The following is a 119,405-nucleotide window of genomic DNA, read 5'->3' as shown; positions in this document are numbered from 1 at the left end:
CAAAGAAATATTTACGCATTACCATAGCGACCAGAGAGCATTAAGGGACAGAGAGGAGGACGTTACTCTCAATGTTGTTGGCGCTGCTAATAAAGTTACAAAATTACACAGTGAATTTGTGTTTATTATCATATTTACAAAATACCACAGTTTTTTTTCTTGGTCGTATCATTTTATTTTGTTGTATTTATCCGCGACACCTTAAAGGCCGGTCCGTGAAAATATTGTCTGACATTAAACCGGTCCGTGGCACAAAAAAGGTTGGGGACCACTGCTTTAATGAATGCAACAAAGAGCCTGCAGGCCCTGCTAGCAGCTCTGTGAGGCTGTACCACTGCGAATCACATTGAGTGAAATACGAATGCTCAGGTCACAATGCTGGTTTTTAACAAGTATAACGTTTAATAAGTTTCCCATCTCATTTTAGATGGGGACCAGTGCAGTTAAAGCTTTAAAGATGATCCATATCAGCAATACCAATATTCTTTCTTTGCACATTTTGCAAGTTTCAAGAAATCAGCTTGATGGTGTTTTAAGAGAAAGGAACAGCGCTGACAACATACTAGAAACTGGAGATAAAAATGACATAAATAAATTTCTAACTTTGTTATAAAGTATTTAGTTTGCAATTATTTTGACCAACTAATTTCATAACACGACATGAAAAGTGATTAAATAACCAAATTCAGCAGTTTGCCCTCTGGGCACTACTGACATTCCACATTTGAATCTGGAACAAAGTGGTGGGGCATGTAGCCTGAATGTTTTCAAATTCCAAACACCCTACAAAGAGACAAGTTATTTTTTAATGTATGCAAGTCCAGTTTAGAAACACTAAGGACTGAAGTATATTAACAGCTGTTCCTGAGGCATTTCTTTTATGCATTATCCTACATACTGAAAGAATGACATGGCACAGCAAGATGGTACAGTCAAGAACATCCTTTTTATTCAATCAGGTGCTGCTCTTCTCAAACTGTGTTTTTCTTCTTATGGAAAAGAAACTGTAATTAACACATGCATTTCACCTAGAGCTCTGGGGGTGTTCTCACAAAGAAGTGGTGCTGCACTGAGGGCATAGACAGAGGCATAGAAGACTTGGGAGTGAGGGGGCCTAGGGTGCTGCCTAATTCACCATTAAACCATACACACTTAAGAAGAAAAAGAACTAAAATAAACAACAGAACAAAAACACGGATTAATCCTGCATGAGGTGGTCGGAGGAGAAAAATGGAGGGACTCCCTGGATCCTCAAAAATCTGAGAGATCAGGTTCATGCTGGCCTTTTTCTATCTGGTTGATGTGTGGTGAATGGCTAATACTGCTGAGGGTTTCCATGTGTGAAACCCACTGTAAAAATAGCAATAAAGAAAAAAAAAAAGAGATTCACTTATAAGATTGGTTAAAATGGATGTGGGATTTATGCTGGTAAAGCATCGCCCCTCTTTCAGCCTCATGCACGACAAGTCCGGTTATAAGGTGCTTGTAGCTTTCATTTTACAGTCCAAGGCATACTCAAAGAGAGCCTAAACGACAGCATACCCTGATAGCAAATATGAAAAGAACTCCAAATTAAAAAAGGAAACAAAAAAGAGGGAATAAAACAAAGCCAAAAAATAAATACCTTAAACAAAAAGAGCAAACTCTTATCCTAGCCCATGCAGCCCCTTTCCAACTTCCCAAAGCAGTTCATCTATCAACCCCATTAATCTTCCCCTTAAACCTCTTGAACCCAAACCCCTGAACCACTGTCGTCCCTTCCTCACCCACCCAAGGACACCCCCAAAAGCCCGTCAGCGTAATTTGTTCACTTACATTAGCTGCTGAATGGAGAAGCTGAAGAAGATGGGTATGGTAATACAATGTGAAGCATACAGACAAGAATAACATGTGAGCTAACTGCATTCTGCTCAGACAAAAGTTTTTCGGCAATATTTTTTTTTCATCCTCCCAACAGCCGAGAGGGCAGGAGAGAGAGAGAGAGAGAGAGAGAGAGACGAGAGTGACAGACACACAGTTACAGACTACTCCAGTGTCTAAGAGAAAACAGACAGTGGAGACAGAGGGGAAGAAAAAAGCAAGAGCTGAACGAGAACAAGTTTTTTTGCCTTTTCAATTTTTTTTCTCATTTATCAATAAAAAGTAAAGAACTAATTCACACCAGTTTCCTTTTGTACTATATATATGTATATATATATATATATAGCTTTGAAAAGGAAGAGAGGATAGAAGGGAAGGAACAATGGAGGGAATTCATTTTCGAAAGAGGAAAGAGGTGCCCCTGATCGCTGAATGGGTGATGACCTTTTGCCTCCTTACAGCACTCAGGGGCAACCTGCTACCTCAAGCTGTTTCAAGGAAAAAAACAAATGAAAAGAAAAAAAGGGCCATCTTGATTACAAAATGGAGTCTGTGAACAAAAGGCACTTTCAAGGGACAACCTTTAACTGCTGGGAAACTATACACTACAGCACAAGCACTATAAGAGTCATTTACAGAGGAGGGGGTGGAACAGGGGAGAGGCTCACCTTGCTGCCTGTTTCACAAATGGCTCAGACCTCATATGTATGCCAGATTAAAAGCTTCTGTTACCCCTTTTCTGCTAACTGTACAGAAGGTCTCGGTCCACTTCAACATCAGGTGTCTCAACACAGCCTGCTGAGCTCCATCCAACTCCAGATTTAGAAACATACTCGGATGATAATGGGAAAAAACTGATTTTGGGATGTGAAGTATCTCCTGCAGTACTGGGAGAGACTTGTCATGTGTCAATGCCAATGTATGTGATAAAATGAATTAACTGGGAGGGTTTTTTGTTTGTTTTGTTTTTTGCTGGTGAGTTTCAGGCAGTGCGCGGGTAGGTTATTTAAAGAGTTTCTTGGGCTCGACAGTATAGGTTTGCTTTATTTCTTCTAAGGGTTGAACCAAAATGCCTTTTGTGTCACAACCTTAAGGAATAGGAACCTCTCCCCCCACTTAATACAAATAGAAGAATACAAATAGAGAGAGGAATAATGCAGTTTCCTAAATGGTCTGTTATTTTTGTTCACTCATTTATAATAGTTCTGAATGTACTTTATAGTGTTAAAGCACCAGTTTTTCATCTGATGATAGAGATTTTTTTTTTCTGAAGTTGTGTACATTTTTTTTTCCTTCAGCCCTCCCACATTTTTATAAACAAATGATTACACATATAACATTAAAAAAGAGACAAAGGAAATAAAAACAAATACCCCCAACTTACAAAGACTAGGATTTCTTGTGGCCCTCTAGTTTAGAGTCCCGGAGCATATGGACTTGAAACAAATACATTTTTTTTTCTCTTTTCTCTTAGCTTTCTTAAAAATCTCTAACAGACAAACACAATGATCTACCCAATGCATTGCACGTGGCTCAATCGACACATATTTTTCAATAATAATACTTTCCATCAAAAAACAAACACTTTTTTTTTCTTCAAACCTACTGTCGATTTTTGACATGTTCATCTAGGTATTATAATGCTGCGCAGCAGATGGCAATGGCGTGTGTCGTTTAATTCGTATTGGTAACAATATGGTGATGTTACTGAAACAGGTTGTGGGGCGGGGTGGGGGAGGGGGGTAGTGAGGGGGGGGTGAGTGTTCAGAAAATAACTAGACTGCCAACAAGCTCGTAGTAAAAGTTACAAAGGAGCATATATCATAAATATATATGTATAAGATCTCTCTCTCTGTTTTTACAAAAAAAAAAGAAAAAAAAGAGTTTGCAGTCCTCTATAAAGATCTGTCCTAGGCCAATGGTTTCCACATGCACCAACGCTACCATGCCCATGTAGCTTTAGCTTATATGTGGGAAGAGAACCTGAAGTCAAGTTTATTACTAATTGCATGAAGGGAATACAGAGGCACTTCCATATATTGTTATAGTCTCGATATATGGTTTTAGTACATAGAGCTAATGTTACTAGAGAGGCTGAGAACGAGCCCTCAGCCCTGTTTACTATCCCTGCAAAAACAGAACCAACAGCTAGGCAGTCCAGTTATTTTGTGAGGTCGGCTTTTGTTGGATTGTGTCATGACAAAAAATAATACCAACAGCGATTTCAGTGTGAACATTTACATAGAAAAATATGTCAAATTAAAAATACAAATTTTAAAATGAATGAAAAACCATTAAAAGGCAGTTTGGAGAACCAGTATAAAGGCTTCGCTTTATAAATTTAAACCAGGTTGTTGGTGGTGTTATTTTATATGTGCATCTGTGTGTGTGTAATCCTCTGGGTTTTCTTGTGAATAGACTACGGGACACGGGGTGAAGCAATGCCAGGGTTGCGTGTGATGAGCTGTCGTTACTGTGCTGTCCATACATGAGAAATTTGAGAAACTGCTGTTTCCATTTTGCTGAAATTCGAGCGTGATACTATGTGTTACTGCAAACTAAAGAAAAATGTTATGACATGCAAGAGAAGGTTAAAACAATCCAGCTGAGACAAAACCAAAACCAAATCTGGAAAAAGAAAAAAAATCGCAAGTAAACAACTACAAACAAAATTAAAGCAAATAATATGAAGCCGATGCTGTGTGCGCCTTATTGTAAAATCAATATCTATGGATTAAAACAAGATGATTTTGTGAGTGGTTTTGTGACCGACTTTACTGGAAAGGTTGGTCTGCATGTGCTGCCTGCAAGCTTGCATGTGTGTGTGCATGTGAGTGCTGTATCTTTCAGGGCCTAGACTCTGATGCTAGCACAGCCCCCATACCTGCAGCCTCGGTTCACTTCTCTAATCGCTCATCTGACCATCAGTGTGCAATACTGTTCATCCCTTAAAAAAAATTAATAGTGCATAGGTAAGGGGACGAGAGAGCACGTGTAGAGTTAGTGTTATGACTATCTGTGTGTTCACCTTCTTGCCTTCGTGCCTCATGGCCGTCGTTTCTCCCAATGCAGGACACCCTGGTACATTGACAGGTAAACAAAGACCAGCCACTTAGTGCATATGTGTCACACCATTGGACTGGATGGTGTCAGCATGATTGGCCAATCCGAAGTGAAAGAGGCTCAGGGCTGAGCAGATGAAACAGTGGGGTGAGGGGACACTCAACTACGAGGCTGCAGTTACGGCTTTGCCCCTGACAAGCACCGAGCTCCAGGTGGGACAGGCTGTGTGGGGTGGTGGGTGTCAGGTGGGACCATGTACCTGGAGGAGAGATACGCAGATATGGAGGCGTGCTATTTGGGTGGCAATCTTTACAACTTGCACATCTGACTTCACCATTTACCACTACTTGTTCTTTTTTTGGATCTCCCAGCCAATGCATGGAGTTTCATTGTGGAGACAACAAAATGGAAAAAAATCATTAAAAAAAAAAGAAAAGAAAAAGAAACAACAAATGTATAATTGGTCATTTGTCAGTTTGCCATATTGTGTTTCCTTTCTGACAATTCACGGTGTGTGAGACAGTTTCTCATCTTCTTCTTCCTCCTCCTTGCATTCTGAGTCTGTCCACTCAATCTTGTTGAAGACTCCTGCGCAAAAGGGGACGAATGTTCCTGTTCAAATCGTGTTGAATTGGGAGTCCTCTTGGGGCAGCGTGGGGTTTTTCGGGGTTCTGTAGTAGTACTTTGAATAGTGTTGGCGAGAGAGAAAGACCTTTTAGTGTCAGCAGTTTGTTCTTTTTCAGCGGCGATGTGTTTGTTTTGTCAAATTTCCAATTTTCATGACACAATTTTAGCTGTTGATTCAGAGAGGCCTTGTCAGAGGAACCAGGACTGTAAAGATAAAAAAAGAACATAAATGTGTTTAGTTTTTCAACTCCCATCACCACAATTACATTTTGATTAAGCCACATTTAAAATTCTTTTTTTGTGTGTGTGCAGTGTGCAGTGAGGAACACAGAAGAATACCTACCAAGCACATGCACAGAGACATGAAAGAGCATAGAGCATTATGGACTATGATGACAGAACAGCATTCTACACACAAGTTTTAATCCTTGTATCAATCAACAGTTTATGTTGAGGACATGTGCAACAAAACCTCAGTGCTACTGGTGCCAGTTATTATTATATCATTGATTCCCAACCTTGTGTTCAGGACTCCAACAACATATCACAAAATCAAACTGACAGGAAAAAATATATAACAAAACGTATTTGTGAAACATCAAATTCTGAAACTTTTTTTAGTTGTCTTTTCTTAACAATAATTTTTCTAAACTATTTATAATTTCTCCTCTTTTATCATTTTCAAATAATTAAATTCTCTCTGACTGAACAGTTTACAACCAGGAGGTATAAAAAGATACTGATTTGGTTTGAAGGCCTGATGCTGAACGGGAACACCAGGTATTTATCCACTAGGGGGCCACCTATTACCCCTTTTCTCCTTCACTTACAGTACTTAACTGAACTCAGTAACATACGGTGTCACAAAAGTTACTACCTTACCACTTGCTGCTTTTAAGAGGGCTGACTCAAGCTTTTTTACTCATTAAAAACAGTTGTGTTATTACAGAGTTACAAGTTCAACTAGGGCAGCATCTTTTGTGTCAGTCCTAAAGACTTTTCAGTAAGCAAACACGGGACTATTGCTGTTCTGTCATGGGCAACCAGTTTACATGTAAGGTGATCGTCCTGATATGCCTCTGCTCTGTGGGCCAGAGTCGGCTCAGGCTACACTGTAAAACTACGGAGGGCAGCTACTCTGGGGATCCAGTTTCTGAGTTTGATAAGACGGCAGAGCGAAGGCTTTGGCACAGACCGAGCTGTTCTGGCTGCCTCTGACATTCCACAGGCCTCGGCCCGGTGAGAGCAGAGACTCACGGCACCTTCGACAGCAAACTCTGTCCCCCCCACCCCACAAAAAAAAATCAGAAAACCCAGAGAAAGTTTCAAAACCCTTAAACCTCCATCTATTCTCCACCACTCTACCTTACTTTGGTGTTTGAAGATAATTCCTCCTCCTGGCTCCAACTTCCTCTAACCCCCTTCTTTTCCCCCCTCTCTCACTTACTCTGGCTCTCTCAGTGTAATCCTTGGCAGTGGAAAGTGACCCCCCACTCCCACCCTCACGCCCCCCTCTTCAAGTCCAAGTTCAACTGCCTATGACATCATGTCTCGTTGCTGCGGGCAACCAGACAGCCAGGACGTGACTGTGGAGTGCAGCGAGCTTCAACTAACCCCCTCTCTCTTTTTTCCCTCCCATTCTCTCAGTCCCTCTTACTTTTCCATGCTTGCCGCCCCCCCACCACCCAACTCTCTCTTCCTCCTGCATAGCTAAGGTTTCACCACCAGAGAGCTCCTCAGACCAGCTTTTCTCTACTTATTGCTCTGACGGCAGTGGGAAGACACTCTCTCCTTCTGTCTTGGCTAGTTGGCTAGCAGGCACCAAGGCGGGCTGGCAGGACTATCATCTGAACCTCGCCATATGCCAGAGAACAGCAGGATAGGCAGAGACCTCTGTTACTCACTCTGGCTGACACTGTTGCTGACCTACTAGGCTCAGTAACTGGGAGCATTTGCCCAGGTTCTCGCTGTGCTTGCTGTAAACCCGGCAGAAATGTTCAAAGTGGACATTTTTCAATAATGTTTGATAAGCAATTGCTGGAGATAATAAGCATTTTGAACAGATGTAAGCTGTTGTAAAAGCCCTGTTGTTTTTTAGGAGGGAAAATGAGGGGCAAGAGATTTGGCACAGAGTTGAAGTGTATGTGCATATGCGCTAACACACATTTGGATGGTGTTTGAATCTCCCCTCGGTGCCAGAGCTACATCTGTAGGAGAGTGGTGCAGGTGGGGAGCTTGAAACTAGTAAAGGGAGCAGCAGGAGGAGCGAGAGGGAGAGAAAGAGAGAGAGGGTGGGCTGCTGATGCACAGGGGAGTGAAGGAGGGGGTTAAGCAGAGCTGTGCCGAGGAGGAATGCAGATTGTTTCCATGTGTGGGGAGGACAGGACAGCCGAGTTGGCTGCAGGCAGGTGCGGTTAGCCCCTAATGAGAAAAGTTGTGTTGGTGATGGAGTAGGCCCAAGACACTACAGCCCAGTGGCAGAGCACAGCCAAAGCTAAAAAACCACAATGTAGTGCACTACTGGCCTCACACGCTGCACTAATGCACACTGTGGGGCCTTGCAGAGATAAATCAACACTGCTGGAGCTGAAACTAACTGGCACTGCTTACAGTCACTGTGGGGAAACTACTGTGGTATCAGCACTGTAAACCAATACTGAAACTAAAGGCCTTGATACATGGGCAACACTTTATTAAAATGTAGCTGAGCAAATGCGCAAACAGTTGATGGACAATATCTGTTAAACGTTGAAAGCTTATAAAAAGCTTATAAACTAAGCTTGAATCCATGTCCGTGACAGCTGAACAACCCGATAAAAACGGTACGATACTCACGCTAAACTACTGACCCTGAGTGGAGACGGTGTGAGGAAAAAGTTGTGATTGGCTTTCCACAATATTTATATCATTTATGCTGCTGGGGTCGTGTGCTGAATAACTGATCGTAGCACGTTTTCGGTGCACAGCCATTGTCTGAGTATTGCCTCTGTATCACGGCCTTCACCCTGAATGTCATGCTTGTCCATTTAAACCATGGAAAGTTGTATGTGTGCACAGGACTGTGCAGCGTTAGGCTTGCAGCGGGTGGTGAGGGAAAAGGAAGAAAAAGACATAAAACAGAGGGGGGAGGAGGAGGGAGAGGTGGATATGTGGATGTTAATTAAATGAGGGAGGTTGGCGGGGTACCTGGGTCTGCTGGGGGATATTCAGAAAGTTGTCCCGTGTTCCGATGCCGACAAACCGGTTGGGAGCTGTGGAGCCTGGCGTGGAGTATGCTATAAACAGAGAGATACAAGTGTGTACATGCTTTTACACACACACATACACACTCAAATTTCTATATATTTAATCTACACTACTATAAACCTACTTAGGCTCTTGCAGTATATCTGTCAAATAAACTGGTGGGAAAGGGTCAGGGATACTGATTCTGTATTAGTCACATGGGTGATTTGTTCATGCTGTGGACAGGTTCACTGTTATTCAACCTAACCATTTAATCTGTGGTTAAGAAGGGGGCATAATGTAATGATTAGTGCTAACATGGAGAAGCCTTCTGTTAGCCACAGACGCTCCTCAGCAGCCCCTGGCCTCAATAACAAGCCACAGTGATCACAGAGAACCACCAGTGATTCACTGTAGACTTGATAAAAAGTTGGTCTATGGAGGAACTGTACTCATCATCACTGCTCCTTTTGCATTTAACAGGTTCACAGGAGCATCTTGCCTACACAGTGACACCACTAAAGAATGCCACAGGATCAAATTTAGGGCAGTTGTGCTCACTGGACTCCAACATGAAGGCTGAGTAAAATCTTTACTGTGCATGGCTTGAGTGAGTTGAGGGGATGGGAATGTGTAGGGGTGACAGCGACAGGGCTGGAAACTGATGCATGACTGAGGGTGAGAGTGTACCGTGTGTGTGTGTGTGTGTGTGTGTGTGTGTGTTTCATGGCTGTAATTAAGATATCTTGAGAATTAAAGACAAAATTAGAGGGGAAAGAAAAAAAATACACCGATAACAGTCACTGGGATGAGAAAAGAGACGGAAAGTACGATATTTATTTATATAGATTTTCATATAAATAAATAAGAGTGACATGTTAATCTGTGAGAGCTGGAAGGAGGGAGGGGAGAAAGACTTGATAGGACAGGAAGAGGAGAAAAAGTTCAAACAAAAAGAGGAGAAGGTGCCCCCGTTGCTCCGTCCAGTGCCCCCTCTTGGTGTGCCTCTCCCATGGCCCGACTCTCGTACTGCACCTGTCTGGGTGGAACCAACCAAAGCCTCACCACTCTCTGCTGACACTCCTTTCTCCCACTCCCCCGGTATAGCACTAATTAGATAAGTTTGATTAGATTTCATCATTCATGTTTAGAGAGATGGGTTGTTGTTCTTGTTATACTGTGATTTTCATGTTTTTTGTTGTTCTCAATTTTTAATTGTTGTGAGATTTGTGTGAAGGTGGCAAGGGGATTGGGTGGGTAAAGTGGGGCATGATGTTTTTTGGAGTCCACGCCAACTGCCCTAATTTTGTTCCCTTAAAAAGAAAAAAAGAAAGGAAAAAGAAACAAAGAAAGGAGGGTGTGATATCAAATAAAGTAGAAAGCAAAAACGAAATGAGAGAAGGGGGTAGATTGTATTGCTGCTGTCACAGACAGACATGCAAAGTCTGCATTGATCAAAGGCTTGCAGCTACAGAGGCAACGTGCACAGGGCCCTGCTCTGCTCTGCTCTTCCAAACTACAAAACACATGAAAAAGAAGTGAGAGAAACTACACTGCCTCTTGTGGTGCTAGCAGGAAACCCAACACCAGAGAAAGAAAAATAGAGAAAAAAGACTTCAGGATAGGGAAAAGTAGGAGGTTAAGGTGGTTTGCAAAGACATGAAGAGAGAAAAGGAGACTGAATTTCAGAAGAAGACAGAGAAAGCGATACAAAGGAACCTGACAAGGGATCTCTGGTTTGGCAAAGGCGTGGCTTCTGCCTTCTCAAAATCGGTTCTTGCTGGTTCTGTACAGCAGAGTATATTGGCAGTCGATAAGATGATAGGAGAAACAGGACTGAAGCTCTCGGGGCTGCTGAGTGTTTGAGTAGATTCCATCTTACTGGTTAACTTGAGTGGAAACTATACCAGTAGCCATTGTAGGAGCCCCAAACCTGTGCATTTCCAGGAGTTACACCAGAAGCTTGCACTGCACATAAATACTGGGACTTCTATGATGGCTACGTCTTTTCTAGCCTAAAAAACTTCATCTGGTATTGGGATACATAAAATTTGCTGCCAGGTAGGGGCTAACAAACCTATGAGGGCCTAAAATTGGTTCGGACTGGTTTCTAAAAAAAAGTCTGTGGGGAATATGGGATATTAATAGTGGTCTGTGGGGAGGAGTGGGAGTGGGGAGTGACTTACACGGAGATGCGGGTGAGCTGAGTCCGCCGTCAGTCGGCGTGCTGATGGTTTTAGAGTCGGGCATGGGGAGGGGCACAGGGCGAGCCACTGGGGGTGGCGGGGGCAGCAGGAAGGAGCCCGGCATTTTGCTCTGGCCACCTCCATTAGGCTGCAGATGGACCATACAGACAGGGTGAGCAGGACACACCCCGAGAATATACAGTATATAGGAAGCCAGACACACATGTACAACACAAAGTCACACAGACAGAGCCCCATTTAAATACTGGAGACTCATATACAGACAAAACCATACAGAATCCAAACTGACAGACTAAAACACACCCATACTTGCACACAGGGTTGAGGGAGACTCACACAGCTTTAAGACAAAACAAAAAAATATTGCAGTCTGGTCAAAAGTAGTGAAAAAAATAAGATGTGGAAAAGTGATGAACATCGTCACACACAGGGGGAGAAGAAAAACTGAGTTTTCCATGAGGGGCAGTGAGGGATTGTTAAGGGAAGTCGTTGCGGCGCAATGTAAGAATTTTAAAAAGAAGGAGAAAATCAGCAATGTGTACAAGATGTCTTGGTGCTTGCGTGCCTGTCCATCATGTAGTGCAGATGCAATAAAAAAATATGTTACTGTTTCTTTAGAGTGTGAAGTAACGTGAACAAAGGATAATAGGTCATGAAAAAGGGCTTGAGGAAGTTAATATAAAAAGCCAAGTTTGCAGTAGAGGTTTACAGTAGTACCTTATTTAATGTGTGTCAGAATAGTTCAGAAATACCTCTGAAAGACCAGCTGTATGCTCTGTTTCGCTGATTGTATCTGTAGCTTTCAGCACAGTGAGTATGGGATTGTTATTGGGGAGCTCATCTGGGTATCACCCTTTACTAAAGTTTCACCTAATTAGACCCACGGCACTTTAAAAAGGCTCAGCTGTGTCCCAAAAATCCCCCCTTCAGCTTCTGCAATGAGTTTCTTCTCCATCTACAGCTGCACACTAGCTCCCACAGCTTGGTGTGTTTCAGTAATCATCTTTTAAATCCTTCTGCAGTGTGACTTTTTTTTTTTTTTTAGCATTTTACTCTCATATACATAAATGTTAAATAGATAACTATTGCTGGTTATTCGATTATCTATTATGATCTATTATACTATTATCTATTAACTATCTGCCGCAACATTAAAACCACGGGCCTAGTACCGTCTACGTTCCACTCGTGCCAGCAAAATAGCAAATCCAGATCTAGACCTCAGAAACTGTTCTGTGTAATGAGGGAGCTGAAAGCTGTAAGTCCTGTAAGTTAAAAAGTGGAGCCTCCATGGATCAAACTAGTTTTTTACATCCCACGTAGACTGAATTGAGATCTGAGGAGTTTGGAGGTGAAGTCAGCACACTGAACTCTTTGTCATATTTGTCAAACCATTTCTGAACAATATTCATAGATGTCATCCACACGATCCAAGATGTCCCAGCAGACCGCCACACTGCCTCGAACAGCTTGCCTTATTCCTGTTGTGCATTGTCAAGAGACTGACACACATCTGGCCACCTTCTTCCATGGTCTAGCTCTGAAGCTCACATATATCCCAACATTTATATACCAGGTCCATTGTAATCCAACAATAAATAATATTCAGTTCACCTTTCACCAGTTTACATATTGTGGCTCGTTGGTGTATATTACTTGGTCTCAACGGCACACATTATGCCAAGAAAATTATCATGGCATACTGCGAAGGGGCATGTACCTCTAGAGAGAGTTTTGGAGAGTAAAGGAATGTCACAAAGGATGACAGTCAATAAATCACTACTGGAGCACAGATGTAGTCTTTAAATATCTACTTCTGGTTTCTTCCAAGGATACTCTCCAAACAAAATTAATCTTGATCTGTCTACAAATCTGGTCTCGCCAAAGCTTTCAGCCTTGCTTCTCTAAAGTAAACGTTTAACCCAGTGCATACCTACAATATGGCCGGCCACGCTACAAAGGCTTCTGTTCCTGACAGATCCCTCCCCATCTGAACATTTCAGACGGGCATAATCTTCCAATTCTGGGAGAAGGCATGGCATTATATTATATTGAGCCTGTGATGAAAATGTGCTCTGGCGTCTTCCCCCATAATTTCCTCCAGCTGAGTTTTTTCTGATTAAGCACATCTGGCCCCCTCCTCCTGTTGATTTGCGACCATCCCTGGTGGAGCCGTTTCACTTCATAAAGATTGGTCTGTATGCAGGTTTTGGCTTACTGCACCTTCTGTGTATTTACTTGTTTGCACTACATCCTCTTCAGTAACTTCCATTAATAAATACACCAGTTTTAATAATATTTCATAGTAGTTTGTTTTCCAAACTAATGTAGCACACCATCCTTCAGGCACTGCTCCTCCTTTTGCAGGATCCATAGAAAACTTACCTGTGCGCTGGGCTGGCCCGTGCCGTCGGTGCAGACAAACTGCACAAACTCCTTAAGCGGGTCCTGGTGGTGATGGTAGCGTATGGTGGGGTGGGTGAAGTACGGGCTGGACTGCTGGATGATAGAGGAGGAAGGGAAGTGCAGGGCTGAGGCTGAGGCACGGGGACTCCCTGAGAAGAAAAGGAGATAGGAGAGAGGAAAGGAAAGGAAAGGGGAGGAGGAAGAGAAACATAAAAAGAAGAGAGACCGAAAGTGGAAAACAAATGCAGTGAGCTTAAGGTCATTCTGTTGTATTTCTACACATATACAGCACACTATGATAGAGAGTACATGAACATGCACACCTACGACACCTACGCTAACATGAACATGCATATATTTTAACTAAGCGCTAAGACAGCTGGCATCAATGTCCAAGTTGTCGTTTAGGCCCCATTATTGTCCTAACGCAGAAAATAGCTGTGACACTCTTGTGGTTGACTGACTGAAGCTGTTTCTGCTTACAAATGACTGGCATTATCCCTGGCTATGGAGCAACATCTGGTCCCATTCATTTTATAAATCAGCCCACTAGATTTCTCTGTACCTCTGGTAAGCCTGGCATCACAACACATGCACACACACAGTTTCACAGCCACATAAATGCTAGTGTGTTACAGTATTTTCTGCCTTCTGCTCCCTCTTCATTTCTCTCTCTCACCCACACACACACACACAAACTGCTCGGGTATGACAGAGTCACACTCACACACGGACACACACATTGGGTTTTTCCACTTTTGTTTTATTGCTTGTCAGTGATGTGTAATCAATCAGCAGCGTATCCTTGCTGTGCGGTTCTGCCCAGTAGTTTGAAGCTTGAGAGAGAATCTCCCCTCTGCTCCCAACCGACCACAAAACACCTCCCAGAGACATTAGTCAGCCAGCCAGCCAACCACACACACACACACATTCACAATCTAGGCTCCACTGTCTGTCCTGTCTGCTGTGATTCTATGGCTTTGGCAATTTGGCACACCAAACTAAAGAGGCAAGCTGCTAGGTGAGGGGAGTCTGGCGTACAAGCATCTGTGATTATGTCTGTCACCTACTATCTCTTGTGGATACTGTACTCACAAAGTGAAGTTCAAAGTTTCCATGTTTGGTGAAACTGATGTTCAAGCCTTTTTGTGTCAGCACCGTGCCTGTGCGTTCTCTTTTTTGTGTGTGTGTTTCCATGTCAGTATGTGTAGTTTTGTAGTGTATGCGTATGAATGGGTTGCCGTGTCTGGCGCAGCTTGCGTGTGTCTTTTTACATACAGTATATTGTTGTGTGTCTGTGTGTAATCGCTGCCACAATGGCCGACACTCCAGACTAATATAATCAGGCAACAGTTAATCTGGCAGCTCTCCATGTGAGTCTGGAGCCAAAAACAGGACGTAAACCATCTCGCTCGTACCCCTGAGCAGCCACACTCGCTAGACCTATACACCAAGAGTTAACAGCTTCAACCCATCCAAGGCAAACCATGGTTGATAACTGCTTTCCCCCCCTATTCCTTTCTAGCCCCATCTCTCTTTTCATCCCCCTCTCCTTCCCTCCCTCCCGACATCCTCCAGTCTCTTTATAGAACCAAGGCCTCCGAGGGACATTCCATTTGGATGGCAGCCATTTTAGCACAGAGAGTCCTCCACAAGAGTGTAAATTTACACACACACACGCTTGTGTGCATCAGTGTGTACGTGCACAAACGCACCACGACACAATCTCTCTACGCCGCCTCATTACAGCCTCTCTATTACATGAAAACCTTTCGCCAACTGTCTAACACACAAACACACACAGACATACATACACGCAGTTTGGAGAGTGCATGAAGTTAGTTGAGAAACAAAGAAAGCTGAGCTAGTCCCTGACACCTCGTGCGCAAAACAGGAGGAAATTTTAGAAATCAATTCAAAATTCAATCTGGTGTTTTGGATTCTTTAGATGCTATGAGACTGCTCTGAGCAGATAAACAACTTGGCTTAATGCTGCCAGATCCAGTCAGGACTATATTATCTAAATATACTTTGGGGAGCTCCGCAAGTAAAATTCAATACGTTTCAACACGGAGGGCAATGAGTCCAAATGACCTTTACATGGCAGGTCTGGTTTGGCAGCGGACCAATCCATCCCTTTGAGAGACAAATGGAATGAGAGGGAGCGACAGGGAGAGGAGGACATATTTATTCTTTTGAAAAGTGAGACCAGTCTACGGGGACTTGTTGGCAAACTTGAGATCCTGGAGACTTCGGGAATTCTCTGACTCGAGATGAACAAACCATGTCGGTTACCCTATAGGACTGAAAAGCTCTTACGAGGACAACTTCCCCTTAGCGCCTTTATTAAAACAAGACCTTGGAAACACTGGAGGTTACTTTGAGAATTTTACCCGCTACACTGTACACCTGTGCAACTACATGGGTTCAAACACTTTATCAGCTCCCTTGATGGCTTCTAAGTTGTTATGAATCTCTTTAATCTGCATTTGCACCTGAGAACTAACAAACATATCTTTTAAAGAACAAAAATACAACCTCAGTGTAAGTCAGTGTAAAAAGAAGGAAAACCAAACAAAGAAGCACTGGCTGGCTCTAATGTGCACTATAGCAAAGGCAGCGTCACTACAGATACTGGTTCTTTGCTGTCTTTGGATTTTTTAATAAATTCAAAAATATATATTTTCACTTTCACTGACGCAGTATTTGATTGCTCCATATGGTGGTAAGTTTACATATCCAGTCAAGGTCATTATTTCAGAGTGAACAGCTTTGTCAGTTTAAATGCAAGGCTTCTACAATCGTTACAACAAAATGCATGAAGCAGTAAGATGAGAGGCAAATCAGTCACAAATGCATGGATGCAGCACTGGTACCATGCGATGGTAATATTATAAACACAGGCACAAAGATGGTGGTAAAAATGGATGGATGGAGAGAGGCTGAAAGAGAGAGAGAGGAATTTATGCCAAGCCGTGATGATAGCAGTAACACTGAACAGGTGAAACTCTGCAGGCATATTGCTTCTCAGCAGTTGCAACTGTAAGACTGGAAAGTTTTGTTTGCTTTCTCAGCAAGTACGTTTTGGATTTTTATTTTCAGGCACATGATAGCTGAATTTATTTTGTCTCCGGACGAGTTTGGGGGGAGTAAATACTGCAATCTAGGATTTGACACTCCCTTTCCTTCTCTCTCTTTTTCAGATTTAAAGGGGGAGGGGAAAGGTTGAGTTGTTGGGGTCATGGCAGGGCTCTCACCTGGTCTCACTCCTGCCAGCACAGGCAGCGGGTGGTGTGTGAACGCCATGCGGGGAGACCTCGTCTGGGAAGTCAGGGCGTTGAAATCAAACTTCCCCGGCTTCTTAAGTGAACCAGGCGAGGACAGTCCTGGCGAAAAAAAATGGGATCAACAAAAAAAAAAAAAAAAAAAAAAAAAAAAAGTGGGGGTAAGAGGGAGGAAAAGAGAGAGGTTGTTTTAATCAACAAAATGTTGCTTATTTGACTGGCTACACTAAAAAAAAATCAGTTTGATTCCTATTGAAGGGGACTTGAACAGTGACGACTTTCTTATTAGATTGTTTAATTTTCTCATTGGTTGATGGCAGTGCATTGTCGTCCCCCTGTCCTTTCTGGCTGTAGGCCATTGACTCGCTTGAATGAGTCTGTCAGAGGACTGCAACCACAAAACATAAAGATGCTCAAAAGACCAGAAGATTTTTCCCTTTTTTTCCTAATCCTATTCTGTAATTATTAATTCAGAGACACACTTCAGGATTCCCAACTACCAGCTTTGGCCTGAGTAATATTTCATAACCTAAGTGCGTGTCTTCAAAGGAAAAAGGGAGAAAAATACCTAAACCCAAACTGAATCTGGGCTTTTTGTTTTAGTGCCAAAAAACATCTGTAGCTATAATAATCTCTTCTGTGCCACTGTATGTTTTTTCTGTCTCATCTCTTTCTGTTTCTCTCTCTCTTTCAGGTGCCAACTGTAGCGTTTTTGTGTACGAGCACGGCCACCATACAGCCAGAGTCAGCTAGCTGTGGTCTGGCTTCAGCAAAGCTCACAGGCTGGCTGCACGAGAAGACAGCTTCATTCAGAAATAGCACACACTGTACAGTATGGACACGGCAGCTGCTGAGTGCGAAAGACAAGCAGACGGACAGAGAGAGGAGACAGAGGGAGAGGAGAGGGAGAACGAGAGAGGCGAGAAGAACGTGGGAGACATGAAAATATGTGAGGGAGCAAGGGAGCAAGAGAGCAAAGCGGAACCTGTGAAAAATGCAGCAGCGTCTTTTTCTTTATTGCATTGCTCTGACAACACGTATGAAATTGGAATGTCATAAGATGTTTAGTATGGTTATTATCTCTCGCGAGCACACACTCACACCCGTCTCAACACACTTGAAAGGCCGCCTTATTTAACTGCTGAAACAATAGACTAATTTCTTCTTCTCTAAGTTTTCTTCTAATCTTCCTAACAAGTGAGTGGTGCGACACTGTTCTCTTTTTAAACTTTTTTAGACTGTTGTTTTGTAGTCTATTTCTGTGGCCCCTCTGCATCAAACAAGGCATTAAATATGATTCCTCCTCAGTTCTCCAGCTGGAGACGTGTGAAAGTCTATGGGAGTGTGGGGGCGTGCAAAACCTTCCCTCCCTGTGTGAAAGAGTTAAGTCTCAAGCAGGTGGGAGTGAATATGTGTGAACCATTTATGTCTTTAGCAGACATATAACCCCCCCACCCAAATGTAGCGGGAGTCTGGGGGCGTATTGTACTGTCAGACAGATTCCAAGCATGAAAACAACCCCGATCCCACTTCTGACACCAGCAGTTAGCAGTGATTGCTATGACACTGTCACACTGGTGGGAGAAAGGTGGAAATAAGAGCAGACTGCTGAGACTGAAAGACAGAAAGGCACCGGAGGGGAAAGCTAGGAAAAGCCGAGATTTAGAGGAAAGTGTAAAAACCAGAACCATGTGGATTATACAATTATATTTTCAGAGAAGCAATCTTGTAGGTTTTCATTTAAGAAGTAAAAAAATGAATCCAAATTATAGAAATGAAAGCCAGGATCCACAGAGAGGATCAGATGAAGACTGACATCTGTATATATAGGAAGTTATAGCAGTGTCGTAAACAGCAAGGGACTGGAAAGACAATATTTTATGACTTCAGAGGCTATGCAATGGTCTGATCTGGCACGTGTGCATGTGTGCGTGTGTGTGTGTGTGTGTGCCACAACTGCACTGTTTCCTCTTCTGGCAAGCCTTAGTATTTCACTGGCAACCAATCAAGCGTTCCCATGATGACCCTTCTGTCTCTTTGCACTAACAGGCCTGCCACCAGATGCGCCTCTGAAGAACACACAGACGCAAACACACACATATTCATGCACTCACACACAGTTGGAAAAGACAGGAGATAGTGGTTTAAAGAAGTAAAGGAAAGTTGGGGAATTCTCCTCTCTCCAGTGATTTAAGACACATATGTCCAAAACCGTAAGTCCAGCCGTATCCCTCCAAGGGCTTGTAACACTTAACTCAAAGAACCAAGCAAAGCTCCCACCACCACAAGTCTCTGGTGTCTTAGGAAAAATTTGCGATCATTTGGAACTAATATGAAATCGTGGTTGTTTCGATCGCTTCCACTAACCTCCCCCAACCCTCTATGCCCCTGTGGAGCAGATGTCTCCAGCATCCTCATGGATCCCAAGGCTACACATACATTGAAACACCATCTGGGACCACGCTTCAGCTGTGCAAGTGTGTGTGCGTGCGCATGTGTGTCTAACTGATATCTGTATGTAGCTGTGTTTGTGTGATCTATTTGAATCTGTCTTCATACATCTCTGGGTGCCTTTGGTTGTGTGGGCTCTGTTGGTTATAGTGGAAGTCAAGAAGAGTAAATGGTGCTATGGACAGGCTGTGAGGTGCACCTGTGGGGTTCCTTTGTTTGTTTGTGTGTGTGTGTGTCCCTGCTTGTTTGTATTCCCCCACCTGAACAGGAAATCCCAAATGAGCTTTGCCTGTGGCAGGTGGAATATTTTATTAAATAGACACAGACTACCAAATATCACACATTCTCCCCTTCGTGCTTCTTAGGCACTTGTGCTAGCCACAATTTAAAATGATTACCAAATCCACAAAAAAAAGCCCGTCAATTACAAAAGCTTTTGGCTTTTCAATTTTTCGCCTGGATTTTGTAAATTAATTGGGCAAACGGTCCAGATTTGCATGCAATTCTACACACTTATTTGCCAAACTCATTAGGAAGTGTACAAGGCTGTTTGCTGCACTGGATAGTAAGGGTGTCGATATACACACACACACACACACACACACACACACACACACACAGAGGAAGTGAGAGCAAGTGAGAGAGGAAAAAGCTGGGAGGTAAGGCTCTGGTGCGCTAAGGCGTGCAGGAACCTTTGCTGTGGCTCTGATGAGCAGCCTCTTAATTACATTTACAGCTAAGTAGAGCAGGAGCAGGAGAGCAGACGCTGAGGCTCGAGTGAGAGTAGTCTGGGGCAAAACCTAACCAAGGCTCTTGGCTTCTCTAGTTCACACCGTGATAACCCCTGTCTCTCATTAGCTCTCACCATTTGAGTACCAAAGTCATCTTCTCTCCTCTCTTCTGTTTTGCACCACCCACTTTTCCTTTTACACTTGCCTAATTTCTGGTTCTCTTGCCGCCTTTTCTCCTCTGATATGTTTTCCCTCCCCAGGGCTATTCCTGCTGTACACATTTTCAATTAGACAGAAGGGACGCAGGGAAGAAGGGCTGAAGGGAGAACTAGGGAGCAAGAGGAAGGGTTTTACACCTCTGATCCACAGAAGAGTCCTAATGAGGGATTTGAGGCAAGGGAGGGATGGAGCAACAGAGAGATGGAGGCAAGGCAGACACCTGAACACCTGCAGGGGTGGGGAGTATGATAAGCGCGTGTATTTAAATGTGTGAACGTCTGCATGTGAGGGGGGTTGTAAGTGTGCGAGTCCCAGTATGGGGTGGTCGTCTATGTACATTGCGCTTGTGTGTGGGTGTTTATGCATATGAGTGAGTCACTGTGCGAGTGTGTGAGTGCCAGAGTGGGTGCAGCCACTGAATATGCCTGCTGGTGTTGTCAGTGTAAGTCTGGTGAAATCTGGTGAAATCAGTTAGTTAAAGGGAAGCTATTGTGCACATTTCCAGCTCCATGTGTATTATCCTGGACTCTACTAGGGTGGCTTTGCATGATTTACAGTTCAAAATAATGCTTTTTTATCTTATACTCACCCTCATTTCATCCACTGACTAAAATAAAGCAATTTAGCTCCCTACCACCTCCAATTAAGCCAAACGTCTTCCAACTGGCTTTGTCAGTTTAAATATGCTCAAAGCTGAGCATATTAGGGATATCTACTCTCACAAAAAAATGAGCTAAGGGGAAGAAAAAAATAGTCTAAAACAGAACAGTTGGCTCTTTTGGCTCACACGGATTATTTGCACACAGACTGATCAAATTATATGGAACTTTTCCCATGTTTATTATGACCCTCCACCACAGTAACACTATATAAATATGACAGAAAACTGGATATTCCCTTACAGTCCTGGCACTTTACACCACAAAAAATGAAACTTTCATCAGCATCATTGACATCAGTTAGTAAACAGCTAAACACAAATGAAAGTTTTACACATATGCCACTTTTAGCACGCTATAGTTGTCCTCCCCACATTTATGCAACACACAAACACACATAATGTGTGTATATCTATATAGATATCTATCTATCTATATATATTTTATACACACACACACACACACACACACACACACACACACACACACACACACACACACTTATACATACACACAGAGGAATGACTGAGCTACATAAAAGCTGATAAATAGTAAATAAATATGAGTGTAATCAATGTTGTTCTAACCATGGTAAGGAAACTGCACGCCATCGTTTTCATGTTTTATCTTCCTCTCCTGCACACTCGCCAAATGGTGCTGCACTGAAAGTGAAGAAGGGTATTGTTAACAATGAGATAGGGGAAGAATAAGAGAAAAAGAGGAGAAGATAGATAGACAGGAGAGAGAGAGAGAGTTAAGTGTGAGCATTTGTGTATGATGGAGGTTGTGAATCACTGATAATTGACAACACATCAGGTAAACTGTATGCATGATAGTGGCGTTAAGGTGAGGGTGAGAACATAAGAATGCTTGAAGCAAAGTGACCAAGAAAGGGGTTCAGGTATTGAGGAGGTAGAATAAAGAGCATAATGTCCGGAGCTAAATGACACAAGTATTACTACCAAAACAATGGAGACACTAAACTAAAATATTTGGTGCATTTATCAGCATCCTTGATCATGTATCATTGTCATTTTTATTATACATCTCTCTTTTATTTAGGCATGTATTTGCATTTCTGTCATATGCGAGACACGTGACTTTAAACATTTTCTGTTTCAAGGTTACATATTTTATATTCACGTGTTTGAGTATATGGTTTGACACCAAACTTTTAAATACAAACAGATCCTAGTCAAACACAGCCATTGTTTTCAATAATATATTAACTAAGCATGAGCAAATTAACTACTGTGTGTATCTGTAAGTAGAGTGATCAGACTGTGCCACAGAGCCTTAAGAAAGGTGAGTGGAGGTTTATGAGTGGTCTCCAGGGCTGAGCACATCACCACAGTGACAGCAATAGATTGCGGTAGGGAGAAGTGACAAAGTCAGATGGAGGAATCAGTTTGGACTTGGGGGTGGAAATCAGGCAGAAAGTGCAAAAGCTTCATGATGCTTCAAGGGATAGGTTTGGGGTGGGGTAGGAGGGTACCTGATTCCATGTCATTGGGCCACGCACTGGACTGGGAGGAGCTGGCAGCAGGCGAACGCCCAGGGTAGAAAACATCATCCGTGGGGCTCTCCAGCTCGCTATCATCTAAGGACTTCCGCTTAGTGGAGCTGCAGACACGAGAGGATATTTGGTGGTTGGAGTAAAAGTGGAAGGGATAAATGGAGAGAGTGAGAGCAGGTAGGATTTTTTTTAATAAAAATATATGATGGTAAGGACAACACCTAGCAGAAGTAAGAACTTTTCATATGAAGACTTTTTTTTTGCATTTTAGGGGAAACAAAATCACAAAGTCTTGGAGCAGACAAAGCACAATGAATGTCAAAACTGTGAATGGAAAAGGAAGAAAGAGAAGGCAAAGTCAGAAAGTAGAGGCAGTCACACACGACTTTCTGAAAGTGTTTGTGCGTGCTTTCCTGTGCATGTGTCTCGCTAAGTTGTATCTTTTATATTTTTTAGATGAAGCTCAGGTTTATAACTACCTCCTTGGAAGGTTTGCGTACAACTCCACCTCAGACCTAAAGTGACAGCAGATGACAGAGGTAAGAAGATAGAAAGAAAAGGTTAAGAAAAACCCAGAGAGTAAAAAGCAGAAAGAGACATCACACATTCATAAAGACAAGAGCAGCTAGCTGAGAGACATACACATATATAAAGAGAATCCAAGACTGGGACTGGACTTGTAGTGCATAGCTGCACACCACTCATAACAAGAAACTTCAATGAGATGGTGTACTGTAGCCATCTTTGTGATAACAAGCAATATACGGTTGGTAAATATTACAGTACTGTGATTTCACACTTCCCTCAAGTTTGCCCTTGGCATCACTAACCAAGGCAGAACTGCTAAAGCCACATGGTGGTTTCACCCACTAGACGGTCTACTTATGGTAGACAGCCGTACCTCTGCATGATGTTTCCTGTGCAACGTATACTGTACGTCTGCACAACCTTCACTACTCATGTCTGTGGGGAGTATTTACCTGGTAGAAGGAGGGGAGGTGAGAGAGCGCCGCCCCAGAGCCACCTGGTTAATGTTGTAGTAACTGGGGCTGCTGTCCAGGTCAGCCAGTGAGAAGTTAGGACCCGACGCTGTGGCTACAGGAGCTGACAAGGAGACAAATATAAAGGGAGTGTGGGGAGAAAAGAAAAGGGAAGCGAGAAATATGCCAGTATGAAATAAGAGGATATGCTCAAAATGCTATGCTGCATTGTTGCAGTAGATTTTTTTTTTCAATGAGGAAACAAATGCATTGTATTGTAATTACTCATGTGCAGGCATTTTGTCTGTGTCGTGATCTAGTTTTTCTACTTACTCTGAGACACTCTGACCAGCTCTGCCACATTCCACACTCCTGAGGTGACAAAACAGTCCTGGAAACTCAGGTGGCCTGTACAGACGAGGAAATAATCAAGCTTTTACAAATACACGCAAAAGCTTTGGGAAAACCCACCTCCCCACACAAAAACACAAAAAATGTTAAACTGAAACTCAGGAGACTCCATCTCTAACTCTGTTTGCTGAGCAACATCTATGGGAATACGCAATTGAAATACACTGTATGGACTAAAGTATGGGCCCACACCATCGGTGAAAACACCCAAATTCATAGATTAAAGTGTGTAATTTATGAATTCGGGTGTTTTCATTCCCAGCGTCTCAGATGTTTAAAATAAAGCACATAGAAATAAAGAATAAAGCAATAAAGCACAAAGAACAGGTCATCCTTAGGAGCTCACTGAATATAATCCTGGTACTGTAATAGGAAGCTGCCGTTGCAACAGGTCAGTTTGTAAAACGTCCCTCCTGTTAAGTCTGCAATTTCATGTTTATACCTAACATTCAAACTATTCTGCTGCATTAGGACCCTGAAAACGCTGCTGAGCCAGGTAAAAGTTTGAAAACTGTGTTTTTTAGTTTGGAAATTGATTTTGGGAACCTGTGATGTTCAATACACCTGTTCGATGCCTGATTAGCCTGATGATTTTTCATGTTACAGCCACATGACCAGTTTCTGCAAATCATCCTTGAGTACCAATGGCGAATTCATCTAAAATCATTCAGCAGCTGTTAGCAGCTTTTGTGCAGTTGAATTCTGCCTTTTATCGTGCTACTCATCGTCAGTGTATGTGAACAGTCATGTCTTATGCATTTTCAGGTGTTCGGTTTTAAAGCAAAACTAATTAGTGCGGATGAAGCTTGATGAGCTCGGTGAAATTAATTTAACGCTAGTTTAAGAGGGTTTGAACATAGGCACGTGCTTGTGCATTTACCCACCATTGGGTGGTGGCTTGATGTCTGTGTCCCCTTGTTGGCTGGAGCTGTCTGATTGTCCAGATTCTGCAAAAAGGATAGAGACAGACTAATGGTTATTATCTGATTTGCATGCTTAAGAAACTAATAAAAACATACTGGTACGCGTGCAACATCTCAATGAATCATAGCTGTGTGTTCATGTTGCCAAGAATGTGATATTTCAGGTGTGAGAGGGAATAAGAGGGACTTACAGTATGTGCTGCGGTATGGTATACATCTTGCGAATGTATGTGCGTGTGAATTCGCACATTTTTGTGTGACAGTGTTGTATCTAAGACTGTTCTCTCCTGTTTCCCTCTGTCCCTCCAGACTTAAGGTGCGATGATTTACACTGTGCTGCTATGCCATTTAGTATCTAACCACGCAATCATATCCCTCTCCCTAATCCTATTTAATACTTTCTTGCTGGTAGGGATTTAGTCTGCGTAAACAGAACACCTTACACACATAACCACACATAACACTCGCTCTCAATCTGTTTCTTCCTGTAATTTTTGCTTCATACTTTAATACATGTTGTAATCCTTACAAGAACAAAAACATAAATACACACATGCAGATTGAGAGATAACATTGACCAGGCCAGCCTGCTCGTCCAGAGGGAAATTGATGCAGAGTATGAAATTGTATAAAATTGAGGCAACGCTCGTCCCTTTGAAATAAAATAATAACAAAGAAAACACAAGCGCATAAAACGCAAACCTAACAGGTGTGCAGCTGTGCACACCTGTTATGACTGGTCTACTGAGGCTTCATTCACATGATAGTTGGAGTAAAAGTGCAAGTCACAAAGAAAAACACATGGGTGTATTTTGAGTGAATGAGACGGTGGCTGAGACCAAGTTCACTTCCTGGACTGGTGTGGTGTGGGATACTCATGCCATTGGCCGTCCATTCAGGCCTAGCTAGGCTTTTGCTAGCTAGTAAGCTAGCTAAAGGAGGTGTTTATCTGCAGGCTGTAGGTGATAACAGAGCACACAGACTCCTGCCAGCAGCACTTGCCTTGCAGCCACACTAAGCCACAGATTACTGAGCAGAAACAATAACAGACCTGTCTCGCTGCCTACGAAGCAGTGCTTATCCACCGAGAGAGGGGCGAGACAGACAAGAGCGAGAATGAAAGAAAGAAAGAAAGAGCACAGAAATGAAAGAGAGCTTCTTTTTCCCCTCTCTTTTCATGCAGAATGTCTCGCTCTTCTGTGTCTCTCACTGGCTGGGTGTAATCCTGGCAGCCATCTTAGAGCTTGGCAGCCATCTTAGCATTGGCGGTAGTGCCACATTCCAGCTAACTGACGGCACTCACTCCAAACATACGAGGCTGCGCCCCCGCCACGCATGCACACAGACACATTCAGACACACACACACACGTACACACACACGCACAAACACTGAGGTACACACGCAGAGTAAACATATATGGTGGCCAATGAAAGCTGTGGAGAAAACAGCCTCACTTCAATGGACTTTTTAACCGTCGTGTAGTATTTCACCGGAGGGCTCTACATTAATGTAAACACTATTTCTCACACTATGCATACGGCGCTTAGATGCAATGGACCGTTACTGTATGAACAATACGCTTTACAGATATCTCACAATCTAATACAGAAAGCATGGCTGCCTCCACATAGCTGCACAAATTCACGTGTGAGGCATGAATTTTGAAAAACTGCAAAATGTCCGAAGCCTCTTTCCTACACCAACATTTCCTTTGGTGGATTTGCTTCAAGAAATCATATTGGCGCATACAACTTATTATCATGTTTTGTGTGATTATGCATGTCTACTGACACGGGAGTTCTGTGTTTATATTTGCTTCCACAGTTGATTATTTACAGTAACAAGTGTGGCACCTGATGCTCAGTTCTGTTTGTTCAGGATATTAAGAAAGTTACTAATTGAAGGATTATTCTGTAGCCAGTCTGCTCCTGCTACCTGACAGATGTTACAAATAATTGCTGCATAAATGGCAGAAATCAGAATCGGTGGGTTTTTTTAAACAAATATAACAAGTTCAGCCCGTCCTGCAATACCGCAGTGACAGCAGGAAGCTCTTATCACCTGAATTTGGCTTTACTTAACAACGATAATACCATCTTCTGGTTTAGAATTATATTCTGCAAATCTTATTGGGTAATGGAGAACAACTGATTTTCAGTATGGACATATCACATTCTGGAAAGATCCTGCACTTGGAAACTCTGCCCTTCTGTCTTAAATTGCCTATTGTTGGCTGTCATGACCTGAACATGTTCTGCTCTTGTTTAGGTGTGAAAGCCAAGGCTCATGGTATAGATAAGAGCTGACAGGCACATATGAGTAGCAGCAGGAAAACTGATAGCTGTTCTCAACATCACCCTGAGGTTTTGACTGCCCAAACCACACCAACTCTCACGGTATATGAGACCGATTGATACAGAGACTCCTATTATCGCTCTGATTTTTCATCTTATTTATGTATTCTTTTTTATTCTAAGCAAAGAACTTTTGATAATACTATTTTCCCACCTACAGAGTTTATTCAGCTCTTGAAAATCTTTTTCTGCAAACTGCACAATATGATAACCTACATAGATACTGAAGCTATCAACAGCTGTGGCTCTATTGCTTTGAGCTCAGGCTCTTTAGCCTACTAAGACTGTGCTTACAACACATCGCAACATCATTCACTGGAAATAGGTGCCACTGTTGAGTTCAACAGTGCATCATAAAGCTGTAGAGACGAGTGAGGAGGACAGGGCGAGAGGGAGGTAAGACAGAGGTCTGGTGGCTGGTTATCACTGCTGTGCATGCTGCAGCCTATGACAGCAGCCACAACCCCCCACTCCACACTCAACACCCTCCATCCAGCCCCTTATCTTCTCACCGCAGCCCCCTAAAGCCCTCCCTTCAGCAACCCCAATCGGAGTCCTGCAGCCACTCCCTCCCTCAGATGCCCCTCTGCGTCCTCCGCCAGCAACCCATCTCTGACTTCAAACCTTTCAGCCTACTCTGCAGCCGCTTGAACCCAGTGAATTAAAAAGACGACATACAAAGAAAAACAGTGTATGCATTGTGCCCTGATGGTGCACATGAGAAGCCCACGCAAACTCTACTCTGATAACAGTGTATGAATACCTTGGCAATTAGAGTGGAATGACTATACAAACATATACAGTTATTCATGACGGACTTTATTTGATTCAGCCCATCTATCAATGTTGATGTAACCATTTAGGTAAATGAGTACCACAGTGATTAACTAAAACTTAGCTAAACATTGGCTTTGCACTAAATTTTCCCCCTGGATTTCACTTTTATAAATAGCACGCAACATCCTGGAAGTAAAGAGTAAATTGGGATGTCGTAAGTAAGTCCCTAAAAATGAGAGCTGGTTATCAACAAACTTGACTTTGCACAACTAAATGCTGGTGTACGCTCAAAGTAAATGAGTGCTAATTATATGTAAATGTTTGGATTTTTAATCATTAGTTTATGATCATTTTAAATAATAATTTTTAAATTTTAAATAAATAAATAGTGTAGTGAGTTTTAGTTGAGCATCTGCTTTCTCTCTGTGCTGGTTCTTTATACTGTCACTGATTGCAGACTTTTCTCTCTTACAACCCCGCTACAATCCACACAACCCAACTCATCATGGCTTTGACATACAGCACCATGCATCTGACTGTGGCTGTGCTCTCTAGCTTGCAATCCTTCTTACCATCTCTCTGACACCCAGCACTAATTCCTGTGGCTTTCCTCCTAAATTTCATGAGGTCAAGTGGAGGATTCGCCTTCTCCTCATTTTTTAAAAAAACATATGATATCCTCATTAGTTATAATAATTCCTAAGCTATTAAATTTTCTTCACTAATCACTCTTTCCCCAATATTACCTCCTGCGCTGTTAATCTCCAAGGTCACAAATGGATCTATTAAAGAATCCTCCCCAACAAACAACTAATCAATCCAACATCTGTTCCACAGATGTGGATAAAGGTTTTAGCTCAGTGGCTTTTTCAACTGTTTTGGTCATCGGAAGAAGCTAAAGCTGTGTGTACTCAAGTGAGGACTAACTCCGTTACAAATTTCATCACCTGAAAGAACTCTGGGTCAGTAACAAACTGAAAGTGCTCAAATTGTACGTTTACAGGTGTAAAAACTGAGGCACCAATGATTTTAAAAGCAATTAAACCAAAGAGAAAAAGGCTTAATCTGTTACAATTTATTGTCTATAAAATGAACCATGTTACCTTGACCTCAAGCAAATATTGGGTGACGTTTATTAAGCGAGCACTGTGTGTACACTTGATTAAATTCTGACCAACACTGTGGATTGTGGCCAGATGCCTTGGTACGGCATAAGCTCATCAGTCCTTTGGACGGATAAACTAACTAGACCTCTCTGATTTGAGGAAAATCTGAAACGTGTCAGGACATTGCTCAAGATGATTATTTTGCTTGGAACATTTAAATCAATACTCACTAATCCACATTACAATTCCTATATTTTTCTTTTTAATTGATATACTCTTGACATAGACATAAAACAGTGAGAGACCGCGAATCTTCATATTGTCTCCTGACAATGAAAATACGTCTTGCTGGTCATCGCTGATCAAAAATGAAAGAAGTAACAAGTGGGCTCTGCAGTGGCACGTTGCTGTTTGACAGATTCATAAACACTGCTTGTCATTTGTGAGTATGTGCGGTACAACCACACACACTGCCAACATCAACATGAAAACCAACAAGTGAGCTAATGTACTCTGTAGCCACATCAAACCAGCATGTGTCCATATGTGTGAGCATGCATGTGTGTAACTACCAGTATGTGTTGAGATTCCCCTCCTTGTTGGAACAAATGTCAACTCCACCACTCCCCCTCCGTCTCCTCCTCCCCCTCAGCTCTCCTCTCCTCTCCTCCCCAAAACACAGGATAACGCGGTACAGCCTCCCAATTGGGTTTCGCTTAAGAGGTTTATCGGTATGTTGCTAAACATTCTGACCTTTTTTTAATCCTTAATGCGCTTAAAATGTTCCAAACCCTCCTAATCCCCCCGGCTATCCCACACAGATGTTCACTCAGCTCTTTTATTGGATGTTATTTTATTATTTTTTTTACCCTTTTTATTTTAATATATATATTTCTGTTTCATTTTTTAATTATTTAAGTCTGTGTCATACGAGGGAACATTTCTGTTTCTGTGTTAATAAGTCTTCATCACTTCTGCTATTTAGTGTATACATCTCTGTATGTGAGCAAAAACGCTTTTGTCCTAAAAGTCTTAACCAGATCCCCATGTGCTGAAACCAAAGTGTGAATGTGACCTTTACAAATCTTTACTCTTAGAGGAAAATCTTATAAGTTGCTTAGAAGTCAAACTTTGAATCAATAAGAGTCATAAGAGAACGAAAATGTCAGCGGAAACTGACAAATCTATGGTGTAATTTGCTGCTATATATGCTCACTGTTCGTCTGGCATATACAAAATGTATTACAAATCTGCACACGCACAACTGTTTATGTGAATGCACAAATAAATGTATGTATCTATATATGTATACATGTGTGTCTGTGTGTATTTGTGTTTGTGTCCCTGTATCACCGTGCCACTGTGCCAGGCAGGCTGTGAGGCGGGTTGGGAGAGTAGGGCTCTGTGTGTGCGTGTGTGTGTGTATGTGTGCGCGTGTGTGTGTGGAGCAGGTGTGCCTGGCCGCCCTGCGCAGCTTGCTGCCCATCTGTGCTCCCGTCTGTGTGCCGCCTGCGCCCACGCTCTGCCAGCAGCACCGCACCATGGCAAGAAGACCCAGGAGAGAGAGATGCTGAGAGACGAAGGGAAGGATTGAAAAAAAGAGAGAAGGAGCGAGCGGGGAGGAGGAGGGAAGAGGAGTGAGGGGGAAGAGCAGTGGGAGGAGCAGAGAGGAGGGATTACAAGGCTTGGGGGTATGGAGGATGGGAAGAGAAGCGAAAGAAAAGTGGGAGAGGGAAAGGGAGCGGGTTATGGGTCTAGAGAGGATGCACGAAGTCGCAGGCAACGAGTGGAGAGGGTGATAGTCAAAGTGGAGGTTTGGAGGGTATTTGGCTGGCTGGATGCCCACACATACCCCACTCCTTATTTATTCTCCTCTGTCCCTCATTCCCCCACTTATCCTTGTTCTCATCCTACCATCACCTTTTCTCTCCACCAGTGCAATTTCTTGTATACTGCAATGTTTCTCCATCACTGGGTTTCCAGAGACATGTTTTTTCCAAAAACGTTGACTTTATAAACTTGCCAGATTATTCCCAGGCTGCCAAAATATATGTTATGCTAATCCTTAGGTTTTAGGCCTATAACTTACTTAGGAAATTCTGAACTTACTTAGGAAATTCTGAACTTACTTAGGAAATTCTGACTGTAAGAGAAAAAGCCAACACAAACTACAGTAATGTGTGCTGTTAAATAGGAAATATAAGTAGTTAAAATCTTTATTTATAGGTTTAAACATGAATAATTAGTTTCCTGTAAATGTGTAAAGTCATTCACTTGTGGCATTAAAGTAAGTCACAGTGCTTGATCAAAGTTTTAAGACTTTTATCCCATATTGCCCCGCTCTACAAGTTTACAGTATTGAGCTGAAAATGAGTCACAGACTTAGCATCTACACACACGTCGTGGCATGCTTCCTTAAATCAGAGCCTGTGAAACAATGCATTCTGCTAATCTTGCCAGTATGGGAAGCGTGTCAGATTACTCTAAGTCACTGATTCCCCCCCGAAAAAATAAAATAAAGAAGAAGAATGCCGATTGAGTGAAAAATAACAAAACACAGGGGATTTTTTCCCCCACAGAGGTCTTTATAATACTGTATTTACTATGCAGATGTGAGAATATTTTTGCCACAGTCTGGTGTTTATTTTAACACACAAACATTAACCTTTTTTTTTTATTACTGCCCCGTCTGAATTTATGTAAATGTTTACGGAGCGCTCAGTGGTGAAACCATTTATATCTTTGTATTTGTACTATTCACAAGTGTGGTTTTCCTTGTTTAATGCTAAAGAAACAGAAGTGTATCCAAAGGCAGACAGCAAAATACAACCTCAACTTGGAAAGAGCAACAGTATGGAAAATGTAAATAAATACAGCAGGAGTTTCTAAATTTACTTTGACTTGTACAGTATGTCATTCCAAACAGTTTGAAGACAAGATATATAATGTTTGTCAGGACACCTTTAGTTTATTTGTAAGGACAAATTAATGCCTGCTTTTCAGGCCTCAAATGCATTCCAAAAAATATATGCATGGTGGAAAGTTATGAGCCAGGGGTAAAAAGCCATGAGGTAAAAAATAAATAAGTGATGATGTGATGGAGCTAATATCAGCTGGCGGGTGGAATCATGATTTGGGATGAAGGTCAGTGTAAAAGAGAACCACTGACAATTTTAACAACGATGTTGCTCAAAGAAAAATGGTTAAGGATCTGGAGATGTGACCCTCTAAGGTGCATAACAATTAAAAAATTGAAGGAAAATTTAGAGATGTCTGTGTGTAGAAGGCAAGAGCACAAATCTATGCTGAATACTACTGATATTCATAGCATCAAGAATGCCATTTATATAAGTGATAAACCATTTGGGCTCCAGTCACATTAGATGAAGACTGAGTCTAAGCTCTTTACTGCATGAAACAACATTAACAACCTCAGTTTCAACAAAAAGTTAAAGAAAAATTCAACAAGGTTTCTCAGAGACATATTTTGCAGTGGCACTGCTGGGAATTGTTGTTTATTAAAAGATAAAACTAAGAAAGTTTATTTTTCTCTATGATCAGGAGGGCTTCTAGCTGCTTTTCTGGTACTGTGGAGATTGGTTTGGTCATGAGAGACTACACTTAATCATTTTGTATCTTCAGCCCCTAAAAGCCTGTACTATGGAAAGGAATTGCAAAGTTACAAAGTGTTTGAAGGATTTCAGTTAAAGTATGTCCCCATTTTTAAACTTAGCACAGTTCTTGTGATGAAACAGGTAACGTGCTGTTACACTATCGGCAGTACAACACAGGTCAATGATAATTTACAAAACAGTGCAATATGCTTTGATTTTATCACACCAAGTTTTTGTACTTTGGAGTTGTGAGATCAAATCTGAATCCTTTATGAACTCTCTGCAAGACACAACAAAAGCTCTCAGCACATTCTACATGTTTATAGTTTCATTTAGTAATTGAGGCAATAAAAGGTTTTGTGAGGCAGGAATGCTTCTAAGTATCCCATTTGGTTACAGTGATCATTGCTATGCAATGCGGTCACAGAAGCCTCCGACAGCACTCTGATTCATAATTAATATGGACAGTCGAGTGTAAATGAGATTCTGTGCTTTGGAGTCATGCTGACGAGACTTGCCTTTGGACAGACACAAGTCCTGAAGGAGCGCTAGGGCTCAAGGAGCAAGAATCCTACTTAAGCTGACACAAGAAGGCACAGAGCCCAACACACATACACAAGCGAGCACACACTTGTACAAACGTACTCTGTGAATGTATTAAAAATAATGTGGAAAAAGTGTATCGACACTGAATTAATGTGTTCAGCTTGCGTGTATCTACGCGTGAAGTTGTGTTATCTTTATATCGGCATGAAGACCTTGCATTATGTACATTTAAGCTGCTTCATTAACAGCAGCTCAAGAGAAATGCATGTGTGAGTGTATCTGTGGCTGAGGCTGGGGGCCCCCAGCACGGTTCACGACCTAGCCTAACAGAGTGTGAACGTCCCCCTGCCGAGCTGATACTGATATAACTGTCCTGTAAGTGGTGTTGACACCAGCATTATTACCCTGTCAACCTTCATCTCTACTCAGCTTAAAGGAGTCAACCGGGCGGGGGCCCAAATGTGTTAAGAACTTGTGTCTCTGCAATGCCCTGGTCCAGCCCAAATAAATACAGCTGCACAAAGGCCGGAAAGGGAAAAAGAAGGGGAACATGTGGGAGGGAGAAGGAGGGAGGAAGAGGCGGTACACTTATTCTCACTATTCTCACTACCTACGTGGCTTTCACAAGACACAAACATCTAAATCACACACACACACACACACACACACACACACACTGAATAAATGGCTGCAGTGGTTTGCTATCGCCACCAGGTGGCATTTTCCTGGCACACGTAAACCATGGTGAAATGCAAATAAAGCAACAAGGCCTTGGGCCAGGCGTCTCAGTTAGCTCAGACTTCACTCTCTAGACTGCAGAGAAGCAGGCCAGGAATGGAGAAAATGGAGACAAAGAGATGAAAAGGGAGAGAGAGAGATGTGATGTGAATAAAATCAAAGAGAAATATGGAGCCGTGAATATTATTGAGATGTGAGTAGGAGCTTATCCCTTCTGCATTTTGCCCTTAGATAGCAAGACCCTTACATAGCATGCGTACTATCATGTTCAAAGAAAGTGTTTCAAATCAAAATGCCTTACACTCTGCAACATCAGGAGCTGAGCACTGCTCAACAAAGAGACAGAGACAGACAGAGACAGAGAGAGGGGAAATACAGAGACACAGATATGTGAGCCAAGGGAATATAGATTTGCAGGGGAAAGAACATGATTTGAAAATGGAAAGAAGAATAACTAAATGAAACTGTGGCAGAATGCATGTTTGCAGCTGAAGAAACCAACACAAGAATCATAAAACTTTGCAAAACAAAATCAGGAAGAAATTAAAAGGCAGTTTAGAAAAGGAAGTATGAGATATGAGAAGCATCTCACAGTTTTCAGCTTTGTAAAAGGAAAGCTGGAAATGTTGCAGAGAAAGTACAGTACTAAGCTGAGTATGGAACTGAAGAGCAAGGGAAGGCCATGTGTTGAGACTTGGATTTCTCCTCCCCCGGTCCCTTTTCCTGCTGCCCTAGATACACACTGTGGGTCTTTGTGCTGAGGGTGTTACACACACTTCCTGTCTGGCCAGCAGAGGGGTGCTTTAAGGTAAGTCTCTCCCCCATGTAGCACTGGCTGTCCTTCCATTTATTCCTTTCTCTTTCTATATTAGACTAATGTTAGTCTAATATAGTCAATATATCTTTAAACGTATTCACCTACCTGGTTCCAATGCATCAGTTAAACACTGTTAAACAACACAGACCACTCGCTTTCTGCCCACACATCCTTACCTGTTTACCAGCACATGTCTTAAGTATTATTGTTTTTGTTCTTTCTCTCACTTTTATGCCTGAAACTCTTTCCAGTTCGTTACAAGATACATAAAAGAAGGTGATTTACACTGATAGAACGTTGGTGCACTTGCGCAGCCAAGGACACTTCGATAAGAGTGAGAAAACATCCTCAACACACACACACACACACACACACATGCACACAAATCCACAAAGTGATACTGAGCAAGGTTGCCAACTCCTCCAAAAGCACCACTGAGATAACAGTGATAACAAACATTCTTCCAGCAGCCAAGTCTTTTTCTCTCGGGGAACACTTCAATGAAAATTCAGAGCAAATGTGCCACTTTATGAACATAACAATACGTCAATAAGTCTGCTGGGTGAATACGCTGCACTGGAAAGCAAGAGACCCAATTACAGAGAAACTCTTAAGTTGTTTGCTCCTGAGAAATGGAATGATGAAAGAAAAGACAGAATACATCCATTTGAATGCATCTGAAAATTATTATTGTTCTTTTGGGGATACATAAAACTCATAATCAAAATAATTTTCTACTGAAAAAAAAAGTTCTCTCTATAATAACATCTAAGTGATCTAAGTCATATATCTGGAAAAAAAATCCAAGTGTATAATTTCAATAAATATAAACACATAAAAATAACATTAACTTTTGCATGAAGTAAATATTGGACACTGCCCCCTGCTTGGTTGCATTCATACAGTGCACCATTCAGTGGGCTCCGTTCTGCCACAATATGAGTCTCAATGGGAAGTATGAACAATCAAAGAGACTGTCCTGTCAATCTGTGCCAAGAGGACAGAGGGAGGGTGAGATTCAGAAACTAAGAACGCTGTGGGAGGTAGTTGGGGGGAATCAAAAGAAAAAAGGAGTAGAGATGCTAGCAGGAGAGGAGGAAAGGAGCTGTTGGCAAACACAGGAGGAGAGCAAAAACAGGGCTTCATGTAAAGGCTGTGTATATTATACTGTATATACATGGAGGAAAACTCCGGGAGAGCAAACTTGATCAAAGAGGTCATGCTGTCACGTTGACAACACACAGACACACTCAGAAAAGAGCGGAAGGACATGGAGCTTGCTCTGCCAAGCAGTGGTCACCTCTGACCCTTTGGCTCTGCAGTTGGAGATGATGCCAGCCAGACAGCTCAACGTAGGGCAAGCAAAGCAAACAGTGTGTTTGAACGCGTTTATAAGTGTGAGTGTGTGTTTGTGTGTACACAGGGGTGTGGACCCGCAGTGACCAATCACAGCCGTGTCAAAATGTATGCGCCAATGATAGCAAAGTTTCACAAGGTTGGCAAGGGGTTGATGTTCGCTCATTTTGCGCCATGTCAATGTTCATTTTCTGTGTATCACCGTGTTGCTGATGTGTCGCCGTGTGTTTGACTGTTGCTATGCAGACTGAGGATTACAGAGGAGGAAGAGAGGAGTTTGCACGGACATGGCAAAGCTGACAGACTATGAACTTGTGCCATCGCGCGCCAGGTATCAGGAACTAAACTGCCATCTTATCAAGTCTGGTTCACGGTGCATGCACTTTTACCACACAAAGAGACAAGAGCGTGCTCAAAAAGAAACAGCGTGGCACTTGGTAACGTTCACACATTTTTATATAAGCACACACACACATACACAAACTCTTGAGGCACTCTTTGTCCATTGTGCAGCCCGGTCAGGGCAGATGATGAGAGGGATGAGGGGTAAAGGGTGAGGTCATGTGAGGGAGCTGGAGCCAGGCGCAACAGACAGGCTGAAGTCGACCCAGCAGTCACTATCACCAGCAGGCATTTTGTGAGTTTATCTTTGGGTGTAATCTTTGATGGAGCGCCATGAGCAAAGATAAAAATTTGATGCTATGTATTTAGCTGCACAAGAAATAAAAAAAACTCCTCCTTAGTGCATGAGGTCAAATATACAATAATAAGCATTATAAAACTACAAAATATATATTTTAAAAAATCTCACCACACCAATTTGTGGACCCTAATTAATTTATTTCTAGTAACAAAACATCCGTAATTCAGGAAAGAATGGTTTCCCCCAAAATTTTAAAAATCAACATGACAGACAGAATTTTTTTTAAAAAAGGAACAATGATGCCAAGATAATCCAACAAATGGCAATTGTGGTAACCCTCACAGCAAGTGCAGCTCCGAACAGCTTGGAGTTCAAACAAACAAGAGAAGGAACCAACACAGACAAGCAGATAAACCAATCAGGATGCAATTGTACAGTAAAGCAGACCACCATCTGTTTGGCAGTATAGACACTCAATGGGGAGCTGCATCACTGCCACATGGGGTCAATATACGCGTGTGTGAGGGTGAAAGAGTTAGCGCGAGTTATTTGATTAAGTGACACAGATAAAAACAGAGATTGTTACTGGATAAAGTATACATGCACACATTTTCTCTCTATCACCTCTTGCCATGTTTAGTCTCTTTCTCCAGAAAAGAGCACTCAGTTCAGGCAGAGGACATCAGGCGACCCCAAGGCTTCTGCCAGACAGCACAGGTCCTCAGTCTGCTTAGAGTTCTGATCACAGACAAAGCATGTGTGTACCCAGAGAGAACAAGTTGCTAAAACACCACTTTTGTGTGTGTGTGTGTGTGTGTGTGTGAGAGCCATGTGCTAGTTTGTCAGCCATCTTCAGTCATTTCTTTTCTTCTCTTCTTGTCTACCTTATTTTAAATAGATTATATTCAGAAACAAAAAAAGCTTCCATGTATTGATTGATCTTGCTGTTTCAATGTGTGCGTATCAGTGTTTATATAAGGATTCACATCCCCACCACCACCGAGCGCTTAGCCCGTAAGCCCATCCCGCTTAACTTCTCTTCACTAATACTAATTCTAAATCTAATTCTAATTCACCTCCTTACCACAATCACCCCACACAACATCCCTGCAACTCTGCCCCAGCTAAGCCCCCCCCCACACACACAGACGCAAAAACATACATGCACAGACTATCTGATTGTCCACATGGCAACTGGACCATGGTATTTGACTGTGCTGTGTAGCTAATCCATATTAATAGTGCTTTGCTTAGCCTCAGCCTATGACCCTAATCAATGAAATTTAGTGTAACCCCAGATCCAAAGCTAAAGCTAAACACACAGTTACAGTACAGCTTCCCACAATCACACTAGGGGTTTATTTCAGAAAGAGGGTTTAGGGAAAACTAAGAGCTTGTTAATCCTTAGGTGAGGGAAACTCTGGGCTTTCAGAAACTAAGTCTCAGTCAGTTACTGTGATAACATGACCCTTCCTGAGAACCAAGAGATACTCTTCAGGTCCTCTTGCAGAACCTGAAGGAGCTGTCTGACATGTTTTATTTCCTCAGAAGTCAATGAGAATCTAAAAATAAAACAATTATCAGAATGTCACAAAACATTTACCGTACATGACTGAAACAACTTCTACTTTACATCTGAATAATTCAAATCAATTAAATATATTTACATATTTAACTAATTCTATGCTGTGAAATTCCACTGTTAATCAGCTACTAAAGGACTCAAAGTCTGCTAAATTATGAATGATTGGCGTGCACACAGTTTCTCCACTCCAACTTGGGCTCTTTCATTGTCCCTGCTCCTGATAAATCTCTACTGTCACATGCTATTTCAATGCACAATCTAGAAGCTCTGCTCCATGTTTACCCTTTGCCATGGTGGATTGCAGCTTATTGATGGTGGCTTTTTTAAATGCATCATGCATACTGTTAGCTCAGAGTGAACAAGTGTGAACATGCTCAGAGATGACTGAACCAACACTGATCAGCTGAATTTTTTCTTCTCACAGTTTTTTTGAGGCCCCTGACGCTCATTTTGGACTCAGACAAGAGAACACAAACAATTAGGGGCCTGTTCCAGAAAACAAATTTGGTAAAAAATTTGAGTTTAACCCTGAGATGATGGAAATTACAGATTTTCTGCACCATAAACAGTTAACCTCTAGTTTAGTTCTCAGTGTTACTGACTCTTTGAACCGAACATGCTCTTAAACATAATCCGAGTCTCTCTGATTCTTCCTTTTATGCTGCACCTGAAGCTACTCTGTTTCGTTTCCTCATGCATACTTTCAGTATCAAGGTATATATCGGATTACATTGACCTGCACAACTTAACGTCTTTAATACACTAAAATCCCAGGAACATGTTTGCTTTCCATTGGACTGATTTAATGAATCCATCTGATACTGGTGTAAGGACAGATTAGTGGTGTTCAGCACAGAATAAAATCTATAGGCTATCTTTTTCTAACTCTGTGGATTCCCCACACTAAAACATTTACTGTGCACTGCTGTAGCAATCACTGTTTTAAAAAAATAACTTTGATGAAGTTTTAGACACATAAAATACTCAATATAAATATTTCTGAGTGAGGATTTGTGTGCTACAAATGAGAAAACCCCAGACTTCTAAAACTGGTCCAAATGTAGTTTTTGAATTTAAGCACTTAAATTCAGAAACAGCTGAATTTTTGGACAGCAATTTATATTGCTGCTTGTTTCGTTTTTAATTCCTATCAGCAAAATTACATCTATTATAAAATATATTAATTCTTTATTTTATATTAAACACAAAATAATGAAACAAAAAATTTCAAGTCTGAACTTGTCCTTGCAAATCATCAGATTAATTTTTACTGGGTCAAGCTATGACTTTAAAGTCATAAGTAAACTGTACTTTATCATTTTGATTCCTATCATAGTACAACTGAATATTACAGGTGACAACATATTTATCAATCTCATGTACAATTTAATAGGATTCAAACTGCATTACTAATTACTGGAAATTCAATCTGGGCAAATGATTGAATGGAGGACACTTTAAATGTATTTATCGGTATTCGTCTTAACTTGCTGACTCTCTTCTACACCTGTGGTTATTCATTTATTTTTTATAAAAATATTCTGGTCCATATTGGCCCACGTTCATTTTTCTGACTACACTGGAGGCTCTGCTCTTTATTTACTGGTTGCCACGGTGAATCGTGGTGTCAGAGCTCCACTGATGATGTTTTTTCTTTATTACCCAAACATGTGCTTAACTAAGAGGGAAGTAACTCTGACCAGCTGTCTGAAACCCAAAACTTAGACTTACCCGTCTTAGACTTAATCAACTCTTAGTGTTTGCTCTCTGCAACAGATACTAGTACCCAAGGTCATTGTTCTCTCCACCAAACAAGTACAATTTACTTAACAAACATGAGCTTTCATCAGCAGCATATATAGGTATAAAGCAGGAAGCAATGTGTGTATGCTGGGGTAGAGTTTTGTCTTTGAGCAGAACTGATCCCCAGTAATCTAACCCCGTGATGTAATGCCTGGTGAAGCCACCATAATATGTTACATAACCTTATAAAAGGCTTATGTACCCTAGGGTTCGCAGGGTTCATTTAGGAGGATGAATGGCTGTTTTGTTAGGAACCAGTGTAATATGATCAAGATATTAAGTCATTCAATAATAAATAACAAGATATTCAAATCAACAGGGAGACTCTAATTTAAACATTGCTGAGACCACAGAAGGATTCCCACTTTTCCCTGCTGTAAATTTTAATTATGTAAAAATCAAATACCTGCAATCAGCCCAGAGTATGTTCAAAAAACGTTAAGTGTTATTATACTGCTCCACTCCACCAAGAGAACTTGTTTAAAAAGACCCAGCCTTACTAAGGTTGTTGCAGAGCAGCAGCACTTGACACAAATGGGGATATTCAGCCACCAAAAATGGCGATAGTCGTATCAGTATTAGCATACCAACTCACAGCATACCTCCCAGGCCCCCAACTGTTCTTAGCTCAGAGGAAAAGGCTTTTGATTTGGTTGTGACTGGCAGCTCATGTAAACACTGCATCAGCTAGTGAGCGATAGAAGAGACTGGGAGAGAGTTGAACATTTGCCAAAAGCTGCAAAGCCAAGTTTGGCCCTATAGCGCTCTGTGCGTGTGTGCATACGCAATGAAAAGAGGGTATGTGCAGGCATAAGTGTGTACATACAGTATTCGAGCACGTGTGTCTGTGTTTAACCCATTTACGTAACAGTCGGGGTCCCTGGGTTCAAGCAAATTTAAAGACTGAGCAAGCAAGAAAGGCAGAGAGAAAAATAAGTAGAGGAAGGAGCTATACAGGCAGGGGGACGAGGGGGGGAGGATAGCAAGTTCTGCCAAAACAAAAACAACCAAAAAAAAAAGATTTAGGCGAATTTAGGAAGGACAAAAAACAACAGAGAAAGCAAAAGGTAGGAGTACAGACTTCATGGAGGATAAAGCACAAAAAAGCATGGTAAAGCAGGAAGAAAGGAAACCCCACTTTTCCACTCCTTCCTTGTTTCCAAGCAAAGAGTCTCTCCTCAGAAGTGGGAGCACAAAGCGACTGACACCTGACAAAGGGATTTTAATGGAGGGAGTTTAACGAAGCAGAGGCTGAACAGACTTTTCGAGCCCAGACACCAGGCTGCTTTGACGACACTGCAAAGAGATTAAGAAACTAAGATGTTGCCCTTGACAGAAAAGAAGGAAGAGACTCAGACAGAGAAGAGAGTGTGAGAAAGTGTCGGGAGAATGAGAGACCAGGAAGAAAGATGGGGAACCAGGGACAGAAAGAGAAAAGACAAAAAGCATGAAAGTGAGAGAGAAGGAGAAAAAAGGGAGAAGCATGAAGGCTTGTTTCTGGTGGGACTCCAAGAGCCAGCATCTGTTTGGCTTGGGCTCAGAAAAGTCTAGTGTTTCACCCTGCAGCGCCCGGGGGAATGCTATTCCAGGCTGCATGGGCTTCTATGAAAAACAGCTTTATGTGGAAAAGGGGAGATGGAGGGAACCGGAGAAAGAGAGGCAACAAGGGAAGGAAGGAAAAGGAGTGAGAAGGAGGTAGGGAAGGAAAAAAGCAAAAGTGAAAGAAAGGAAGAAAGTGGGGGAAGAACTGATCTTTTAAGATCTTTGTAAAACAACAATGAGTGAAAATAAGAGAAAGAACAGAAACAAAGCACATAGCAGAAATGAGGGCCAGTTTTTTCTCTGTCAGTTTCACCTGTTAACAAACTTGATTCATGCTGACCTCAACGACACCCGTTTTATTCAAAACTCAAAAAAGTGGAGGTGAGGATAATGAGGCAACAGAACACACACAGAGGATTTTTGTCCCTCCTCAGCATCTGGGCTAGGACAGCTGTGTTTTGCCTCTCAGCCCTGGGTATCCTCACCTGTCAGTCAGGCGGCTGAAGCTCCCAAGGGACAACAAGCAGCTGGCAGACAGGTGCTACTGCCATCTACCACCCAAACCACACCTATGCATGTGTCTCTCCCTGTGTTTGTATGTAGATGCATACTTCTGAACCACAAACATGGCAACCCTTCATGCAGCAGAGTTTTTGTAGAATAGACAGGCACAAACAAACATGAAGCAGCTTCATGTTAGAAAGAAACATATAAGCTGGCAGTCAATCAGTGCACGGCTGCAAAAGCTAAACCACTGCTGCGCAGTAAAGCAAAAGTACGATGCTTCTACTGTATGTGTGCGTGCGTGCGTGCACATGTGTGCATGTTAGGGAGGCAGGGGGAGCTATGTATTAAAGCAGAGCCTTGGGCTTAATCAAAAGCAGAGGCACTTTCCCCTGGAAAAACAATGAGGGAAAGCAAAGTTTACATGAGCTAATTGACAGAGAGGAGAGGGGGGCTAGATGGATATGTGAGCAAGAGAAGCTGGAAGGGAAGAAAATAAACACACAGCCGAGTTACAGCATGGCAAGAGATGGAGGGAACAAGAGAGAGAAAAAAGGAGCAGAGCATCAGGGTGACACAATGAAATCATGGAAATTTTTCATTCCTCTATATCTCATCACCACCGTTTCTGTGTCTGTCTCTGGGTTATAACTTCCTCTCCTTTTTCTTTTTTGTCTTTTCAGTGTCCAAGCTCAATAGCATAACTCCACTCTGTTTTGTAAAATGTTTATGATACGAGTCATTATACGAGAGCACATATGATTCTTGCTTGTACATTTATATTAAATTCAACAGTGGAAACACTCCCCCACCCCACTCGCGCTCTCAGTACTATTCTCAATCTAACTCCATCCAGATCCCACTGGAACACATAAGCCGGTACTATCCCTGTACTATCAGCTTTGGGGGGGATTTCACTCATTTTAAGGCATTTACTTGTCCAGCCTGGATTGATGTTGAGTAAAGCAGCTCCCAAAACTAACAAACCCGCACATAAAGCTCTTCAGGGTTGGTTGAGGACAGACTACAGAGTGGGAGAGCGAGAGAGAGAGACAAAAAGACAGACAGAGGGATGCTGTGTGGTGGTGCGAGATGACCAGAGGCCTTGAAATTCTTGACACTGAAATGGATGTGGAAAAAGTTTCTAGACTGATGCCAGGTCCTGCAGATTTTCTGGTTGTAGTGTTGAGGTTTCACTGTGAGCAGGGTGGGCTGGTATTAAACTTTTACCAGCCGTTAATTTGGGAAATAATACTTAATGACAGTCTTTATCCGCAAATTAAATTGTATTTTTACAGTACTGAGCATGACTGAAATAAATGAAGCCAGGATGCACGTTTCTTCTTTTTGTACTTTCTTTCCAGTGCAATATGAAAGAAAAAAAAAGAAAAAAAAAAGTCTAACACACAGACAGTGACTGTACTCCTAAATACTGTATATCAATCACAAGGCTGCTGTGGGTCTACTGGGCAGCCTGCAGGTATGTTTAGCCTAGTCTTACTCCTAAATCATCACATGTGGATGAGTGGATCAGGCACTGATTACCTTTTCACTTAATTTTTCATCAGGCAAGAATAGAGAATTGTGAATAGGCTCATTTTAACCCAACCCGTGATCTTTTCATTAAGCTAACCAAGTAGTTTGGGATTCAAAACCACACTAAAGGTTGAAAAATGAAACTACTCCTGAGTGAAAACAAATTGAAACATAGTTAAAAAACAAAGGTCCTACACAGGACACAGACCCCGAGGCTTAAAATTAACACTTTACAGCACTGCTACCTTTCTTCTCATCTATGTGGACTTTGCAGCTTTTTTTAAAAATGGGCATTTGCCCTGAGCATCCAATATTACAAAAACACCTTTAACACACTTGAGCAGATGTCTGAAATGTGCCCATGTCTCAGTGAGTTTGATAAACCATCAGTATCTGATGCCATGTCAATGAGAGTGGCTTTATGTGTGAAATACTCCCTCCACTCGCGCACATGTCTACAGGTGTCTTCCTTAAATGAAAACAATGAATCATTTAGCCTGCCTGAGTGAATAAGAGTTAAAGAAAACCTCATAACACCACTGCAGAATGAGCTGAGCTTCATCTAAAAGGCTGGGGCTACTCGTGCTATCTCTAAAAAAAAAAACACATCATCACTCTTCTCCATGCAGCTCTTTTTGTTTTTGAAGCGTCTCCCTCAGGCAAGCCTTTCTCTAGAAAACTGTAAATATCCTTGCTAAGTGAATGGTTGAGATTACAAGTGCATTAGTGTTATCTTTGGTAGTGCAGCTCCCCTGGGGATTTACAACCACAGATCTTAAGAGCAAATAAAGTTGGTTTTTTTTGTTTGTTTTTTAATTCATGACCAAGATAAAATAGTACAGAAACTAGACTAAACTCTTTATATTTTTGTAAACATTTTTTTTCATTTAATTTACTTTTCAGAGAAAATTTTTCCTTTAACAGATGGGGGCAAATACTTCCACTTATACAGGCTCTTATATCATTTGCTACACAAATATTTGCTTTTGTCATATAATCACAGAATATAAACAAAATTTATAACGTTACTGAATTTGTAACGTTTCCTGTAAATTGTGTTTAATTCTGTTTATGAGTTCCTGACAAAACTTAGGGCCTTCTACGGCTATAAATGCTGAATAAAAACAATTTATGAACTACTTTGCCATAGTTTTACCAATAAAATATACAGCATATATTCAGTTAGACAGGTTTTATCATAAATGTAAAGTTTTTAGTAAGACCAATCTGTCATCACTTCCCCTGCTATTTTCTATAACTGTCAGTACAGAAACAAATCCATTGGTCACACCTGGTTTGTGACACCTGGTATAGAAAGATATAATTAAATTGAAAACAAATACAAAAATCTTCCTTCTGTTTCTTTACTACGGCTAGATTGTATTTTATGAAGATTTAAGGTGCTGTCTTCCTCATACCAACGAGGCTTTCCTATAGCTTTGTGCCACTGCAGAATCCTTCATTGTTCAACAATGAAGGATTCTGCAGTGGCACTTATTTCATGGACACTTATGGTGTGACTATTTCACTCACCACTACTCATTCACTTGATTGCACCCGATTTCATCGAAAGAGTCCTAAAACAAAAGTGTTGGCTACATAAAGATGAAGAATGTGCATTAGGGATGTAAAGATGCACACATTAACACAGGCGCTCACTCATAGAGCCATATGGGCTATAGCATAAATGAGGTGGATTTGTCAAAGAGCATTTTTGAATGAATGTTTACTGCTTCATTGAAAGCGTCTGCATTCATCAGCACTCTCTCTTTCTGCTCTGTGATGAGACAGCCATATGATTTCACTTATCCGTGGCCTTGGTCTGGGAGCCTCCAGACTGGGGATAGTGACGAACTAATAATCACCCTTTCCTGCAATTACCCTCCTCCCAAAGCTCCATCATTCTCTGTCTTTTAATTCTTCTTCTTCCCTCTCAGTCACCACTCTGCTTGGTTGACTCCTTTTTTCCTCTCACTTCATTACTCTGTTTATTTCTGTTTCACAATTTAACCTCTCCCTATCTCAAACACATACAAACGTATGTCTTTCCACTCCTTTTCACTTAATGCAAACATTTTTGATTGCACCTAATTTGTAATATCAATACCCACTCTTTCTTCTTTGTTTACATTTTTTGTAACTCGAGACTTGCTCACCTTTCTTTTTCCAGCCTATAGGGGAAACCCTGGCAGACTGTAGGAATGAGAATACAGGGTGTGCGTCCAATGGTTTATGTAGATAGGTTACTAAATTCCACATCCTGTTACACAATCCTGCAGATGTGTGCTGTATGGGGGCTGTGTTTACCTCCAGAAAAAAACTGCTCATTTTTTACAAGGCAGACAGAAAGATGGAAAGACAAATAGAAGATGAAGGAAACAATGGGAGTCAGAAAGCAAGAGCGAAAGAGGGAAACTATATTCCACTGCAGAGAATCAAAATCCAGTACTTCTCAGTGACAAAGAGGTCATGCCTGTGGCTCGCTATGACTGGATACAACTGGTTCCAATATCTAGCTATACTAAAAGTTGAGTAGATGACTGCATGAAGTCAACAACATGGTGATGGCTTGTGACAGACGTTAACAAGAGGTGGTGATGTAATCCACTTGAGGGCTTTGTGGTGAAACTGCTGACGCCCTCGTTGATTGACTCTCTCTTCTGACATAGCAGGCAGAGAGAGTCAAGAGGACTGAGGTGGTATGGTTAATGTGAAATAAAAGTTAATGACATACTGGGATGGAGTTCATTCTGGCGTTGAGTTCATGTGTATTAGCACTCACTCCCATTTGAATCAATGTGCGTGATCAATAAGCCAGTGTCAGACTGTTTTAGATCAAGCTGGCTGGGGCTCAGTGCTCAGCCACAAATCATGCAGTTCAGCCTGAGGCGTAAGGCCCAGTAAGGCCTTATTATTAGCTTTTGGGTTGGGCTGACCGCCACAGATCCTCCTGCTTTGGCTTCTTTGTAGCTGATAGTGATTATTTGGGCTTATTGATAAGTTAATGGTGAATCAGGGCTATGAGGGATTGTTTAGAGAGGATTACCGATTGAACTAGTGGGGATATAAAGGACCATGACGACACTAATGGTGATGCTGATGATGGGGCCAGGCTAATCACTTCAGGATGGAGAGAAACACAGATGGGAAGGTGAGTGAAAGAGAGGAATTTGAAAGAAGCTAGAAGGGAAAAAAACAGAAAAAACATTCATAACTTAATTTAGTTTAGAGTAAGGTGACTAAAAGCTGGCATCAAAATGTAAGCTTTTTTGTTTTTTTTACTTTAGTTTGAATCTCATTGAGAAAACAGTCAGAGGTGATCTTGATTGAAATAAGAGTAAAATCTTTATTTAAAACAGAACCTCCCTTCCAATCATAACATGGCACAATATCTAAACAAAGTACACCCCATAAAAGTCTAAAATTCTTATTTTAAAAAGCAGCAACCGGTCACGAAGGATTAGCTTCTGGGTATCAATCAATTATATAAGTACAAACAGTCTAAAAGCTGACAGTCTAACAGCTCAAATAACTTGAGTGGAGGAAAACACTTGTAGTCATTATGACAGCACATCACAACACATTATTGGTACCAGTGGTGCTCATTTCTTGAGAGACTGCATTGCCGTTTATTGGCCGATTACAAGATTTTTGTTTTTTTTAGTCACACCACAGTTTTCCAGTGTATGTAACTTTGATGAGAAATTGATGAATGAAAGCCAAAGAGCTCATCAGCTCAACGAAAGAGTGGCCTGACTACTCAAAGTAGAACACAGCTGTGCGACGCAGGCCGAGCTGAGATGTGGAGTGTATCAAACACAAGGTGGAGTGACTCGCTCAGATTACCACTCTTCTGGCTTTTCAAACAACACTGACAGATGCATACCCCTCCGCACTTCCATTTGTCAGAGATCTATTCCTGCACTTAAAGAAGACTCTCTCTCTCTCTCACATGCACATGCTAAAACACACACACTAACAGCTTACACTACCTTTGTCACCTCCCACACATTGGTTATCTCCAAGGACACAAAACCCACAAGATCCCCAACCCAATTTCCACGCATGCAGCGTAAATGGAGCTGTAAGCAGGCATTAAGCCTGACAGGGAAAAAGGGAACAGAAAAAAATACCAATGCTGGAGAAAAGAAGGAGATGGATGGAGGGAAATAGGAAGAGCGGGAGGGGAAGGAGGGAAGAAACAGGAGGTGGATTTCTATTTAACACACTCACTTTCATCTCTGCTTTACAACATACTTAGGCAGGGTTTTGCAGGGAAGGTACGCACTCTCTGGATGGTGCACACAAATGCTCCCCCTCCTTACCCAGACAGAAAAAGACACAATGAGCCCTCTGTACTTTCTGCACGAGGGGGACACGCACAAAAAAAGTACTGCAGTCCCTGCCAGATTTAAGAATGTCTTGGTTGGTAGCCAAAGTATCTGAAATAATACTCCACAGCTCACAATACTTTATGTAACTTCTTCTTTTTTTCATTTTTTTAAAATCAGAGATTAGAGGTGATCTTCTTTCACTGCTAATGCTTCAACCAGTCTGGTTGGTGTATCTGTAGTTTGGACTGGAAGCAAGCCAGGAAAGGAGCCATAGGCAGCACTGGGCACTAGTCCAGAATAGAAATATATAGCTGGGTACTTCAGAAATAGATACACATACATCTGACTTAAGCCTCCACTTGGATAATGTTTTTAAATTCCATTACTGAAGCATATGAGTCACATAATACATGGTTCCCATTTTTCCTTATTAAAAGGATTGAGCGTTACTTGAAAAATATTTTTTATTTATACACTGTTAGGCTGTTAGTCCTAGCATATTTTTGAAGACTTCTCATAATCTTTACATGCATCCAATAAGTTTGTAAGTGATGATTGCAGACTGACTTTCAGCCATTTGGTCAGATATAAAAAATTTGATAGAGGACAGAGAGCAGACTCTTTATGCGTTTACATGAAAACTGTATATGTACACAGATAAAAGATGGAATAAAGTCGAAGGCACACACATACATAAAAAAAACCCACGAGTGGTTCCCCTTCCCCCAACTGATCAAAGAAAAACGCAAATGCAGTTTCTCTCTTTCTCAGTCAATCTCTCCTCTTCTATCAAGAGTCTGTGGACCACTGGTGCATCTCAGTCTCAGTCTGCAGCTGTGCTGGAAGGCCCTTAATGCCAGGGCTGGTAGACTCATCTCCCTGTTCTCTTCATCTGTCTCATTCTCCAAATTTTCATGCACACTGGCTTACTGAGGAAACTCGGCTTAAGGCACAAGTCAAGAAACATGTTTTCATTCACTGCGGATTTTATTTGCCACAGGTTTACTGACAGCTACTGGATAGTTGACAAGTAGACAACGGGCAAGAGAGCAACCAAATTCTTGCTGTGTGTGCAGATGTCCTACATCCTGTAAATGACAGACTTTAGACTTTATTTTGCTCTGACTTTTAGCTGTATTTCATTATTTTGGATTCCAAGACACACAATTTAGAGTAACTGTCTCCAGCTTTAAAGGACTAAAGCTTTGTGAATATCTCTGATCCTCACATGACAATTAAAATCGCAAACCAGATAAAAGACATGAATTACACAAAAGTGTGAATCTCCATAAAAACCTGGCTGCTACATGTAAATTCAAAAATCAATTCTTCTCTTTGGGAGCAGCCAGTCATGGACATAGACCGCAGATACTTTACTATGACAGTATGCAAAAACAAAGAATACTAACATACTAAAAAAATCCATCCATCATCCATCCATAGAATTTTAAAAAAGCCCTCCTGAGTGAGTGACTGGCTATCTGATGTAGTCAGTCTGTCGACTCACAGGGTTAATGAGCTGTCTCAGTGTATGACAGAAGCTTATCTGACCGGTGGCCAAGACAGCAGTCATGCTGTTCACAGACTTCCTATCTTGGAAACTTTCAACTTTATCAAGACCCATGCTTCCACCAGGCTGATCTGAAGCTTTGGTGGATCTGACAAGCTCAAACACAGAAAGAGTGACAAACACAGACGATTCATTTGAAAAGAAAAACCCCTGAAAGAAGCAAAAGTACTCCTCAACTTTCCCTATGATCAGAGAACAAACACACAGAATAACTATGTTCATCCATAAAGGACTTCATATTTTCATCCTTTATAGTCAATTTACTGAATAATCTAAAATACAAAAAAGTGATGCCACTAATAGCACAGCAACAATTACACCTACACCTGCCTATTACATGATGTAATGCTGAGTTTCTATTTTGCCTAACAACCAAAACCGTCTCTTACATCCATTCAGTGATGAAAGTTTGTCTTATTGCCAGCATTGTTTGACAGCTGGACAGGCTGAGTCATTTTAAAATACATTTGTACTGTGAATGATTTTTTACAGGTGCTGCAAAGCAGTGTACTTTGCTCTGGGCACTAAATTTATATTGTAAAATTTATATTGTAAAAACGAACACATATTTCTTAAGCATTTAAGTAAGGAAATCACAGAAAAGTCCACATGAAAAACGGAACAGCTGACCAATTTTGGGGGTGGGACCTAGCAAGGTCTCACCATCCACTGACTTCTCCTCACTATTTGGCATCAACAGTGGGCTGTCTGTATGTCAGCTGCCCTTTGCCTGACCCAGTCAGTCACCCAGAGGAAGGAGTGATTAGCAGGACTGTAGAAGCAGGAGCCCACCTGCTCTGACTCAATGGAAGCCCTCACACAGCTAGCTCGCTAGAGTCAACAGAATTTTAATCACATATACAAAGACACACTTGCACAGACAAAGACGCATGTACACACAAAGACACATAAGTGCTCACCCACACACACACGCAGACAATTATGCACACAGGGAATGCTCCCTCACACGTACTCCCTCACTGACTCTTTCATCCTAACAGATAGATAGAAAGAGGAAGGAGGCAGAGGAGTGATAAAGGCCCAGACAGCAGTGAAGTGGGGGTGAGGAGGTAGGGAGGGAGGGAGGGAGGAAGGAAGGGAGGAGGAGGAGCGTTTCCTGGAGAGACGGGGCAGGCAGGATATGCAGAAGGAGAAGGAGGAGAAGGAGGAGGGAAAACACAGGGGTGGCTTGTTCCAAGCAAAGGTTGTGTCCTTACAGGGGCTCTGTACACGCTGGTGTCAAACAGAAGGGACAAAACACTGTCTGGCCACTTCCTAATGTACAGCACACTGGAGAGAAGCACATGCTTCTGAATTTGAGCACAACTCAAATTCATATTTGTTGGCTTGTGCATAGAGCAAGCACAAATCCACATGCAGCCGAAGTCATTCCCACAACACAGGTGGCTATTTTGATTCAGGTAATGAAATACAGTTTCTGTCTTGCAACTTCTAAGGAGACAAAACCCTGGAGGACTCTACAGTATATCCTGTATGTAACAAGATCTCTCTTTTCTCCTTCTGAGCCTCTTTTTTTCTGGCAAGCCTGTTTTGTTGACTGCTTTTCTTCAGCCTGCTGCCCCTTCTATCTCTGTCTGCCCCCTTTCTTTCCACCTCTCTCCTTCTCTTTTTGCATCTGTCTCTCTCTCGACATAGTCTGGGTTGTCAGGCCTGTAATAGAGCTGCCATTGTTTGATCAGGGAAGTAACAGGAACTGTACCCTGTTAACCCAGCTCTGCTGGTATGCGTTCATTTGTGTATGTGTGTGGGAGTATATTTCAGGAAGGTGCACGTCATTGTGTGTGGTTATGTATATAATCTATGCTTGCCAGTAACATGTGTGTGTCTGATAACAGCATACATTTCTCTCCAGTGAATAAAGGGTCTTTCTGTTTGAAGTGTAAGCAAGCATGACATTAGACTTTACATTGAACAAGTGCCGCTCTTCTTTCCTTCTTATGAATACAAACTTCCCCCATGTACTCTTAAAGGATTCGACCTCTAACCATGACCTCTCATTGCTCCAGCTTTTTTCATAATTGCATGCTCACACACAGGATTTATTAGAGTCTGTACTGTAACATTTCATTTTCACACATGCTTTCCATACCCTGCCCTCTAACCCATTCTTTAGCATTCTCTCTTTCCTTTGTATACTGTTAATACCCCCATCCCAAATCTCCAAATACCCCCATCTCAAGTTGCAGGACCTGTCTCTCATGCCTGTGTGTGTGAATGCACATGTGTGACGCTCCATTAACTCTAGTGGTGACAGGCCTTTGATGCGGCCACTGCTCCTTAATCCCAACAATGAGGGAGGGGGGTGAGGGGAGAGAGACAGAGAGACAGGGAGGGAGGGAGAGCGAGAAAGGAGAGGGAAAGCAACAGCTCTGGTTCAGGATCAGGATCAAGTTCAAGTTCAACCACAGAAACTTGACTTTTGACATGATTAACAGGGTTGATGATTAACAGACATAAAAAATTAAGTGATATTATAGGATCACACTGGACAAAATACAATTAATAACACATTGATTTAAAAAAAAAAAAAAAGGATTTCAAATAATGTATAAATTTTCAAAAACTTTATAACATCTGAACTACTGGAAAACAAAAAGTTTGTTAATTCAAAGGAAAATCCTAAAGGATTCTTGGATGAATGGACATAATACCAAGAAAACCTCTGATCATGACTCACAGGCAACCACATGTTGGAATTCAAAATTCAGATCAAATCCAATAGACTGCAACTTAAAATTAAAATTAGATTTTAAAAACCTCTAAAGTAGCAGGGAACCTAAATAAACTAAATAAAGTAATCTCTATCTCTATTGTTTAGGTTTTATTATTAGTAGTTATTTTCAGTTATTTGAATAGTCTTTGATTTTTAGCAGAGAGGTTTTTTTAAACTCCTCTTAGGGGCTGTAGTAATTTGTGCAATCTTTTGACTGTTTGTAAAAAAAATTTTACCACTCATACACTTTGATGGAAGACGTCTGTGTTGGTTAAATCACAAACTTTGTGATGTAGAACATTCCTTAAAGACGAGCTGTTATCTGAACAATAAATATATGGAATAAATATGGAAAACTGTAGATATGAGAAGACGCCATGCCCTGTTACCTCCTGTGGGTGTCGAGTGATTAACAGGAAAAATGTTTAATGCTCACGAAAGTACAATGGATTCCTTGGCTTCGTGTCCACAGTGATAGGTGTATTACCTTGTTCTGGGGAAGTTGTTTTTCATCCTGTTTAAGTAAGACCAGTATAATGAATGGCTTCTTCTAACAGGAGGAAAATAAGCTCTGCTATCTCAGATTTTTCTGAGTGCGTGCAGACACGGCAACGAATGATGGAGGGAGGAAGTGAAAGCAATACAGTCTACTACCAAAAGGAATACTGACACAGACATCTACACTTGATTTAAACTAAAAGTGTAACTGAGTTCATGTTTCACATACACGAGCTGCAGTGTACTGAATGAAGTCTTGCAACGCTAATTGTGCACTATTCAGATATTTTAAGAATAAAAAATGCATCAATAGCTGTCGCAGTTTATTCGCTTGATATTTTAACTAATGCAGTCTCCTCTAGTGAAACAGTCATAACATTTACCAACTACTGATTTGAAGCTTTAAATTTCAGAAGATGTGCATGTGCTGTCATGCTATAATTTCATCTCATTAACCTCATGTAAATGCAGGAAGCTGTAAAAGTTTCTGCCTCATGCATTTCAATGTGAATTGCACCTCTTTGATGTCTTCCACTATTGCATACAAAGTACTGCACATCTGCAGGTGTGTGTCCTCACCTCCACCCCATTCATTTTTAAAATTAACTTGATCTTTAAACAATGCAATGCAACAACAAGCTTTTCTCTCTAAAAATAATTTCAGTGTTTTAACTCCCTGTTAAATGCCTGCTGTAGCAAAGTGGAAAGCTGTCCTGTAGAAAATTATCTGGTACCTAATGTATGTTTCACCTGTTTTGAATGGCTTGTCAAATAAATGCAAAACAGGTGAATAACATCAATTAAAATGAGCAGGATGCAAAATTTAACACGACATAAAGAAAATATTTCCTTAAACAACAGCTTAGCTCATCATTTTAAGGCAACCATTTGCCTTTTGTTAAGTGAGCTCAAGTCTTAATGTCTTCATCACAGAAAGTGTGTTTACAGGGTTTAATGAGCCTGGGATTGATTGCAAATGTGTAGTTTGGACAAGGACCGCAGGCCACTGGGTGTGGTGGGATCAACGGCATAACAAAGAGGACTTCCAAAAAGATGCTCTGCAAGTTTGTACTCTGAGAAGACAGCTTTGACATATGTTTACCATTTTAACATCAAATTGCAGAAGACCAACCCCTCAATTTCTAATCAGAAAGATGCTGTTTTGTTCTTCTTTTTAAATGTCTATCATCTGTCAGAAATGTGGTTGCTTCACTTTGTCAGGTGGTGTGTGTATGTGTGCATATTTGTGCATGTGTTCACATGAGTGATGAGGTATTTGGCAACCAAAGAGTGGGTTTAATAATAACTGATATATCCCTGGATGCTTTCAGACCCATTTCCAGCTGGGAGCAGCCTGCCTCCAGACTCCAAAGTGAAAAGCGAAAAGATGAGAGAGAGGGGAGTTAGCAGAAATGATTAAACAGGACCAAGACAGAAAATGAAGAAAGAACATAAGCTGAAGAAGAAGGGAGGGGAAGTGTGAGCTGACATCTGCCTGGCATCCTCTCACCTTGCATGCTCTTTGACCATTCACTCTCCCCCTCCTTCGTTTTTCATAAAGTAGGAGGAAAAATGACATCGCTCATCTGACCAAGGCAAACATCCAAACCACACAAATCTCCCCCAACACCACTGTCTGACACGTCTTTACTTCTCTAAGGCGCTGGGAGCATGTGCGTGCATGCGTGTGTGTGTGTGTGTGTGTGTTATAGTCTGAGGATGTTTTTTTTTTCACAGACCTCTAGTCTCACACTGAGAGATGGTGAGATGAACCCAGTGTGTCTGCCAGGTTTCTACTCACATAGATCTTGAGGCGTATCACACTCTTTAGCTAGCTGGCTCTAGTTGCATGTGTGTATGCGAAAGAGAGAGTGTGTGTGTGTGTGTATCCACTGGCTTGGGATCCCTGGATACGTTTGACTCTCACGCGCAACTGACAAAACAGTATAGGACATTAGACATTGGCACATCCTTTTAAAGATATGCATACACAAATGCAGATACACACAGTGCAAAAGAGAGAACCATAACAGCATGAGCTCCAACAGTGCCTCTTTGACAGATTTAAGTAAATAGCAGCAAACAAGCGATTATTTTTGGCAGACCAGGCAGCAGCCCAATCCAAGAACTAGGGGAGGTCCAATGGGAATGGAGGGAGATGAAATCACATAAACAGATGTGATTAAAGTCAATATCATATGTGTCATTACTCATTCAGACGATGTACTCCTTCACTGGACCACGCTAATACAAAAACAGATGCAAAAGCTCTGCTCTTCACTCCTTGCTGCTACACTCTCTTATTTGGTCTTCTTGTAAAACACGCAGCGGTTCTCAGTCTCCACAGAGTGCAAGGTCTCAGCATCTGGACTACACACAGAAAACAGCGTGGCCGTAATGCCCTGCAGTGACTATGTGCATGCATTTTTCCCTCGTGCACACATGCATTGCAACTACCCACTGGGGAATTCACCATGTTCATATTTTTTTCTTTCAAATTTGCAACATGAAGCGATGTGAAAGGGCCGCAGGATCTGTGTGGGATCAGCAGCTGACATCGTCAAGTTGACCCACTATAAGTGGATTTGTAATCCTCGAGTGGATTTAAACTGTGTTTAACGTCCGACCAGTGTGTGCATGAGCGTGCATTTGTGCTTATTTCATCGGGTCTGCACAGCTGCATGTGTTTCCTTTAGTCACTAACTCTTTTGCCCATGTTGCTTTTTGATCATACACAGCTAATCGTATTGCACAGTGGTAAGCACGGTGCTTACCTTACAAATGCAGAGGAATTATTAGTGACATACAGCTGGTACAGTTCATTCCGTGGTGTACTTTGGGATAGGCAAATGTGCTATAGCAGTGTGGTGTTGCTACACAAATGTCCCCACATGTGCAACACACAATCACAGGGTGTTCTGGCTGTGCTCAGAGAGGCTAAGCTGCTTTGGCACTGAGATATACTGTCACCAGTCGATTAATCGGTCATTAACAACACTAGACTAGGCCAGAAATCCTAATACCAATATGTCTCCACCACATACAGACTGGTTAGTGCGTGCAGGGTCCGTGCAGGGTCAAAAAACTCCTGAAGTTGACTGTGCCATGACCCTAAGTGGAAGGTCAAGCACAAGTCATCATAGGTAAATCAAATCAAATTCAAATTAGGTATAGATGAACTGCAGTGTAAAAATTGGCACAGATGGAGCTGCAGGTGACAGAATAAACACCAAGAGCCAATGCAATGGTGTAACAAGGGAGCAGGAAGTGAGAATGCTACAGCTAAAAGTGTATATCTGAACCTATATATTGTTTGTATCGCTACCCTAATGTTTACAACTGGTTCATCATTTCCCACAGAGGCAATTCTGAGATAGTTTTATTTTTAAACTTCATTAATTAATGTCATTAAACTGATTTTAACAAGCTGATTCTTATTTTAAAAACTCAGCAACAAATTCAAATCAACAAAATCTTTCTCTAGTAATGATGATAACTGAGAAAACAAGGTGATGATTTCAGAGTTCAGTTAGAAGAGGTAAAGTTACTAAATCTTCATATGCACCCAGCCGCCAACAAAGCCAAACTTTGTCTGTGAAGGTTCTTTAAAGCCAAACTTTAAAGATCAAGGTGCTGTAAGATAAATTAGAAAGGATTTTGTACCAGATCGCCTTCTAGAATTGCACAGGATGAAGTCAATAGGCTTAAATCTGGGGAACATTTTCTCATGTTTGTTTACTAAAAGGCTCATGGATCAGTAAGTTAAGTCAAGGTAGGACTGTAGGAAAAAAAACTGCTACATAAGAAAAAATAGGTTAAAATAAAGTCTAATTCTGTACCAGGTGCTCCTGGGCTTAAGGAGGACATAATCTAATTAGTTCTATTAAAACTATTTAAGGACCTAAATATGACATTTCTAAGTCTATGCTGCAATGATAAAGGTTGGCAGAGACAATTTTAGTAAAGCCCAATTCTGAGTCTGCAGAGATATCACAGGAAGTTGTAGTTAAGTCAGGAGGTCAAAATAAGAGATAAGAGACTTGATAATGCGTATCAGCAAAAGTACGTTTAACAGAAAGACATATTAGGATGTTTTACAAAATTAGGAGTACACAGCAAGATTTTCTTTGCCTGGATGCTTGAATCTTGTTCCTCTGGGACAATCTAGTGGCCCAATAACAACTTCAGGATGACCAATAATTAGGCAATCAGCACGATGGGCAGGATTAACACCAGGGTCAAGGTTTATCAAGCTGCGTGCTGTGATAGCGATGTTTAAAATGAAAAGGGCTTGCTTGTTTTTCCCATTGCTTCGCTTCGCTCCCACAAAACCAGCATGTTGTTGTGGCTGAGCATCAGATTGGAGTTGATATGCTAGATTCAGGCTGATACGCTGGTGACTAGCAAAATCTAATTCCCTCCACCAGTTAGCCAAGGAGATTAGAGGAGTTCCTATTTCAATGTTAGTTTGAGGATAGTAATAGCAAAGTGCAATACCTTGGCAATTCTGTCTCATAACAGGGTAATATCACACCTTGGGGTAGTCTGCAATTTAGTTAACATGAGGGTGGCTTTGTTAACTTTACAAAGCTTTCCTGCAATTAGTAAAATTTATATTAGCAAATTTACCAAAACATCTGCCCATTTAGGTTTTCTGTTGTGATGTTTATTGGCTTTTATTCTTTTCCAGAATGATTTCCTTGTATGAGAGACAATAAATTGCCCTACCTTACCTTATCTTATCTCATCTTATCTTAAAATGGACTGGGATGAGTTTTGGTAGCTGGCAGTAGCTGGCAGTAGCACTGACAGTGCCACCCAGACAAAGCCCTCAGGGAAAACATTTACTGGCCTCTCACTAACACCTGCTGTGTGTGTGTGTGTGTGTGTGTGTCGCACGATCTGATTTCCTCGTGTTGGTGTTGTTCCCAGATCATCATACTAAATGTTGTTCCAGGATCAACATTGCAAGTGACCAATCAGAATGTTGTGACGTCATACTTTTGCGACTTCGGGAAAAACCGGCGTAAAACAAAAAACTGTACTTAAGCTGCGAGAAACCGCCTCTGTCCACCGATCAACGGACCCTGACCCTAACCCTAACCCTTTAATAAACAGTAAGCAGAATTGATATTGTCCCTGCAACATTCGAATTTCATAAATGCACGAATGGCCTGGCGCGCAAAAGAATAACGTCACAACAATGTGATTGGTCACTTGCAATGTTGAACCTGGAACAACATTTTCATGATGGTCTGGGAACAACACCAACACGAGGATATCAGATCATCCGTGTGTGTCTGTGTGTTAGTGAGAGACATAAAGTGTGATTGTGTGTGTGCTTATGTGTGTATTAGAGTGTACATTTATTGGCCCCCTGCTGCCACCTCTGGGGAGGAGTTGTCCAAGTGCTGAGTGACACACGCTGTTTAGTGTCTTAATGGAGGGAGAGGAGGGGCAGCCAAACCACAGCCTCCAGACTGGGAACTTAGAGCCTGTAATTATGGAGAGATGTTAAAGTTGCTCTGTGCGTGCACGTGTGTGAGAAAGAAGGAAAAGCAGAGACGTAGAAAGATTTGTTACAACACTCTCTCGCCCAGTAAAAATTGGACCCCAGGTGTGCGCGTGAGTGTCAGTGGATCTCTCCATCTTTGTTATATGTGACTGTATGTATGTGCAATTTTTTTTTTCCACTGCGACTGTCACAGTCATGTGATTCCTGCTCCTCCAGCTGTGGTCACACACACACACACACTCAGAAAAAGAAGAAGAAATGAAAGTTGTTAGGAACTGGAGCTGCGTTCAATTAGGGTAACCACATATTTACAAACAGTGGGGGAAAGCTGCCTCTCTGTGACTCATCAGCCAAGCGGCACACTTGCACTTTTGACTTCGGGCCTGCCTCTCCCAACTGCACAGCTAAGAGCGAGGGAGGGAAAGAACAGAGGGATGAAGGGAGATGACAGGGTGTGGATAGAATGAAAAACACACACATGCATTCTGGCTGTACATGCGTGAGCAACCGCATAAATAAATACATATGGGCGCATACAAACACTTGCGCAAATTAAATGAGCTCATTTAAACTCCTGTGGTGTGAACAAACGCTAGAACCGGCCTACTTTTAGACAATGACTGATGATCTTTAAACAGAAAACACAAACACTGGTTGGGAAAGGTCCCTGTAGGGCATAAAGTTGCCAATTTACAAATTAGATTATGAAAAAAAGAAAAAGAGCATTGAATAATAGTCTGGGTGAAGACCTCTAGTGACATGTCACATAGTCTGTCTACATTATGAGCAAAATAATGGGCTTGCAATAGTAGCATAAAGCATCGCACTCATTTGATCCAAGAGATTTTTGGTTTCGGTTCAAAACATTTTACCTGTTCCTGCAACCTGCTTCCAAGCCTCCAACCAAAAACGGAAAGGTCTGGATAATGTTGCACTTGATCTTACAGGGATAATATTCAGACTCTGGGTTTTCACCACATGCCTGCAACCACATCCATCTGAGCATTTCTCATCTCAAAATAAACTATAGTTTTTCTGTCTTCGTGGACACAAAGTACATCAATTCTTCATGCTCATACATTGCGGCTCCGAAGCACACAGATGTGCCCCTTTCCCAGGTCTAAGGGGGTGTTGTCAAAACCTGCTAATGTGCATGTGGCAAACATGGGAGCACATCAAAGCCTTGGCCTTGTTTTTTCTTTTTTGGCTGTCAGCGCTTTGAGAGAGCAAACTGAGGCACAAGGCCCTGAGTGTGAGGGCTGTTTGTCTTGACTTGACCTTGGCGTGTCTGCATGCATGCGTGTGTGCACGAGTGCATGTGTGTGCACGCATCTGTGTGGCGCACCACATCAAAGAACGATGGAGTGGCTCAGTTGTTATGACCTCTGACCCTGGCATGCTCCGAGACAGAGGGAGGGTAGAGGAGGAGGAAGGAAAAAAAAAGACACAGTCAAGCATGCTCACGCACACATATACACAAGGAAAAAGGGTGGGATCAGCGCAGTCACTAAATGCGCAACAGCTAGAAAAACAACCACAGACAGAGACCTAGCAATTTGTCTTGTTAACTTTTATTGGGACCTGTGAGCTGGGGCAAGTAAATCCTTATATGCTCACACACTAAAATGGTCACACTCACACATCCATGCATGACTGCATACTGTTCTGAGGTGCATCCCATCCTCCATCCCGTTGAACCTATATGAATTTGTATTTCACTGTCCTTCACTCAATCCAATGAAAATGTTTAAAACGATTTTCATTTGACTTTGGTATGAATGAATGCGGAGTACAGAGTTTCTTGTCCCTTGGATGAGAACTTTATCTCTCTGCTTTTTCATCATTTGTGCATGAAATGAAGTCTTCAAAGGTGATCTAGCCTCTACATCTTTCATGCATTTATTTTTAGCCTCTGGCGGATATAACCTAAATCCTTGACAAAACATCAAACACTGGCTTAGCATGTGTATGCATGGCGTATGAGTCACTGGATCAGTGTATGTGTGAGTGTGTTTTAACATGTTTTTCCAACCTGCAGTAAATGAGTCATTCACTTTGTGCGTAACTGTAGACGCACATGTCTATACATGTGTATTTCCTGCGTATGTGTGTGTGTGTGTGTGTGCGCGCTCGTGCAAGTTTGTGTCACAGCTGCAATAACTTACAGCTCCTTGCATTTCAGCTATTCTGTCACGGTCCATTTTAATGGTCCTTCTACGCACATAAACTAATGAAAACAATTCTACATACTGCTCATTTGAAAACAAGAACATCCCTTCTAATGACGGCTGCGGAGAACTGTGGTATAAACTTTGTGGCTGATTACTGTTCTGCGCTGTCAGCAACTGCTACAAACAAGAGACCATCTTGCGATGGGATCACATCAGCCCCGCTGTTGGCTGCTAGAGATGACGTCTTCTGCAGGTGCTGACAGCACGAATCTTTCTACAAGTGCAGGCATGTGTGTGAGCTAGGCATTCTGTGTGATTGTACTCCATATATGCTCATGCATATATATGACTGTGTTTGCCTCCCTTTGTGCGTATATAAAACGACCCTTGACAGCCATTGGGGGCAGCGGTGGTGCGGCCGGTGTGTTTGCCTTGGCAGCGATTCAGCATTCCACATTCCTCTGTGATATTCAGTACTGTGACCTCAGGAAACCCGCCCTGCAGAGAAGCTTGCTCTCTCTCTCTCTCTCTCTCTCACATTCCCCCTCTCTTTGCAGCCTCTCTCTTCCTCTTGCCACCTCCCCAGTTCTCTCTGTTTTTGTCATTTCCGCCCTCTCTCACTCTACCACTCCGCCCTCTTTTCATATCTGAGCTTGGGAAATCATGCGTCACCCCCACCCCCCCAAAACCCTCATTTCATTTTCCCTCCTTGAGTCTCGAAAACTTTCTCCACAACGTTACCCTCCGTCTGACAGAGGTCCCTTGACGAGGCACCTTTCTCAGTACTCCCAGTCTGAACACACATCTTGTTGCTATCATGAAAAAGTCACAACACTGTCCTGGTCACTTAATGTATCACTCAGATGCATATTTTTCCTTTATTAGGAACTCCCTCTGCATTCACAGTACAGCAGTCTGGACAGGAGTTACTCCCTCCATATCCTTCCCTTCCCTCAATTCCAAGCCATTAAATTCTACATCTAGACTCTTCGTATACATAACAAAAAAAAAAAATGAACTGATTAGAAAACTGTATGTGTGCTATCTTTTTATGAGACTGGCTGTTCTTCTGATCTCCTTTCCTATCACAAACTTTTTTTTGTGCCTATCACATGTCTCAACAAACTCCTCCTCTGACTCCTCCCTCTTTTCTTTTAGACATGCCCACGTGCCCAGAGACATTTCACCTGAGATGACCCTACGCCCGGGGCAAGGCGGTTCCTCCTCCCTCTCTGCATGCCTCCCTCCTTCCTCTCCCTCTTAGCTTGGGCTGTAAACTACTAGACATACTTAAAACACATGGCCACCACACCTGCCACCATAAGGTAACAGGATGAGACAAAGACAAAGAAGAAATGGAAGTATGCTGAGCCATTTACAATAAAGAAATACCACTATCAACAGGCTATAGAGGCACAAAGTCACCTCCACTACATAGTAGTTAAAAGTAAAACTTATTTTAAGGCTGCAAATTTAAATAACGCCAGACAGTAAAAGACTAACAGATAAACACTAATCCTGAAGAAAGCTATTATGAAGTTAAACTGATACAAAAATCAAAGATAAACAAAAGTTCAGTGAAGCATCACGTTTTTATTGTTTAAACTTTAGAGCAAGTTAAAATCCAACAGAAGCTGTGAAAGGCTAATCATTGCAGACATTCCCCATGTTACACTGTAGCTATCCATTGAGTGTGACGTGTGTGCTGTGTGGCTGACCTACATACAGCAGAGTGGAGAGGAGCAGGGGTGAACTGAGGTAAAAGGGTGGAGCAGGCAGCCAACTACCTTATCTCCCAGTATCTCTGACACTTTCTTCAATCTCAAGTGTACCTTAATATGGCCTGATGTGTAGCAACAACCTTTGTCATAAAAAGTAATTACGTCAGTGAAAGGCTAAGAGGAAGCAAAATAGACAGAAAGGCCAACCAACTTCCATTAATATATTATACACTTGTGTATGTATTCATGGAGGTATGAAGGCAAAGCACAAGCGCATAAATTTATGAAGTTAACAATGTTTTATGAGTGTCTGCAGGTGTGCGCATATATTAAAGCATTACTAAGTAAGTCGGGGGTTTCTGAAAGTTTTAAAACTTTGCATGAACGCAGTTAACAGAGAGGACCAGGGACACGTGCATGTCCATATGTGTGTATGTGGGTGAATGTGTGTGTGTGTCGGAGTGACTGTGAATAGGTACATTTGTTTCTGTGTGTTTGCAAGACCATGAACGTGCGTATGTGTGTGTTTCGGATTAAGAGCTTCACCCCTGGACCTCGAAATTAGATAGGGGATTAGTGGGACACATCCGCCACCTGGCATTTTAAGCCCCACAATTACAACAACAACTTTTAATCAAAAACAGCCACATATGTGTTACATACAGTCAGAACTCAGCAACTTGCATATTTTTCTCCTTGTGTTAAAATCTCTTGGGCTGTCATTGAACTGACCCTGCCATAACAACAGGCCACATGGAGGGCAGCTGAATGCTACAGTTTTTAGTCTGATCATGACCCATTGTATTAATAGGGATCAGCCTAGATTGGGACTTGTTAGCACTGCACACTATGCAAGGATTTAGCATTCAAAGTGACTTTTACTTGGCACAAGGCACGGAGAAAAGATGTGAAGCAACTGCTGCTAGGCCAGGAGGTAGCTTCCCATTATCACCTGTGCAAGGTATTCACGAACCAAAGATCATGGCTCTATGCTAGGGTTTACTAATAATGTGATACTCCACTGAACTCCTGTAAAAATTCTTTACTCCTGTTGCAGTGCTCAGAGGGGTCAAAGATTGGGATTGGTTACAGAGTAACACCTCTGGAGCTGCTGGGTATTCAGTGTCTTGTTCAAGGCCATTTTAACAGGTTGGGTGATTGCTGGGCACCAGAGCTTTAATCTAACTTACTAAGCCACACCACTGTTATTCAAACGCATGGTGACAATACAGCTAAAGGCAAGCCTCGACGGTGACATGCTGTGAAATACTTTAATCATTAAATAAATTAAAAATAACCGTGATCTTGCACTACCATCAACATATGCATGCTTAACAGAAATGTATGAACTGTTTTAAACTCACATCCATAGCCTTCGAGGCTCTAATTGTTCCAAGGATGTTAGACTAGTAAAGAGCAGTGGTTTTTACTCTGTATAGACACATTATGTCATAGAATTAAAAAGCAGGAAGGGCCACGAAACCCTTGAAAACTCTGCTCCAGTTCATGGCCAGCGCACAGTGGGGAGGAAGACACAGCGGGTTAGCAATCAAGCTAAACACAAACAGCAACCAGGCACCATGAAAGGAAAAGAAATCATGTCATTTTTTCCATGTACACCTCCAGTTAAACATGTTAATACACATATACAAAAGTTTCTCTGTGTTTAAGAGACAAATTAGACCCACTAAGTGAAAGAGAGTGTGGAAAGAAAAAATGAGCCTGTATACCAAGATGTGTTGCCAATATGCCAATAACCAAGAGTACCACGTGAATAATATGGTAAGGTAAAATATACTTTCCAATCTTCACTACATAAACTAAAAATGTACTCTTGATTTTGAGTAAGTGTAATTCAGAGAGCAATGAATAAAAAACAAAACTACATGAAGCCAACGCGAAGAGTAAGCCAAAATAAAAAGTCTAATCAAATGAAAACAAAGGAGGGAGCAAAGAGAAGGAAGCGGGGTTCTGCATTTTTTCTTTATTAACAAGCTGAGTTTCCATCCAAAATCTCAGATAGCAATCAACTACAAATTAGGACCAGATTTCTTTAATTGACCATCATGTCGCCTTAAAAGATGGAGTGCCATCTTGATTTACCACTACTTTCTAAGAAGGTGACAGGAAAAAAAGGAAACTGGGGAAAGGAGAAACATGAGACAGAAGAGATTAAGGAAACTGAATAATTTGCCTGAAAGAAAAAAATGAACAGACAATGCTAAAACAGAGAACTTGAGATGGAAACAGCGAGAGACAGAAGGAATAGGAGAGAGGGGTGTAATTGCAGGAAAAAGGGGCTCATTAGCCCGTCACTATCCTCAATCTAGCCCTCAATTTAAGGTCAGGGAAGAGAAAGAGAGAAAGAGACTACAGAAAATGAGAGAATCAGAAAAGGAAGGAGGAATTTAACAATAATTCATCTGCAGTTTATACAGTGTTAAATGATTCACTGTCAAACTTTTCTTTCTCTGTTAAACTTTCTACCTCTGGCCCCTTTACACCAGCTGGCAGCTCTGAGCGCGCACGCTGCACCGTCATGCATCACACATCATATCTCCTTACACACCTCGCGTGACGAATGCACCGTCTCTCTGGCCCGTCTGAACTCACTTAGGAGTAAGGAAGAAACGCTGACTTTGTTCTCAAAGAGAGAGGAAAATCGAGATAAAAGAGTGGTGTAAAATATAAAAGACCCAGTCAAAGAGATTTAATACCAAGCTGTACCCAAACTGCCCAGAAGTCCCTCTAGTAAAGTACTTCTGAACCCCGGACCAGGTAAATTGTAAACTGGTATTTTCATCAAGTGGAGCCCAACTGTTAACAGTGATTGGCCCAAGGCAACTTAGGGATACTGACTCACAGTTTAGGAAAGCAGGGTGATGAGATATCCATTCCTTCCCTGCAGAGCCAATGTGTTGCCCTACCCTTAACTACTCTGTGCAGTTTAGAGCTGGAATGTAGTGCATGGAGAGCACTCAGAGTGGCTACAAAGTCTGCAAATGGAGTGCTGCCTAAACTGCTTTTTCTAGTCATAATTTTAAGCGGTTAGTCATTTTTCCGCAGCTACTTTTAGCTTCTGAACATGTTCTGGATGTAGCTTTAATTGGGTGAACCTCTGAAATGTGCTACCCGCCTTTAACTGTAGTCCAAACTCTATAGGTGCACCACAAAAAAAAGAGCATCACAGTTACTCTGAAGTGGTTATATATAGAAACTATACAGGGCTTCATATAGTCCTGAAAAGTGTTACCACTTATGATGCTCTAAGTCAGCAGGCCTTGCATTGTTTACAGTGCCACAGCAGGAATGCCTCGCTGGATAAAGCTGAGGTAAGAATAAGCACTGCACGAATCCCTACTGTACCAGACTACCCACTGACTAGGTTTCAGCAGTTTGCGCTTGGCCTGTGTGTATGTGTGTGTTTGAAGGAAAAAAGGTGGGTGGATGAACCAGGTGCCAATCCATGCAAAGAGAAAATGTGCCCAAAGTGTTGCAGGATTTCCACTGTCTGGAAAAAGCACAAATAAATACAACCATTCACAAGTGTCCTTTTCTATTTAGCATACAATCTGGATCGCACTAACATTATCATCCCATTAAGTACGAACAGTCTGTGTGTCACCTATTTGTTTTGTTTGCAATTAAACAGGATAAAACAGATGACTGTACAGACAAAGCCATGCACTTACACAGAAGCATACAGTCACACACTTTGTGGAGGAGAAAAAAAAATGCAATCTGAAAAGAAAAACAAGAACTAAACAATATACCATCATGTTTTAATTTCATTTGTCGTTCGAATTGTTGGGCCACTGATGGTTGTCGGCATCAGTCATAAAACCATATTGCCTCAACAGATGCATGATGATGTACACAGATCATAATCATGCATTTATAGATCATACACGTGCTTTGGCAACACATGCGGAGCCAAATATGTGCAGCTGAATGTTTACACACCCCAAGAGAAGAGCATTGTTTAAATAAATGTATATACTCATATATTACACACTGAAAACGCATCTCTATACCATCTTTCTCCCTCTCACTCTCTCGTCTCTCTCCCTGTTTTCTTTCATGTGGGAGGCAGCAATGGGCACCCAGCCATGCCACATCAATATGCGTACTGGTGAAACGCTTCCCCTGCTTCCCCCACGTTGCAGTTGCCGAGGCCTGCAGCAGTTGAAGCGGCAGCTACTGTCACCGGATATGGCAGGTCATGTTAGCTAGTAGTTAGTTAAAGGAGGTTAGCGAGCTAGCACTCCCACTGAGGCAGGCCACAACCGGGCTGGCCTTGTCGCAGCAACCTGCCGTGGTGACAGCCCACTGACGCAGACAACGCCAGCCAGTGCCACCCTGAAGGCACCTTGGATTGCACCCAGGCAAGGTTCCCTGGGAGCCCGGGTTGCCATGGTGGCAGCCGAATTTGGGTCCAATAAACGTGAGGGGAACAGGCGGTGGACTGGGGAGGGGGACTTTGGGGTGGCAAGAAAGGGGACAGAGAGAAGGGGGGATTTCTGACTAAAAAAACAAACGAAAAAAACCCTACCAGTCAGTGTAGAAAAACATATTAATGGAAGGACATTAAAATTAAATCATTCATCCCCTAAAAATAAGACAGACGGCAACAGAGAAACTGCGATACTGTGTGTGGTGGATGCTGCTGCTACCTACACAAAGGGTTTTTAAGAGTCTCTTAACATTGTCAATGACAAGATGAAAGTACTGCATGTCTTCCGCTGCTCCGAGGTTGTAAATGAAAAGTATAAAGCTCAGCTGTCAGATCACTCAAGTTGCAAAGTGACAGATGCACTTCTCGCGTCTTACTGCACAAGGCCGCGACTATAAACAAGACGTGCTCTTAACAATTACAGGCAAGTTTAAAAGAGTCAGAGTTGTAAACAGTCACACTCAAGTGTAACACAATTAAACATAAACCAAATAAAAGCTTTTAAAAGACACCCCTCACTTGGCTTCCCACTCCGCTCTTTCAATTACAATTCACTAAGTGGTTGGAGGTGACTTAACCCTGATCTTCGTGTTCATAAATTCATCTCCTCTTAACGAGAAAGTTTTCACAACAGAAATGCGCCATAGGACTTTTTAGCAGTTAGTTTACACCTGGCTCCCTTGGCTGACGGGCCGACGAGCTGAATTATAAACAGCTGAAACAGAGAGTGAAGCATAACACCTTGCTGTGGCCAGTTCACCACGGTGTCCCTGAGACCCCAAAACTCTTCTCCTTCCAAACTCTGAATCTAAAAAAAAGACGCCTGCTTGGCTCATAGTACTGTAAATCATGCAAAGTAGAGCATAGTGCTTGGTCTGGAAAAAATAACCATGTATAATGAGCAGACATATGCACATATGCACTCTCACACATATGCACGCCTGTGCTTACACACATAAACGTTGCCAAAAGAACCCCCCACCACCACCCACTACACTGCTTTGTACTAGACACACAAACACACACCGTCTTTAGTCCTTAATTCTAACCCCTGAAAACACCATCCTTTCCTGAATCCATGGTAGTGATAAAGAACAAACACACACACAAAAAACAAAACACTATCTCTGCCCCCACCTTACTCCACTCGCTGAGACTCTGTCCACTTTCCACCTGCTCTGCACCCCCCTCCAAGCTCGCTCAAACTCAAACGTGAACACGCACACACAGACACACACTAATGCCATTTCACTCCAAACTCATCCTGTTATCTAAACAAGCGCCGTCCTCTCGTCAGCGTCAGTGGGTTCCTTTCTCTGTCTCCTCAGAGAAAAGAGAGACTCTCCTGTTCACAGATGAATGGGGTCTTTTGATGAAGCGCCGAGCCTTGTTTACCGCCACTCCATTTATTTACCGGCCTGTTTTTCAAGTCGTCATTGAGGGACACTCTACCAAACACCCCCCGCGTCAACCGCCTTTCCCCGACAAACCGCATCCTCATCCACCAGCCCCCTCCATCTCATCCTCCCCTTAACTACACCCCCTATATGCTCAACATAAATACAAAATATACACACTATGCCTGCTCCCAATCCCATGTTGTTCCCTATCCCGTTTCATCCCGCTTTCTTCTCTACGTCTAGTGTCCTAGATCTGTGTCCAAACTGATTTGAAGCTTACTCGCTTACACAGACGCATGCCAAATTTGATTCTCTGCATTTTGCTGTGCTTCTCGGCTAGCTCACTTATTCACACACCCCCCCCACCCCACCCCACTTTCTGTCTTCTCTAAACTGCTCTCCTTCTCACGGTGTAACAAACATCAAATGAAGCCTTCATGAAGTTTTTTTTCCTCCAAACATCTAAGAGTGGCTTTTTCGGAAAGACGGACCATCTCAGTGTGATGATGTTTTAACCAGAAAATAATAAGCAACCAAATTAAATAATGAGTTATGCAAATATCATAAAGTGAAAGGACTACATTTATCCAGAAGGGAAACTAAACTGCAATCCAGCCTGACTGCATACACAAAAATACTTGTACTGACAAATAAACAAATGTAAAAATAAACCAAGGCATTAAATACTAACCATAGAGTGTTGAAGGTTTTTCTGTAATTTGAAATATAAAAAAATGACTGGTGACAAAACATCTTTGGCCACTAAAAAAAAAAAAAATCAAGGTTCAAAGCCTCCACATGTGTGATGGCCTGCTTTCATGAAAAGTGAGAATAATGGTCCTATTGAGTGCTAAAATGTTTGTGCTTACAAGTTATTTTACATTTTTTTGTAGCTGCAAATAGAAGTCCAGGGTGTTAATGAGGCTAGGGGAGGGCATTCATTTGAACCTTAAAGAGGAATAAAAGAAAAGCGGAACAAGCGAAGGAAAGAAAAGAGAAGAAAGAGAGGATCAGAGGGAGGAGGTTGGCAGGGAATATCATGAAAATTTGGCGTCTTCCATGCAGGGAGATAGCATCGTGCCAAAAGCGACCGCCGACACAACTCCTCTCACTTTCAACATTAGACTCCTTTGCCGTGTTAAATTCGCCCACATAATAATTTCATTATTCTTCAACCCACATGTGCAAAATAAAATGAAATAGAGGATATTTTTATTTCTTTTTTCTAAATCGGTACTGACCCAACTTTTAATTCAACAAAACAAACTCAGCAAAACCGCTTCTCTTAAGAAAAATAACTATGCGGGGAAAAATGTAATAAAAACAACAGAAACATAAGTAATAGTGCCTTGGATTTAAAATACAGTACTGAGGTACTTATTATAGCACGCCTATTGCTGTGTGGCACTGAATACTGCCATTAGCCAGACTCAGCAGCCTTTGCCAGGGCCTCGCTGTGAGTGCAGCCCGGTGAATAAGCCGTGTTCCCTGGCTCTCCCTCCTTTCTGGCTGGCCTGTCTGAGATTGAGCATTGGCCATAGCGCTCTTTCTCCTGCTCCTTCTCCTCCTCTTCCTCCTCCTCTCTGTCTCTCTGAGGTCGGGAAACCCTCCTGAGTGGGTATATGGTTTTTGGGGACAGACACATTTCATGGTTGGCGCCGCTACAAAAGCCTGAAAAGAGACCCGGCACTGGGAAGACACAGTATTAATACAGACAATACCTCCCCCTCGCTGCTTCTGACTCTCTTTTTTCTCAATAACCTCTTTCTTTTCATCTCTTTTTCTTGCCCCCCCTCCTTCTTTTTTTACACTTTAGTTTTTCTCCTAATAAAAAATGTTAAAAAGCCCACTCAGCTCAAGTAAAGAATGCAGTTTTTATCACTGCGTGGCGTGGCTTAGCCTACACCCATTTTTATTTAACAAACGTTACTGTGTTTTAATGTGTAATTAAATCTCAACAGTAGGTATTAGACTAGGCTCGGCAGCGTGTGAAAACACTCGTCTTTTCTTTCAAATAAACAAAAAACTGCTAAGCATGTATTACATGCAAGTCCAAAGAGTAATTTAGCCGGAAAAATAGCAACAATGTGTTACATTATTAAATTAGTGAAAATAATAAAGATACATTTACTTTAATTTGCATAATGTATTTTAAGATATTATTTTGAACACATCACCACTAGGCCAAAATTTAAATTAAAGGTTAATTTAATTTGTGGAAATCTAAAATTGTGTAGTTGTAAATTTAAAATGAGCACTGCAATAAATTTAAATACTATAAAGAAAAAAAGATATGCATAATTAGTATCCAAAGAAATGTAAATTGTTTAATTTGAGACGTTTTTTCCCCTAATCATGAAAACCACAGAACGCTGAAACGCTTAAAATTTCCTTTTGCTTTTCTGCTTCTCTACCTGCTTTGCGTTTACGCTGCAGTGCTTCTTCTCATGGGGAGCAGAAAAAAAGTCTGACAGCTGGGTTCATTCAAAAAGACACAGGGCATCTGAGAAAAACCAGTAAAAGAGCCAAATAGCACAAACTGTCTTATTTGTCTCCTCCACCATAGTGATGGCCTCCCAATTTCACTGGAATAATCTATTTACCGCATATCTCCGACACTGAAACTCTTCACACAAAAGGAAACAGATGCGGGTAGACCAGAATTGTTCATGGGTTTTACTCTCTCCCGAGTCAGGCACAGCCAAAGAAATGGAGTCTTATGATCGTTATGTAAAACCAAAAAAAGCGGAGAGCTTTTCTAGGACAAAAGGCACCGTATCAAGGAGCATGCCAGTTGTCACTGGTCAATTTAATGGGACACCAAACATAACAACATTGTCTTTGACTCGCCTTTCTCGTGTTTTTTTGTTTTTCTAATTTCCCCTCGAGTCAGCTTGTGTCATCGTGGTCTCATGAGATAAATGCAGACCCTGCGGTTTTGGATCAATCTATGTGCGTCTGTGACACCCCAATGTTAGCCTCGCGTCTGTGTATGTGTGCGCGTGTTTTGGAACGAATGAGTACACAACAGGGCTTTGGCTAGACGGATAGCAATAGCTATCCAAATACACAGACTTTTTTCTGAAGCCAAGAATAGTGTGAGAAGACTCCCTCTCACTCGGCCTCTCTAATGTGACGGGGCTCTCCCTGCGTCTTAACCCTTTAGATTTGATACATAGCCACCTCAACGTATCCCTGAGGCCAGACAGAAAGGCAGAGATGTGCAAAAGACCCGACTAAACGAGAGTCATCAGTAAACATTTGCTGATGCCAAAGCTGCTCTGCATGTGGAGAGCTTTTCTTAGCTGACGTGGGCCCTGTTCCCACCACACACACAACACAAAAGCCTCAGACCTAACCGACCCCCCCTCCCGAGTGTCAAGATTTCATTTAATCAAAACTTCACTGCTGACGGCCATCCTAAGCTGTGCTTGCACACAAGGATAGTCCACTCAAACCTTGTGATGTCATGGGAGTCTGAGAGGAGATCCAGGAAGTAATTAACAACAGATTATTTTCACAGGGAAAAAACAACGAGCTATGGGGAAAAGAAGACCTGTGGAATCCATCAGAGTATTCCTTCAACTTTTAAGATGTCACAAACAATTCACGTGATTCCTGAGTGTCAGGATTCCTTTCTCTTTTTCTCTCCCTTTCCTGTTACTACATTTTTTCACCTTTTTTCCTCACACATTTAATTACCTTTTTCATCCCCATAAACTCTAGAGTTTTGCGTAGTGATGAACGCAAGTAGGGTTTTATTTGTGAATCCTAGCTGTGGTCAGCGAATTGGCTGGGGGGCTGGCCACAACACTAAGGCTTCTCTGGGCTTTCTCACAGCAATGTCCAAGGCATGACTACTGCTATAGTGAGAGAGAGGCGGGATCTGGCACTACAGAGCGTGGAGTGTGGAGCGGTCATGGCAGAAATGGCACGGCGAGCACATTTCACACCTCCCTCAGAGTGACTGCAAATTTCCTGTACTGCACTTTTGATTGGAAACACATTTGAAACATCTTTTCATGATCACACTTACGGCGTACAAAAGAAAAAGGGGAAAAAAAATAAAACGCTGGAAGAATGCTTTCCAAGCTATGACTAAGTGCATAGAGCTAACTTTGGACCTGACAAATGTTTTTTTTTAATCTTCTATTTTTCCAACCTCGAATAAATCAGAAATGTGCTGAGTTTAATCTAAAACAGCCCAAAGATTATAAATCAAATAGTCCACTGAATACTGTGAGGAGGAGCAATAACTTCTCCTCAGATGGTGTACAACTGCAGCCACCTATGCAGTAGTCAGAGTAACAGAAGTGAGAACTACATCCAGGCTAGTACGGTGAAGTACGTGTAAGCCTATCCAAAGCGCTCCATTCATGGGTTATCAACTGGACACTGGCAGTGTTCGGTGCTCTGGCAGACCCTTGGCACTTCCGGGCCAAGAGATCACTATCTCCATTATAATATACCAGTCACTCACTCTTAATAAACACTAAAAATACACTACTCACTGTACTGCACCACAGCCCCTCTTTCCCTCTCATCTATTTCTCTGCCAGCATTTCACTTACAAAGTCATTCAGTTTCAAAGACATGTTGCTCTGTCTGCTTTTTTTTTTTTTACTCTTTATCTGAGGTGCCTGAAAACAGGCGGAGAAGGTTTTGTATTGTGGCATCGTGGTTTGTTCTGTTACGGCTGCGGTGTGTTATGCTCTGTAACAGAGAGGATCTCAAAGGCTGGCTGGCTGCAGAACAGTCTGAGAAAGCCTGACGGCAAGCCCAGAGATTCCCCGTGGCAGCTTTTGCCACTCTGTCATAAACAAAACACAAGACGTCTTTCTCTTCTTCCCACACCAACGGGGCCCGGGTGCTGCCAAACAGAACAATCACTATTGTAGCCTCTTCTGCTTTCCAACGTGCTCTCTCTCCCTCACTCTCTCTCCGAGTCTCCTACAATATAAACAAAAGAGATCAGCGGAGGCTTTACCTCTGTGAGAGCAACAATGAAGGCGATGTTTAAGGAGACAAAACAAAAGTGTGCACGGGATCAAAGAGGAGCGAGGAAGACAGAGATGCTAAAGACCGACAAAATACAAACCAAACAAAAACAAACAATGAGCACATCTTGTCATTCACTGTGCAAGTGAGTGGAAAAGGAAAACACACAACCACACATCACTGTAACAGATGAGTGCAACAGAGAAACGGAAGGCCTTGATGCCCATTTCCAAAATGTGAGTTAAAAGCAAAGGAAAGACAAGTGTGCTGACCTTACAGAAAGTTTGCACTTGGTGTAGACCCCAAAGCAGCTCTCCAACAAGGACTTAAAGTGAAAATCGGTTCTTTGGAATAAGATAAAAGCACTGAGGCACACTATTGTATAATTATATATTGTATTAGTCAGATAAGATAAGACAAAGTATCCAGTAAGCGGCAGCGCACTGGGAAGGGCCTCCAAGTAGTCACGTGTTTTACTATACTGTTGTAAAACTAAGTGCTGCGGTGATGAATACATGCCAAGAACCCGAAAATTGGACAGCTGACGTCATCAGTACAGGTAAAGGAAATTTAGTGCAATTCAATTACATTTGTGTGTATGGACACATCAGAACATCTGTAGCAACCTTTACTCACTAGGTTTTAAACCCAAGCAGCTTCAATTACTTAAACTAATATACACAGAATTACACCATGAATAAAATATTTTCTGTTGTTCATTGGTGTGTTCCTTTATTCCTTTGTCCAGCATGCCATTTTGCTTTCTCCATGAATTTAAAATATTTGAAAGATTAAAAATAACCTCTTAAAATATGCGTGTCATTTGATTTAGTTTTCATTTTATGATTAAACTAATTTTGCATAATTTACAAGGGGAGACATTTTCATTTGCGTAAAACAGAACTGACCCGAAATGCACCAGTATACCAATAAATCTTTATAAGAGACATTTTTTTCGTGATTAAATTTGATTATAAATTTTAAAAAAAATACAATCAATTACATCTACAAAAACAAAAACCCAAACACTGTTGATATTCTCTCAGTATGCTCTAATATGGCCGCAACCTATGGTTTATTACCGCCACAGAGAGACCAACAAAGTGAAGCTGGAACTGCTGCCAGGGTTTGGCTCAGGCTGTGAGTTATTTGGCCTGGATTGATATTTTGCGTGTGTATGTGTGTGTGTGTGTGTGTGTGTGTGTGTGTGTGTGTGTGTGTGTCTCAGAGAGAGAGAGAGAGCCTAAGGATCACCTATGGTAGCATTTGGCTAGAGTAATGTTAATGCCCAGTGTAAGAGTTGTGCCTCGGCAGACACGAGAACGCGCGCATGTGTGTGTGTGTGTGTGTGTGTGTGTGTATTTGGACAGTGATTGGGATATGCTGTATATATATGTGCGGGTTGAGTCACTGTTTGAAATTTCCAGAAAATTCCAGCTGACATAATATTAGGTCATGAGTGTGTGTTTGTATATGTAGCCAGCAAATGGTTAAGCAGTGTGTATTTGGAAGATTTGGCTGTGAGATATATTATGTGTGTGTGTGTCTGCGTGTGTGTGGCTTCTCTGACAGTTTTTTTTTTTGCAATGTGGGGGGAAAAACTACAACACAGCCAGTGTTTTGGCTGTGTGTGTGAGGAGTATGCGCACTGGAGGCTACAGTGATGTTTGGCCGGGTGTGAGTGTGTGTATCCATGATGGTGGCTGCGATACAACAATGTTTGGCTGTATTAAACTGTATCTGTGATAGTCCTTGGCCGAACGTGTGTGCTGTGTGGGTGTGTGTACGCAATCGTGACTAAAACCGTGTTTGCCTTTACGTGTGAAAGTGCGCTGCAGAGATGACAGAGTTGTTTTTCTTTTCTTTTTTCCTTTTTTTTTAAAAGAGTGTGTGTGTATCTTTATTTAGCTGTGTTTGTATGTGTGTGTATGGGTGTGAAGGTGGCTGCAATAGTACTGGCTGCCTTTGAGCATTGGCGTTTTGTGTGTGAGTGTGAGTTTGGCAGCCAGGTCCAACGTGGTGCTAACGTTCAGGCAGACGGTGAAGGCGGCAGCAGCCTGCGGCCTGAGAGCAGGAGGCTCACGGCTCTGTTCGCTTTCTCTCTCTCTCTCACACACACACACACACACACACATAAATACACAAGCACACACACAACCTGGGCTGCGGCCAAATGATGATTTCTGGCTACAATGGCCTTACCATGGCAGATATACCTCGACAGACTGTGTACAATACTATAAACAGTGACTCTTCTTTGTGCAAAATTCATTGCGCAAAAAACACAGATATTTCATCTCATAAAAAAACAGTCACTCAAACACACACAGACACACACAAGCATGCAAATTCTTTCCTAGGAAAAAAACAAAACACACACACACACACACAAAATACATGCTCATATGAAGCCGCAAATGCCTCGCTCAGAATAATGAACGCTTACTTGCCAGAGCACGCTGGACGTATGCCCCTGACACACACTAACAAATTCTTTTTTATTACTGTTGATACTACGTTGTCATGTAAACAAACCCCAAGAAACAGATGAAGAAAAGAAAAATATTAAAAGAACAAAAACGTACCCGCTGTTTTCTGTGGGAACAAAAGCAAGCAGGGACTTTCACTTTGTTAATCTGAGAGATAAATCTTTACTTTATTTCTTTTTTTCTTACCTTTTAACTGCTTAGTTATTACTTTAACGTTCCCTCCGTAGTAGTAAAAAGGTTTTTATTGTGTCTCTGAATATTTTTACTTTTACGTTATTCTTTTTATGTTTTTTGTCATTTTCTATATTTTACTATATTGCAAATTGAGGTATGCACTTGTGTTTCTGTTGTGTTTCAAATTGTTAAAATGTTAGTGCGATCCTAAAAGCACACCGACATGATTACATGTGGCGAGTGTTTATGTGCTGGCATCCCTCTCAATTAGTGTCTGATGTCCAGTTTCTCACATACCTGGCGTGTGGACGAAGTAGGCCAGGTAGAGGTCCAGCTCCTTGACGGACACTCCGATGTGGTGTGGCTGGACGCACAGGCCAGGGTTGGTGCACTGCGGTGACTTGACCAGTCGTTCTCCGTCCGTGCTCTCCAAAGGGCTGCCCTTAAACAGGATGACCATCACCAGGTCCAGCCGCCACACCTTGTCAGCCTGGCGCAGGCAGTCGATGCGACGTATTTTGCCCTTCTGGTCGGGGTTGGACAGCACGCAGCAGGGGGGCTTTTTGCCCGTGATGGTGAGCACAAAGTCCTCACGGAACTCAGGCCGGATGTCCTTGCGGAGCTTGGCCAACAGGCGTGAAGCCCACTTCTGCTTGATCTCTGGCTTCTCTCCCAGCAGTTCATCCTTCACTGCACGCTCTTCCTCCTTGGACATGCGCTTCTCGTGCTTTTTGAAGTATTTACGCTTGCGGGCCTGCAGGTTGAACCAGGTGTAGGCGAAGGCGCGGACATGGGGCAGAAGGGCCTCGATGAAGGGGTGGAATTCATCCTGGATGAGGGAGGAAGATGGGGGGAGGGTGGATGAGGAGAGGGAGGAGGGGGGGAAGCAGGAGGAGGCATTGGAAAGAGAGGGGGAGAATGGGGGAGAGAAGGATGGGGAGAGAGGGAGAGGGGGTGAGGAGGGGAAGAGAGAGGAGAGGCAGTTAGCACCGGCGCGCAGCATGGAGGAGCGGCGCCTGCTCCGTGTGAGTGGAGGGAGAGAATGAGAGGCGCAGAGAGAGGGAGAGAGAGAGAGAGAGAGAGAGAGAGAGAGAGAGAATGAGAGAGAGAGAGAGAGAGGGAGACGGAAAGATACCTTGCGCTCTCTAATACAGACACATCGCACCGAAGGACACACTTCACAAACCACTGAACAACACATCACTGAATGACTGAGGTAAGAGATGAGACAGAAAAAATATGAGACTTGTCTCCATGAGATATTTGTGTAAATGTTGTTTGTCTGGTTAAATATAAACAAATGTGCTAGTTATAAATAAAAATAGTGCCATCCTAATCCATTACTAAACATAAACAGTATTATTCTCAAAAGCATTATAGTAAGTATCAAAAAGTCAAGTAAAAACACAACATTTCTAAAACATAATTCAAACTGACCACGCGTATTATACAATGCTTAAAACACTAACATAATCAAGAAGAACGCACATGCCAAATTCTGATTAATAAAATTAAAGCCATCTCGCTGAAAAGCCACAACGTAAAATATTTGTCCATAAATAATACAACTGCACCTGCACTCAAAAGTGCTTAACAGTAACGATCAAAAAATATTTGCGAATAAAACAAGAATTACATGGTAGTTACCATTTTGCTCTCTCATCATAAATTCACCCCGTCGATTGCAAAGAAACTTAAAATGCAGAGCCAGTACAATAACTGGATTGTAGAGTCAAAAAAGGCGCTGAAGTAATGCTGAAAACAAAAGAGTGAGGGAAAAAAAGAAGCAAAAAAAAAGAAGCTGATAAACTGTCCAATAAAAGCAGCAGGGGGCAAAAAAGCTGAGAAAGAGGAGACAGGCCAGGGGGCGCAGTGTAATACCAGCACAAGAACACAGGAGGTACTGTAGCAAGAGCTGCAGGAGAGGTGCTGTGCAAGAGCAGAGCAGAAGGAGTGTAGAAAGTTTAGCAATCTCTGTGTCTAAAAGGATGAAAAAAAAGGAGCTGGGTGTGCACAAATAAAATAAAACAGATAGTGCAGCAAAATAATAAAATTGTCAAAAATTAAAACAAGCTTCTTTCTTTGTTTGCAAAAACATGCAGAGAAAATATCTTGATGAAAAACAAAAAAAAAAAAAAATGGCTGGCAAAGCAGCGCGTGCTATTGGTTCAATTCTGATCTGCATAAGACTCACGCAGAGGGAGAGAGAGAGCTGGACAAGGGGCGTGCGGACAGAGGAGAAGAAGGAAAAAAAAAACAAAAACAAGAGGACCGAATCAATGTTGGAAGACTGTGCACGACCGCTGGCAAACCCGAGTGCAGCTTCTTTTTTCCCCCTCTTTCTCTCCAACTCTGTCTCTCTCTTTCTCTCTTCCTCTCCACTTTCCGTCTCTAACCATTGACTGAGTCTGTGCCAACACGCAGAGGGCCCACCTATTTGGCATCGAGTCTCAAACAGCCCAGCCAATACGCACGCTCAAAGCACTGAAAAGGAGGGAAGAGAGAGATGGCAGAGGGAGAAGCAAAGAGGTGGGGGTGTGGATGGTTGGTGGCTGGTAGTGGAGAGAGGGCGGGAGGGGGTGGATTGTGTGTGGTGCAGGCAGAAGGCACGTCATTAGCCAAACAGACAAGTTCCAATCTAGTGCAAAGGCAAAGTCCAGAGGATATTAATTTTACATGCATCCAGACAGCACCCGCCTCCTAAAGCTCCCCCCACACACTTCTCCCTCCCTCACCACCTTCGTCACCAACATGGTCACAGCCATCCCAACAAACCAGCTCACTCTCTAACTGCACCCCCCACTCCTGAAACACCCCTCTCCCGCTCTCTCTCTGTTTCTCTCTCTCTCTGCTCGCGTTACACCACCTTGGCATGGGATGGCATGAGAAAACACAGACCCAAAATCCCACTAGACCCTGAGACCAGCAGCTGCTCCTGGATTTACCACACAAACAAAGAGAGGAGGGGGAAGAAAAAGACCCCTCTCCACCCCCCAAAACAAAAAATACCATCCAAAAACATGCTCTCCTGTTTCAAAATGCAGTCTTACATCCAAACTGGCCCCTTCGCCCCCTTTTTTTCCTTTTCCTGTTACTCCACTTTAATAGCCCCAGCACCATAGAAACAGAAACACATTAAAAGTTTCTGTTATCAAATTAGAGAGTTATCGCGTTTGTGGGTGAGAAGCTGGATCTGATTGACAATGATGCCTCAAAATGCTGTGGTGGATGGGTTTATGCAAGTAGCCTATATAGCTTAAGCCTTATAAAACTATCAAAAACAGACTACACAGCTTCCTGTAATTGCAAAGTTGAGTCAAATGCATTCAGCTTTAGATATGTTGGTCTTTATAATAGTAAGGACAATAATATTTTCATTCTGCAGCCAGTTAATTGCCCATATTCATCGTGCTGCATTATGAATCCCACAATGACACATAATTGGGACTTAACAGCAGCAGAAAGTGAGGGAGCACGGGCCTGCATAGCTGCTCTGGACAGCAAGTTGTCTCATCCTCATTGGCTGACTCACACGACCTCAGAGGTACAAGCTGTGCCCAGAGCACCAGGCGAGAAATATCTGACACAAAGGCTCCCACCGAGGGCCGATTCAACATAATCGGATGCATTTGTCAGAAAAATAATATCTCTGTGATGATTTGATGTGAAATACGTAAGGGCTGCTCCACTCCCTAGAAGTGCATTTAAATGTCATTCTCCCAATTTACAAAAAAGGAACACATTTACCCATTTACGCAGTCCAAATTACATGAATTAGTCCACGAGGCTCACAGGAATTACAGAGACATTGTCAAAACTGGAATCTTGACAGTGGGCAGCCATAAAAAGCTAACTTGTCATGTGGCAAAGTTGAGGGTCCGTTCAGTTGATTGTGAGTTGAAGCCCCCTGCTGTGCAACGGGACAGGCTGTCTGTGTGAACGCCCTACAAAGGCCAGAGTCCTCTGGTTGGCTCCCAGGACCATCAGATTTAGCCTGGCCTGCTCCCTCTGTCAGCGTCTGACAGAGGAGCTGCAGCCTGGATGACTGGCTGGTCCACTGAATGGCTGACAAGCTGGCTGCCAGGTTGGCTGAAAGGCCGCATGACGGGCTGGGTGAATGACTGGTTGGCTACCCAGGTGGGTAGCTAGCTGGCTAGTTGGTTGCCTGGCTGGCTGACTGGCTGCTACTGTTGGGGGAGGAAGGGGGGTACAGACCCCATCTGGACCAGGCTGAGCCGGGCCGGGTGCCGATTGTTCGTGCTAGCATACGCCTGCCTCACACAGCCACGCTGAACACGTGAATAATGTGGGAATGAGAGAAGATGGTGGAGGCAAGAGAAAGAAAAAAAAAACAGGCAAATGGAACATGAGGAGATGGAATTAAATAGGATGTGTGTGTTTGTTTTTGTTTTTGAAGAATAATAACGGAGGTGTGTTTGCCACTTATTTGAAAAGACTGAAGGGATCTAGACTTTTTTAATGAATGGGCCACAGACAAAGAACAGGAGAGCTATGTGCCAAGCACTGCAGTTGCTTCCTCAATATCATCACATTACTGACAAGCAAAATGATAACCAAGATTCATATCAGGGAAATGAAAACCAATCCATTGTCCGAAGCGACGTGTTTTCTTTAGCGGATGAGCCCTGAGACATTTTTTGAACAACATAACTCCTGTTAAATCTTCATACCGCAAAAACAGGATGAAAAACTGAAGGTATCCTATTACGAGATAAAATTTTATCTGTAACATTAAGCAAATAAACTGCAAATACTATGCAAAAAAACAATACCCCCCCCCCCCCCCCCCCCCCATATAATCCCTCTAGAAGAAACAAAAAAATCCCCTTTTAAAATCACTTAGTTAAATCTGCTACAGGGCCTCCTTCTTATGATCATAAACTGGACCAAATGCAAAATTATGCACAGCCATTGAGGTTTGTGCACAAATTGCAGTTAAAGAAAAAAAAACTTTTATTATTTTGGCTAAGAAATCAGTCTGTGTGGCACCCCGCTGTTTAATGTGTCCTTTTTTGACATTTTCAAACCCGCAGCTCCTTCAGCTCATTAGGGAAGATTTCTCCTGTTTGCCCACAATTCTTCACGGCAGAAGAAACAGTGGCAGTTTTTCCAGGCCTGAGCCACGGCGCTCTGTAGGTATCTGCACTGCAATAATGTAAGAGAGCGCTCCTCTTATCTCTGCATGCCATGCTCTGTCTTTCAGAAAATGACGACCTTTGTTCGGTCAGGCCGGGTGAGCCAATCTCCACTCACTCCACTCCGCTCCAGCCCTGACACGGTACAAACGCACAGAGCAGCAGAGAAATGAAATCCAAACTCAGGTTTTATTGAGGCTTCAAGCACCAACAAAACACCAGAGTTAAGAAACCTATAAAAAAATAAATAAATCACCGTGTTCAACAATTCGGAGAAAATTAACGAGAGCGCTCCGTTTGAGTTTACTCATTAAACCAGTTTGTCACGTAAGGCTGGCTCGGGGATTATCTTAACTGTTTAAATAGCAGGGGCTACGAAATGAGGCCAAAGATTGAATTAAAATAGCGTTAAATTCGAGTCCACCATAAATCCTTTAAATGAGAAAAACCCCTCTGTGTGGCCTATCCTCCACCAGAAAAGGGCCTGCACCTCGTCTTCCTACATTTCCCAAAACACTATGAAAATTAATACTCTCACCTCCGAAACAACGAAGCCCACCATTTTCACCATCTTCAGAAAAAGAAAGGCAAAAAAAAGTTTAGCGTTTGGTTTTTGGCTGATAGCGCCCGTTAACCTCCACGACCGTCGTTCCCAGCATCCGTCGGTCTGTTTCTGAATTAGACTTTTTATGTTGCTCTGTAAAAATAAATTGCAGGCCTTGAAGTCGACTGCTCTAAATGCGAAACCTGTTCAAATCAAACGTCCCTCTTTCTCACGCCAAAAAAGAGCTCTGAGGCTGTCTCTGTTGAGAGGCCTACCAACTACAAAGGGGGTCAAACTAATGATAAACTAATAAAAATGTATGCTAGTTCAATTCCTGCTGCTAACATAGGCTTAGCATTAGGCTATAAAGTGTGACCTCTGTGAAAACACACGTTAATCAGAGTAAAATCAATCACAGCTGCTCTAAAGCGTTTATGCTGCTTTCTTCCCTTTTTTCATTACATATTTATAAAGAGCCTCAATTTAGCTATAAGAAATATCGATACCTTCACAAACATTTTAGAAAGGAGCAATAGTTTCTACCCGCCTCAGTGTTTACGATGCAGTTAATTTTAACAAGCATAACTTTGGCCTGTTTCCCACATTGTCGTGTTTACCTGAGATGAATTTGCGGTATCAGTCTAAGTGTGCAAATAAATATCAAAGGAGCAAAAATAAACTCAGGACACGTGGGAGGAAATTTCTCGACATTTAGGCCTGCTTTATGCCACATCCTGCACGCTGAGGTAACAGTAAGAAAGCAGGCATTACATTCTTACATTTGATGTCAGTGTTTTGCAGGTTAAATATTTCAGGTTAATAGCAAAAAAGGGTGTTTTATTTATTTTCTTCTTTTAAATTGTGTGATTCAAAGTCATGCAGAAATTTAAAAGAAAAACTTAAAACCAAATTCATGTAATAAATGTCATTTGCTCATATTTTCTTCATGACCTAAATGATTTACATTTTTAGAGATTATTCAAGTTTTAAAATCTGAGCTTTCTATAACAAGTTATTTTTTTAACAAGTTTTTTTTTACTTGTAATTGCCAAAATAGATTAAATGCTGTCAATTTATTATACATTTGAAACTAAGTAATACCAAAGACTTTTTAAAGCTTTTTCAAGGGAGACAGAATTTTTTCTTTAATAAGTTATTTTAAAAAGTGTTTTTTTTTTTAGCAATAATCAGTTAAAAAGGGGCATCATGAATGTGTATTATATTTTATAGCTACACCTAAATGTACCACTGCTCCAAATGTTGTTTTTTTAATTTTATTTTACAATATATTTACTATAATATAAATTGAACCTAAACTTAAAATAATGTTTTAAGATTATGCAACCATATTGCTGAACGCCAGATTTGTCTGTTGAAGTTATATTTCTTTCACAGGTTTTCTGTTATTTTATATCTAGATGATCCTGTAAAATCAGGCTACACACACACACACAGAGAGAGAGACAGAGAGAGAGAGAGAAAAGGAGAGAAAGACGGAGAGAAAGCTCATGAAATTTTCAGCACGTCAGGACATGTCACAACTGTAATTCAACTTTGACATCTGTTGTGTAAAATCACATATTGAAAAAGACTATGGTGATATAAAGGAAGCACTGTGAGAGATCTGAATCATTTCGTGTGTGTGTGTGTGTATGTGTGTGTGTATGTGTGTGTGTATGTGTGTGCATGCATGCATGCGCAAGTGTGTGTGTGTCTTCAAAAAAAACATTTTCGGTTAAAGTTTCTTCAGTTGTTTTTGCTTTTTATAGGAATCAAATATTTTTCAGAGACTTGGTAAAACATGGAGTTCTAACTATTTTATGCCATATGTGTATAATGGCTTTTTTAAATTTGTACACAAAAGAAAATGGAAACAGCAGAGAGAAAAAGGTTTCTGTGAGAGGAAATTTTCATGTTTCCTTCATATAAGAAACATGGGAAAATCGGGTCCACAGAGAGGACGCCTGATTGGATGTATCATCTCGCCATTAGAAGGTGGAAAGTTAGTGACCTCACTGTTCTCGGAGATATTAAAAAAGGAACACCGAGAAGTTCATATGAAATGCAATTTCCTTAGGAACGCTAACAAAATTTATTTCCTTTTTTGTTCCATCACATTCAGACACAGACACACAGCATTTCTCTTGAAATGTCCTCCTTAATGTCTCTTCCCTGCCACTCATTCGCTTTCGTCCTCAAAACCTTTTCATCCATTTTAATCCTTGGAAGAATTTAAAAAAAAGAAAAACTTCCTCTTTTTCTGCTCTCTTCCTCCCAACGGCACAGATTGATGTTAAAAGTGTGTCTGCGCATTGTGTGTAATTACGCCTGTTTACACACTGAAGCATTACTATGTGTGAAAGTCTGGAAGCCATTTGTGGCATGAGGCTGAGAGAGAAAGACAGAGTAAGCGAGCTTTAAACAGCTCCAGAGACACAAGGACTGATAGCAAGCCGGGGCTTCTGACACAACTGCAGACCTGGGTAATATTATACTCAAATATGTTTTCTCGTTTGTACGACGGGTTTGTCTTGCAGACCGTTTCAGCCTCAAATGTAAGCACATCAAAGATAAGATCAAGGGCTCTTTGTGTTTCTTTTTAAGTATCCAAAATTTGTTCAGCCAGGATTTTCCTGAGGTTTATGTGGTTTTTCTATGACTCTGGCCCATTTGCATAAATTTCACCTTACACAGTTAATTGTAAACAGAGCTTTAACCTCACAAGTGAGTCATACTCCCAATTTATGTTCTGAAAATGTTTGGAGAACAGAATTAAATTTGGAGTCGGAGAACACAGCTTGTTAAATATATCTGAATTTTTCTCTTTAGATGTGGCAAACGCTAAATGTTTTGTGGGCACTTTAAAGAAGGCTGCGTGAAACGTTAGACTTTTGCCCCTCTGATCCAAAACTGGATGCTAATCCTGATATCAGTGCCGTCAATTAGAAAGAATGTTTAGATATTACAGCGCGATGGGAGCGCTCAAACTAAACTAGGAGGATCTGCACTGCATTTTGCAAACAACGATTTAATAAACCACTCCGACATGTAGCTGCAGCTAGACGGTATGGTATAAGATTACTCGCAGGCAATTCCTAAATGAATACATACAGTATAGATTACTACCGTATGTGTGGTTCTGTAGCGTCACCAAATGCACACGCGAACGAACAGATACTGCTGGAGGTGGCGTTTTCCGACAGGACATTGCAATAGAACTGAATACAGCAATTCCCCTTGACAAGGGCAGCCATTCTTGATAAGGTCAAGTAGGCAGTGTGGCACTTAAGAGTGTGCGTGCGTGTGAAACACAGAGAAAGAGATTGAGGGGGGATGACAGAGTGTGGCAGCTTTCTGCCTCAGTAAAGGGAAGCCATAACGTCTGTCTCACACTTTCTGTCTCACTCCAAACTGAAGTGCATGCTGCACACACCTACAGCGTTCCAGTCGGCACATGCCAGCGGCACAGACTGGCTACCGTGCCCTGCCTACAGCTGCAGCAAGGGCTTTGAACCTCATGATTAGCAAATACAGCAGGAATCGAGCAGATAATGAAACCAGATATCCCCTCCCCTCCATGCCCTGCTCCAGCAGTAGCCAAGGCCTGCTACTCCTCGCACAAGAGATGCACTATTGAGAGACTTTCTCTCTCACTCTTTCACTCCCCCTCATTCTTTTATTCCTCCCTGGTCCTCGTTCTGCCAGTCGGCAAGGCGAGATGCCAACCTCTCCCCAAAGCTGGGCAGAGTGCCCTCACCCTTTATGCAAATGATTCACCACTAGCCCAACACACACATTCATTCCGTGCCCCCCACCATCACCTACTCCTCCATTCCTTCATTTATTCCTTTCACCTCTTACTCTGCAATCCCTCTCTCGCTAACACTTTCCCTTTCCTGCACTTCATCTTGTTGTTGCACTTCAACTATCCCTCCCTCTGCTTTTTGCTGCTTCACTCACACTCTCACTCCGACCAATTTGCCTGAGCTCCCCCTTTCTTTCAGCTGCTATCCATCTTCGAGCATCTCTCTCCCTCCTTTCACCGTGGAACTCCTTTTTCTCGCTGCCTCTCCCTCGCGCAGCTTGACTCACCCAGATTCAAACTTGTGCACTCATTCCTCGCCCGGTGCCAGACAGGCAAGTGCAGAAACTAGCTTTACCCTCTTTCTCTCTCTCTCGCTCTCATACAGCCACTCATGCTATAACACATGCCCTGTTTATATTCCTTAAAGGGAAAGAGTCTCTTCCAGAAATCCCTGTTTTTCTTGATCTCTTCCAGTTTTTATAACCATTATATCATCTGTCAGCATTTATCGCTAAGTAGATTGTTTGAAAGAAACTGTTTGGCACGATTGTCCGTATATTTCCTGTGAATTTATTACCTGTTTTGTGTGACTGATTGCTTCCTTGATTTTTCCCTGAGTCTTTGTTCAATCTATTAACACTCTCTTTTCACAAAAGGGGAAAAACTGCATGAGAGAAATTAGATTTGACATAATTACATGTTTTAAAAGTAGCATTCTTCTTCTTTTTTTAAAAAAAATACAATGCTTTCAGAGATTACAAGTGTAGCAAAATAGACTTTCAAAATGTCGGGGAAACAGCACTGATTCCTAATATGCTTATTTACTAAGAATAAAATGAAATTGCTACAGCATTTTGTTACTAGACTGGCACTCCAACTATGCGTCCGCCTGCTTTTTGTGGCTTAATTTTAGTTGGTTAAGAGTCAAATAGTCTGAAAACTATTTTTTATAATTCATAATTGTGTTTCTAAATGTGAAAACACAATTTTAGCTTTTGTTTTTGGGAAGCCGATGTTTTACAAGGACATAAAAGCACTGCAGATTGAAATTAACTGGATGAAAAAGGCTTTTATGGAGGAAATACCCCTAACAAACAACAGCCCGGTGACCACATGTACAGCTAGAACACTAAAAATGTTTGGAGCACTGACCACCTGGCGTTACAATCCAAGTTCCACATCAGCTCCCTATCAGGAACTCCGAAGCTTGCAGATTTAATTCTGTTTATCATATAAGTTGGAGTTTCGCCCTTGATAGGTTGGCACTGTGAGGGTTAAACGGTGCCCGCTCCCTGTGGCATGATATGAGCTGGGCCTTTGCCCGCGCACTCTTGCTCGTCTGCACTGAGTTGGTGTTAGGGGTTAAGAGTCAGTTGCTGCTCCAAGTGGCTTCCTATGTGACTCTGATCCCATTAGGGCTAAAGGTGATGGGGTTTGGCTCTTGATAGCAAGTTATGCATATCTCTAAGGCAGCAGTTTAAGGGTTAAAGGTCGCTTTGCCCATTTTGCACGGCACTGCCTATAGGGGCAGCCACCATGCCAGGCCAGAGGAAACTGAGAACACAAACACATGTGAAGTGAGAAACAAAGAACCCTCAACCACACACATACACACACACACACAAATCATTGTGAAAGTTAAATCCTCTCAAACCAGTGCTTTTCTTTTTTAAAGATGAATCTTCCATAAAAGCCAGGGGGAGGACAGACAGACACACCATGCAGACGGGCGCCTCTGGGAGAGTGTGTGTGCAGTTATCTCCTCTGTGACCACGCTTATTGACTTCCCCAGCCTAAACTACCACCTCGCTCAGACCTCAGGAGCACCACAGCACCACAGGCAGACAGCCATAAGTACATGTCCTCAGAGGGGACATAAAGTGGCGGGAACCCACCTCGATAAAAAGGCACCTCACAGCCTGGGAGGAAAAAATGAGGAAGGGAAAAAAAAAGCTGGATACTGATCCAAACTTTAAATTAAGAGTTTCACATATACTGACGATGCATATGTATTTGATTGTTGCAGTTATTACTAAAAATGCCATTTTCTCCACTCTAATTTATAGAGTATAAGTGCAATTACGAAAGTACAATTTAAAACAAAAGAACAGTATATCCTTTTACGCTGCAGTATATGGAAATAACTACATAATAGCTTGCATCTGGTTGATTTATAGGTGGTATTTTGCAATTGCACTTAGCTAGAAAATCCCCCTGTTGTGTTGAGAGTTGGTATAACATGTAAGTGGAGTACTGTTTACATGTAACCAAATGTGCCCTTGCAGTCCTTAAACTGGATCTTGCCAGATATGTCCGTGTGTGCGTGTGCGTGTGCGTGTGTGTTTTAATTCGAGTATCCTGCTCAGTTTTATTGTTCTAAAAACAAAAAAAATATTTGTCACTACAAAAAAAAAAGTATTCCTGCAATATTATTTTAAGCGAAATTTACAGTTTTGCATAGACTTGATAAACCTTCAGCAAAACCGGTCCGGTATGAAACAACAGGCAGTCTCCATTTATAAACATGTGATTGTATGAAAAGATAGTATCACAGAAAAGTGAGCCAGAAGGAAAGAGCTGGACTGAAAGCAGCAAGAGCTGCCACGTCAGATGCTGCTGAAGCTTCTTGGCTGTCAGGACTGAAAGACACACACGCAGAAAGATACACACACAACTGCAGTATGGCCTCCACAGACACACACACACGCGCGCGCGCGCGCGCACACAGAAACACACCACTAACTCAAATACATACGCACACGCACACACAAAGAAGGGTTTGCCTTTGCAGTGCTGTTTGGGGAGTTGGAGTCATCAGCCAAGCCTGACACCCCTGCTCAGTGTAGCCATCACCGCTGTCTTTCTGTGAGTCAACATGGATGGAGCCGCTCCATCAACAACACAAGCCGGCCCTAATAATAAAACGAGCAAATCCCTCACTCCAGTTTGCCTGCCATACGCCAGAGAGGGCCTGCCCGGGGTCTGATCATATCCTGTTAGGATTGCTTCTGGATTTGCACTTATAATTTGGTTACACTCTTCAAGCATTCAAATAAATATTTTGTTTACTAAATTTCAGTTACGGTATTCAAATGCTTTTAAAAGTCCCTGTGACCAGATTGTCGTAACAGTATATGCAAAACGTCCAAACATTTATTCGCATACACAGAGAAGAAAGCACAGTATGACCTGGATCAGATGCAAAATAGGATTTGGCCTCATCTTTATTTAGGCTAGCTTTCCCATTCCTGGAGAAATTGCATTATTGAATACAACAACAGCATTGTTTCAGCAAATTTTAGATGGGCTTTCGGCTTTATGTATTTCCAGAGAGGAAAATCAAAATGTGAACACTGTTTTTCACTCTGAAGCAGAGAAAAGGCTCTTGTGCAGAGATTTGATTCTCCAGATAGCACTTGGCACCGTTTGCCTACTCTAAGTACTATAATATGGTTATGATGCATTAGCATTCCTTCACATCACCAAAGAAACCCAATATGTGTATATCAAGTATTTTAGACAGCGGAGGAACAGAAAAGAGGCAGAACGAGAAACAGAGAAGGGAAGGAGGTCCAGAAGATGGAAAGCCAGGTAAAGGATTAGCATAAAAAGCCAATAGGGAGTAAAAAGTTGCCCATTGAGCAGCATTCCAATGGACAAAGCCTGGTGAATGGTGAAACTGTTTAAGATAGCTCGTGCTGTTCTCAGGAGAGGCAGACAGGGAGTTAGTAAAGTGGCTTTTAAGCTCACCAAATCCAACATATCCCAGATAAGACTATGGCTCCTCCTGAGGGAATGAAAGAAAGGAGAGGGGGCTGGAAAGAATGAGGTAAAATACACAAGAAATGGTTGAGGTAACAGATGTAATGCGAGCAAAAAAGAGAGCTGGGGGAGTTGATGAGGAATGATAGAGAAAAAAAAAAATTGCAAACACATCTATTAAAAAAAGGGGGGGGCAGAAAAAGGAAAAAGTATAAAGAAATGAGGTGTATGAAAGTGAGAGCGTCTTTCAAATGAAAACACATGTGAGTTTTGGTGTTCCTTGAGCCCGTCTCAGAGAGTGCAGTGAATGAACCCGGAGACACCGAGCGGCCCTGCCTTCGTCTCCAGCAGGATTTTATCACCTGCATGAAAAGCAGCTTGAACACACATTGGCCAACATCATCAATCTCCGCGCGGCTGTGTTATAGGAGGAACCTGCGCAGGCTCTTTATGTACCTTTTAATACTCGGATACTTTTCAGGTAGCAAACTGATTAAGTAAAGTTGCAAAACTCCTTCTAAACGCACACGTATTTACAATTCCTTAAAAAAAATTTCTCACCCGACAAAAAAGGAAAAAAAAAAAACTTTTTCTGTTTTTTTGGATAGTTTACAATCTTAACTGCACCACTTAAAAGACAGGAGACAGGTGCACGCATGCACACAGGCCAGAAATTAGAGCGTAAACAAACAAGGGTTCATTTTAATCATCCCTAGCCTGTTTATTTAGCACCGGTCAGGATTTAACTAATAAACCTTTTTAAACTCCATTGCAAAATTCCTTCTTTTTCGACTGCAGGAAGAACATTCAAACAGTATTAATTCCTCTGCTGGGAAAAGGGACAGCCTTTTCCCGGAGCAATCCATAACATCTGAATATAAAAATAAATATGAAGAGCGGGCGCGCTCTTAACCCCAAAGTGAGGAGGGAAAAAACCTGCCGGGAAGTTTGATGGTGCTGTATGTTTTTCCCCTGTTTCGCTAGCATCTGGGATAACCTTTTTCAGTTACTCTCGCTGTGTTTGAGTACTTTAAACTGCCACCATTTCTCTTTTTGCCGACCTCCTTATTAATTTTAATCAGTCTTTTGATTAAGGTTGCCCTATTCTATTTCTGTCTTCTTTTTCTTTTTTTTTTCAATCTTTTCCGTCACTCCCTCACTGCCTCTCTCGCTCTCTGCTGGACGCCCCAGTGCCAGTTAACACACCACAAGCCAGAGGGAGGACCGCAAGAATGCTTAAATCAGCATAATTAGGCCTGTGTGTACTTTAAACACACACGTTTCCCTCAGTCCTGGACCCCTGCCACCCGTACACCGCTGTGTACGCAGCCACGGCCTGTCTCTTTGAGTCAATAAACACAAACATATCAGCAGTCAGTCTCACAAACGTTTACACAGTATACACAGACATACATATGCAATACATGAGGTGAAAAATGATGCAGTATCCTTCTTCCACCCAAATGAAGCTACCTCCCTCATAGAGCTGTCACCCCCCGCCCGCCCTCCGGGTCCAAACCACCATCACCACACTAACAGTTTGACCCTTTACACTGCGTAGCTGAAGGGGAGGAAAAAAAATGTGTTGAATACGCGGGTGGGGGTGGTGGGGTTTACTCTGCACGTCCGCTCAAACATTTCCATAAGCGAGCCCGGTAAAAATAAAGCACGAGCATGCACTGAAACAATGGCAAGGGATCTCGATTGCGTTTGTGGTTTTGTCCCACACACACACATCTGTATGTGTTTTAGGTTTCAGTGGTGCATTAACAAACAACAGCCTCCCAGCGAATCCAGAGTTCCGAGCTGCATATGGGGATTATCAGTAGTCATTACAGACCATTTAATAGCAATCAGCATAATCAAAAATGAATCAGTCCTATCATGTGAATTTCAGATGGCTAATATCACTGCCTGGATTGATCATATTAGTTAAGATGGAGGACTGATTAGACAATATTTGGCATTTCGTTTTACTTAAATGATCACACGGAGACCCGCACGCTTTGGAAAGAAGCTCAAACTCTTTACTCACACATTTATTTTTGTTTCTTTTGGAGTTTTTTTGTGGGTTTTTTTTTTGCCATTTATAAGAATATCTCTATAACAGAGCTGACACCCATGAACGAAGGCGCGCTCAGTACAAAAGTCTGAAAGTCAGCAGCTACACAGCGTTCAGAGGCATCCAATCAAAACATTACACTCCCTCCCACAGGAGTATAAACAGCGACTGCTCCCGAAGAAGCTTCAGGTGCAGATGGACACTGCGAGCGAGGCCTGCACTTGCACAAACAGCTCCAAACACAGCAAACCCCAATCTTGTGAATCGAATGAGAGGAAGCATGCCAAACATGAGAGGCCGGATACACTTTAATTTATTCGGTATTCTAATTTCCTCCCTGAAGTTATGCACAGAGCACAAGTACCTCGTGAAGAGCGATACGCTCACCCCTCTGACTTTGGAAGTACAGTGGCGTTTCCATGGAGTTCATATGTCATGCAAGCAAAACATGGACCTAATTTGATTTCCATTTTTGACATTGGCCGCCTCAAAAACAGATAAATCTTATGTGGCCTGAGCTTAGTTTCTCCAGAGAGTGATTAGAACACTATGCTCCATCCACTTAAGAAAAAAAAATTGTCAGCAGCATTTGATCAAAGTGGTGTGATACTGTTTATATGAGGGTACACAGTGAAAACTGGCCACAAAGAAGCCACTCTGTGTGTCTCTCTCCCTCTGTCTGTGGCCTCTTTCTCTCTGCCTCACACACACGGGGCATGAGCACACTCATTTCTCTGTTTGTGTGCTCACACAGCTGTGGATCTTGCGCTGGGTTCAACCAAGGTAAAGATATGGTATATTACGCAACGGCTTATAGATTTTTCCACCCCTGGCGAGCTGCCAGCGCTCTCAACAGGAGTGAGAGAGAGAGAGACAGACAGAGTGAGAGGGAGAAAATCAGAGAGCAGCACACTTTGTTCCACAAAGTCTGACTCACTAACTGGATTCCCTGGCTGCAGTTGGAACTACAGACCTCTGTGTCCGCAGTTACACTGCGGACACATGGCTGAACAGAAATGTGTGTGCACGCACATGTGTGTGCGTTACTTAATAATACGGGGAATTACAATTGTCAAAGGGAATCACGGTGATTGGGAGTTTGCAAGCGCATCCGTAACAAATGTCAGACATGTTCGTTTGGCCCGGTTGATTTTTCGGCTAACGCTCCCGTGGCTTCTGCAGCCCTGCACCGCAATGCCTCTTCTAACTCACACAAATGTACACAGAGCCCAGTCAAAAATAAATGACCTTAGCCAGTCATTCAACACACTGGGCTGTCGTGGCTATACAGCCTGCCCTATATATTGCCATCAATAACCATTTAAAAATACAGTAAACATATTGGCAAAGGCTTAGGTGTCGAACAGTAGCCTGCGATTGCTTTGCTTGCATTTAATTCGAAATGCCTACACTTTTATGATCTGTTTGTTTAAGGAGAACGCCAACTTTTTCCGACGAGGCAAAACAATCACAAGGCTGTTTTAACTGATTGGGGGGGAAAAAAGCACAAATAAATGTCTTTGATGTGAACAACAGAAATGTGCACACATGACAGACATTTTGGTGCAGACTACTTCCAAAATGAGACTTGGAAGAGTCAGCAAGAGCAGCCCAATCTGTTTTGAATCTGACGCTCGCCTGTCAGGATGATCAATCAGAATGTTTTCTTGATTTACTTACTGAGTACGTGACATGCATATGTTAATGAAACTTGCACTCTTCTCATATCAGCCTCGTCCATATTTTCCCGCCTGGATTAAGGAAGGAGCCATACTGTTCACACGCAAGGAAACAGAATTGCTTTCACTGAGCTGATTTGGCCTAGATCTCACTCACTGAGGTTTCCCCTACTCTTTTAATTGGGCTCTTGATGCTCGAAATAGGGTATACTTCCTCTAATTAGCTATATCTATAGCGTATGGGAGGGTGATGAATGCATGCATGTGTAAAATCCTCTTTTGAGCAACTCCAAACTAACTAAGAGCTTTAATTTCACGCTAGGCTGCATTGTCCCATTCAGTGGGGTTACCCCCACAAAAAAAAAGGAAAAAAAAAAAAAGCCTCTGAGAAAATCAAAAAGAACGAAAAACACACCAACGGGTCACACAGGAGGGGGATGGAGCAAGATACAGGGAGAGGGTGAGACAAACAACAACAACAACTGAAGCTCATCCTCGAACAATGCCGATCACTCACTAACCGTTACTTCTCTTTAAAAGGGAGCTAATTGAGAAGGTGGAGGGGTGTGGAGGAGAAGGAGAAGTGGGGATGAAGGTGAAGGGGAGTCTGTCCCAAGCAGATGCAAGAGCAGCGCACTTCTTTGGCTCTTGCATCTTCTCATCTCTTGATTCCTTAGTGGTTTCTCACATTTCCATCGTCTGATGATTTCATCTCTTTTGCTGGCAAACTAAAGTCTTTTCACGTTAAATGACTGTAAACTGCTAGTTGTTGCACCTCTGATTCTGAAACCTGAGAAAAAAATAACAGTCTTGCACAGGGAGGATATGCAATTATCAGTCAATCACACGAGCACTTTACACACTTAATTCGTACCCCAGCCAAGATTAAAATTATATCGCATAGTGAGCAAAGCCACAACAAAAGCTCTGAGGGACAATTGTGAAAATTTGATTTTGGAGCATTTTCCACCCCCGTGACGAAAACTGGCAAAGGCTAAAGTCGGAGCAGCGTTCCCAGTATCAGCACAGTGAGGGGATTTCGACTCTGCTGCTGCTGCTGCTGCTCCCGCTCCTGAACGCGTCTGTCTATCAGTCTATAACATTACGTGAGTGTTCATTCTCTTTTCGGATGAGTTTGCGTATCTTCATGCATACATGTGTGTGCAGTATGGCTCGGTAAACAAAACTATCTCAGACCAACATAAGACCGCTATAGGGGCCGCCTGCTACCACTGGCCACAGATCAACCTAAACCTAATCCACACTAGAAGGCAGAGGACAGGGAGGAGGTAACATGTGCACAAGGCCACACATAAACACGCGCATATCGGCCACACAAACACATGCTCATCCATCCAGAGGACAGCCACCTATTACCGGATTGTGCCAAGTGCCTCGGTTAAGCATGATAAATCCATTTTCTATGGGCAGTTGGGAAGACTGCACAGATAAGGGATAAACAGAGCGCCACTGTGTTGGATTTAAATCACCTCCAAGACAGATTCACCCACATTCAAACAAACACACACTGCCATAGGACGACTGTCCAAGAGCTACCTTAGGCGATAGGTCTGGGGCTTTATGGGTCCTTCAATTGCATATTTTTTTCTTTTTTGGTGACGTTACAAACAAAAACTCATAATTTTAGTATAGACTACCGTTTGACACTATGCATGCGATTTCAAAATTTTGAGTAACAATTTAAGTTAATTTAGGCACAAATCAATCCCTCACACATATCAGGCACATTTATTGGTAGCCCGTGATCCAAATGTATTTAGACACTGCTAAACTGACATCATCATGTGCCATTTCTTACTCCCAAGCACGCTTTCCTTCGTGCCTGCCTACCAGCTCTCACTCGGGGCCAAGGAGCGTAAGTTGGACCTTGTCTGCCTCTAGCAAAGGATGAATAAGTAAAAAGAACACAGTGTACCCCTTGGTTCTGCCTACAACTCACTGCCGGCCTGCCTGCTTGCCCTTGGCCTGCAGTTGGCCATTTTCACCCTGCTTACCGTCCACCACGACAGAGCTATGCCTGCAAACTAGCTATGTGTGCGCAGGATTATAGGGAGTGTGTGTGCATGTGTGGGTGCAAAGTGATGCCGGTAAGGATTGGTATGTTACCAGATCATGCAGACCCACCTCGGCTTACACCAGCAGTCACTGACCGGTCCCAGTGAAACCAGAACCTACGCTGACGCAGGAGAGCCGTGGCCCAAAACGGGACGGAAAAACAAGTACTGTACGCACACAAAAAGCACACACTAGCAGGTAGTTAGCTGTGACGGCATGGGTCTTGAACATTTGACCCTTTGTGACAATGGCGACTTCTAGGTGGAAACAGGAAAAAGAACAATCTCAAAATTCGGCTTAAGAATGAATGTTTGATTTGGACAGTCTAACTGTATAGAAACTGGCTGTGTGAATTTCACACAGATTGCCACACATATTGTGCGCTGCTCCATATACAGTGATTCACTTGGCTGTTTGGTTGCGATAAAAATGCTTTTATCTCTATCACCAAAGATACTGTCTGCAACATCTTCACTCCCCCCCTCCTCTTCTTGTGCTATTGCTATATGGCACGGCTATTGTAGCCTGTGCACATTTCACTTCATGCTTCTAATGGCTCAGCCAATCGCACATGGCCGAGTGAATTTCAAGGACTCATTTGAAGTCCAAAAAAAATCTAAAACCCTTAAGAAGTGCGTATAATTGGACATGAATGGCGTATGAGCGAGAATCAAGTGAACAAATAAAAATGTTCTGCGCGTGAACCGCGAGGGGAGCAGTTAAACAATCTCCCGGCACATTGTTAAACATTTCTTATTTTGCGGCAAAAGCTTCAGAATTTGGCGCTAGCAACCCATCTCATTTTGGATAAACGGGACTTAACAGCAGTCTGAAATAACCGAATTCAAAAACGCAGCACATAGAAGTTTTAATTAACGACGCCCCCACCCCCCTCGACCTTCAAGCCGCATTAAAACTTCATGCAAATGCATTTCCGTCACAGGGACGTGAAACACTGCCACGCGTACGCAAAAAAACAAAAAACCAACTCCTGCTAATGTTTGGCAATGTTTTGCACCGCCACTTTGGCTCGTCGGTCCGTCACCTACCAGGCTATTCCAAAAAAGCTTTTATCAGCATTAATAATGCATTGTAGGTTGTTTACACCACTTTTACATGTTTTCTGTGATTTGTGAATTATTTACACGACAGTGATCAAGAACAAACTCTTAATGGAGTCACTGGACGAATGTGGAAGGATGGATGGATAGTTAGGCTACAAGCAATCTACATTACGCACGTCAGCATCCGTGTGTACACTCATGTGGACCCACACACACACACACACACACACACACACACAAACGGCGTGTATTCCGTTTTAATGAAGCATCAAAAGATAATTAAAAAGAGCAGAGCATAAATTAATGCAAATGTTTAAGTCATGTTTCAATTACAGGTGTGAAAGAAGCAGGATGCACGGGCGTCTTTGGGGTTAATCTTTGACTGGTGTTATCTTAATATACTCGACATACAAACACGAGCACTCAAGGAGATACGAGAGAATGCAAACAAACCAGCTTTGCTTGATATCTGTCACTAGACCCGTAGACGCAGTAACAGCAGCCTAAGCAGATCAATATGTATCACGCATATGGGCAGCACGAGTCCATGCGGCGCTCGTGTGAGAGGATCTGCTGCCAATTAATTTTAATTAATGGAAAGAAAGAGGAAACTCGATGCGGACCTCGCCTCATACCGCCAGGCTCGGAAAATTATCTGTACTAAATATGCAGTAGGGCTGCTGGACTTATTTTACGGGGCAAATCAAATGGGCTATTGATTATTAAATGTCATTCTGACTCTATAAAACCTGCAGACGGCAGAACAGTCAAGAGAAAGCGGGAAGAAAGAGAAAGAGGCCGACGGGATGCCTGTGATTCCGGGGTTTTTGTTTTTGTTTTTTTACGTAAAAACAAACTAACGGAGAAGAGACATACACACATGCATACACATTATACTTTAGTTTCAGTCAAAGAAAAAGCAAAACAGGTCTGGTCTGAAGGCCTGAAATAACTGTGAGAAGGAATCCTGCATGTTTTCCTCGGAGCTCTCGAAACCAGACTGTTCTGTTTAAGGAAAGGAATGATTACAATTCTCTGCTCCACTGCAAAAGGCTGTGCAGCTACAATTTGGAATACATTTTTTGCAAAACGTATGAATATTACAGTAAAGCATTTTGTAGGACTAAAAGAAACGCAGGGCTGCAGGCCGTGACCTTCCTGTATCATTGAAATGTAACACGCAAGCTGGAAGCCAAACTGTGATTTTATTATGTTTCAAAAGTCAAATTAATGCGCAAAAATTATACATCATAAGCCTTATAATTGACATTTATTGCACTGCAGGCTGTAACTTACAGGTAACTGAAGCTTGTGTTTAAAAAAAAAAATCATTTCTTACTGACAAATGGGCCGACTGATATTAAACGGTAATTATTAACTCCACCTTTAAATAAAAGCCTGCTGGTGACGTGCGTGCAAATAAAAAAGTGCTTTTATCCCGGTGTGTGAATTTGATAAGCCGAGCGGCATAAGGGAAAAACGGACCTGCGGTGGCCTGGAGCAGCAGGCTTGGCGCTCCTGTGGTCCTCATCTGTTAACTCTGCAGTGACTGTTCTAATATTACTTGAATAAACATAACTTTAAATGTATGTGCTCTGTCGGGCACAAAAAGTGCGGCGCTGTAAAGAAAATGAAAAAGGTCATTTACAGCGTGACCTTTGATCTCCCGAGGCCTGTGATATGATCTGTTTTGATTTACAGATAAAGGCTCCTTACGCATTGAAACAACACACGCCGAGCTCATAAAGACAATGTATTCACTGTTATGAAAAATGAAACAAAAAGAAAAATAAAGCCTAAGCTCAAGGTCACGTCTGTCAAAAAATCAACATAGACAAAAACAAAGGTTTGAAGGTTGTCCTAGTCCTGTGTTTTCCTTTAATCTCGAGTTTATTTCTAGTGCACAGTTTACAGATATATATCAAAGGAACATTATAGGGTATGAGGTGAAACAAGATAATGCAGAGTTTTAGTGCACAGTGGCAGAAATGCTTAGAGGAAATGAGCCTTGAAAGGTCAAAACTAAGTCTGTAATTTCGAATTTAGGTGAAAACCTGTGAGCTAAATATTCACAGATCTCAGTTAAAAGCTGCAGTTCAAAGAAAATGTTTTAAAGCAAATTGATCTAAACTTTTTTTTAACTTAACTTATTCCTCTGTGTAGAACCTGTACCTGATCCACGGCCTTTAAAATTACGCACATTACATTCTCCCGCTTTTTTTTAACCGGGAGAATCCCTAAAAAGCTTCCACCTATACTGACTTTCATACAATGATTACGCAAATATTACGGAGTGGTTCTGTTGTTTATTTAAAGGGCACCTCTGTTTTGTCATTAATCAATCTGACACCACCGAGAACACACACACGCACACTTGCCCACAATTTCTTATTTGGCTAAAAAAAAAAAACCAAAAAACAATTAAAAATAAATAAATAAAATAAAGCACTTTGTTTTGTTTCTGCTGTTGCAGAATATGATAAATCCAGTTAAGATTGCATCTACGACGTGACCCTTAAAGGCCCCCGCGGCTGAAAACTGGCAGACCACCCTACAGCCGTAAGTTAGAAACCTTTAAAAAAAAAGAAGATTTTACTACTCATGAAGCTTCATTAAAACTCGTTCATGAGCTTTATGGATAAAACCGGTTATTGCCTCCGTTTGTCTGGAATTAGTCGCAAGCTGTCAGGACACCCAGCCCCTCTTCCCCTTTCTCCAACCTCCGTTTTATATAAAATAGATTTGGGAGAAGCGCCATTTTCTCTCCAAACCATGCGCAATGAGACGCACAAGAAAGCCCGTTGGAGGAGTGCCATTAAAAAGAAAGGGGGAGAGAGAGAGCGCGAGAGAGGGAGAGAGAGGGAGAGAGCGAGGGAGGTTAAACACTATCGGGGAAAAGAGAGCAGAGTTGGGAAAAGCTCCTTCGTACGCAGCAAATGACAAGTAGCAGCGCGACAGGCGACACAACACTGTAAACCACGTACAGTAAAAACAAACCGGAGGCGCGCTACACCGGGGGGGAAGGGAATAAAGCAAAGCGCCGGAGCCTTAAAACGGCGATTTTCTTCCATACCTGTGTCAAGCAGTAAGGGGAGTACATGTTGGAGTCTACAGATGAAATTTGGAGTTGCTGATAACAAAGTTGGATGGAGGTTCGCTGCGGTGCCGCATTGCAAAGCCGCTGTGGCTCAGTCCAGGCTGTAACCCCGCCTCACTTGCAGTGAAAGCTCCGCACTAACTTTAGAGGAAAGTTTTTGCTGCTCTCTCTCCCTGCCTCCCTCCCTCCCTCTTTCTCTCTAACGCTCCCTCTCTCTCACTCACTCTCTCTCTCTCCCTCCCCGCTTTTCTATCAGAAACCTAACATTATGTTTGAAACGATCGTTATTTAAACGTTTCTTTTCTCTTTTCTTTTCTTTTCTTTTTCTTTAAGAATCAACGCTTCGCTAAATCCCCCAAAGAAAAGTCGCTTGAGCTACAGTATTCCTGCAGAACTACAGGGGCTCAATGTGCGCCTGTGGTACTGTGCGGGCAGAGCAGTCAGCTCGTTGTATTTTAAAGATAGTAATACTTTTGTAAATGTGGCATGGGATTTCGCTTATATTTTACTACATGATTTAAACACTTCGGAAGCAGAAATCTAAGCTTTTAGTTCTGTTAAATAATGTGTTTTATCTATCTATCTATCTATCTATCTATCTATCTATCTATCTATCTATCTATCTATCTATGTTTGCAGTCTTTTGGTCATGTAAAAAAAAAAACGGAATCTTTTTTTGGTGCAGGGATATTTACTTTGACAAAACTGTCTTAAAAATCTTTGCCAATCACTTGTGTTTGCCAGAGCAAACACAAGTGATTGAGGTGGCATATTTCCTCAAAAAGATCCCTTTTCTGCTTTCATATCCTTTGCTCTTATGAAGAATGCAGAAGCAAACCCAAGTGTAACAAAAATGGAAAGACCAAAAAAAAGAAGAAAGTTTTAAATTTACAGCTCAGATTATGCTGTGGTCCTTTGTCAGCCAGTCATCTGGATGGTGGCACAAAGCTTTCTGCGTACAAGCTATTTAAATGTCTTACAAGTTTGTTGAAGGGGGCCCGATTGTTAACTTGACTATGTGTTACTGTAAAGTAAACGTGCGCAGTAGGGTCGGCTTTTCATACTGCTGAAACATCTCATTAAATCCGGGCCGCCTATTTTTATTTAATGCATTTTATAAGGTGTCAGAGCTCAACATGAGCCCTGACTCTGCAGCTCCGCTTTAGCTCGAGATGCTGCGTGCCGCTCGTTTTAAGTAAAGAGCTCATCATCTGAAAGTTATAACCAGACTTAAATATTTACAATGGCAGGCACATTCATGAACCTAAACAAGTCCAAAATTATCACAGCAAGTTGTAAATTCTGCTGTCTAAGAGAGTCGTTTTTTTCAGCCATGATACATTTTGCTTTTCTATTTCTGCTTTTGTTTTTAACTGAATCCAAGTCATATTCCAGTATACGGTATATGTTTATGGGGACAAAAGATACCTGAACTTGTGCAAAGTGCTCTAAACCGGTCTCATTGTGCCTCTATTGTATGGAAGCAATACACTCTGGTTCTAATCAGGCTTGGCTTTATCCTCACCCGCTCCCTGCTCCTCAGCCTAATCAAACTCATATATGCAGGCAGAGTGCCTGCAATTATACATAAGCCTCTGCCTTGTGCATGTGTGTGTAAGAGTGTGTGTGTGTGTGTGAGAGAGAGAGAGAGAGAGAGAGAGCGAGCATTAGTATTTGGAAGCATGCGTGTGCCTGTGTGTGAATACAATTCTATATGTGCAAGTCTCCGTGTGCGTATGTGTTCCAGTTGTGCAAAAGTTTTTGCTCCCACCCACATGTGTGCGCAAGGGTGCGGTTTTGGGGGTTGAAGTCACCCTCGTGCTTGGATGCCAAGTTTTTCGGGGGGGGATGAAGCTGTGCAACTTTACGAGACCTCAGCCTATGTAGCATACATAGAAACCGACACCACAAACGCACATGCATATAGTGTACAGTGGAGACACACACACACACACTCACAGTTTCAGTGCATTCATGAACACAAATGTCTGTTGGTCAAAGATATATTGGCACAAACAACCAGAAAAAGAATTTCACCCAGAAAAAAAAGAGAGAAAAATCTAAATTGAAGTGAAAGAAAGTAAAACATATTGAGGTGTAGTGTTCTTTTCCCAAAGTCTCTCCTCTTTCCAAACCACACCCCACCACGGCACAGGCCCAAACCCCAAAGCTTTTGTCCGCTCTCTCGCTTTCCCTCTTTTTCTTTCTGTCTACCCCATTTTTTCTCTTTCTCAGTGGCTCTTTTTAGTGTCACTTTCTCCTTTTCTGTCTCATAATCTTCAGCTATTCTCCCTTTCTTTAGTTTCTTTCTTTCTTTCTTTTTTTTGCTGTCCTCATCACACACACGCTCTCCCTTTCTGCTGCCTGATTTTACTGGTTGTCTTTGTTACTGGCTTCAGTCTGACATTAGGTGTCCATCTCAGTATTCAACACAGGCACTTGGCTGCAACAAACAAACTATAGCAACCGACCGCAGGAGTTACAAAACACTGACGCTTGGGCTTTCTTTCCAAACTCTCTGCCTATAATCAAACAGTCAGGTCTCAACATCACCTTTGAAAGCCCCTCAAGCGCACAGGGATCTAGTGGGTTCTGAGACTACGCTTGCCATTAAAAAGCACATGAGAAAACCATATGGCGTGCCTAAAGTTAGCATGTTGCGGTCTCCCATTGACACACAGCACTACTCATATCCTTGTTGTTTACCAATGCCTGTGGCTAGGCCATTAAATATTGAATGTGATGTAGCATACTGATACTGCCATTAGCATGCTAAATGTGTGAGACAGGTGGTTGAGGCTGCCTTTCAAAAGGCAGGAAATATGTGAACGGAATATTGTGCAACTGTACCGTTTACTACGGCATACAGTGTAAATATTGTTTGAGTAAGCTGTTTACGTCTGCCTGCGAAGCGGCATGCCAGTCAAATGCATACAGGCATATGCAGTCAGAAAGACATGGCTGACCGGCCGCTACGGCTAACAAGCATATCATATACAGTGTGGATCCCAGAGACTATGGATCTGTTAGTAATGTGAGTGTGTATGCAGAGCACTGTGTTAGGCCTGCTGCTTTTTAAAAAAATGTGTTTACTATATGTTATACTCTGACGGCTTTGGATTTGTGCATTTTTACCATATTTGTATTCAGCGGTAATAAAGATGTATAGATTTATTTTGCTGGGATTATGTCATAATTAGTTTGTTTTAAAAGTGGAAAATGGAACAAGTCATATTGAAGCGTGTAGGCCAAAAGAGCAATTTTCCAGGCAGTCTAGCAGTTATCGCCAAACTCATTCTGAAAGCTGATTTTTTTGGGGGGGGGAAATATTTGTGAAAATTACCATATGTATAACATGTAACCCAGGCAGTATCCTCCAGAAAAATTTCACTTTTATAATGTCAAGTATTTTTTTCTTTGCTTTAACTGGCTTCTAACTTTTGCCCTGCACGTGACGCGTGTCCTCCACATGAATCTGCAACAAAACCAATTTTCTGCCAAGCCTAAATAATCCCTTATAAAAATACATGTCACGGAAAAGTTGACATTTTTAGGAAACATAGTGTTTTTGCAGGGCACTTTTGCCACATGTCAGCGCAACTGACAGATGAACTGAAAACATTCATGAAGACGTGTGGGAATTTTTTTTTGTGTGTGTGTGTGTGGAGGAAATGGACATATGAGCGAGGTAATAGCACAACGTCAACACAAAATGTGGATGTATTTTCTGAACACATTAATGGAACCCCAGAAACAAACATTCATCATGGCAAGAATGAAGGTAGCATAGTGTTTCCTATGCTGTGGTCGGACCATGTCAAATGAATGCACTAATGAGGCTTTTGTACTTTACAAAATCCTTCCCCCTACAAAAGAAAAACAGAGAGGGACTGGGTTCCTTTTTTGTTTTTTTGTGTCCAGGAAATATATCTTGGGACATCAGTGCAATTAAAAGGACAGATACAGAGAGCTTGCAGTGTGTATGTATTTTGGGGATGTGTATACCCTATATGTATCAGACACGAGGAAACATTCAGGCATCCCTGGGCCTCTAGTGGGATCGTCGTTCACCAGGTAGGTGTCAGTAGCCTGAAAAACAGAGAGATAGTTATTCAGTTAAAATTGTTTCCATGTAGCTGAAAAGTCATACTGCGAAATGTGGAACAAATACAGCACAGATTTTAGCCCTGCATATATTTTATATCATTTTAATATTTATTAAATAAAATATTATATTTCGTGGATCTTTAATGACATATAGTATATTTAAGAAGTATTGCAATGTTTAAAGCAATCTCCCAACACTCTGTTAATTTGTTTAAACCAGTGTAATTTCGATTGTGGCAAAACGAAATTGTGATTTTTCTTCCCTCCTCTTTGTGAGACGTAACCCTAAAATGTACCCGCTCCGTGTGAAACAGTCTTTTAACCCCAACTGGTTTCATTTCTCCACAGAAGCTCCACAACACTTGCACTATAAATCCCCAGTCAGATTGTCTGTAAGTACAAGGGTGTATGCATGCATATGTGTGTAGGTGTGCATTCAGGGAGCTTCATTTGTATTCTAAGTCAAGCAGGCAGGCGGGCAGGCAGGGTTCTGGCAGGGCCCGGAGCTGTGAAATAGGCTCTCCTTGCAGTTCTGCAGTTGATTGGATCAACCTATCCCACTCTACTTAGCCGAAGGGAGCCCAAATCCCACAGCCGCTGTGCCGTTCTGTGAAATCCTATTTCATTTCACAACTTTAACGGATAAAAAAGCATGCACACGCGCTTGTGCCAACCCAAGACCCCATGCCACATTTATTCAGCGAACGGGAGCAGAGAGAAAACACTGCATGTGTGTGGAAATGCCGAAATGCACACGCATATAGTCTAACCCTCTTGAAAATATAATCGCCCGTATGCATATACATTTTTTCCACACCCATGTTCGCTCTGCCTCACGCGCAAACACACTGCAACACGCACCAGCGCACACACACCGATATACACGTGCATGCCACTTACGCAGACACACAGACACAAACCCCATAATAAGAGCCAGACGTTGGCAGACCACACAGCCCTGAGTTGTGGTGAAAACAAAGGCTATTCATATCCTTCGCAATGAGAGGTCTGTATGGCTAACTCTCTTTCTCCCTCTCTCCCCAATCTCTCCCCTCAGCTTTTTATTACAGATAATCTGCACTCGCAAACCTTCCATTTTTCTGCAATTGTGCGATTCTTAATCATCTTTATTAGTCCATAAACATTGTTTTCTTTTTCCTATTTTTAGCCCTTTTTTTTTATTGCTGAGGCTCTCGACTCCTTGAGGGGGCAACACAAGTTTCAAAATGATGATGAAGCAGGGATTCAGAGTCGGAGAGGCCTGCTGATAAGAGAGCAAAGCATTATGGGAATGGGGTAATAGAGTCCCTCACATCCACAAATACACATCCATGCTAATAGACATGCAGATCCACACACACACACACACACACACACACAAGACAAAATGCAAGCGCTCAGATTCTGCCAGGCCACATGTGTCTGATAATGAAATGACGCCTCTGATTGGCTGGCAGGCAGAATAATGGCCTGGATCCACGACACCTGTGGTGGGGTCCACAGCAGTGCGAGCCTGCTGACTACCAGCAAGCAGACCACAATGCATCAGGTGTGCTGGAGCCTCTGTGATTGGCTGTCCCTGGCCAGAAACAGCATCAGGTGCACCAGCAAGCCTTCCCTGATTGGTTGAGTCGAACCCAAAAAGCTGCGGGTGGGAAAGAGCTGTTTTTATTGGCTGCTGCTGCCCAGTGCTGCTGGTGAATGGGTGTCTGGCTGGATGGCAGTGGGACAACTGGGAGCGCTGACTATTTGAGAAAACCTTTTGTACATATGTAGGTCTTCGTACCCCCAGAATCTCAGCATTAGCTATCATTTAACCTGACTTCAGGAAGAGCAACATAACACACATAAAACAAACAACCAAAAACCCCCAACAACAATTGAACTCCAACAGTAGATAATTTGCTCTCATTTCATATTAACCATCCAACAAAGAGGAATTTAAACACCCACTTTATGCTGTTCGCCAGAAAAACAGGTGTTGATGAACCTCAATCCTATTGTGCAACAATGAATAACATGAAGCTAATGAATAGGCTAAGCTCTGTACCTGGCACTGGGGAGGCCAGAACATACTGATTCCCTTTGTAGTAAACCCATAAAAAAAACTCCAGGGCCCCCAAACACTCTCTCCTGCAGCAGTGTATGAATTATATATTGTACTATATATATAGAACATATGCCCGGCCCATATGGCCAGCCCTGAGCGAAAAAATCTCAAAGCCCTGCTTAATTAACATTTTAGAGGGAAGATTCGGAGGCGGGAGATTGAGTCAGTGACCTATTTGGAGTCCATCATCGCCCAATGCAAATGTGTTAATTGAGACAGATTTTCCTACTTCACAAATATGTGGAGTAGGGGATGCAGTGGAGGATTTTTAATTATTTATTTGTCTGAGCCATCTGATCTAAGGTATCTGTATAGGGTGTGTTTTAAGCTGCCTTTCTTTCTGCCTTCACTGACAAAAGAAGACACTTCTCTTTCCTTGGCTCACTCGCTCTCTCTTTGGATTTAGTGTTGACGACCATATGGCCAAATTCTTTGGAGGTGAGATCTCCGAAACCTGCTCTCGCACTTGCACGTACACTCACACATGTACTTACAAACACACCTCTACAGAGCTTTGTGTATGAAAGGCCCTGATGGTGGAATTTGTTCTCAGATGGCTCCATTTTAAAGCAAATGAATGGCATCATATCAATGATCTCCCCCCCCAACCACACACACACATCGCCCCACCTTTCCTCGCTTTCTGTCTCTCTGCATATCACATTAGCAGTTACACACAAAAACACACACTTGCACACTAATTCACCACCTACACATAAAAACTTACACTTGTCACACACCTGGTGCAGCCCTCTCCTTGTTTCCACAAAACCTTTATCCTGGCCGCCCCACAATCATGAACCACAACCACTACCAGCACTGTTGATCCCGCTTTTTTCTTTTTTTTCTTTTTCTTTCTTTTAAAAAAACATGGTTATTATAACCACCATTGTGTCTCAACCATGTTTTTATCATCGTTATTTGGTGCCTGAAAAGCAACACTGCCAAGTTTAAGGCACAGGATGAAAATAGGGGGATGGGGAGAGGAAAACAGTCCAGCCAACCTGCGTGAGATGGCAACCACTTCAAAGATGCCAGGCCGCACCGGCGATCTGTTCCATGGTGTGTGAGGAGTGTATGAAAGGCAGAAATGGCCGCCGTGTGAGTCCCTGCCAAAGCTACCTCGGGGAGAAACGTTGGAAAAATACGATTTTTCACACAGCCTTCTCAGGGGGGGTGACGAGAAAACAGGGAGGCTAAGAAAGAAGATGAGAAACCGAGGGGCTGCATTAAAAAAATGATGGATGGATGGCTGAGTAGAGTGGGGCTAATTATTTCACTCCACTCGTGAGTCCTGAAGGTTTGCTTGGGTCAGAAGTACAGCCAAGACGCAGAGCTGAAGATTGCATTTGGCTTAATTGTGCAGTTGTGTTTTACACAATAATACTAAATGTTGGGATCCTGGATAAGGCGGGAGGCACATCGTGTGAAAAGCGAGTCTGTTCAAGAGGCCTGACTGCTGGGGTATTAAAAAAAATAGATGCCTCGAGTAAAAAGACATTTGACTTGTGTGAGAAATTCATACAAGCTGGTTTGCGGTTTAATTTAAAGGTGAGGTGAGGTGAATCACCTGAATGTCAGATAAATAGTGAAACTACGCCAGCGTTGCTTTATTAAAAAACCGTCTTTGTTGACCAAAACTGTTCAGTTAAACAGGTCTGAACAGAGCGCTCATTGTGACACACCCCAAGATGCACTTGGCCTGGCAACTTGCCTGTCAACTACTAATCTTGCTAGACAGGATAGGCTATGGCTGTGGCCTTATGATAATACCATGCCAGTTGTAACACTGAACTGAACCAGCAACATTTCACTGACACACTTGCTTGCACCAAACGCCCCCTTGGCACATTAAGTAACCCAATGCCACTGGCACCCTTCTTTGTACATGGGTCCTTATTCATTCTCTTATTTGAAGGTCCAAACCACATTCAACTAAGGTCTAGCTGCTCTGGTTAATGCATTTAACAATGAGGTTTGGGCTGGGACAATCAACCCATTGTGTCACACAAGGACTGATCCGTGGGGAGATTTTCTTGTGGTTATGGTTCTAATACAGTAGAGTTTACCACAAAGACCAGGAAGCATGGAGTTACACACACACATATACCACACACACACACACACACACACACACACACACACACACACACACACACAGACAAGGTGACTCAAGGAGGCAGCGCGTTGAGCTCATTTCAAATGTCTCACCCACTTCCATCTTAACTGAAATGGTACTTTGAAAATGTATTTAATAATCTGGTAAAAGGTTTACGCCCACCTCCCAACTTGGCACCAATAAGTTTCTTGACTTTTATTTGACTGACAGCTTCTGTGGTTGGCACGTTTTCTCTGCAACAACCGCAGCGCAACCAACTGTGAAATTATAGGCCGAGAATCAAAACAAAATGAGCATCGTATTATCACTGCCAATTACGAACAATTGTCTAATGTTTGGCTTACCTTAAGATATATAGACAGATAATTGGAAAGCTGACATTAGAAGACACATGCCGCCTAGAATTTGACATTTTGAGCAACTTGGGGCATGTCTGTGTTGTTGTTTAGCAGGTATGACTGTGAGTCAGGGCAGCTGGGGCAAGCAAAAGTTTTTGGTAGGTGACCCCCTTGATGTCACGTAAGGCTGACATTTATAACCCATAAAAAAACACGTGACAACGTGTGGGCTATGTGCCCTTCATGTAGAGAGGAATCAGGGTGCTCATGCAAAGTTGGCGGCCGATGATAAATGTGCAAAAAGTGAATGAACACTTCTGCTAATGCTCTTTAAAGTAATGCTGCATATACAGGCAATATTTACTCATGTCAGTGACCGTGAATCTATATATCTATCTATATATAAATATATATATATATATATATTATTTATTTTTAAAGTGTTTTTGTTATGTATACTCAGTATGATAAAGAGAGAGATCTGTAATTATCCGAGTGCCAAGAGATTGCGAAACTAAAAGTTTATACATTTTTCCCCCCTCCTGTATCTTTGGTGCTTATCATTTGTGAGATTCTGTGTGCATTCCCAGAAACATTATAATCAGATACGCTTTCAGTCTAAATAAACTCTCACTGTTTTATTTCTAAGGATTAACTGTTCTAAAACAGGTCTCAAACTTTCAGGAAGGTAGATGAGTATTTGTGTGTAACAGCATCGATATTTGAGGTGAAGACGTGTGAGCAAGAGTAAGAGGTAAGAGTTATATTACAGGATTGTAATAATGACATACTGAAACATATCGGATGATCTACAAAGTATTTCACAGTGCAGTCTGTTATTTCTATGTTGCAGTAAACAACCATCACTATCACCTTAAAATACTTCACAGGTTTAACAAATTTAATCAGAAATCTATGAGTAAAAATAGCTTAAACAAAATACCAAAAATAATGGAATCTTCTGCTTCAATCTCTTAAGTTGATTAAGCAATGATAATGCTGCATTTTTATTAGGACATTTTAAAACGTAAAGCTTTGAGTTAATAGAGATCACGTAAAGCTGATGGTCACAGCCTTGCATTTCCAATATTGCTGTAGCAGTTTTAGAGAAGATATTGATGATTAAAATCTGATATTTATCTCCAAATGCTGCTGGATTTAGAGAGATAATGAGCTCATCGTCATCATCCGATTTTCAGATCAATATTAAATGCTTCGGAGGTGCTCTAATTTATGCTACTTGCTCTTTCTGAGGACTCTCAGCGCTTGTTCTGAGGGCACAAAGACGGTCTGTGTGTCACCTCACCTCCCCACCCCCTTGTAGTCGCTATAAAGTGTCACCAGCTACGCAAATGAAGTGCCCATTGATAAAAAAGAGCAGCCGCCTTCCGATAGAAAAGACTCGAGTCGGCGAGTGCAAGGTGGAGTAACGCGCGAGAGTCGTGCGCCACGTTAATTTATTGCGATTCTTAGGGCATAATAATGACCAGCACAGCAGTAATAATCGTCCACACACGATCACTGTGCGAGTCTTTAAGACTCTTTGCTTTTATTTTGTGTGACTTTGGCAGCAAAGATCAGCCTCTGTCTACAGGGCCACTCGATGCACGTTAACGCGCCAGAAAGGAGAACTGCACTGATTTAAATGTGGAGAAAATTATTTTTGAACACATGCCATGCACATAATTATTACAGCTGCAGATATTTGAGAACACTGTGGGAGAAATTTCACGAAAAAGAACTGCAACAAAAAAGTAGCTTATTGTTAACAAATAAAATGAAAATCACTTTGGTCATAAAATGCACGGAGCTGTAGTAAAAACAAGGCAGTGTGTGAGAATAATATTTAACACTCAGCGCTCAGTACTGAATGTTTAGTCAATCGCGGCTCATTTAGACGCTTTGTAATTACATTTGGCAGACAAACGAGTTGAGTTACTTTTACATTTGCACGCGCGCATACACGCACGTGCACAGGGACGCACACAGGTGTGTTGTGGCCCAGAACTCTAGCACCAAATCCATCCGCAACAAAAGTTCTTTACAAAGAAATTAGAGCCCTGAAATAAGTGCAAGCATGTTTTGTTTATTTCCAGCCCTATAGACTTTACCCTATAGAGCCAACAGAAAGGAACTATTGAGTTACACAGCACGTACCATTATAGCGTGGGGAGATCTGCCAACCCTCTCAATGCCCCATTTTCCTTTAAAAGTTCAGCTTCCAAAAAAGTGAGAGAGGGAGTGAGAGATGAGGGAGGAAGACTTGGTCTCTTCGCTGTTGCCGGAAGCAAAAAAGGACCTTTAAACACGTCGGCTTTAGGCCCAGATAGAGAAAAAACACGCTCTTTCAAAAGTCGGTCCACTCTGAAAGCGATAGAAGGATACGAAGACACCAGCTCCGAGCCTTCCGTCTACCGCTGTTTGGCGTCAGATGCGCCCATGTCCCGCAGAAAGAAGTGAGGGAGACGTCTGCGTCTAAGTCCCGAGGTGCGTCCTTCGGCGGCCAAACTCCAGCAGACTGGGAGATGCTAAAAAAAACCCTCCCCGAATTAATACTGATAATACGGGTTTTAAAAAAAATCAAAAAAATAACCCAAAATAATAATGGACGGGAGAAGTGACGCAGAGTAAGTTTTGTTTCTATTATTTTTCCGTGTGCAGCCTTTGCGGTCGATCAGCTTCTGTGTCCAAAACGTGTCCAAAAGCAGCTGTCTCCTATGCCGCGCGTCCGATCTGTTTTACCCTCGTATCTCTCTCTCTCTCTCCTCTCTCTTGATCCGAACGCACACAAACACACGCAAGCACACGCACGGAGTTACACGCAAACGGGGGGGACACCCCTGGTCCCTCGCCGCCTCCTCCTCAAAGCTGACGAGATGAAAGAGCAGCTTGCGTCGTGCCTCTTCAAATCGCTACAGCCTCGCCGATAGAGGAATGCCTGTACAGCGATACGTCGTCGGTTGCGGCTTCGGCGGGGCTCTGGATGCCTCGGTGCGTAAAAATGGAAGCTCGCCGTGCGCTCCAGCAGCGATAGATTGCCTTGCTCTTCCCTCCCTCCCAAAATATCAGCCACTAAATAGCTCACCTCAGCAGCATGCGCCCTGTTTACACGCACATACACAAAATAATAGACGGGGAATTGGGGCAGTTGTTTACAGTGAAGGTTGGGTTGGGGGGCCGGTGCTTCAGGCGGCAGCGTCGAACTGGTGAATTATTAGGTGAATTATTAATAAAGCGAGCGGTGTGCAGTCTGTCGCGGAGAGAGCGGAGCGGCCAGGAGAGCAGCTGGGGCTTTAGAAGCATTAGGAGGACCAGAGGCTAAATCACGGGCTGCAGGGATTAGAGGGCTGCGCCGGCTCCTACCTACCGCCTGAAGTTTGCAGAGTGACTCTGTGGGGACGGCCGAGCGAGAGCAGAGCTGCTCGGTTTTTATGTGTGTGGTGTTTTTTGTTTTAATGTTTACAACCCAAGAGCAAAGATTGGGCCACTGAAGGATGATATGTTATTTTAATGACAACCTGGCCACAGATATAAGCTGTGCTCTCTGTGTCCACGCATCTGATAATATTAAAAAAGGGGGAAAAGTCAGCTGTCAGTTACTGAGCAGCCAAGCAGGACAGCTTTCCTTAATCGCACAACTTACTTTGTTTGATTTCCATCAATATCTGTAGCACTAAGGGTATTTTGCATGTGACTGTCAGGATGTGACGCTGTGAAGCAACAGGATCAAATTCATCTGAGATATCGCAGACATTCTCACCAACATGATTTAAAAAAACCAAAAAAAAAAAAAAAACTCTCTCCACTTTACCAAAAAGCAACCACGTGTTTTAAGAAACTGTTTATTGCTCCAGAGATTTTAAGGACAACGGGCAGATCCAGCAGACCTGCCACATAAGACACTTGGTGCACGTGCTTTCTGATGTCAAGTTTCAATTTAAGAAAGTTTCTTCTTCTTTTAATGTAAACTTGGATACATCACCTGGAACAGATTTTGATTCAAATGAAATTGGCCAGGAGAATTTGTGGGGACACCGTGGGGCCTAAAGGACATAATCTAAGAATGAAAAAGTCACTTTAAAAAAAGCAGATAAGAGTGATTTAAAAATAAACTCTGGAGGAAAAAAAATATCTGGAAGATTTTGTGCAGATTTGGTCACTCAACCTGTTCACACGCCAGTCACATTCAAAACTTGGCCGTTTCTTGTTTCATACTCAACCTTCGGGCTTTCCTCTACAGTTATAAACGGCTGGTTCAAATCAAAGCAACAAACTAAATATTTTCGTTGTTGCAGATGAATCTGATACACATCGTCTGGATAAATCAGAATTTGGCCTTATTTCTGCTTTTATTTTCAGCTGTGCGTGTGGAGTTATCTGCTTCTCTCCTTTAGAGAGAGAGAGAGGGGGGGAGAAAACAGCCTAATGACATTCCTCCAACATGAGGGTTTATAAATAATTAAACGCTGACCTCCCCACACATTTGGTCACATCAATTAATCATCTCTAAATGAATTTGTTTTTGTTTCAGCATAATTTCGATTATTCGGTTTGCGTCTGTGGCGGGATGACATGTGCGGGGTTGTTATTGTTATTATTATTGTTTAGAAACAGAGGCCCCTGTGGCCCAGTTACCCAACAGCAGGGAGATACGAACAAGTGTCGTTTTTTGTTTTTCTGTAGTTTTAATTTTGTTTCAACACTGGAGACAACCAAGACTGACCAAAATATGACGAGACTGAGCAGAAACCACGTAACCTAACACTTAGTAGGTCAACAATTTATCGCCTCCTTTAATTGATACAAGGACCTGTATTACAAACACATTTTCCTTTTGTTTATCATAAAATTATTTTTATGAAATTATTTTGAAAAAGAGGGAAAAAAATGACTAGGCCTTTAAAATGTTGACCCTCACTCTCTCTATTTTTTTACATATTTCTGACATTTTTAATTCAATGATAATTTTGTTTAAATAACTAATGGGATCTTATTTGTTTAGGCATAAAACAAACTGCAGGTAGACGTCGAGGTAAGCGATTACTGGTAAGTTCAACAATCAGATGAATGATTGGCTTGATTACTAAAGTTGGTGAATGACTTAAAGTATGAAAGAGGAGTAGGAGCCTGTACAAATAATAATACTAATAATGATGATGATAATGCGTATAACAATGATACTATTATTAATAATAATAATTCCTAATGTTACATTAACATTTTTATTAATTAATTGAATGACAGAGGCTTTCTGCCTCAAGCGTCTTGTTAAGTTTCACAGTTTGTACCTTGAACTTTCCCAATACTTTATTTATTTACTTTTAATATTAATTCTGGTCTCTCTCTCTCTCTCTCTCTCTTCTTCTTCTTTTTTTTTTTTTTTTTTTTTTTTTACAGATGCTGAAGCCCACACATGCCCAACGGCCTGTTTGGAGAGTGACCAGTTAATTGGAAAAACACCAAACTGTGCCTCTAAACCCCAAATAATCCCACAACACGGTTTCCCCCCCCTTTTTTCTTAACTCTTAATTAAAGTACAAATAACAGCACAGTGAGCGCGCACTGTGTACTCAGCACAGCCCACTGTAGCCCGGAACTTACCGCAGGCCCACAGAAACTTCTACAAGCTTCAGGTAACGAATCTGCTTCCGGAAAAAAAGAAAAGAAAAAATGAGATGATAAAAATCGAAAGGTGTTTTTGTACTAGAAATAATGATGATAATAATAATAATAATAATAATAATAAATCACGTAGCTTTGTTTTAAAGCTGTTTAGTGAAAATCGTTGGAAAAATATTAACATGACATCAAGACAGGTGTTTTAATCAACAACCAGGTTGAGGTATTTGAGGGGGAAAAAAACCGTAAATAAAACAAGAGATTAAAAATCCGATAAAAAACGTAAAATCAAAACACTATAAAATTAAAGTAAAAATATGGCTAAATAAAAAACATAAATGGGGGAAAATCCACAGGTATTTAAAACACGGAATCTCTGAGGACGCTGAAAAAACGAGACACTGAAACTTTAAATACCCCCTTCGTTTTCTTTAGATGTACATTTCCGCTTGAAATTTCAAAGGCAGAATTACACCTGCATTATAAAACGGAATGGTTTTAATAACGTAAATAACGTCGACAGTATTACACGGAATTATATATCTCAAATTGTTTTCTGAAATAAATAAAATCCACAAAAATAAATAAAAATAAATAAAAACGCAAAAAAGTCCGATGGCCGTCGCAAAAACATTGTTTAAAATGTAATAATTAAAGCTGATAAATATAACACAGAGGCAAAACTGCATGTATTTGTTTATTAATGTGTCATAAATAATAATTTATACTTCTTCCTCCTGATGCTGAGGCACCATATGTTTAGCAGTTGACCTGGTTTCAACATTTCCCATGTTTTCTTACAGTCCTGATTTATAAAAAAAAAAAAAAAGGCGAGGGGGCTGGGCAGCTGGTCTTATTTTAATGTGAGGCCCTTAAAACTGTTTGTGTTTTTCCAGGTATTTAAATATTAAGCTGCGTTTAGTGGAAACAGGCAGTGCGCTAATAAAGAGAAGATTATTTGTCATTAAAACAAAATACAAGAAGGAGGAGAAGTCTCAGAAGAGTTAATGCCTTCCTCTGATGTTTCTTGGAATAGAACATTAAAAAAAAAATATTTAGTTGATATGCCTCAAAAGTTGAAGGACATTTGTTGGCTTTCACTAGTCCTAATCATGCTAGGCAACTTATGAGCATCAATTAGGCTGAGATTTGAGCTAATGAAAGCCCTGAGCAGTGAGTCTCACCACAACCCCCTAAACCAGCCATTACTGCAGACCACAATGGCTCTGATAGCACGCTGTTTTAAGACCCGGCATTATGTGGGCAATAAGTTCTCTAAACCTCACTGCGAGAAAAGAAGGGCACATTGTGGGATCAGGCGAGCAAAGTTTAGACAACATAGAAGGAGTTTTTCTAAGTCCAAAATGCTTGTCTGTAAACCCCAAAACGAATCAGGGGAATTTCTTTCTTCTTCTTTTTACTCCAAATGACAAGTTTCACATTCCAAGCTGGAATATAACTGCAAACCATGATTGACACGGACAAAACTAATTATCAGAGGAACACTAATGCTGAATGAGACACGGAGCTGCTCAGTGGATGGCACTGAGATATTGTAAATATTCACTCATCAGTGATGGACTTGGTGTCATTACATGTTTGCAAGATTAGAGGCACGAAATACAAGGCAGAACTGGAGTTTGCCAAACAGAGTGCACTGCCAAACTTCAATCAACAGGTACACACTTTATTGAAGAAATTACTAAATACTGAGGTGTATAATGAAGGGGAGACGGGGCGTTCTAGGGAAAAACCTGAAATATCCTTTAAGCATTTAGAAAGAATCATCTCTTTTTAAGCAATTCAGAAAACAACCCAGCGAATCTGTGTCTGTTTATGTGGTTCTCTTTCTGGCCCCCAAACTAAAAGCTCAAATAACTCACATTTGTCAAATGTAATGGCCCAAAAAACACAGAAGCTGATTTATCTAATCTGAACAAGTGTGGCAGAAAGGCATTCACCAAATCTATAACCACTATAAATAAAGGAAAAAGAAAATGGAGAAAACAATGCAAACAAAACTGTGAGCTCAATCCAATAGCTTCAGCAGCTACTGCATGTATAATTCTACTAGTAAAGATCACACGCAGCTATGTTTGCAAAGCCACACATGACTGCTATAAAGAAACAATCAAACAAAGTATATATAGCAACACTGAAAAAAAAAGAAGATATGTCTATATAAGAAACCAAATCTTGGATCTATAATAGTGCCAGAAGGAGTGGACTGCACATCTACAACAGAAATGGCAAATACAAACCGAAGGCCCGAGTCGTGCTGCCTTTCTTCTTTTTAAACAACTTCACTCTGACTCTTGACTGCAGCACTACTGACATCTACTCCCAGCCTGATCTCACCGCCGCGCGCTGCAGTGAAAGCTAAACAAAAATATACCCTGCATCGAGGCCATACATCAAACTCAAACTGGAACTATCATTTTTCCCTCTCTGCATTCTTTATTCCTGTCCCTGCTGAAAGAAAAGCCTTGCAGAAATCTGCATCTCCAAAAGTGCAGTAAGCGGTGGAAAGGAAAGGGGGGCGAAAAAAAAAGAAAAAAGACAAGGCTCTTTTTGTGTGCGGTGGCCGAGGTTTTATCCCTGCATTGCAGAGTGTTGTCTAGCATTACAAATCTCAGCCCCGGCCTGGATGGACACGGGAGGGCTCTGCTGGCCCTGCTCGCACTGTCTGCATCTTTTACGCTCTGCCATGCAAATAAACTCAAATCAGCGAGCAGCTGAAGGAAAGCGCTGAGGAGATGGAGTGTTGTTGAAGGGGAAAACACGGAAGAGAGCGGAAATAGAAATAGAACGAAGCATGGATGGAAGGAGGAAATGGAGAAATGTATGTGGCAAGGAAAGAAGGAAAGGAGGAAATAGTTAGCTTCAAGTAGTTGCACAGGGGCCAAAAGAGAATAAGTCTGTGTGCGCTTGTGTGCAACGCAGAGAAAAAGAGCGGGTAGTAACTGGCCATTGGAGGGGTGAGGAATGCCCGGCCCTGGCACGGGAGAATGGGATGGAGGGTGGAGTATGTTCACATTGCTGCTGCCAGCTGAGCACATTCCCACTACAGAGTCATGGAGACTTTTTAACCTACAGATTTCGAGGCAGCAGCTTCAGTCCGGAGATTTTTTCCCACTGGGGGACAGCAATAAAGTGCCCACCATGATCTAAACCTCTAAACTGACATCAGGTGATTCTGAAATTATCTGGAAATGAAGATTCATTTAAATGTTTATTTCTTGTTATTTTACATTATACGGCTTACACAGACAGGAAATTTGGCATGAGAGATAGGGCATGAATGTGCCACATGTGGTACTCGACTCAGAGACATTGTGATTATGGCGTTATGGTGCCTTATAGACCAATAGAGGAGAGCACAATTTAGGTTTTTATTATAAGCTGTAATTCCCCATCCCACCCCTCAGTGCTTATATAATAGTTTGTTTTTTTTTAACTGTAAGGAAACTAAAAAAATAATATGAGCCACTTAAACACTGATATCACCTTAATTCTGGAATCACATTTTTTAACCTCTTTTTTTTTTTAAATTCTACTGTTGAATATTTTGAGTTCAAACAGGGAATGTGGGGGTTAATTTAAAGGCAGCTGCATCTGGGAGCACAAGGTTGATTTTTAAACAATATACAACAGATAAGAACGGCGAAAAAAAAAAATTAAATGAAGCCTGTGGGAGTAACATGTTCATTGTTTGGCAATAATATCCAACACCTCTGAAGGCACTTCATGTCAAAAAGGGTCCTTGCGAAATAATTTTCATTATTGTTTAAGTATTATTACGATTTTTTTATATGGCTGCACTCCTTTGAAGTCATAGAGGACATGTGTGAGGAAGCCCTTTTCAGCATGTGCTCCCTTTTAGGCTGAACTAGTGAACTCTAGCAGGAACTGTCTGACAATGAGAGAAAAAATCCTTTAAATTGATAGTATTTTTAAGAAAAAAGGACTGAAGGTAAATGTACTGAAAGCAGCTATGTTAACTCAATTATTAAGCACAATTTTGAAATACTTGCAGTTTGGCTTGAGGTTTATATTTTTTATTGATTAGGTTGCATCACTACATGGTCAGAGGCAAATTTTATACTTTTTTTTTTATCCACCACATGTAATTTCTGGGTGCTTTGGAGAAAAAACCAATATGGCAAAAGTGGACAATGTCATAAAAAATGACGCTTTGTTGTAAAGTCAGCAGTTGTTACCGTCTGCAGGCTTTTTAGTGCTTCTAAAGCGTGTTATTGTTTCAGTAAGAAGTTTAGGATTTGAATGCTTTTTCCATTACGGGTTATTAAAGTGTGCAGTAAAGCATAACGTACGGCTTCACTGGTTTGTCTAACTGCAAATTTTTCTCTGAGACAAACGTCGATGATGCATCAGGAGTACGTGACATGAGGACGCGAAGAGCCGTTTGGCTTTCTGAAGAGAGACCTCACCTTTCCTAGAATTAAACTGAGACGAGCTTAGAGTGTGTGCATGTGTCTTTGTGCTATAGTCAGTGCGGTGGTTTATCAGTAGCTCACACTGGGCACAGTTTTGATAGCACGCCACATACACGCACAAAGTGAAACTGATAAAGCATAAGCACAGTTCTGAATCACATATTTCACGTCAGATTACTAGCTGGACAACGGGGATATTATAATTAAGAACTAAAAATAATTAGGTGACTAATTTATTAGATGATTGACGGTTATTTTATTTTTTTTCAAATCTAGACATTTATTGGTTCCAGCTCGTTCATGGTGGAGATTTGCTGCGTTTCCTTGCCATGTTTCAATATTCTGTTGTTTTTTGGAGTATTAAGCGAGCAAAAGGAACAATTTGAAGATGGGAAACTGGTGGGAGTTTATTTTTACACAATTGCTTTTGATATATCTGACAATGCAAATAAATACCTAGTCAGATGAATCATTTAAATATAACCCTAAGTTATGTTATTTATCTTCAAGTGAGAAGAAAATATGAGCCACATTACCTACTCACAGGGACACAGTAGCTCCCTGTATTTGTACGGACGATTGCTTTTTGTGTTCGCATCCTTCTGAAGCAGGCAGATACTCTTCTTTGTGTCATAAACAGTTAGCAAACGTGACCTGATGTGAGGTCACCTAAACGGCAGCACACAGGCTGTCATTGTGGCTCTGTGTCTCCTCCCATTCTGAGAGCGAGGACGACTTCAGCACCGAGCGAATTTGTTCTGGGCCGGGCAGGTCAGCGGCGGGTGCAGCGTAAAAGTTAGTTAGTTTTATGTTTGTGTGACGAGGAGGGGGGACGGTGGTTAAATGGAGGGTATGTGTGTGTGGTGTGTGTGTGTGCGCGCGTGCTTCCCCAGGAGAAAAGAGGACTCCTAATCTGTTTTCCTGGCTCTTCTTTAAAGGGAGAGCAAGACACACTAGAGGCTCCCTCTGATCTGCTGCCCCATCCATCCCTCACTTTCTCTCTCTCCTCCATCTCTCCTTTCCTCACTTCCATCATCTGTCTCTCGTTCCCTCTGCTTTTAGCCCTCGTTTTCTCGGCCCCCCGTCCCTATGCTCTCTCATCTGTTGTGTTGGCCCGCTCTGGTCTTTGTATGGCGACAGCCCCCATCTCCAGATACTGCCTAAGAGCTCTGATTCCACTTAATCACTCAGTTTTTTATTAGTTTTCCCTCGCAGGGTATTTTGTGTTCTGAATTGCGTTTATCTATTATGCTGTTTCAGATTTATTGCTTTAGGAGGCAGACTGTGTGGCACACTACCCACCAATACGGTACACGATGCTGTGATCTCTCTACGTCTGCCCCTCTTTATGCCTGTCTGCTTTCATCCCTTCAAAATTAAATGAACAAATACACAAGGAGGGTGCTATGCCACACTAACTCACAACTCTTTTTTTGTTGTTGTACTTTTCCCTATACTTTTTTATTAGTTTTCTTTAATTTGGGCATCTCAAGGTCTCATCTGCATTTATTTAGCATGCAGAAAGACCACAGGGGAAGAATATGTGGCATCGGTTTATTGGATGGTACTCTACTTTCACATCCATCTGTCCTGGCATCTTTAATGCCTCATTGATTTACTTTTCCAATTTCAAAATAAAAAAAGAAAGTCACAGGTATGGCTTCCTCTGTGAGCACAGATGTCTGTCTTTGAATGAATTTTGAGTAATTTGCTGAATATTTAGAGCGGCTTAGTCGAGACGTTGGCACCTTTGAATTACACTTAATTAAATTACAGTAAAAGAAAATACTGTTCATTATTCGGTCATTAATCAACTGCTAGCGACGATTTTATTTTGTCAGCTGATGCTATTGCTCAAGGTCATTTTG

General features: G+C 42.0%; 1 protein-coding gene and 1 long non-coding RNA gene across 13 annotated transcripts; one reads left to right on the top strand and one right to left on the bottom strand.

The window, feature by feature from the left end:
* Positions 1 to 927: 927 nt before the first annotated feature.
* nfixa (nuclear factor I/Xa) lies at positions 928 to 110,201 on the bottom strand. 12 transcript variants are annotated; one of them, XM_084931039.1, is made up of 14 exons: positions 109,619 to 110,195; positions 102,793 to 102,876; positions 75,840 to 76,371; positions 24,524 to 24,586; positions 23,562 to 23,636; positions 23,229 to 23,352; positions 22,728 to 22,763; positions 22,228 to 22,355; positions 21,320 to 21,394; positions 16,646 to 16,774; positions 13,368 to 13,537; positions 10,962 to 11,109; positions 8,737 to 8,825; positions 928 to 5,754 (listed from the first exon to the last, which is right to left on the bottom strand). In XM_084931039.1, the coding sequence occupies exons 1-14, from the start codon at positions 109,619 to 109,621 to the stop codon at positions 5,740 to 5,742; spliced, it is 1,671 nt and encodes a 556-aa protein (XP_084787165.1). In that variant the 5' UTR covers positions 109,622 to 110,195; the 3' UTR covers positions 928 to 5,739. The 12 variants fall into 12 exon arrangements, with proteins under 12 accessions (XP_084787165.1, XP_084787170.1, XP_084787173.1 ...); XM_084931044.1 differs by lacking the exon at positions 21,320 to 21,394 and having other exon boundaries at positions 109,619 to 110,201; XM_084931047.1 differs by lacking the exon at positions 16,646 to 16,774 and having other exon boundaries at positions 109,619 to 110,197.
* A 464-nt stretch (positions 110,202 to 110,665) lies between these two features.
* Positions 110,666 to 119,192, top strand: LOC146385350 (uncharacterized). Its single transcript, XR_014800476.1, has 2 exons — positions 110,666 to 112,507; positions 112,859 to 119,192. It is a non-coding gene; the product is annotated as an uncharacterized LOC146385350 (long non-coding RNA).
* The last annotated feature ends 213 nt before the right edge of the window (positions 119,193 to 119,405 follow it).

This window comes from Perissodus microlepis, chromosome 6 (genome assembly GCF_051167445.1).
Source record: "Perissodus microlepis isolate ML-2025 ecotype Zambia chromosome 6, ASM5116744v1, whole genome shotgun sequence".
In the NCBI taxonomy this organism is placed as follows: Eukaryota; Metazoa; Chordata; class Actinopteri; order Cichliformes; family Cichlidae; genus Perissodus; species Perissodus microlepis.
This window is presented reverse-complemented; position numbering and strand designations above follow the sequence as displayed.

Coding starts and splice junctions, on each gene's coding strand:
- nfixa (XM_084931037.1), bottom strand. CDS start 76,545: ATGCTGCGCGCCGGTGCTAACTGCCTCTCCTCTCTCTTCCCCTCCTCA. Junction 16,775..21,319: donor CGTGCAGTTTCCTTACCATG/GTTAGAACAACA, acceptor TTTTTTCGCCAG/GACTGTCCTCGCCTGGTTCA. Junction 11,110..13,367: donor CGGGCCAGCCCAGCGCACAG/GTAAGTTTTCTA, acceptor GTCCATCTGCAG/CCTAATGGAGGTGGCCAGAG.